Source organism: Ostrinia nubilalis, chromosome 3, assembly GCF_963855985.1.
Source record: "Ostrinia nubilalis chromosome 3, ilOstNubi1.1, whole genome shotgun sequence".
Lineage (NCBI taxonomy): Eukaryota > Metazoa > Arthropoda > Insecta > Lepidoptera > Crambidae > Ostrinia > Ostrinia nubilalis.
The window spans coordinates 6,417,860-6,551,531 of NC_087090.1; the positions used below are offsets into that span (position 1 = coordinate 6,417,860).

General features: G+C 36.1%; 9 protein-coding genes and 2 long non-coding RNA genes across 14 annotated transcripts; 4 read left to right on the top strand and 7 right to left on the bottom strand.

Moving 5' to 3' along the window:
• Positions 1-28,028: 28,028 nt before the first annotated feature.
• Positions 28,029-29,326, bottom strand: LOC135088273 (uncharacterized). Its single transcript, XM_063983149.1, has 2 exons — positions 29,025-29,326; positions 28,029-28,586 (listed from the first exon to the last, which is right to left on the bottom strand). Exons 1-2 carry the CDS (start codon positions 29,258-29,260, stop codon positions 28,358-28,360), a joined length of 465 nt encoding a protein of 154 aa, XP_063839219.1. The 5' UTR covers positions 29,261-29,326; the 3' UTR covers positions 28,029-28,357.
• Positions 29,327-32,806: 3,480 nt separating this feature from the next.
• On the bottom strand, positions 32,807-36,248 carry LOC135087746 (sorting nexin-20). Its single transcript, XM_063982522.1, has 4 exons — positions 35,883-36,248; positions 35,414-35,635; positions 34,990-35,183; positions 32,807-34,808 (listed from the first exon to the last, which is right to left on the bottom strand). Exons 1-4 carry the CDS (start codon positions 36,105-36,107, stop codon positions 34,682-34,684), a joined length of 768 nt encoding a protein of 255 aa, XP_063838592.1. The 5' UTR covers positions 36,108-36,248; the 3' UTR covers positions 32,807-34,681.
• Positions 36,249-39,533: 3,285 nt separating this feature from the next.
• Positions 39,534-41,015, bottom strand: LOC135088274 (NADH-ubiquinone oxidoreductase 49 kDa subunit-like). Its single transcript, XM_063983150.1, has one exon. It carries the CDS (start codon positions 40,968-40,970, stop codon positions 39,600-39,602), a length of 1,371 nt encoding a protein of 456 aa, XP_063839220.1. The 5' UTR covers positions 40,971-41,015; the 3' UTR covers positions 39,534-39,599.
• Positions 41,016-41,158: 143 nt separating this feature from the next.
• LOC135087747 (large neutral amino acids transporter small subunit 2) lies at positions 41,159-71,506 on the bottom strand. Of its 2 annotated transcripts, XM_063982524.1 has the most exons (8): positions 71,133-71,506; positions 70,905-70,943; positions 62,604-62,902; positions 53,577-53,702; positions 52,295-52,436; positions 48,241-48,364; positions 45,267-45,467; positions 41,159-44,837 (listed from the first exon to the last, which is right to left on the bottom strand). In XM_063982524.1, the coding sequence occupies exons 2-8, from the start codon at positions 70,940-70,942 to the stop codon at positions 44,433-44,435; spliced, it is 1,335 nt and encodes a 444-aa protein (XP_063838594.1). In that variant the 5' UTR covers position 70,943; positions 71,133-71,506; the 3' UTR covers positions 41,159-44,432. The 2 variants fall into 2 exon arrangements, with proteins under 2 accessions (XP_063838594.1, XP_063838593.1); XM_063982523.1 differs by lacking the exons at positions 70,905-70,943; positions 71,133-71,506 and adding an exon at positions 69,083-69,514.
• On the top strand, positions 70,964-73,773 carry LOC135087748 (homeobox protein Mohawk). The gene is made up of 4 exons (XM_063982525.1): positions 70,964-71,051; positions 71,541-71,817; positions 72,034-72,193; positions 72,742-73,773. The coding sequence occupies exons 2-4, from the start codon at positions 71,696-71,698 to the stop codon at positions 73,318-73,320; spliced, it is 861 nt and encodes a 286-aa protein (XP_063838595.1). The 5' UTR covers positions 70,964-71,051; positions 71,541-71,695; the 3' UTR covers positions 73,321-73,773.
• An 83-nt stretch (positions 73,774-73,856) lies between these two features.
• Positions 73,857-74,993, bottom strand: LOC135087749 (large ribosomal subunit protein uL10m). Its single transcript, XM_063982526.1, has 3 exons — positions 74,876-74,993; positions 74,282-74,788; positions 73,857-74,138 (listed from the first exon to the last, which is right to left on the bottom strand). The coding sequence occupies exons 1-3, from the start codon at positions 74,892-74,894 to the stop codon at positions 73,924-73,926; spliced, it is 741 nt and encodes a 246-aa protein (XP_063838596.1). The 5' UTR covers positions 74,895-74,993; the 3' UTR covers positions 73,857-73,923.
• A 2,994-nt stretch (positions 74,994-77,987) lies between these two features.
• Positions 77,988-81,855, top strand: LOC135087750 (angio-associated migratory cell protein). 2 transcript variants are annotated; one of them, XM_063982528.1, is made up of 5 exons: positions 77,988-78,113; positions 78,195-78,817; positions 78,900-79,074; positions 79,209-79,325; positions 81,422-81,854. In XM_063982528.1, the coding sequence occupies exons 2-5, from the start codon at positions 78,200-78,202 to the stop codon at positions 81,736-81,738; spliced, it is 1,227 nt and encodes a 408-aa protein (XP_063838598.1). In that variant the 5' UTR covers positions 77,988-78,113; positions 78,195-78,199; the 3' UTR covers positions 81,739-81,854. The 2 variants fall into 2 exon arrangements, with proteins under 2 accessions (XP_063838598.1, XP_063838599.1); XM_063982529.1 differs by having other exon boundaries at positions 77,995-78,035; positions 81,422-81,855.
• A 2,776-nt stretch (positions 81,856-84,631) lies between these two features.
• Positions 84,632-99,818, top strand: LOC135087759 (large neutral amino acids transporter small subunit 1). The gene is made up of 5 exons (XM_063982547.1): positions 84,632-85,418; positions 87,609-87,827; positions 95,132-95,402; positions 95,746-96,070; positions 99,090-99,818. The coding sequence occupies exons 1-5, from the start codon at positions 85,142-85,144 to the stop codon at positions 99,480-99,482; spliced, it is 1,485 nt and encodes a 494-aa protein (XP_063838617.1). The 5' UTR covers positions 84,632-85,141; the 3' UTR covers positions 99,483-99,818.
• Positions 91,539-92,661, bottom strand: LOC135087770 (uncharacterized). Its single transcript, XR_010260913.1, has 3 exons — positions 92,587-92,661; positions 92,245-92,523; positions 91,539-92,148 (listed from the first exon to the last, which is right to left on the bottom strand). It is a non-coding gene; the product is annotated as an uncharacterized LOC135087770 (long non-coding RNA).
• Positions 99,819-107,530: 7,712 nt separating the features above from the next.
• LOC135087751 (zinc transporter ZIP10) lies at positions 107,531-121,101 on the top strand. The gene is made up of 4 exons (XM_063982530.1): positions 107,531-108,218; positions 112,643-112,781; positions 118,393-118,587; positions 118,733-121,101. The coding sequence occupies exons 1-4, from the start codon at positions 108,012-108,014 to the stop codon at positions 119,653-119,655; spliced, it is 1,464 nt and encodes a 487-aa protein (XP_063838600.1). The 5' UTR covers positions 107,531-108,011; the 3' UTR covers positions 119,656-121,101.
• A 7,230-nt stretch (positions 121,102-128,331) lies between these two features.
• On the bottom strand, positions 128,332-129,322 carry LOC135088275 (uncharacterized). Of its 2 annotated transcripts, none has more exons than XR_010260987.1 (3): positions 129,190-129,322; positions 128,796-128,846; positions 128,332-128,651 (listed from the first exon to the last, which is right to left on the bottom strand). It is a non-coding gene; the product is annotated as an uncharacterized LOC135088275 (long non-coding RNA). The 2 variants fall into 2 exon arrangements; XR_010260986.1 differs by having other exon boundaries at positions 129,102-129,322.
• Between the last annotated feature and the right edge of the window lie 4,350 nt (positions 129,323-133,672).

Below are 133,672 nucleotides of genomic sequence, written 5' to 3' on the forward strand. Positions count from 1 at the left end.
TTAAGGCTGCAACGTAACATAATAGCCTCACAATTAGACGGTGGCTGTCATTAGATCGTAATAGAGTTTCATACAACAATTTGTGAGTAAAATCGTCAAGCGTGTCACATTACCGACGTCCATTAGGGCGTTTACACAACACGGAATTGAAATGAGCAGTCCACAGATTATCGTGATAGACAAACAGAGCGCTTTGTCTCGATAATAACGCCTTATAGTGGGTGTTCTGTTTTACAATCGGGCACCATGACAAATCGTTCGCGCGATGGATTACGAAACTTATTCAAATATTTGAGTTTCGGCATCTAATGATTGTTTACTAGCTCTACTGTTCACTCTATCTAGTTTGTTTAATATCATTTCAATAGGTATTTCTAGCTTACTAGGTACCAAGACATAACTTTCGTCCGCATTACTCTGCGCATTTTGTTCTCATGGTAATAGTAAGTTCCACGGCATAAATTCAACCTGTACTCTAGTTCCCATCTGAAAATAAATTATGCAAGCACAGCTCTACAACTTGATAATTAAATAAAACGCGTCATAATTTGCGTTCTCTGAACTTGTTCATAAAGTCATTTAGAATGTCGAAGAAGAGATTTTCATCCAAAATGTATGACATTTATACTACGTGGATCATGTCTCTACGTGCGGAAGACAGTGCATCAATCTTAACACGGCATCTTATGTAATAAGTCATAGAGACTATTCTTCAACGAAACCCTTCAGCCTGATGTGCTGTCGACTGTACAGCCATCAATGGGAGCCACACAAATTGCTTACACCCCCTATATGCAAACACGGCGGCACATTTGTGTCAAATATCCACGAATATCCGGCCGATTTCGGCGGCACGATAATATCCACACGTCGAGTATTAGGATCGGCCGATAAGATCCTATCGCGACACGTTAAATAACACGTTTCCCGCAATCATCGTGCTCATTTTAATATAATAATTACGATATTCGGCGGTTCAGCCTGTAATGACGCCGAGCAAACCCCCGGCCATTACGAGTATATCGATATGCCATTATGTTTTTAAGTTTCGACGCTCGATGATGTATTATTTAGATGGACATCGACATTGGTGTAACCTGTAATTATATCAAGTCGGTTTAAATTCGACTGTTTGGATTAATACAGAAATAATGGCTGAAATTCGGCCGTAAATACATAGTTAATTTTGATGTACTAATGATTGCTTTTGCTACCTAATGGTGGAAGTACAAACAATCAATGTGACATGTGATTGGCTAAATCATTAATCTACAATGGCCTAGTCATAAAATTCATTTATTTTCTGCAAATAGGCTTTTAATATGGGTTAGTCCCAACGGCCCCGGTGGATCTGCCCCGTCAACGGGGTGGATGGGAAAAAGTGTTTCAACGACCCCGGTAGTCATAGTCTTAGCGTTCAACGGGGTGGATGGAACACATCAAGTGTCAACCACCCCGGTATATCGTTTAACGGGGCGGATGGACCAAATCAAGTTTCAACCACCCCGGTATTTCACTAAACGTGACGGATGCTACAGATCTAAAAGGTTCCACCTCGGTATTGCATACCGAAAATAAAACCTGTTAATAAAATAAATAATAATAATATGTAAATAATAATCAGTTTTATTTAACAGTCACTGTTTAAAAAATCTTCAGCATAATATTAAGTTTAATTGTCACAAAATATTATGGTCATAAACCTATAGATTACTTTTAGAATCACAGATGCGCAATTGCATTAATCAGTCAATATTAATAACACTAATAGTCTAATGTGATAAAAAGTAACTCTAAAACTCCTCACTAACAAATAATAACAAGGAAATCTAAAATTGTTACAAAACATAATTATCATTTTCAACACCTGATCAATGTACCTAACTACGTATCTGTGATTCTTAAATACATAATAATAATATTTTGTAAAAATTTTAGATTTCCTTGTCATTATTTGTTGGTGAGGAGTTTTAGAATTACTTTTTATCACATTAGACTATTAGAGTGTTATTAATACTGACTGATTAATGTAATTGCGCATCTGTGATTCTAAAAGTAATCTATAGGTTTATGACCATAATATTTTGTGACAATTAAACTTACTATTATGCTGAAGATTGTTTAAACAGTGACTGTTAAATAAAACTGATTATTATTTACATATTATTATTTTTTATTTTATTAACAGGTTTTATTTTCGGTATGCAATACCGAGGTGGAACCTTTTAGATCTGTGTCATCCGTCACGTTTAGTGAAATACCGGGGTGGTTGAAACTTGATTTGGTCCATCCGCCCCGTTAAACGATATACCGGGGTGGTTGACACTTGATGTGTTCCATCCACCCCGTTGAACGCTAAGACTATGACTACCGGGGTCGTTGAAACACTTTTTCCCATCCACCCCGTTGACGGGGCAGATCCACCGGGGCCGTTGGTGCCACTGACAATATCTGCACGTCATTAGAATAATGTTTATAACTATTCAAATAAAAAGACGAGATGAAACTACTAAACTAATAGGACTATACATTTGTGATGCAACATGCTAAATGTTACGAACACCGCTTTAATACCACTAACATTCTACACTAACGTCTTCACGAGAAGTTAAAAAAGAACTTTCATTGTTTCAATACATACTTTCACGAACTAGAATTAGCATTCCTTCCTATTCCTATCTAAAAACGTGTAAAATAATGTAATCGATTTTATTTAAATACTTTTTGTGTAACCGGCATTACAAAAGGTGCGCCACAATACTTTATTCAGCGAGGTAGCGAAATCGTTTAACGTTGTAGCCAACAAATGAGCTCGTTAGCGATCGGTTAATTGACCGTATTAATGTAAAACCTCATTTCCTTCTCAAATCTTTCTCATACCCACTTATCACCGATAAAAAAGCGGTTTATAAGTTGCCGTGTACTTAACAAAGTATATGATATGGTTTAAAATAAATGTAGGCAAGTAATTCACATGATACATATTTTTTTTCAGGGCTTATTATCACAGCTTTTATTACAGCTTACACAAAATGATTTGACCTGAGTGTCATTTAACAAGAAATACTTGATGTGTATTAAATATTTTTCGTCTTATTTTTTCCTAGTAATTTTCTTTTATCCAATGTAATTATTCTGCAATTTCTTTCTCAGTGTGAAAAATTAAATTTTCTGCTATTTTAAGTCATTTTAATATAAATCCTGAATATTAATAGAAAATAAAGTTTTTTACTCTATCTACTGTTTAACGTGGGATGACGTATACATATTAACGTTTTTGTATATACTTCCCAAATCCACAAGATAGTAAAAAACTTAAATCACCGGTGATGTAACCTAATTAATACGGAATTAAATTAGAAAGGGATAAATATCGTCACATTACGGGTGCGCGGCGCGGGCGCAGCAATCTGCAGCGGGCTAATGACGCCGGCTTATTGTTTTACACGACCGCCGCCCTCTAATTTACCACATCGCCTTTTATTAGCCAGCCCGACAAAAAACAAACTCACCCCTTCGCGATAACTACATCTGTGGCTAAAATATGGCCTCCAAAATAACGGTCAATAGCAACTTATTAAGGGATTTGATGCGGTTTAATGTAGATTTATTATTTGCCCCGAACACAGCCGTTGTCTCTCCACTAAAACGCCTCAGCCTCGATTTGATTGCGTAAACGTTTTAACCTAAAAAAGTTGTAACGGCCGTCCAATTAGTTTAAGAATCCGCACAGAAGCGTTTCGCCGGCCCTAAATTTTTCCCAATTAAATGCAAAACTCGGCCGGCACCGGCGGCTATATAAAATTTAAAGTCCATACAATTCGCGCAACACAAATTTTTATTACCTTACTCCGGTAAGTAAGTAAACAAAAAGAACAAATTAGCCGGCCTCAGTGCAAGACGTCGTCCGCGCTATCTCCCACTCGGGACACAAGGGTGTAAAAAGTAAAACAATAAGGATTCCGCGCGGCTGCCAGGGGATATTTATTGTTAATGAAAATGGCGGGATTTGAACTAACGTCTTGTAACTAAATACCCTCTCACGGTTAAAGCGGGCACTAATTTGGTTTTTATAGCGGGTCCTTAATTTGATTTGGCGGCATCGCGGCCGACACTATTGCCTGTAGGAGCAATTAATTTAGCAGGATTATATTTTTTCCAGAAGCCCTGTGCGAGGACGCTCCCCCGGCGTCTACGCGCCCGCACCGCGATCGAACTGAGGAGGAAAAAATAAAATAAAACTTAAGCCCCGTTTAATTTGAAGGGTGGTTCTGGGCTATTAAAGTAACACGCTTATGTATTGCAAATTATATTGAAATTTGTCTTCCATTACTGAGCGTCTTCCTCACACAAATGTTGCCCGCATTACGAGCGGGAGATTTTTATTCCGCGGTACCTACGCCCACCCTTGTCTCCCGGTTTTTTACGTCGGAACTTTGTGGTGCTTTTTTCTCGCTAATTAAAACTCTTCCGCGCTGTTTCCTCTGAGAAACGAGATCCGATCAATTAATTTTTGGGCGGCGTAAGCCATTTCGGAATTTACCAAGAACAATAAAAAAAGATTTTGTGGGTAAAAAAGGTTATCAAAAAGTAATTGATCAAATAAAGGTTTGAGTTTAGTGAAGTTTCGATTAAACTGTGGTAGAGTTTCCGTTACAGTTGTGAGCGGGCAGGGAGCGTGGGTATGTCATTTGTTTGTAATCACGTTGTGCTCCGTATCGTAGTAAGTAAAATGGTATTGTTTATGGTAAATTGTATGCAATCTACGGCGTGTCGGCGGCACAGAAGGGGCGAGATGGAGTCACGCGCGCCATTGTCTGAGCGGGGACAGCCGCCTTCATCTCTAATACAATGCCATAATACCTACTTATTTACTACTATTACGATTTACTACCGAAATCGCTACCTGCACTGATTTGTAAAATGTTAATATTGTTCGTAACTCTACCTATGAAAAATGTTTACCACTTTAAATGTTTAATGTAAAATATTAAAAACTCAGCCCTTGTTGCTCTATATTTTTTCAAATTATTTATTGTAACGCACATATTTATTTATTAGTTTAAACTATAATATTTACTTTAAAACGCATACAATCGAAAATAAATGGCCAGCGATAGATTTAAAAAACACTGTAGTAGACGAAGTTAACAATAAATGACAAAATTAAAACAAGTAGCGCACTCTAGCACTCTTTATTCAGTGTTAATCAAAGTCAAAGGCCGCAATTTGTTACAGAGTCATCACCGTCGAATGCGCCCACCCTCTCTAATATCAAATGAAAAGTTCAACCGAAGTCCAAATAATCTAAACAAAATAGCGGGCAATTCTCCTAGAATCAATCAGTGGAATAAGTCCAAACAAATAGCGGTCACTAGCGCCCTTCAATCAGTGGGAATGAAAGGAGGCTGCAATCTGTCGCGGAGTCATCGGTAGGCACGGGCGAGCACGCGCCGGATTAAATGGAAATCAATAGGAACGTGACGTGACCCACCGGCTTCTAGATGCAATATGCACAACTTTGTCGACAAGACAATCAAACCGCACCGGTTCCGTAATAGTTGGATTAGGAAACCGAACTGGGGAAAATTCAAGAAAAACCCTATTCGGTTCAATTTACCGGTCACTTTAGTTTCAGCAATAAAAAAAACTGTTTCGTTACGTAACTACAATACTTTTTGAGAAAAAATTATATTTAAATGAAAGTTAATATTTTCTTCGAAATAAACTAAGGGGAAATAAGAAAATCTTTATTTAAATCTTTATTTCATAACGCTTGCTTTATCACATTTTGAACTGCCCCAAAACTTTCAAGTTAGTTTTATTTTACAGACACAATGTACCGCTTTAGTAAATTAAATTTGCAATAGGTTGCCGCGATTCCGGTAGAACAAATCTAAGAAATTACTATTCTGTCAGTGGAAAGTATCGACGAGATCAATCGAAATCAACTACAATTACCGTCAAAGATTAAAATAGGTTGACAAAAACACCGTCGATACACTATTGGACTTGCAAAGCAGTCTAAAATATTATAGTGCTTCATTTGAACCTATTTAGGTTCAAAGCTTTGTTATTAATTTTTTCAAGTGAAGTCTCGTATGCTGTTTCAAGTATGCTGAAAAATTTTATCGACATTTTTCATATTGTTATTAATTTAATCGCAGTTAGCAGATAGCTAAAAAACCACCGCAGATCGGTAAACGCATATTGTTTTACTGTTGTGTTTTGTTTTTAGACTCAATGTAGAGTTCAAACATTTCATATAGGCAGAAACTGTTGATCAAACTACTCACTAGACCTGTCTACGTTACTTTGTTCTTTGCCAAGACGTGGCACCACGTCCGCAGACAATGCGGCCGGCAGACAAAGCAGCACTTCTTCGATAGGAGGCCAATGATTGATCAATCAGTGCAATTGAAAGGCTAGGCTTAATTGCGGCAATTCCCCCCGTTTATTTGTACTGACGAACGGACGGTGGGACCACCAAATTACTCTAATACCCATTGTCTTTCAAAGGAAACCGACATGTAGAGAGCTTCCTAACTTTTTAGAATTCAACATAGTATTTGTATTGTATCAACTTTTTTTTTCGTTTTAGTGAGTTTTTCAGAAATTGTAGAACAGAAGTACGCTAAATTACAAAAAAAAAATGAGTCCCCTTAATTCATTAAAAAATTAAATAAATTGTGACCCTAGTAGTTTCTGTTATTGGCTTAAGTTTCCTGATATTAATAGGATCAATGAAATCTTAGAGTATAAGTACATCAACCCAAAATGAAAAACATTAAATGGCTCGTTGAAGTGATTGTACAATTACTTAATTAAAATGCGGTACCGATAGTAACAGTTAGAGTTTAACTAAAGGAAAATGTCTGCAATTTTAATCTCGAAAAATCTTTTCTGAGGAAACATTTTCCCTAGTGATTACTAGGATACTAACGTAGGTACTTATTAAGTTCTGCTTAGAGCTACGTATTCGTGTCTAGCCTTTACGCAGTCGATTTGCTGAAAGCCATTAACTTGAAAGTCTTTTAAAAGAAATTGATTTCCAATTTCAGTTTTACCTTTAACGTTTCTATTACTTTTTCTAACCAACCAATGTCTTGAATCTTTTTGATTTCGTATACTTTACGATAGGCCAACGTATAAGTATAGGAACCACAAATAAAACATATAAATAAACTCCATTGTTTCTGATAGTTACATATCCAAAGCAATATCTGCAAAAGGACAAAATATCGCTGCAAATAAACGTTTAAGTTTATGGACTCGAAAGATATTACCGATTCGTGATCTCCTTTTTCTTTAGTTTCGCGTTTCGCCCGGTCGGCCATCTTGGCGACATGTGGCGGGAGATTTAGGCGGGAAACGTGCTCCGCTATATTAGATTATGTCGAAATGAATTGAGCGCTACTATTGGATATGTTATTGACGTAGATTTGCGATCGGAGGAACGAACTGATATTTCGTATTGTTATTAAAGACGGGCGCTCCCCGTGGACGTGCCCGGGGTCCCGAGTGCGGTCCGATACGCGCCCTTACCGACCTATCGTTTAGGCCTCTTTATATTTTTCTTATGTAAATACGGTTTCATATCCGATGAGCTTTATTTATGTGGGAATCGTTTTAGCGAGATAAGTCTTTCCGTGCTCCAGTGTTCACCTCTTGCGATGCATGTAAATTTTGTTTGTTTCGGAATACTGATTTATTTATACGATCAGCTTATTCGATCTCGCTTGTGTCAATCCAAAATGTCTTACTATTATATTGTGGTGTTCATTTGAGTACCTACTTATGATTGTTACATTCAAGAACCGTTTCTTAGTAAGGAATTTGAATAAAAAATTGAAACACCCACGACGAACATAAAAGAGCTTTTAAGCCTTTTAATAATTAGGTGTTTTTTTAAATGTGAGATTTTGTATTAATTTGCGGGTGTTTTGATATGTTTGAAAAATAGCACCAAACTCATTTGCGTGACCATTTAATGAACATATTTTTTGGCTAGTAAACACTATGACATTTATTAAAAAAAAACATGAATTACCAACCCTTTAAAGAAAAAACGTATCAAAACCGGTCAAACATTTTGGAGATGAATGGGAGCATTAATTCGTTTACGCACACAAACTCACCTAGGGGTTGCAATTCCCGGTACTAAGGAGTGTTACTGAATTACCGGTACCAGGTCTAAGCCAGTACCGGGAAAACCGGGAAATTCGGGAATTTCGGTACCCACGTGAATGGTTATTAAAACAAATTACCTAATTTGTACGTAATTTTAATAAAAATGTGAATAGGTTCAAAAATATTGAAATTTTTCTGTTCCGTTCAATTGGTCTGTTACCTTAATAATAAATCAGTCAAAACAGTTACACAACACGACAAAACTAGCCTATTAAAAATCATAACCGCCATATTCATAAAAAGCAACAATCGTTTTTTAGTTAAAATATGTTTTCCCACTTTCTATCAATGTCAAATACTGGCAGCGACAAGAGTTAGGGACAAAACATAAATTAACTAAATTAGGTTTATAAAAAAACACGCTAATAAAAGAAATAATAAGTAGTACCTAAGTACAATGAGATAAAACAATCAGTCTTAAAAGGATAGTAATGAATTAGGAACATTATTAATATTTGTTGATAGTGTGTACGTAAAAAGAGGATGGCATCTAGTCAAAAAATTGTCATTCAATAATAAATTATTGAAGTCCCGAAAGTACCGAAAGTCCCGGGAATTGCATCGTCAGTACCGGAACTAGATAAAGGATTAGATTATCGGGAATTCCCGGGAAAAATGAGTACCGGGATTTCCCGGGAGCAAATCCTAAACTCACCCCAACGTACATCTATCCAACGTGGGTAAAAATAAAATTTTCATATTTCATATATTCCTAAATATTAATTATTACAGATATTAATGCAGTTTCCAAATATCGGCAGTCTGGCAAAGCGAGACAGTAACCAAATAATAAGTACCCATATATGCGGCTCCTTCAAGAGTTCGTAATCTTGATTTTCAAAGAGAAACTTGTTTTGAAGCAGTCGGGAGATCAAAGGCTGGATGTGCCAGCCCAAGAGCGCTGTTAAATCGTCTTCGAGGGTTTCAGCGCGGTAAACAGTAGCCGGCGCGGCGGGCCAAGGGTTAAGACTCGGCGGTTTTATTTCTAATAAAACTGTCTCATTTTTATGTTATGGTATTTGATGCTTGTAGACGATAGAAATTAAATTGTATTTATTCAGTAAGTATTAAGCGCGACCTCAAATTAATACAATTTAAAATCGGGGCTAAATGTGTTCATATAACACAAATTGCAAAAAATATTTATTTTCACAATAAAGATAAGCATATTGCTTTTACACGTCCCAGTAAATGTTAGCTCTACATGAAAATACTAGCATGAGCTACTTATTTCTGACTTTTTAAAACATTTGACCCTTAAAACTTACTTAACTATCATCTATCCTACATGAACAATCCCTGTACATTGTTATTTCAGTCATAAAAGTTCAAAAAGTGACGTAACGTAGCGCGTAGCTCTTTTAACTTGCGCCACTCCATAGGGCGGCGCACACGCAGCGGCGGCTTTGATGTCGCGAGGGTAGTTATGGAAATTAATAAAGCGAACAACGAGTAATTGCTTCCGATAAGCGGCGCGGGAGCACTCTCTTTTTTCTGCGCCATTTAACGAGCAATACAAACATGCCTTAAACGATTCCAAGTAATTAAAATATAAGCATCGGAGATTACACTGAAGAAATTTAATTTTGCGCCGTCTGATGGATTGCGTTATTACGTCGTCGTGTCGTGTAGATGATACGACGCTAACTAGTTGTAGTTTAGATGCGTTTTATGATTATTTACGTTAGAATTTGCTTTTATATTAAAATGCATATTTTTCCCATAGTAAAACTTATGTTATCAATAATAGATTGATATTATATTTAGTTATAAATTACGCCAATATAGCATTAAGTATAGTACCTACATTATTTCTATTGAAAAATTGACTTATAGTTAGTAATGAAATAAAAGTAATAAAATGGATTGTTTTCTTACTAACGTGCTTAATTTTAGTTTTTCAAATAACTCCTTTCTTGGAAGCCGGTATCATTTACTTTACAGTTTCAATTATTTTTAGCAGTGTCGCTAAATAAATAAGTATTTTTGTATTTTATTGTACATCGCAAAACAAGTATAAAAATAGTTTCGTTATTGTTGAAATCAACCGGCATCAACTTAATTCGCCTGTGTAAATCATATGTTATGAAAATTCTAAATGGATGTATGAAAACTTTTTACACCTAAAGGCTTTCCCGCGTAAATTTTTCATCAGAACGCTCCGCCATTCCCGGGTGGTCTCCTCTTGCCTCCAAATATAATATTAGCCATTTGCACTCTATTACAGCGCCTGAAATATGAAGGTAAATTAACAATTATGTTCAGTGCCTAACTAAGAGCACCTGTCACTCGGGCGCCTACCGCGGCGAGATTAAAGGCAGCCCACACTCAAGGTGCCTACTTGACTACACATAGACACATTCACTTTAACTAAACGGCGCCAACTAATTATAAATCTTAAGTGTAGGTATTAATTGAACGATTTTACTTGTGTGAGCGCTGCAATTTCTCGTTTTTATCGATAGTCATGAATTTTAATTGGCAAATTAACCAAACCCCTTCATCTACTCAATTAGCGTTAATAGTCAAGTGTAGTAATGAGCATGTTTTATATTTACCTTAAAATATTACTTTACACAAATCACGTCATTGTAATAATTAACCTAAACTGTAAAAACGTGTAGCTTCGCTGCGGTTGTAACTGTTCCAGTGTATACGTCTTCACTTTTTCCTACTCGACTCTACCGAGTTTTATGAAATCATTCCAAAAACATTTATGGTATTCCAACCGAAATCCCAACGCATCATTTATGAACAACGCTAAAAGAAACCTATCAATAAAACTGAACTTAACGTGTCCCGATATAAAACACTTTGTTATTAAGTTGACAAGCAACCGTAAAAATGCTCCTTTAAAATGTAAAATAAACAGATCAATCATGTTAAACCGATCCCACCGGGCTCGGCGCGATCCCCGAAAAGAAGCCTACGTAAGCATCTATTATAAAGCACAGATGTTACCACAAGACCGATTTCTAACTCTGTCTTCTTTACACTTTCGAAGAGCGATACGGACCAAAAAGGACAGAAAATAAAAGTGATACGCGCTTTTTTATTCTTTTTCGAAATAAGAATTGTTCTACATTCGGGAGAGTGATTGACATGCGGTCGCTCGCGGCGCCCCCCGACGCGCGGCATTAAGCGTTTCACAAGATGGCCCTGGTATTATCATTTTAAAATTTATTACGCTAATTATGAAGGGGCATATTTAAAAATGAAACAAAAGGTATTATGAGTGCCATTTTTGTGTTGTAAAAGCTTTGCGGACGTGTGGCGTGTTACTTTTTCGACCAAATAAATCTAGGAAGGCACATCAATCAACTTGTTGGATGGACGGGAAATGCCCGTTCCACATTATTATGTAGATCCGTGATTAAAGCTGTTTAAAAATAACGAATTCACAATATGTAGGTGTAACATTAACATAACCCTTTAATTTGATGTGTTTTTATGCGTGTCAGGTGTGGGGGTGTAGTGTCAGACTTGACTGTTTTTATCTTACATTTAAACTAATGCGTGTTTTACTTCCTGCTACTTCAAATATTAGTTGTGTCTTGAGCTGACACGGACACAATGATAAAACTAATTAACATTTAGTAGTACAAGCATGTTTTTATGAGATGGGTGTAACTGATGTGATCTGCTCAACAAAAAAAACTTCAGAACTTTACAATAACTACATTGGAAACCAATTATGTACCTATACCTATGTAGTGTACCTACATATATTCATTCATACGTCATGCAACTATGCAACTCACATGGTGTGCAAACTCCATGTACTCTTACCTATGTAGAATTTGGTAATTTTGCAAACTTTAGTATAAGGTCAACTCATATAGACACTGAGCTTTCTATGGCCTTGTACCTAATATTTTTTACAATGAGCAAGACTGTTGAGATATTTGCGATAGTTCAGTCCTTGTTTCAGTGGACTTTTCATTTTCTAAAGTCTGTTGGCAAGGAATTAAAGTTTTCCCTTTAGCTCAAAAGCTCAATTTCTTCAATTACATCCAATAGTATTATCGACAAAGTATGTTATTATAAATGATTACCTATTACAATAACGGTAGTATTAATTATTTATGTATCATCCAAGAACAGCTACTAGAAGCCAATACACGCAACATGCTCCATATTCATGGAGGCTGTAATAAACCAATATTGTCATTCTGAGGGCCGGCGTTCTGTCTAATTGGACCGCCCCGACGTGAGGTGACTGCCGAGCGCTGCCCGAGCGCTGCCCACTGCCCATACACTAATTGGAGATTTCGCGAGATAGCACTATGACCCCTAATTAAGGATTGAAGAGACACGTTTCTATCATCACGTTATTTTTCATGGTCTACGTTTCCTTTTTATTGCAATCTTTACTTTGAGACCACTTACAGCTTTATGTAGAGTCGTTCGACATATTTGGGAAATGAAATGGATTTAGAATTAAAATTAAAACACCAAAATGAAATTCCACTCAAGATTTATCAAACAACATAGAGGTATAGTATTCTAATGAGACTTCATTATCGCCAAGTTGAGCCTGAGCCTATTTCGTAACTTTAAGCAATTAGAGACAGTCGTCGCAGTAAATCTGTAATCTACTTAACGAAACGACAAAAGACGATCGGCGAATATGCATTTACGATTATAGCAGTGGAACGTATACTATACACAATAGAGGCCACAGACAAAAACAGCTCTAGCAGGGACACGTCACGCCCGAGTCGTAACTAAAGTTACAGTTGGAGGTTTAATTAGAATGTGGCGGGATAGGTGGCTGCTACACTCTGTAAGTAGAGAGCGCAGGATAAGTGAAATGGGTATTTGATGCGCATTTCGTCGGAGGGGGTTATCTCGTAATCCGCGGGCACGATTGCGATTGAAACATTGCCGCCGAGCCTAAAACAGGCTGGCTTAGCGCGTGTCGCACCCAACTTTATACCCCCCTCTAACTTGTGATTCGGGTCTTAGGCGCCGAAATAACGCAAATTCACGACTCAAGTGCGCCACTCGCGGAGAGATAAGACCGTGAATTGGAGGCGATAAAATTTATTCACGATTCCTTATGTTCAGATTAAGAGCAACTTTGCAGTTGACGAAGCCTTCGTGAGTAAATGTGAGTCTGTTTTGGGATGGGGGTTAACAAATGTTGAGTCCGAGACGTTTGACGTGGGGCTTCTGAGGAGGTTGGAGTCGACCACGGCCGGAGACGTCAGGGCTGCGGCGTCCACTCCACAAGACTGCGTGGTCGGTCGCATAATCCTTATTTATGGCAAGACGCCCTGCGACGCCTCCGCCGAACCAACTATTTGTCAGGCACCAGCGCCCGACGCGGGTATCAATCTACAGCACAGGCTTAACGCGCCGCAACTCAAGTCAGAGAGTATGTGAATATTACAAGATTTGCCTCTGTTCGCAGAAAATATCAGAATATTATGGATTACGGCCAAATAATGTGTTGTAAATTCAATTACGTGCGCTCTAGTCTACTTATCACTTATAAATAATGAACGAGTAGAGTCAAACCAAATGCAGTAAACTTGCCAGGCACAAAATTTCAGAAAAATGGTCCAAATTGATCGGAAAAAAAGCTACGAAAAAGCACTTGATAAAAAGATTACAGATATTAAATATATCTTTTTCATAACTGCCCGAACTGTAGCGTCTGTAGCTACGAGCTTACGCGTAAAAGTTCTTACAAACATAGTGTACGCAATTTCTCAGCAACAAAAGAAAACACACGAGTATGTTCAGTCAAGATTGATTTCATATTATTATATTTCTTCCCTTTACCTTACAGACAGACGACCTGACACAATATTGATCTCAGAGCATTTCTCACGCAGTTGCCTAACCGCAGAGCTCATTTTTAAATCGTCAGGATGTTTAGCACATATCTGCGGCTTTACGTCCCGTTCGGCCAGTCGTATATCAACACAATGCGTGCAACGAGACACTTCCCCAGTTATTGGCACTGACAATAGCGTTTGCTACGGAGTGGGACGTGTAATAGAGCAGCAACAAAATTTAAGGGTAGGTATACTCAACATTCATGAAACAAACGCTGGCCGTAACAGCGTATTACACTTGAAAATTTCGACGGGTTCGTCCAGTGTCTAAGTAACTCAGATGGAAGAGCAGTCGCCCGACAAGCGAAAGGTCGTGCGTGGGTACAATTCCCGCCTTAAGTAGTTCGATTTTTTTTAAGTTATTTATAATTTTCAAAGCAACAAAATTATCTGCACTACCCACTAGTTTATTACTTTTCAAGAGATGAATAGCAACACACGTAACAATTTAGTACCTATAATATGTATGTATCGGCAAAAATGTAAGGATCGCTTTCTTGGTCAGATAAAACTTTTAAGTTAGATAGAGCCATATACATGACTTACATGCTCATGTAGGTTTATCTATTTAAAGTTTTGATACTTTATGTTTAATTTTCAATGTCGTAACACTACATGTAACATTGGCGGAATCACGGTTATAAACACACAAATTATTGCCATTTGAAAAGATGAGTAGTCGCATGAATTATATTCAACAAATTAAGCTAAAAGTCGCTACCAGAATACGACTAAGCATCACAAAATAGTATACGTGTGCATACTTTACAATAATACCCAACCATCGATCTCTTTTGTAACGTTGAATAGGTCACTCAAAAACTGTACCCATTGCATCCGAATAGGACTTTAAACACATCCAGTTTATCCCAATCAGCTATTTATCACTGCAACAATGTGCACAACGAGCGAGAGCCCGTTTTATTAGCGACAACGTTATCTACTGCCACGTTAACAATGGACGTAAAGTGACCAACAAAAGTGAAACTGAATCACCCCCGGCTGCCCGGGGCGACGCACGGTGGGCTGATATTAGAGCTTCATAGACTTAGCGTCGCTCAAAAATCAAGTGCCTAATTTTGAAAAAATAAATATGCCAATGTGTTCCTTTACCAAAAAGGAATATTTTATGTTATGTAACGTTTCTTGATAAAGTTATTATTTAATAAGTTATTGACAATAATTACTTTTTTTTGTAAGGAGCTCAACATTTATTTTTATTTTATTCGTTATTCTTAAGCTTTCTTAAGAAATTGCTTTTATTATTATGTAATGCATCATATAAGCTATATTATCGCCAAGGGACGAATCCCGGAAACCCTCAGAACATTGTCATTTTCGACTTTAAAATAAAAAAAACGAAAAAGAAAACTGCAATGTTATGTACTTTCTTCCGTACTACCCTAACGAGGTGAAGAACTAAGCGCGTTTTTTATAGTGGTGTTCCCAGGAGGCCTAATCCACATGATTACTAAGGTTACTAAAATATAATATTTGTTTTATGGAAATTAAGCCAGTTTGAAGTTAAGTTTATTGGTTAGACTCAAGAGCCACTTTCTGAATCTACAAAAGTAAAGCTTTCTATCTCAGTATCAGCCTAGACATCAAATTGATCATTTATAGTGGACTTTTTGGTGGTGTTGGAAACCTTTCTTGATGGCAATTACGTCTAAATTATTCATTTATTTTGATATGGCTTTACAAATATCACATCGCTGCTTGTTAGAGCTGCCATTTATCAATGATATTATTTTTCTATCTATCAAGTGAGAATCAGTTATTACGAGATTGTTTTGCTTCCAGAATTACGATCTATTAAATTTTCAATTTCCGCGTCCATTAAGTCCACTTTTTGCGCGCAAAGTTTTGTAAGAAATTGCAACAAAATAGTGAGATTGTATGTGTAAACAAACAATATCATCCATTAAAGGCTCCAGACATCAGTATGGAGCAGAATCAGCGCAATAAAAAAATAGCGCAATATTTTGTTGCAATTTCTTACAAAACTTGCGCACAAAAAGCAAATCTAGTATGAAAATAATCAAACTTCTAATGCTCGTAACTCAGTTCAGACTGAGTTTAGAGGTATACATGCCATAGTAAGTTTGGTTTATTACACTATTTTGTAATCAAAAAACAAAGTTTGGTCGATGGCCGCGCGAAAAAAAAAAGACGCCACTTTCCATACAAAATCTGGCATTGCCATTTGAAAAAGAAATGAGTCGATAGTAAAAAGTGGAGCTAGAAACCTTATTTTCCCTTATCCATTTTATCTGGAGACATCAAACCGAACGTTCATTTGGGCACTTACAAGTTGCCCTAAAACGCTAGAATCATCATTTTCGCAAATTTTGTTTCGCAGACCAAACTATACTACGTACATGGAGCTCTACATACGTATTATGCCTGCAAGCATACAAAATTATTGCTCACGGAAAAGATATTTACTTCCAATCAGAAAGTACTACACCACCTCGTTAGGGTAGTACGGAAGAAAGTACATAACATTGCAGTTATTTTTTTTTTTCGTTTTTTTAATTATTTTAAAGTCGAAAATGACAATGTTCTGAGGGTTTCCGGGATTCGTCCCTTGGTGATAATATAGCTTATATGATGCATTACATAATAATAAAAGCAATTTCTTAAGAAAGCTTAAGAATAACGAATAAAATAAAAATAAATGTTGAGCTCCTTACAAAAAAAAAAGTAATTATTGTCTATAACTTATTAAATAATAACTTTATCAAGAAAAGTTATATAACATAAAATATTTCTTTTTGGCAAAGAAACGATAGTAAAAAGTGGAGCTAGAAACCTTATTTTCCCTTATCCATTTTATCTGGAGACATCAAACCGAACGTTCATTTGGGCACTTACAAGTTGCCCTAAAACGCTAGAATCATCATTTTCGCAAATTTTGTTTCGCAGACCAAACTATACTACGTACATGGAGCTCTACATACGTATTATGCCTGCAAGCATACAAAATTATTGCTCACGGAAAAGATATTTACTTCCAATCAGAAAGTACTACACCACCTCGTTAGGGTAGTACGGAAGAAAGTACATAACATTGCAGTTATTTTTTTTTTCGTTTTTTTAATTATTTTAAAGTCGAAAATGACAATGTTCTGAGGGTTTCCGGGATTCGTCCCTTGGTGATAATATAGCTTATATGATGCATTACATAATAATAAAAGCAATTTCTTAAGAAAGCTTAAGAATAACGAATAAAATAAAAATAAATGTTGAGCTCCTTACAAAAAAAAAGTAATTATTGTCTATAACTTATTAAATAATAACTTTATCAAGAAAAGTTATATAACATAAAATATTTCTTTTTGGCAAAGAAACACATTGGCGTAGTTATTTTTACAAAATTTGGCAGTTATTTAAATTTTTATTTTTTTTTTTATTTTAAAGTCCAAAATGACAATGTTCCGAAGATTTCCGAAATGCGACATTTGGTGATAACATAGCTTATATGTTGTATTACATAATACAAAAGTCAATTTCTTAAGAAAGCTTAAGAATAACGAATAAAATAAAAATAAATGTTGAGCTCCATACAAAAAAAAAGGAAATTGTCAATAACTTATTAAATAATAACTTTATCAAGAAACGTTACATAACATAAAATATTCCTTTTTGGTAAAGGAACACATTGGCATATTTATTTTTTCAAAATTAGGCACTTGATTTTTGAGCGACGCTAAGTCTATGAAGCTCTAATATCAGCCCACCGTGCGACGGCTCAGGCGTCCGGCAGACAAGTAGCCACCAAGCCGCGAGCTATGAGCGTAGTGCAGGGGACTGGGTGCTATGATAAATTAGGCTTATTTTTAAAGCTAAGTGAGCAGAGATATCAGAATCGCTAAAATCAAGTGGCAGTGGGCGGAGCGGATTACTAATGTTTGGCCAAAAAACGTTTCCCAAATTATCACATCGCAAACAACGTTTCGCAAATTTTCATTTGGCAAATTCTCATTTGGCAAAACAACTTATTGCAAACTTTTAATTCGCAAATGTCGTTTTTGGCATATTATTGTTTAGCTAATTATTGTTTGGCAAAGTATGTTTTGCCAAATGTTTCATTTGGCAAAAATATTTCACGATAAACTATTTACAAAATAATTTGATTGTCGCATAGAATGGACTACAAATTAGTTTGTGGTTATTATTTTGTTTAGTGGGTAGATAATATAAAATTTGTTCTAAATTAATTTTCATATTTCATTCTTTTTATCGAAATTTCCAAATGATTCATTAAACAATAGAGGTGATTCTAGCGCTCGGCGGCCGCTGCCGCGGCACGCTTCGCTCGCCTTCGCGCGTTAAGGGTCACTGTTCTAACCTAACCTAACCTACTATTTTCTGCGATACCTACTTTCTGCAACCATACTATTTTCTGCAATCTCTTTGTTTTACATAAAATTCTTGTGAAAACCATGATCATCTATCTGCCTTATGCTTTGATTTGTGGGTAACGGTGGGTAAGTATGTGAAGTGTCAATTTGACCAAACAAATTATTTGGGATATAATATTTGGCAAAATAAAACATTTGCTATATAAACATTTGCCAAGTAAAATTTTGCCAAATGATAATTTGACCAAATGAATTAGTTGCGAAAAGTACAGTTGCTAAAAGTTCATTTGGGAAATGAAACTTTGGCGATAAGTTGTTTGCGAAGTGAAATTTGGCGAAAAGTAATTTGGCCAAACGGAAGGATACCGGGCGGAGCACATAGCTCGAAGAGCTGATGGCCGTTGGGGCAGGAAAGTTCTTGAGTGGCGACCACGAGCTGGAAAACGTAGCGTGGGCAGGCCTCCCTCCCCACTAGGTGGACCGACGATCTGGTGAAGGTCGCGGGAGGTCCCTGGATGCGAGTGGCGCAGGACCGGTCTTTGTGGAAATCCTTTGTCCAGCAGTGGACGTCTTTTGGCTGAAACGAACGAACGAACGAGCAGAGATAAGCTAAACACACAACACACACATGGTGAAACTGCGAGACACCTAGTGTTATTGACAAACAATACAATCATATCCTGTTTACTCTTTCTGCAATACAACAAACTTTTTCTTCTTTGTTATTATGTATTACCCAAGTGTTTTAAATTTTTGTTATTTAAAATTCATAATATTAAATATTATTTAACTTTAATATCTAAGAAGTTACTTATGTAGGTACGCATATAAAACTCTACAATCGGATCAGACTAATATCATCCAGCATTTGTCGCTATCCAAATACATTAAAAGACTAAAAGATCAATTTAGAGCTTTTTAAAAAATGGGTATCAAATGAATACTTTTAAAGGCATCAGCACCTATTATCGCCTAGATGCGACCGGCGCAGGACCGGTCTTTGTGGAAATCCTTGGGGGAGGCCTTTGTCCAGCAGTGGACGTCTTTCGGCTGAAACGAACGAATGAACGAACGAAAGGCATCGGGCTCTAGGCCTATTGAATGGACCAGCAAAGAGATCTCTCTAAATTACGTGTAACTTACGCGGGTCATCTTTCATTATTACGACTTTATTTTGGCAAGTCACAACAGGGAGGGCGTGTCGTGGTCACCGCTCGCAGCGCCCCCTATTTTCGCGTCGCGTTTTTTCGCTACTGACCACTGCCCCTATGCGGGGTTCCATACGAGATAATATCGTAAATTATAACCCAATTCCACGGCTGTTAAAACCTGACAGATGAAAAGGCTTGCCCTGACCATCTACTGTCGTTAATGTTCGGAATGAGGGTGCTCCAGAGATTTAGAGATGATTATGGTCTTTCTGTTTTGTTTATGGTCAGCGTGACCACGGTTACAAGCTATTATAAATTCCATATTGATATTGTGCTGGGATAATGTCATAAAGATTCTGTGACCATTGTCACTTTTTCACGTAGTATTCATAAAATCCCCATTATAAAACCGTTTAACTGACACTTGAGCGAGAATCTGAAATTTATTATATTTATGACCTACGAGTATATTGTTAAATGTAACTTATTTAAAACTTTTCGGTACTGCGTACGAAGAATAATTATTATTAATAGTCATTTAATTAATTGCGCCTAAAAGAAGAAATATTGACTGCACCTATCTTATTATGTCATCTGAACAATATGTCAGGACAAGTCTACAAAACACCATCAATCACACTAATGGTGGAGACAGCGCACGACAAGCGGGAATGATCCCGGGACAAGACGTCCTGAGACGACATAGGCCACCGGCGCCAGACGGCAACAATGCCCCATTAGAGGCTACTTAGCGCAAATAGGCGCCGTGTAAAGCATGTACCTATGTAACTTAAAGGAATAATACCTACACAGAGATGAGCACAATAATCATGTATGATTTTTGATATCTGAGGAGAGTGAATACAGAGCTCGATTTGTTGTTTGTGAACTTCGTGATGGATCCCGGGACAAGCGACATGTCCTGAGGCGGCCAGGACCATGGGCCACCGGCGCCAGACGGTTACAATGCCCCATTAGACGCTATTTAGAGCTAAGGCGCCGTGTTTATGCACACAAAACATTGATGAGTGCGTTATGGCATTGTAACTTTAAGGGACCACCATAGAGATAAATTGGAGCACTATTTTTGGAACACATGGTTCACGAGATAAAAATGCCTCACCTCGAATCGAAATAATATGATAAAACATTTATCAATTATCGTTAGTAGTAACTAACTGTTATTTAAATTGGACGATTTTGTACCCCGGTATAATACCAGTGGAGTTTGTAAGCTGCCATTACTTGGTTATTGGTGTCAATTTTTTTTTCTGTCTGTTTTTCATGCCTGAATAATATTCGATAGTTTTCATGGGCTGAAAGTGATTAGTTGTTTCAACTCTAAAACAAAAGGGCTACATCTATAATTTTATACCGATGCTTTATGAATGAATTCTGGAAAATTCTTTTATCCTAGGTACTCAGTGTATTACATCTAACTTAAAGAACTTCTGAAATATTTTTAAAAGTTATTTAACAATCAGATCAAGAGCTCTACAGTTCGCTAATGATCCTTGCTAGGGAATGAAGCTACATTTCATTAGACGAGCCGTCACTGCGACATAGACCACCGGCGGACGGCAACAATGCCGCATTAGACTCTACTTAGAGCCTCAGTGCCGTGTTCGCAGAAAACAGGCCAGAGCAAGTTAGGTGATTAACACACCACAGATGTATTTAAGCTACATTCTGAAACTTAATACAATAATTCATGACAAAACTTAAGTAAGCGTTAAACTGAAATAACTGCAAGTTATAGTAAGATGACTAAAGCCTATTTTATTATTTAGGCTTGCCTGGGTAAATAGTTCTGCAACCCGAAGGGCTTGTTTGATTTTGGATTACATACTCGTAGCTGAAACAGTTTCAGTGAAACTTGCACTAGCATATAAAGTTGACTTAAGATTTTTGATACAGATCCTACAACTAGAGCTTTAGAAAAAAATCTCGTTAATTGCATGAAACAAAATACAAAACGAAAATTAGAAAATTCCAGTCCTGTTTACCTTTCTTTCAAGCCTAATATTTAGTCTGAATATAGGTACTCGTAGTATGTCGCAGTCTGTGGAGGAACACTATCTGTGGTCGCGATCCTCATCAGTGAGGGACCGAGGAAGAAGAAGTATGTCACAAAGTATCTAGGTACAAATACGAACTTTACTTTTAGCTTAGGCTAGCTGATGCCTATGTAAAAAATATTTCCTCGGTTAAAAGTGTCCTTTCAAACGCTGCTATCACAAACTGGATGCTCACTACGTATTTCGCTTTAACTACCAGTTTACCAATAGCCACGAGTTTTACTGCACCGTTTTAAATGCGATTATTAAATTAAAATCAAGAACTATCGGCCCCCCGCTGGTGCCACCCGAGCCAGCTCTGCGCCCGCGCCGGTTATACGAGGACAAACGCGTTTGGTATTTGTTCACGCAAAATTTACATCAGAATAGTCCGGACAGAATGATCGAGCGCCCGGTATTGTAATAGAGATATTTAAAGTCGATTTAGAAGATTTTATTCGGTTTCCAACTGCTGGAACCGTCGTCAAAATAAAATTGATTGTTCGTCATCGTGTGTATGTGGTATCTGTTAATAACCGAACGGTATAAAGTTAAATAAATTATTAATGACAATAACAACAAACAATTTTTTTCAACAATCAAATGCAGTCTCTTACCCAATAAGCTCTCGTATGTCCCACTTCTGAAAAAACATATTTTTGGTTCATACTTATCACACAGCTTTCCTTTCGTTGTGCTAATTAATATATGAATCAATGCTAACGACGCATTACAATAAATTAATTAGCTTTGTTGTGTAAACTTTGTCTTCTTGTATGGTTGAAGACCACCTAAATGAAACTTATTGTATAATCGTAAATTAAAAATATCAAGACTGTTCAGTCGGTCAACTGTGAGAAATGACAAACAATAAAGATGACCAGTGGACAAGAAAAATCTATGCGGGACAGATGGCATTGAAGAGCGACGAGCACATTGATTAATTATGCTCTAGTGCTATGAACTCGAGCGAATGCTCGCTGCTGTTGTCATGATGTATGTCGACGCTAAACATGACTGTGTGTCAAAAAAACGTTTGGACTCATGAAGGAAAAGTTTTCTTTACAAGTAGAGTGACTTTTGCTAGCATTGATGTATAAGCCTAGTTCATAGGTACTTTTGATATTCTCAGTGTGAAAACCCTTATCATTTATGGGTATGTATGTAAATGTAAATTTCATAAAAATCGGTCCATCCGTTTCCGAGGAGTATGGAAAATCTTATAAAATAGCCTTATAACAATGTTTCACAAGCTTCTCGTTGTTGTTGAGCAAGAAACAAACTTAAGTGACGAAATAAAAGCTTTTGTTATTTCAGAATGTCTATCCTAATAATGTCATCTATCACGCTCTCATGGTATTCAAAATCAAGACCAAACTATTCAAGATTACAAAACCCGTAAAAATTGTTAAATGCACAGCGCACGAGGCCCGTTTCCATCGTATAAAATAAACAATCGCCTTTACGAGCTATGACAAATCTGAATTACAATCATAACCTTTGTCCAGCGCATTCTCGGCGCATTCGGACCAATAAAATAACTCATGTCCAATTTATGTTAATACAATAAATACCGACATAAATAACCACAGTGAAGGCAAGGAAGACAATTTAAATTTATACGTCGCATGGAACCACTGTCTTTGGTAGCTGCCTCCATTGAAAGATTTGTGCCGTGTTCACGCCCATGTTCATTTATTTTATTAAGTTAACTGGTTTATTCATTACTTAGTTTAGAGGTTGTACAAACAGATTTACTGCTGGAAATAGTAGCAGCCTTGGTCCTTGCGACATTTATTTAACCTGTACACTACACCCTTTACTAGAGTGCAAGGCAGTAAGGCCAGTTCATTATTGATAAGTTTAAACTATATTAACTACCTACTGTCTTACTTGGTCAATTGAATGAAATGTAGAGCTAGGGAGTGAAGATAAACGTGGCTAAAATTAATAGTCATTATGAAAAGATAAATATTTCTTTCAACTATAAACTAAAGTCATACAATTTTGTTAGGGGTCTGCATCTTTTAGTTACTAAGGTATTATATACACGCATAATTTATTCCTTCAAATACAAATTATTTACGAGATAACTTGGAAGAATTAAGAACATTAAGGTTATTTTCATTCCTTCGTAGCTTTAAATTACCTCGAAATGCGGCGGTGCGAATCACTCCCCTTAAAACCAATTAACTGTAACGACCATTATTCGATATCAGTTATCACTATCATTCGTTTGCTGAACAGTCAAGTCTCTGAAAATTTTTCAGTAAAAATTAACGACTGCACATTTTATTGAATCGAATGAAAAGTTTATTCGAGTGCAAGTATTTAATCAAATAATCACGTTTCTGAGGATGATTGGATAGTTATTAGGTGAGCAGATAGACACTTCACGCAAAATCTAAGAGACACATTTTGATGTTAAGTGGGCACTTTAAGTTCCTAGCTGAAATTCAGAACAGCACATTAGCTTATATGCCTAAGCAGTTAGTTAAGCGTTAATAGGTAGTTACGTTTATGGAACAAAGACACTTGAAGTCTTGGGCACTGTAATTGTTTTAAAGTTCAAACAATAACAAGAAGTGTACCAAAGAGTCAGAAAGTGTGTTAATTCGGGAACACATGACACGATCGTTCATATCCAGCTATTTACGTACCTCAAGGCGTCGTCGGTTAAGGAAAGTGTTCACGTGTGCCCCGACCACAATAATAATGACATAAGCAAATAATTGCATCACAAAGTAGTGTTATTTAAAAGAAAGAGCGACAACCCGACAGATGCTCCCAGCCATCTTGCGGCTGCGCTGTCGCTTCGGCCGCCACTTTCGTGACTTGTGGTCACATTGTCTCCGTTTAAAATCAAATTTCGGTACCACCAAAATTACTCAGTAACGGCCCCTATAAAAATTACGACAAAAAATAAAAGTTTATTGTTATTGTATCAAGGAAATAACAGGCCAATCATTTAATTAAAAAGCAGCTCATCACGTGCTTACCGCGATTACAAAATTGTTGGTCGTTACGAAATTTTAAAGGTACTAACAAAGTGTTATTCAAATACCTACGAAGTCGTTGTAAGATACACGAGTCTGCAATTTAAAACTAAGTTCTTATGACAACAATATAAAAATAGTATCGCTTGCTACGCGTTATTATAACGATGTACCAATCTACGCGTAATGTAGAGGCACCTAACAAGTACGTTTTAAGGGTAATAATAAAAACAATAAAAGATACAAGGCAAGGAGCCGCGGAGCGTGAAATTGGCATCTGCCCCGCGAACGCTGTTAACTGCTTGCGTACATTGTTACCGATCTATACAATGAACATTTTTGTCTTCGCGGCTCCTGTCCCAGGGGTGAACATGATGGGGTTGCACGTTTTAACTAGTTCAGTTTCGGACTTTACAATAACAAACCGTGCAATATATCCACACCGAACTATAGTGGCGTGAGTTGTTATAATAATACAAGTCACGGTTAAAGCTATTTTCAGTAATAAAATATCTAGAATAAGCAGATAATATCTTTAATGCCCAAGTAATAAATAGTTAATTATTTAATACTTCAATACTGTTTTCTAATAGCTCCTAACAAGATATGTCTCACAATTATTAATTATTATCTATTAACCTTAATCAGCAGAAACTTTATTAAACTCCGCTCGTAATGAAGTGGAAACCTTGGGTTATTGTGAATTTTCATAAAATTATTTACTCCACTGCTGAAGCTGAAGTACAGCTGAAGTGGCAATGGGCAGGGCACATAGTAGCTACCTACGGAGAACTGACAGCCGATGGGGCAGCAAGGTTCTCGAATGGAGGCCGCGTACTGGAAAACGCAGCGTGAGACGTCCACCTACAAGGTGTACCGACGACATCGTAAAGGTAGCGGGGAAGCGCTGGACGCAGGCCGCTACCAATCGATCAACGTAGAAAGCATTGGGGGAGGCCTATGTTCAGCAGTGGACGTCCTATGGCTGAAATGATGATGATGATTTACTCCACTTTGGATTCAAACACAGCTTCTGAACCTAGAGAGATCTCAAATCAACCTATATTTTGTAGTTACTTGTGGGTAAAATATTAATTTATTTCAGAAAGACAATATTAATGTAGGTAATTATCGTAAAGGGTAAGTGATACTTTATAAGGTAAGTGTATCTCCAAGTACCATGCTCTATTTTTATCTTGAGAACTTAAGCAGTTCCCAACTGTGGCAAATCTGGCTTTGATGGCTACCTGTAGAGGTGTAAAACACGTGCGGTCTAAAAGTACGAAGATACCTTACCACCTATGTATTGTGTACCTACACAATACACCTACTAAGTAGATTTATGTGTTGGAATTTACCGATTTAAGCATTAATCTAGCATTTACCTAGAAAGAAAAGGCCTGAAGTTGATTCCATTTGGAAAAAAAATATCGTGTTCCTTTAAAACGACACCTCTTATGATAAAACTTAGGCCTACTCATTGAACAACAAACCGTCCACTCTTTCAATTTGAAGACAGCCATAAAAGTAAGGCCGGGGCCGCACCGAGAGTTTATTAATCAAGCGCAGAGACATCCCTGGCTTAGTGGCATTTTTCCCGGAGGATGTCGTGTTCATTATCCGGCGGGACGCGGCGTGATGAGAAATTAATCCGAGGCAGGTGCCGCAGGTGCACGGGCGGCAATTTGCCGCCGATAACCCGAGCCTTTCTCACGATACGCTTTTCTGCGGCGGACTTAGACTTGTGTGTTACCTAACTAAAAATATTCCAGGTCTCAATATTGACTCTATCGCAATTCATATTCATGTCAAACTTGATAATCAATGGATACAGTCCTGCCCATCTTATCGTTTATATCGGTTTATCTAGATTAAACGAAGGTGTTTACACACAGAAAAAGAAAATCTGAAAAGGAAACTAAAATTTAACAAGTCTAATCCTTTTGGTAACTTCAGTAATCTTTTAACAACCAATGAATACACACGTACCTATTTACAACTTAAGTACATAGTATTAAGCCTATCTCGCTCGACCGAAAACGTAGCAGCGAACAAATATGATATTATTAATTAAGTTCATGCTAATTTAAATTGTAACAACCGTATTCCACTTCACAAAAAGAAACAAAACATTTTTTACGAAGACAAGCCATACAGTAGCTACAGCGTTCAGTGTCATATTTCATTCAACCTATTTTACCACGCCATATATTACCGAGATATAACTGCGGGAATAAAACAAAACACAGTTGATACAATCCGACAACCGAAAAAGTAAAGTCGTCCCGTTTATGTTAAGAGGTTTCAGCTGCAAAACAGAAGAAAAGCAGCGGATGGAGGGAAGCGGGACTGCGGCGCGCCGTAATCCGAACATATCTCGGTACATTGCTCAGAGCGACACTGCGGGACTTAGCGGAAAGCCTCGCCGCGCAGATGCTTATCTCAATAACAGTTTTATTTATTTTTGCGAGCGGATGATCCGCCCCGGTGGATCCGTCTAATGAAAATAGACGGTGTCGGCGCGCGAGCGGTGACTGATCGAAAACTGTAGCGCTAGTACGATTCCGGAATTGCACACTGTGTATTGGTTCGTTTTATGTTTATATGGAATTGTGCTTATGCCTTTGAATTAGGCAGCACCTTGAAGCTAAGCAATAAATAAACTGCTATGAATATAAGTTACCATTGTAAAATCAAAGGCCATGTACCTAGTTACTGTCGAACTACCTATAAGACACTAGTTTCAGGCTGTAAATAAGTATTATAGAAAAATACAAACTAAGAAAATCATAGGAACAATGACTATGGTCACAGGCCAGTAACCACATCAATAATCGACCGGAGTTTCTGCCTGAAATCTTGAAATTTATAAATCTACCAAAAATTTGTTATAGCCGAATCAGCGTAGAGTCCGTAAATGTTAATTTCAGCGGCCAATTATTTTCAGTTTACAGCTAGGCCTTTCTCATGACACTAACTAAAATAGTTTAGGTGAAAAGTCTCGACCGTCCACGCAAGCGCAGCTCTCTAATTAGGTCATTTGCCATAATTGCCGTTTCAGATTGGTTTTTTCGCGGCGACAACGTCCCTGGAGGCCGAAACGCGCTCCGCTGAATAAAACCCAATGCACTGCACAGCTCTAACTACCGCACTTTTTAATGCTGATTTCGTGCTTGGAAAAACTAGTGACAGAAACAAAGGTTTTGTTTGGAAATTAGACTAGAAAAGTAGATTACGTAAATCGTTTGAATAAGCTCTAATTGTGATAAAGTAGGTACTCACTATGTAAAAATATGATACAAATTGGTTTGTATTAAATAATATCCTTAGCTGAAATAAAATCTGATGACATAAAAAAGAAAAGAAAAAAATATTTCATTATATAAAGTTTTATTAACAAACTGTTTCTTTAATTTATTCTTAGTAAACAAGAATAAATGAGTACTCTACAACTTAAAATGGAAAAGCTAAAAGAAAAACTATTATTATATTAAGTAGTGCACAATGCAGCCTTATAAAATTTCAATCACTAAAAGGCAAACTTCACTATTTATGATTAATAAAATATGTTGATATTTCATTAAAATTGGTGGATGAAAGATTGTGGGAAATAAAGTTGTTATAATACAAGATCAATCAAATCAACTAGTTAAAGTTAACTTGGAATTACATTTAATGTAGAGCCGCTAGTTTGAATGGCGGATGGCATCTGATTATTTCAAATATCGACCAGAAAAGAAAGGATTGCGGCTAAATATTAGAGCCACTAGGTTCAATGGCGGGTGGCATTTGCTTGCGGGGCTTCTCGCGGCTGCGGAGCTCCTCGCGAAGCAGCATCAGGTGCTCGTAGTGCTCCGCTGAAGTGTCCAGGAGTTCTGCGCACACGCGCATGGCCGCCGCTTGCCGCTCGCGCTCTACCTCCATAGTCGCGTCTGTTGCTTGGCTGACTGTTAACACTTTTTCTACCATGTCGTCTAGCCTGAAACAAATGAGTAATTCTGTAATATGAAAGGAAGATTTTAGGTAAATAAATTAATGATACAAACGATGGAACATCAAGGTAAACTCCGTGGCATGTTACCTACATAAGCAGTTAATTTAAGCTATACATTTTAAGTACGTGTAATTTTTCAGTGATAAATGGTTACCTACCTATTTACTTAACTGTGTTTGTATTATGTTTGCTTTAAATCAAACGTCAGTTAAAGATACTTTGACCGTTAGATTGGACTGGTAAACAACACAAACGGCCTAATTAACCTAACATCTAAGCCTACAACTCTACATAATTCTTCAATCAAGGCCTTATTTTGATAATACTTAAAAGTTAAGAACTATTTAACAAAATGAAGGGCAGAACAGAAGGGTCAATAATAACGTGAGCTTGTTAATTGTTTCAAATAATAATGATCCTTACTTTCGTTTCCTAATTTCCAGATACAGACAGAAGAAGAGCGACAACAAAGCGATCATAGCAGCATTGATCTGCGGCCACGTGAGGTGCTGGCTCAGGATGTGGAACCTCGTCACCCGGACCTTGGGGATCACGTCCCATATCGTGAAGTCGGGCACCAGGAGCGTGAGCGGCAGAGCGAACACCACCACCACGCCCAGTACCACCGTCACATCACATTCAGATTTATCGTTAGACATTGGAAATGAAAAGGATATTGACCGGCATTTTACTAAAATTATGACTCAGTCAAGGTGACATCAAAATACTGACGGAGATAACTCAAGAAGTTTGTATTTCAGTTGAAGATTTAAAATCCTCTCTCTAATGTCTATGATAAGGACAGGGAGCACTGCAATATTTACAATATTCATGATACCAAAAAAAGTACCCACTACTTACTTAGAGCCAAAAGTTATCTCAGAGCTATAACTTATGATATCGTAATAATAAAGAAAGAAACAAAACATCAAAAACCAATGATCATCGTGGGTTTACTGCACAAAACTTGCGAGGCAGCAAATGGGAGAGCGGCGCGGCGTCCGTCACATAGAGGCATCGGCAGCGCCACTCGCGCGGCATATCAATTTCGACTAGGTACACACAATAAAATTGGACGGTCTCCGGAGAGGGCTTAAACGATTCGCCGTTTTGTCTCGGGGCCCAGCTGCGTAATGACCGGGGCAGAAAAAAATTGTCAGCAAGAAAACGCGAGGGTAGTCGGGTTTATGTGCACGCGGCAGCTGGCGGGCCGGGCGGCGACGCGCTCCTAACGGCCTCTGCTTACCTCGCAAAACCCGCGCCAATTTTATTTATCGAAAATATAAACCGATTTGCGGAGGGCCCTCGTAAATTCTGAACGGCTGATTTATGGCGGTTACAGGGCGCGCTTAAACAAACTTGCGTCTTAAGAACTTCACTGTCCATGCAGAGTTGATTCTCGTGGATCACTTATGGATCAATCGATGGCGAGTCGTTCACAACAGCGAACCAACTTCAGAAGTAAAAGGAGCTTGATTTCGCACCACCTCAAGTTAGCTCGGAATAAGTATCCAACTTAATTCAGCTTAAGTCCTACATTTAGACAGTCTCTCCTCTAGAGATTTATTAACACCCGTATTCACAAACGATGCTTGTTTAAGTGAAGTAGTAAATCGAACGCACAGCATTGAATAGAGCTCTGTGATTGGTTCGTGTGTGACCCTGTGCGTCCCTGTGCGCACTGTGAGACCTTAAACATAGTAATGTATCTGAATACGGGCGTACTAATACTGAAACTGGGATGGGTAAGTATCGTATCCTTAATAAAACACTCGTGTAGTACGAGTAGGTATTCCTGCTTTCACGTGAAGGTGTTGATCATGATACACCAACCATACAATGACATAAGCAAAGAGGATCAGGTAGCAGGTATGTCTTCAACAACACTAACTTTTTGATGCAATAGACACTTACCTAAGTCTGGTCATGAAAATTCGATGGCCTATCTAGAGACAGCACTGTACTGTAACTACTGTAAGTACCTAGATTGATAGGAAAATAGTTTTACTTTAGAAGTCACTTGTCTAAAACCCCGGCTTAAATAACATAATTTCGCCAGCAAATGGACTGTCCTTAACAACGTTAATTGATAAATCAGTAAAGAATGTATCGCGTGCCGTTAAGCATTTCCTCGCTGAATTAACAAGGCGAGTTAAGGCACTCGCAGGGCGGACGACAGTACCGAGTGTAAGGAGACAGGCCACGCGATTCAATTAGCTGATTTGAGGGCTGCGGCTACCAGGGGTGCCGACAGAAAATCAAAGTAGACAAAATTAATTATTGAAAAAAATATTCAAGTACCTACCGGAAAGTGGAGCGTGGGTGGGACATCACATCCACGTCAAAGGTGTTCAGACGGGGCGCTGGATGCAGGCCGCTCCAACCAATAGGTGGATCATTGGGGGAGGCCAAAATGTTCAGCAGTGGACGTCCTGTGACTGAAATGATGATGATAGTCAAGAAACTAGAACCTACACGTGTGCAAAGGGTTCGGTACATTTTTATTGCATAACGAGACTCAAAATGGTGATGATAAATTAACAGTCATTTAATAGGTAAATTTCTCACTTTTTTTTTTCAAAAGGAACTAGTGTTTTCATTTCATGGATACCGTAAAAAGATATTTTAATGCAACACAACTTACATTGAAATATTATAATAGTACTAGGTATTGTAGGTAGGTAGGTAGTGTACAGTTACAGGTAATAAAATATTCCGATCAATAAAAAATAAAAGGTATTAAATACCTCATTAACAAAATACACAAAAATACATAAATTAGGTAGGTACTCAGTCCTAAACGTGTTATTTATAAATAAAATTGTTCTCGGTAACTTACGAGTAGGTACAAACCTATTTAAAAAAAATTAAGTTCATTTTGATTAATTAATTGAACTAGGGAAGTGGTAAAGAAATATTAATTTGAAACAGATAATCCTTCTACTTCTAAAAAGTACTTTAAAACTTTGTAGAACTCTAAAAATAGCCATAAAATTCGACCAAGAAAAGTAGGCGATTTTTTAATGATTTTACTAAAAGACTAGTAGGAAGTTGTCACATCAAAATTGCCAACCCTGGTATATGCGTGTGCAGCCCACCGCTAAATCAACAATCGTAACATAGTAGGTATATCTAATTTATACATGTATGTAGGTAGGTAAGTTGGTACATACTATAGGTACTAATAGCCTTTTCGATTTCAAGCACATCACTTTCATAGGGTAGGCTTACCTGGAAAAGTTTTACAGTGCAAACAATACTTGTGTAGATAGTAATGAATTATTTACTATTGGCCATTACAGTATCTAACGTACATACTTACCTACATAAAGATAATGACATAGCGGGTGCCTACCCTAGCCTGGTGGTTAGCGCACCGAAGTAGGTAAATGCCCCACGGTTGCGGATTTGATTCCGGGTGAGCCATGCTATTGTGTTAGATAAGCAAGAGACCGATTTCTACCTACAGTTAAACTACAAGTTTATCAAACCTAAAATATTCGTGGTAAGGGTTCATTTAAAGCTCCAATATCGTCGAACAAACTAATACCTACTTACTCAACTATGAGAACATTAGCCACATGTTCCGCGGCCGAAGTAATAACAGCTATTACTTTGTGGGGCCAAATTCATTTACTTATGAAGGGCAAAACAGCCGATCAATTTAATAAATTGATTGCCTTTTATGAGTATTAAGTAAGTAGATTGTTTTACGGGAGGTACAGTTTTTGCCTTCCCTATTATCTTCTAGATGTAGAATGCAAAGGGTAACAAAGGGTAACAAAGGTTAACCTGAAGATCCTGCAGGTAGTGTAAGGTAATTTATTGTAACTCTAGTTTTACTAAACTACTAAGTAATTTAATTTTCTATTGTGAAAACGCTGTTGTCAGACTTCGTAGGGCGACCGACGACATGCAACTAATTCCGTTCTAAGTTTTTAACTAAGGTATCAACCACAAAGATAATTTTGTACTAAATCAACGTATTCTTCCTCGGAATCCAACTTTGGAGCTTCTCGAAAGTACCTACACTCTAATCTACTTATTTAAGTCCATATCGCTTAACAAACAAGCGTCAGTCGCTCGCCAGTGGCGCCAACTAGTGAGCTTATCCCTTATTAAATTTGGAATGATCATGGCGTAGTAGGTAAATGTTTTTGGATTTGCTCCTCCGCCATCGAAATTATTAGAAATAAAAAAATACATTCAAATATAGTGTTTTATTATCTAAACAGCTACAAATATATAAAATATCAGTCACCTTAAATGTTAGCAGTATCGTGTAAATATTAAATAAAATAATATCACTGAAAATCTTACCAATATAAAACTGCATTAACATAGAATGGTACCTAATTTTGACTTTGAATTAATGACATAATTTGACTTACAAATAAGCATCCTTTCAAGACTAAAACGAAGATCTTAATAAGAGTAGACTAGGTATGTACTAATGCATTTATTCAGAGCAAAAATTAATTTTACTCCAGTACAGAGGTATTCCGAGATCATGACAATCAAAGTGTATTAAATTTATTTAAATTGGTAAATTGCCCAATTCAAAAAAAATATATTTGTGACATCACTCTTTTTACATAATTTTTTAATGGTGTTCAATAGTGACATTTATACCATTTTGCTAATGTTATGTTACTTCCAACTAAATATTAAAATACTAAAATATTAATAAATGTGATATTATTTACATAAAAGCTATATTGTATAAGGCGCATAACATAAATTAAATAGAGCATTTTCCTTAAATTAGTTTCACACATAAAGCCCTGGTTTTTGGTTTATATTTCTCAACTTTTTTTAATGATAACATAAAACATTCTATTGATATACAGTTTTATTCCAGCCACCTTAAACTTCTGCAATAATCGTAAATCGACAATCCTATAGTTTTTGTATTTTAAATATCAAATTATCAACTGTAATGAACATATATATAATATACGTTTTTACATTCTTTAGAATTAATTTTTATAATTAAAACTTTACACTTCAACTCATAAGTGTATTTTTCTACATAGTATTTTTACAATACATGTTAAATTGTAATTTCATGATTGATCTTAATTCGTTAATTAATTATATGTTAAAACAATTTCCTTCTGCATGTTTGTAGGCGAATAATACAAAAAAGTATTGCCTAGCTCATCTTTGCACATTACATACATGAAAATGTATGTAATGTTACCTAATGTCCAGTCAACGAAAGTTGATCGGAACTAGGTAGAGGCAAAAAAAAACAATAAAAAGTAAACCCCAGTTGCGCAGATCTTATAACCGGTAATAGTATGTAAAAATATTATTTTACTATTCACAGATCTTTCATGCAATTTTTTTTATTAAATTAAAATAGGTAATTCATCTTTTTATAATAGGTAAGTATATGATTTTACAATTATAATGTATATTGTAAATATTTTACAGCACTCCTAAAAATAATGTTACGTAAAATAAATATTAAGCTGCTTTCATGTAGCTTATAATGATTAAAAGTTTAATATTCTTAAATTATTCTCACTATCAAAGACAAATTGACAATGTTCTCGTGATTTAAATTCTTAAAGCAGAATATAATATGAACATCCAATTCTAATAGTTACACTAGTGAAAATTGTAATAGGCTAGAGAAAGAATATACATCAGGCACTATATTATTTGAAATCTTAAATAGATATATGGAAGTCCTAATATCAAACATAAAATATCAGTTTTAGATGCAAGTTAAAATCATCGGCACATCTGATTGAATATCATTTGAATCCATTAATATAGCTTTACTTAAAAATAATGAGATAATCAATTTAAAAATCTCCCTCATGCTTTTAGCAATCAGTTACAATAAATATATCTTTAACAATATCTCATTGTTGACCTTGTATAATGATGGTTTCCACACAAAAAAAAAATACAATATCAATTGAGCATCGTTTTGTGAGATAAAATGCTTAATTAAAAGAATAAATCCAAAAAATATGATTGGTCCTTACATAAAATTCCGTCCAGTTGGTTCATCAAAGCAACAGAGCATTATAAATATTATAATTAGTAAGCATAATCAGATCACTTTATATGGAAGAATGTAGGTTATCCACAGCTTCCATGAGCTTTGGAGCACTATCGACTTTCATCCCCCGTTTACGGAGATCATTTAGTTCTTCAATTAATTTTGCCTTATCACGTCCCAGAGTTTCCCTGAAATCAGAAGTATTTCATAAATACATAACAGTAATAATTATATGTTTTATGAACTAATAAAATAACATATTTATAAGATTTTTCAACCGACTTCAAAAAAAGGAGGAGGTTCTCAATTCGATCCGTATGTTTTTTTTTTATTGAATTCATAAAGCATGATTTGAAAAGTCCAACTTACCAGATAGAAATGCAAGCATGTAGTAATGGAACATAAATTAGTAAGAGATCCGAATCACTGACAGCTTCATATCGTCTCAATGCCAGTTGTGCCCATCGTTCTACTGGACCAGCTAGCGCCCCACCGCTGGCCTCGGCACATGCTACAATGCGGCACAGTGCACCCAGAACTACTCGAGATCTGTCTGTGTACACCTGGAAAAAGCATAATTATTAGTATTATTTATGCATAGTATAGTAAACCACACCCACAGCGGAAATTCCTAACTTTATTTAAATTAGATAATACAAAATCAATTTATCTATGCTAATGCAGATATAAGATAGTAAAACTAATGTGCCTATTGTTAACTATTAATACAGCTTTGTTTATTTTAAATAATAATGCATTAATTACATATTGATATCAGAAAAATTATATTTACCTTGTTCAGTAATTTAAAGCTTGTTTCTAGGATTGAAAGAGCCTGATCGAACTTCTTCTCTTCAATAAGTTTTCTCGCTTCAATTAGCTCAATATTCTGGAAGAAATTAATAGATGCCGGGCAGTCTCTTAACCTTGATTCGCCTGAAATGAGCTGCAGCAGCGTCTCAAAAGCTCTACACCTTGTTGAAATTAGGTTTGGTTCAAAATTACCAACCACTATCTGAAAATACATAAACAACACAATTTACATAATGAATTGGGAGATGACTAAATAAGTAAGTAAACTACCTTTAATTAGAACTTTAATTATACAATGAAACCATTTGAAACTTCAATAATGGGAATTTTCCATAATTATTTTAGTTACATCTGTATCATCAGTTTATTTTGTGATGACTTAATGCAAAACGAACAAAGAGAATGATCGCACACGCCCAGTGTAAGCAAACAACAATGTAATGACTAACCTTCCTCGGAAATGACACATTATTCAACAAAGCTGGACAGTCCTTCTTCAGGCCGTTGTACAAGTCTAGGAAATGAGTGTATCTTCGTTCTACATTAGCTGGGTCCGGGTCATATACCGTAGATTCTTTGTTGTCCTGTCTCACTTGCAACATGTAGGCAACGTATTTCTTCTCACTCTCAGCCCCCTCGACAGTCCTTGATGAGACAATTTCAAACTTCAACATGATGGAATTATATTACTGAAATATTTTTATCCTTTCGCTGTACACAAAACACAGCTAATTAATGTTAATTATTTATCTTCCTTCAAGACCGATTCACAGATTCATGTTTGATGAAATTGACAGTTGACTTACGGAGTGACAGCTGTCGCTCAGCTGATCTTGACAGTTATTGGCTTCGTTCAGCCGATAATATAGTTCCAAAATACTGAACTGTCCTATCCATGACATTGACAGTGGGGCGCCACCGTCAATACCCGATCACTGGTTCCGATATTTGTCATGTTGGAAACCATTAGTTGAACGATGGTAGCGCCCCCCTGTCATTGAGTTTGGTGGGACATTTCAGCGTGGGTCATCTATAATAGCATTGTTAGAATTTGCTAGTTGAATGGCGAGTGCCATGGTAATCGCTGAAAACTTTCGCATGATTTCGGCTAGGACACGTTTGCTTAACTTCAGTTTTCTATACTTACATTTTTTTTATACTTTCCACTTAAAAAACGACGCCATTTTACTTGCTTTCAGACAGCGGCACTCAACCATAGAGCAGGTACACCGCGTAACAGACAAAATAAGTGGGTCTAGTCAAAATGCCATCCCAAACCAATAGGAAGTTTTCACTAATGTCAGTCGCCGCGTCACCAGTAATTCGATTCGATCGGAAAATGGCAGCCAAAATGCACATTGAACCACCAACGACGCGGCGATATAAAAGTTCATTCAAAATCGAATAAAAGTTAAAAAATGTCTATGACTTTGCGATTGTTTTTACTTTTTTTAGCTTTTTTTTTTAAATTAGTTTCTTCCTTCTTTCTGCTCTATATTTACGTCTATGCTTGGCTGTCAAATTAGCTGTCAAAACGACATCGCGATACGGATTTGTCAAAACAGCCTTAGGGTGGGTTGCACCATCTTAGTTTAACTTTGACAAACGTCTAAAATCTGTCAAACTCCATACAAAAAACACCGGTTAACGTAATAGTTACGGTCAAAGTTAGGTGGTGCAACTCACCCTATTGGTTTTCGATATAATCGAAGCTTATCACCGGGGTTTTAGTAATCGCAATGAAAATGGCGGGTGTTGCGATTCGATTCGATTTTGATTGAGTCTTAAGTGCATGTTGGCTAAGCCTTTGTATGGGAAATTTCAATCCAGTCTTTCGATTATCGATAGGTAGGGCTTTGCGATTCGATTTTTTGCCCTTTGACTAAGCCTTTTTTGTTATCGACCTCTTTTGCGATTTGTTTATTTGTTTGCGACTGGTTTGCGATGGGTTTGCGATTTTAAAGTGCGTTTTGACTAGACCCACAGAGGAGCTCTAGAAAGGAAAGAGTACTGTTCCGCAGCCTTTTTGGACATCCAACAGGCTTTTGACAAAGTGTGGCACAAAGGCCTGCTTAGCAAAATAAAAAATGGTCCCTCACAGCTACTACGAAGTTCTTCACTCCTACCTAACAGAGAGATTGTTCCAGGTTAAAGAATCGGGAGAAACATCTGACTTCCATGACATCAAAGCAGGTGTCCCGCAAGGGTCTGTGCTAGGTCCAGTACTGTATACGTTATTCACTGCGGATCTACCGGATGTGGAGGGGGTTACCATAGCTAACATACGCAGATGATACTGCGATAATCGCCTGCAATAAAGATCAAACGGCTGCATCACAGGACTTACAGAGGGGACTGAATGAGATCAACACCTAGCTAAAAAAATGGCAAATAAAGGCAAGTGCAGCTAAATCCATGCACATAACATTCACCCTCAAAAGAGGGGATTGTCCACCGGTTCATCTTGGGGATAATACTCTGCTCACACCGACCGAGTAAAATATCTCGGTATGCACCTCGATCGCAGATTGACATGGAAATACCATATTAAGGCAAAGAGAGAAGAACTCAATATTAAATATAAGTCGCTGCTCTGGCTTCTCGGACGCAACAGTAAACTCTCCACAGACAACAAGTTGCTAATCTACAAATTCATACTGAAACCCATCTGGATGTACGGAATACAGCTGTGGGGTAGTGCATGCAACTCAAACCTCTCCATGATACAGAGGCTTCAGAATATAATTCTGCGTACCATATCATGTGCCCCATGGTTAGTTACAAACACCGAGATCCACGAGGCCCTGCAGATGAACACAGTGTTGGAGGAAATACGATCCACTGCAGAAAACTACCAAGAACGGCTGGCCCTGCACCCCAATGAGCTGGCTTCGGAACTGCTCCAAAAAAGCTATAGTAAACGCCTCAAGAGGCATGACATCCTGAGTCTGCACTGGAGAGTGTAGAAATACATAAAGAAGTAGTCTTCTCAGTGGAGAAGACACTTATCATGCAAAGGGCACTTCAACTCATCCGCTCATAGTCGGGAGACTGATTGCAGATGAAGCACAGAAGAAAAAAAATTTTTACTTGCTAGCGCTACTTTCTGCCAAACGCCTCCATTGTGTGTCACAGCATGAGTGACGCAAAGGAGTTTGGATAAACAGCTTTGTAAAAAATTATTCTACACTCTTCTTTTTAGTTTAGTTAAAATGGTTTGGATTTGTCTTAGGATTTGTAGATGAAACAAATAAAAGGACACTTCAATATTTTTTTATCTCCTACTACTTATGTCCTTAAGCACAAATTACATAATAATATGTAATAAAAGTAATAACTACATAACTACTTACTTATTTATTGAATTCAAAGTACCTACCTAATGAGGGCTATCGTTTTAGCGCTCACCAGTTAGCGCTACTGTAGAGTAAGGTCCTGTCACTTGCTAGTAGCGAAGACAGTGGCACCAACTTGTGAGCGCTAAAGTGGTAGGAGGACTATCGCATTTGCACTTATCAAGATGGCGCCACTGTAGAGTAAGGTCCTGTCAATCGCCAGGGGTGCCAACTGTTAAGTATAAAAACGATAGCCCTCATTACAATAAGATAAATCGACTTAAAAGTCTCGATTTCATAAAAAAGGAAGTGTATTAAGTACGGCGAACAATTGGCAAATAAATTTTCTTGTTACTGGTATCATTCCCGTATTTAATTTTTGAAAGCCAAATTCAAGCAAAATACGCGTCGAATTGTAGTACTTATATGAAATGTAACACTGGTCACTTTCTTTCGTTTTTCTGATGTATTTTAGACACCCTTTCACAGCACAAATCGTTTTAGTTAATTAAAATTCGTCGGACGTGTTTACCAATTTTTCACTTAGACAGTTCATGTGACGTTTACGGGTGCAGTTTTTAGGGTCGAGGATGACCCTAAAAACTGCCTCACTTTTCGTGCACTGACTATCTATTTATATAGGTTTTATTAATCTAAGACTACATAGACTACTGAGGCCTGAGGCCAAGCCCACCACCCCAGTAAGGATTTTGGGCTTCGAAGATAACTCATCAGCGTGGCAATGCCTTAAAAAAACTCTTTCTAAATATTTAAAACATTTTTATTTAAATTAAACAAAACCAATCCCACAGCCCGCAGCGGTTAGTCATTTTAACGATCAACATCGCCAAACACCACGTCTATAGTGGCAATAAGAACAGCTACATCGGCAAGCATTAATTTTGGGCACATATGGGCAAGACCCATGAGATGTGTGTACGAGCTTGGTCTAAGGTAAGCCCGATAAGGTTTCGAAGTACCGTCTGCAACCATGTATATCCCTAGTTCTCCTTTTGGGCATTCCGTTGATGTATAAGTTGCTCCAGGTGGAACGGGGTATCCCTCCGTGCAAAGTTTAAAATGATGAATAAGTGACTCCATTGATGTCTTCATTTCCTTACGTGAAGGAAGACAAATCTTCGAGTCATCTGTCCTTACTTCACCTTCAGGCATGGTGTCTATAACTTGATTAATAATTCTCAAAGATTGACGCAGCTCTTCCAAACGTAGAAGATGACGATCGTAGCTATCGCCGAAAGTGCCTACGGGAACATCAAAATCATATAAATCATAACCATCGTATGGGTTTGCAATTCTCAAATCCCATTTTACACCAGCACATCTTAGCATGGGACCTGTGAAACCTAGACTAATAGCATCGTGAGCGGTATAAGTCCCTATGCCTGCTGTCCTAGCGTAGTACAGTCTATTTCCCGTAGCAACATCTTCAGTTTCATCACAGCGCTCGCCCATTTTCATACATACTTCGTAAACATCGTCCAAAAACCCAATAGGAATATCTTGGGACACTCCGCCAGGTCGGATGTAGGCACAGTGGACCCGTGCTCCACACAGTCTTTCAAATAGTTCGTACAGCTTCTCGCGTTCTTCACACATCCAGAAGAACGGCGTAATTCCACCAGCGTCGAGTATTGTGCCCGATACATTCAATAAGTGATTTGCTACTCGGCACAGCTCAGCACATAAGACACGAATTGCTTTAGCCCTTGGAGGTGCTTCAATGTCAAGAAGTGTTTCAACTGCCAATGCAAACGTTTGTTCATTTGCAAGTGTTGAAACATAGTCGAGTCGATCCATATAAGGGAGATTTTGATTGTAATGTTTAGATTCCATAAGTTTTTCTGTGGCGCGGTGCAAAAAACCAACGTGAGGGTCAGCCCTAACCACAGTTTCTCCGTCCAACTCAAGAATGAGACGAAGGACGCCGTGAGCTGCCGGGTGCTGTGGTCCAAAGTTGATCCACATATTTTTCAATTTACGCTCAACCGGTGGAATTTTGTTGGTGTAATTCATTTTGTAAAACTTCTCAAATATGGGTGTAACGAACATGACTGGTCCGCTAAATTGCTTTACGTATTCCACATCAGGAAACCATTTATGGGCGTAGTCTGGAGCGTGTACTCTAAATCCACGAACTTGCGGAATACGGAGCCGTGATGGTATAAATTTTAGGTAATGCATTTTCCTTTTCACAGTCTGCTCTACTTGACGTTGTCAATGTCAGAGGCTAAAATATTTTTCCTTTAAGTTGGGTTGCCCATAATACGCCAATAGGTCGATTATTTACGAAAATAGATCGAACTGGGAATCGAACCCAGGACTTGTGAGATCTAAAACCAATAAAAAACTAAGGTAATCAAACCACAATGAAACAGACATAAAGTTTATTTAACATTATTCCGCAATCATTGAACCTAATATTGATAGGATACTTCTTATAACCATGATATTTATTTTTAACTACCTTAGTTACAAAACTTATTATTAAAATAAATAAAATAATTTAACGTCAACCGCGAAATATTTTTTTTTACTTGCATTGCATTAAGAACTCCCACTTCTTTTGTTCACGAATACAGGGTGAAACAAACAGTCCACAGAACAGATACAATAACTTTTTTTTTTCGTCAGGAAATGCATGAAATTGCATACCCACTGACCCAGGGGATGCATACCCACTGGCCCGGGGGAACAGATACAATAACTGGATTAACCAAGTAATTTTTATTACTAACTAGCTTTCCGCCCGCGGCTTCGCCCGCGTGGAATTTTGTCTGTCACAGAAAAACAATATCGCGCGCGTATTTGCTCACCTGGATTACAACAAACATTTTAAAACTAAAATCAGCTCAATCGGTCCAGCCGTTCTCGAGTTTTAATCAGACTAACGAACATCAATTCATTTTTATTTATACAGTGTGTCCGGGCATGTAGTAATCAAACTTTAAGGGCGTAATCTATGGACAATTTTATCGATGAAAATACTTCAAATGGGGCTTGACCCATTTCTCGCAAAATTACAAGGATTTAAGTTTTGAATTTTAAGTTTTCACCTCTTCCTTCAAAAACAAGTGATAGCGTGGGTAGCTTAACACTAATAAGCAAAAATTTTATATCATGCGATAGCCAATAAAATTATCTATTAGTAGAAGTAGAAAACTTGTATGAAATGTATGAAACTTGTGTCTGTTTTCTACTTCTACTAATAGATAATTTTATTGGCTATCGCATGATATAAAATATTTGCTTATTAATGTTAAGCTACCCACGCTTTCACTTGTTTTTGAAGGAAGAGGTGAAAACTAAAAATAGAAAACATCAAAAATCCTTGTAATTTTGTGATAAATGGGTCAAGCCCCAAATTTGAAGTATTTTTATCGATAAAATTGTCCCTAGATTTGGCCTTTAAAGTTTGATCACTACATGCCCGGGCACATTGTATAGATAGATGTGTTAGGGACGAGGATATCCAAGTTATCCAGTCTAGGCTTCTCGCATGCAGCACAAAATAGGATCCTATTTTGTGCATGCACGCTGCCGCTCTGAATTAACTAGGTAATATAAAAACAATACAATAATATTTTAGTAATACCAGCTTGCCTTAATAGGTAGGTATTGCAGATTTAAAAGGTATAGTATAGGAACGTCCAGAAGCGGATGATGGGCACGATCGAGGAACAGAATCAGACCGGTTAATAAATTATCTAGACTCTAATTAGATCTTATTATAACACTTGGAAAGTGTTAATCGCAGTCGGGTAGCGCGACGCAAAGGAGTGGTAATTTGTTTTTATTATACACGTGACGTCATATCAAAGAAATTATCTACTTATGTCTACCATTAAGCATGTAACATAAAAAACGTTAAAATTTAAAACTCAATAAATAATATTAAAATAACTTTTCGTAGCAAAATTTCAGTATACGTTGCCTTAAATATACGTTTACATTATCTAAACACGTTTAATGACAGGAATGTAATATAATTGTAGATAAATAGTTATGTATACCTACCTAGTCTATAATAAAATATATGAGTAGCTTTATGAAAAATGCTAAAAGTCGCAAAGAAACGTATAAAAGTACCTTATCCATATAAATACAATCATACACTAAATAAATGTTCCTTAGCCATAAAATAATCTCTACGTTTGTAGTTTATGGTTTCAAGTTGTATCAGTGATGCTTGAAAAGGCCTTTTGAGACTATTTGCACGGCCACACAGCATAGGTATCAGGAGATAACACCCTGTATTTTGTAAAAAAAAAAGTGCATAAGTAATGCGTCGTAGCACTCGTAGCTCAACTATTTTGTGTCTGTTAGATATTTTGCTTTACATTTTCCTTGAGGCGTTCATAAATACCTCCATTGTGTGAAAGTTGCCTTGAAACGTTTAAAAAAAGTCAAATGTCGCAGGTAGGTATCTAATTTTCATTAAAAATTTAAACCTGCGTATTTACATGTTTCGGATGATATTCATTAGATAGATTATAGGTAAAGAAATATGCTAAAGATTCTATCAAAATTAACATGTTATCAAGAAGATATTTTGTATGTATCTCTAGATTTCAATAATAACAGCAAACTATACAAGTTCTCGAGAAAACCATTATGTTGAATTTCCGTTTAGATAAAGAATAAAGTAAGAAATACTCCTAGAACAAGAGCAGAGATTGTACATTAAGATCTTAACTACATCAGCTAAAATACTGAATGGTTAATAATTACTTACTTCGATAATATTAAGAATGGGTATTAATGAATGAAGTACGATTTGTTTTTATACACAAGTATGTTGACATTTTATTTGAGAAAACTTTTGTTAAAAACGTGTAATAAATTAACAGTTGGGGGTAGGTAAATAGCTGCAGAAGAGCGCAACAAGTAGGTAACTATTGATTTAACCAACGCTGAAATGGAGAAGGTATAGAGAAAAGCTATGTATTTACTTACTTTCTATTTATTTCTGGTTTTAAGTAATCATTTTCCATGGAATGAATCATTATTGGAATGAAAGTTACTCCGAGACAGTCCTTGTAGATAAGTACGCAGTTTCTCTACATCTCCTTAAATAAGGTTGGCGCCTACTCGTATGTACGAAACAACCATTTTGCAGTCATACGGTGCACGTTACGTTATTTTCGTAACAAATATTGATAAAAATCATGAAATAAACTTATAAACGAGCGCGAAAGCGGCCTACTTTGTCCTTCATCCATTCACTTCTATACTTTAATCATTACCTAGTAAGAGAGATTACGATTACATTTTGCCTACAATGGCTATAGCAATAACGTCGACAATTTAGTGTATAATAAGCTATCTGTGTAAATTAGATCTTCATATAATTAAAACCGTCTCTTAAGACTCTTTGCAAATGTAAAATCAAGTGCTATTTTGTGCAAAACTATTTCTAGCAGTATTGTCAACTATTACGTATTTTATATGAACAATGATTTAATGTTTTGTGCATAATTTACAAACGTGCAAAAATGTATGAAATCACAATATCACATCTCAAAAATATAACTTTTGTTGTCTGTAAAAGTTGAACGTATTCCGTGTAAATAAGCTCGTCCAATAAATGCCTTTTAACACTTACTATAAGCGTAAATATTGGTCCTTTATATGCTTAAATATAATTTAACTATCGGCGAGTTTTTCGGAGGAGTCGACGTAGATGCATGAGCAGAGTTTCTGTAGGAACCTGAGTATGCAGCCGGAGAAGGAGTGGTAGGAGTTAGGTTTGTCCTTCCACCGAACGCAGAGGTAGTATACGGGTATTCCTGAGAGGAGAATGGCGAGGCCGATGGCGGTGTCCTTTGGCTGGGTGATAGCTGGGATAATCACTAGGCAGGCGATGGCGATGAGGAACACGTAAGGGATGATGATGTTAACTTTGATGGGGCGCGGGATGTCGGGCTTGGTCCGCCGCAGCCAGAGCATACCCACCACGGAAGCGCCGACGGACAGCCACAGCGTTTGCGAGAAGTAGTTGATCAGATCGAACACGTTGCTTGTCGTCAACATGAGTAAGGAGAAGAGACACTGGAAAATAAAAAATATAGTGCTACAACATTCGAGAATAATAAGCTCCTAATTTCAGTAATTTTCAAAGTCACACGCCTGAAACTTTTAATCTTTAGATCTACTATCTTTACAATCAACCTTAGCACGAAAACCACAAAAGCAAACGCAAATGATGACTTTTCAGGTATCGTCACCAGCAATTCCACCGATCAACGATAAAGTAACAAATCTTGAACTTTGTGCCTTTTGTATAAGATAGGTAATTGAAAATGAGCCACCATGCAGCAAATTAGTAGCAAAACGATATTTTGGTGTCCAGCTGTAGAATATTTTCAGCGATAATGTCAATTTAATAGAGATACTGTAATCTCATGAAATACCACCATTGCACCACCCAAAGAACTAAGTACATACATATTATACTACATTCATAAATATTACACTTACAGTAAAAATAAGCGACGGTATAGGCGTCTGTCTGTTCACGTGGAACAGCGTGAAGAAGGCCGGCATGTGTCCCTCCTGCGCTCCCGTCGCGAACAGCCGAGCTGACGTGAACAAAACCCCGTTGACCCCTCCGAAGGTCGACAGGGCTACGAAAACGGGGATCAGCCAGCGCCAGCCACCAAATAGACGGTCGCCGAAGACCTGGAGTTTGAGAATTAAGAGTGTTTAAAGTAGAGCCAGGCAAATATTAGGTTGCTACGCGAAAAATCACTCTAATGAAATCAATATCTCATTTTAAACTGAGGAGTTTTATATGCGACCTGTAAATATGGTTACCTAAACCTAAAACTTTGAAAAACACAGCACTTTTACGAAAACTTGACCTCATTTGAGTCCTGGAAGATTTTTCAGTGGAACGAAATCTAAGATTATTAAAAGAATTGCTGGAAGAGAGACTTAGAATTCACCTCACACAACTATGTTTTTATTACCTTGCAATTATTTATATCTTTGATGATTTTGATAAGGGATTTTTTATTGGATTTACAAATGTTTAAAGCCTTACAATGTTTAAAGGATTTCGTATGATTTCACGTGATTATGTAATTGATAAGAAAATAGGAGTACTTAGGTATACCTACTTAAATAACTTATGGTTTGTGATTAAAAATTCATTAACAGTTTTCATATGAAATAAATCTTGGGTAGAGTTCGCAGATTATTTATTTTAAAAGGGTAGAGCAGGTTGGTAGTTGCTCAAAAAAATCTCTAATACGAGTAGGTACGTGACCTACATATATATTTATAGATGTTTAATAGAACGATTATGTAGAAATAGGCAGGCAAAAAACACGCGTTTTTGACAATTGCACGATAAGAATGATAATAAAAATCAAAGTTATTATCTCTGTATCGACATAACATAGCTATTATCTACATGTTTAACAACCGTTTTGTCTTATTTAATGAAAGCTCAGGGTTAAATAAACACATAATAATATTATAGTAATGATGTTAACAGTAAATTGTAGCGTGCTCATAGATAAGCAAATTAAACTACTTAATACGTATTAATTACCAGAGTTGAAAGATCACAGTTCGTGCAAGTTCGATAACAAATCTAATTATAAACACTGTTGTTAGGCTAATTAATTTGAGCCTACTAAGTTGATAACTTTTTGCTTTGTTCCACTTTCTGCCAGTGTAAAGAAATTCTGTTTCTAGAACGTAAGTACCTATACTACTTAGTAACTGATTGTAAGCGTAATGATAATAGACCTTCTTAAACATAAAATGTTTTTGAAATGACCAAACTCCTAAAGTTTGACACCGTGATATCCGTTATTTCAAACCACGGGACTATTCCCACCTCTCGTTTCCACCGCTGCAACTCCTGTGTAGCCAAAATCTACAGCTTGACCACCACAAACCCAACCAATGAAGGTCAAGTTTGTCCCGGGGAAAAGTTAATCTGTCATTGAACCCGCAACGAAATAAATCAGAAGATCATAGTAGAAGTTCGAAGTTAAGGTTTCAGTGCAAAGTTGTTTCAAGCCACTCTACCCGGAAATGAAAATGGATAAAAAAGTCACAGTTAAATAATCTCCAAAATATTTTTCTTAACATCTTCTTAGCGAAACAACAGCAACCGAATGATAAACGAATTTAAAGAAAAAAATAATAAAAGTTATTTTCGATTTTATCTGCAACCGCAATGCGTTTTTTTTACTTACTTTACTTAGTACCTACCTACTCTTATGTCGCGATGTCGGAAAAAAGCTCAAAGCTTGTATTTTCATCTCATGCGAATGCCTGTGTGTGGATGCACCTTTAGTTTAATACTCATATTAAACGACGCGGCGACGTGTGTTTCACTCGCTGATGTGAATAAACGCAACTGCCATTTACCCAGTACTTACGTAGTCACTACATAAGTATTTTACCTAGGTACTCGTGTATTTATTTATAACCGTATGAATATGCAGATAGGATGTACATACTCGAGAATGTTTCGCTAATTACCCATCTAATTATAATTTTAATAAGCATGATTAGTATTTAGATATGTTTTATAAATTATCAAAGTGAATCTTTTTTACGCCTCTGAACAATCGCCCTTCCTGTTTTGACTGTATAATCTCTAATCAAAATTTAAGTAGGTATGTAATTATTCGCTGAATATAGTTTACGCTACGATTATTTTCTTCCGGTTAACTATCAAACTAATTAGACTTATTATATTTCACTGCTGATTTGGCTCTACAAACATAGTCGTTTGGGCATCCTGTTGTTAGTAAACCTAACTGCTGCTTAATGATTATGAGACACAAGATATTTGTCAATTTGTAAGTCTATCTATACAAATAAAGAAATTTTGACTTTGAATTTGTGTTTCAGACGGCTGCTGCGGCTACTGATTCGAGTCACGCTAAGCGAAAATTATAGTGCGATAAGCACTATCATTCATAACCAGATTATAATCTCATAGTGATAATGAGAATTGAGGTCAAAACTCACAAATAATAATCTCATTAATATAAATTTTATATGCATGTAACACATACACTGAAAAATATAGTATATACTGCTTACACAAATGAGTGACTAACGAACTGGTGGTTACTACTAACAGGTACCTACTATAGTTATAAGGAACAAAATTTTGTGTAAATTAAACGAACTATTTTATAGTGAGCTAAACCTGGTTTGGTTAGATTAACACTCATTTGTGTAAGCAGTAACGAATCATTTTTTAGAGTAGGTAGTTACAAAAGTTGATTTAAAGTTTGTAAGAGAAAGTTATGAAATCATTTCTTTTATGTACTGTTATGAAATTAGATGTTTATGCTTTTGGTAAGAAAAAACTTGTAAGATTCACAGCATGTGAGAAACACTTTTTGCGAGACCCAAAATAAACACAGGAAAACCCAGGAAAACCCGACGACTGAAGCTAGTTAAAAGTATGAAAACTCACCACAGCGACAGCAGCGTTAGTCATCATCTCCCCCTTCGAAACTACGGCGAAGTAGGCCATGTTGGCCATAACGTAGATAATGGTCACCATCGGCATAGCGATCCATATCGCACGCGGCAAGTTCCTGAAATTCACGGAAATATTATAAATATGGGGCTATTATAAATTACGCCTAAATTGCGGTAACGTTATTATTTATCTTAATGGTATTTGATTAAGAGTCTTCAATTAACTAAACAAGTTAGCATTTGGTAATGACCACGATAGATCTAATTTGATTTCTGAATAACTAGGTGTTTCAGTATCAAAAAGCACTTTCGTGTTTGCAATTATGGCACTAGCTTTAATTATAGGACCCGAAAAATAGTATGCAACATTAAAAACAACGTATTGTTATTTAATTGATAAAGCCATTACGATATGTTCTACAGTTACTATTAATACCGTAATGACTTAAATATAAGTTATGTAGTATATGCAAGTTAATTTGTTTGTAGCCATGAACCCACTTGGATTGGCTAGGTATTAACTATCTACCAATTGAATCTAATTAGAAGGGAAAGGAACGACAGTTAGAGACCTTCATAACCAGATCAAAGAGTTACGAACCAAACCGCAAAAAATCACTATATTTCTAAGCAATAAAGTTCTGTTTTGTGCTCATATGAATAAACAGAGTCACGGTCAAATTGAAACTACGATAAGAAACATAGATTTATTGCGGCGAAGGATATCTATGATGCTGGCTCCAGTCCAAGTGTGATAAAACCTATTAATACGTTGTTAATTTGATCCTTAATTTATCTTTATTTATCCAGAGCGGTGGGAATTGCTTTCCCTCTACATTCCCGGTCATCTTTATGTAGGAGCATTCCATGAATAATACATGCAATAGGGTGAGTGGTATACCTATAGCCTTCACCAAGATGTACTGCTATAGTGCTACTTCTAATAAAATAAAAGATAGGTTAGCCCTAATAGTACTGTGGAAAATGGAGAGTTATTCTGGAGATTAACATCCCAACTAATATTATAAATGCGAAAGTAACTCTGTCTGTCTGTCTGTCTGTCTGTCTGTCTGTCTGTCTGTCTGTCTGTCTGTTACGCTTTCCCGCTTAAACCTCGCAACCGATTTTGATGAAATTTGGCATAGAGATAGTTTGAGTCCCGGGAAAGAACATAGGATAGTTTTTATCCCGGTTTTTGAAACAGGGACGCGCGCGATAAAGTTTTTCTGTGACAGACAAAATTCCACGCGGGCGAAGCCGCGGGCGGAAAGCTAGTTATACATATTTTTTACATAACATCATCATACAGGTGGCCCCATAAAGACCACTTCAAACTTAAGCCCAGATCAAAGGCTAGTATGAGCTAGTAAGAAAAAAAATTGTCACCACTTTTTGAGCACCACCCAGAGGCGAATGGGGGATTTGGGCTACACTCCCCATACTGGCCAGAGAACTTGAAGAAATGGTTGCATGATTAAAAAACAAAAAGGGGATTTGTGTCAGAATGCGTAGGACACCCTGTCTAGATTATACTATACAACTTTAGATAGATTGAGACATCCTTATGAAACTCTTAAAAGTAAACCCTATTATTAAAAGTACCAATTTTAGGCCTAGGTACCATATAACCAGCACCTTTCTTTCCACCTACATAATTTCGACACATAGCTCCAAGGTCGTCTAGATGATAACGCTCGTAGCAACGAGCATAATATTTAGATTGACTGCCTGTGGCTTCTCAATACTTCCATTAAACGCATGGTGTGCGATAAGAAGCGATTATCTTTATATGATTGCTCAATGACTGGTATTTTCCTTTTATTCATTAAGCACTATTTTTTTTAAAGTAGTGTGAACCTTTTTTATCCGTTTTCGAAAAGAAAAAAAGGACAAAGAAAAGAAAGGACGGAATTTTGTTGTAATTAATTATTAAACACAAAAAAAAATATTATGCTAGGAAAACGGTATATATCAGTTCACAACCACAACCTTGTTCAAGGTTTGGCCCCGCGCTATTTACTGTCCCCGAGAAAAAGAAAAGTACCTTTCTTACTCGTATATTTGCAGGGCACTCGTGAGAACCACTTTAAAAGATTTTAGAATCTATTGAATTCGAAGTAGAGATTGGCTCTACATTACGTACGTTGACGTTACTACTATGTGCAAGTAGTAGTAGGTACCTACCATTTCAGGGTCACATGTTTTTTCAGAATGAGACTATAAAATTTTGATTAAATTCCAAAGGTTGGCTGGAAAAGAAAGCTTTATGGCAATAAGTTCGCCCTTTTTGATTCGATATTGTGCGCATTACTTCATAATAATAATAGCTCACAAATACCTGTACTGTCTGCAAATAATATTAATGTAGTTTAAAAAATACAAATAAACTGAATAGATTCACTAGTTACAAAGATATGTACCTTAATTGCATTGCAATCATAAGCACTTTTATAATTGCACTAACTCAAACTGTTGCTGAACCTGATTAAAAAGCGAAAAAGCTCCTGCACAAAGACTGATGACCAAGATAATGTCAGCAATAAATAAAATGGTCTCGATACCGAGACGTGCTGACACAAAAACGAAGCCTATTACAGAAGGTGCAATATACCTACATTTCTTCTGATGCTACAGATGGGATCGTCTGTTTTATGGGCTATATCTTTGATAGATTCACATTGTTTCTTATGTATATGAAGTGGGCTGGTATTTACCAAGGCATTAATGAAAATATATTTGTTAAAGCTTTATCATAAAATATGTAATTTGATTTAAGAATTTTAAAGGAATGGATTTTTTTTTATTTTACATTTACATAGGATAGCCTATTGTTATTAATAAATTAATGATAAGAAGAGTCTTAAAATAGGAGTTTACGTTAAACTACGTTTCTTACACGATATGGCCACATGAGATATTATGTGATACGCACATTGTCATGTGATATGGCTCCGGTCAAAGGGTATCTTAATACTACATATTTTACACACTAAAACAGGTGGCTCTATTAAACAAAATACCGAATTCTATCTTCTATATCAGCATATCAGCATAACGAATTAAGATTCATGTAAGTACTTACCTACTTATCTTGCTAAATTGTAATTAATTTAATTCATTCATAATTAACATCTTAGTTTATCTTTGTTAGGTGCTATTTCAAGGTCTTGCAAATTAAATACTTTTAAATTCAATAGATAGGTATAAGTATATTTATCGTAATGAGTATGACCTTAAGACAACGCGTTAGATATTTTGCATTTTCAGTTTTCAATCTCAAAATATTTAACTGTAGGAAAAAATAAAATTGCTATTGCATTTCTTACTAAAGAAAAAAAAGTAAAGGGGTAAATAATACAGTACAATACAACTATGTTTTGAAATAAACAGCTATATTAACGCCATTATTAAGAGATACTACCGTTATTAAATGCAAAAAGGCAAAAACATCTTTAGTTTCGAATAACATAACACTTGATTGGCTCTAACGAGGTAAACAATGATGCAGATGAATGGAAGAATATTACGCATGGCTATTAAAACGGTTGTAATCATTCTACTATTTCCACTACGATAACCGTATGACCTATTATGTACTGCTATACCCCCTGCACATAGTACGATGACCTGGCAATTATGACAACATGACCTAGCAAACTATAGTCTTCTGTGATTGATTATCCCAGTAACATATACGTATTATGAAAACAATAGGTTTAGGGAATTTGCCAATTAAATTACAAACTCGGCCTATTTACTATAATAAAATACTTGAAAATAAAAATAAAATATAAACTAACTCTATGTGATCTAAACACTTGCCTAAGAATCTTCGTAAATGTGATGACCAAGATAGATAGCGTCAGCGATTAATAAATATCGTCTATTAGACCACATCCACTATTACCTACATTATATGTAAATCAGATTATTTACATTTGTAAAAAAAATTACAATATCGCTTAAGCCACCTATTTACAACAACGATATAAAAACGATATAGGGACGACATGTCAAACAGTTTTCCCAAAAGAAAAATAACTTACTTGTAAGGATCCTGAAGTTCTTCCGTGACGAAATTGAGGTAGTTCCAACCTCCGAAAGCAAAGAGGCCAGAGTAGAAAGCCAGTGCCACCTTTCCCGCGCTGTAGTCGCCCTCGAAAGGTTTTTCGAAGTTCTCTGTGTGACCTAGTGAAACCAACACATTCTAAATCAGTCAACCAAATTATTGTAATACAATAGACGTATACTGTGAGATGCGTTCATCGAACTCTTTAAATGCACGTATACTTATGGGACATGGGATAAGGAGATTTGACAGAGCGAGCGGATCGTGATCATACTGGAACAATTGATTTTGATAAGGCAAATAGTAAATAATCTTAACTTAAAAGGTAAAACAAAACACTGAGTCTGATTTATTTGTCTTCGATAACAGATTGAATATTTTATTCACACGTTCCACAAACCAGAATACCTACACATAATTAATCAAGAATGTAACAGAAACTTGTTTCGCACTTGGAGCAGTTAGTTATTACTTCAATTTACGACGTGCGTTAAACATAGTTGGCCGTGAAAACTGCGTGGCTTTCTCTGGACACAGTAACTTCATTAATTATGGTGAATATACGAGTACTTCCAGCAAACATTAATGATAAATCAAAGAGTCAGTCAGTCACACAGTGGGCCCACTGATAGCGAGGAGAGCAAGGTTTATCAGTTATTATTGATATCAATCAATCAAACGAGACGATTTTGCGACGTGCATGCATAAAAGTGGCTCATTGTTAACGTTAATTAATAAATAGAAAATTTATCAACGACCACTAGTTTCTTAATGCATATTTATATCTTGATATCGAATTCAGAAAAACAAAACTCAATAACATTTAGAAAAGATAAGCCTTTGAGAATAACTAATTATAAACAATCATCTATCGACAGGGGTAACTTTTTATTTTAAGAAGCTTTCTCGTTAAAATGTAGTTAGGTCTCGTTAATCCATCTCTATCGTTAATCCATATCCAGGTACTCAAAGTTAAGGCTCTCAACATTCAAAATACTGAACAATCTATGTCTATCTAGTAGGTACCTACTCATCTTTGTATTAAAATGGTAAAACCTATATCGAAACTGACGTTGCATTCATAGTAGGACCCTAAACTGGAACAGCCGCATAACAAACAAAACAAAACATATCATTGCAATAAAAAGTTGATTCGTGCCTTTGGCTATTATTGCCCTTTGCATAAAATGGTAGAGTCTACAGCCGAAGAATGATATGAAATGATACTCTACACTGAAAAACAAAGAATAATATCTTACCTGCACACAAATAGTAGATTCCAGAGATGATGATGACCACCAGCGCCAGGAGTTTCGAAGTGGTGAACACATCTTGGATGCGCATCGTCCATCGTACACTGATGCAGTTGATGGCGGTCAGGATACCTGTTGATAAATATTTTATAATGATTAATTGAATTCCGAAGATCCTAAGGACAAAAGAAAAAGAGAACGTCTCGATTTCGAATTGCCTGATTATTTTGTGTTATGATTGTAAACAAAAATTATGTAGGGCTTGTGAAGCCGCGAGCTTAAGGCCGGGTAGCAGAGAAAATGGCGAAAATGAGGTTTTCATTTTTCATTTTTGAGGTACTAAACAGTAAAATTAAAGGCTAAGATTTTTATTGGGCATAGTTGAGGATATTTTCTAGGGCTATTAACGGATGGAAACACGATTTGATGAAGTTGACTCGATAGAATATATTCCCAAAGTTACCTCTATTCGTTTTCTATTTATGGTTTTATTTTTAAAATAAGCGATTTGAGATTCTAAATCTTTTACTAAACTAAAGTTCAGAAATAACTTGAGGGCTTTTAACGGATGAAATTTTTATATTGCGTCTTATTTAGTTACTATGTTAAAAAATGTGGAAAAAATCGTCCTTGACGGCTTGGACAATCTCAATCAGTCGCGCGGTGGCGCTTACGGAGGACGGACGCGTGTCAGTTTTTTGGCCGTGACAGTTCGCGATTTGTCAATATTTTTGACAATGATGACTTTGATGAGTCACAGTATAATAATATCAGTGTTACTGGAGAAAGCTTAAATTTTTGATAATTAAGAATTATCAATTTTGTCTACCTATTGAAATTTAAATCGTTCGCATCCTTTTAAACGAAGACTCTACTCATGATACATAGTACATTCCTCAAATATGAGACAAAACCAATGAGTTAAAATTACATTTTAATAGTACCTACATACAATCGTCTTACACTCTTTAGAAGAGCACACTGACACAAATAAATAATAAAAAATACTGTCTAAGGTCTGTAGCTAAAGGTCTAAGCTGTAAGATAGAAGAATCTTCTAGCCAAAAAGATGGCAGATGAAGCAGATGTTAACGGATTTAAAACTGGAGTTCATATGACTCCTTGTAGACTTGAGTGTCTAGAGCGTCCCTTCCTCCACCATGCGTAAGAATTTTCAAAAAAATACTGTCTAAGGTCTGTAGCTAAAGGTCTACGCTGCAAGATGGAAGAATCTTCTACCCAAAAAGATGGCAGATGCAGCAGATGTCAACGGATTTAAAACTGGAGTTGATGTGACTCCTTGTAGACTTGAGTGTCTAGAGCGTCCCTTCCTCCACCATGCGTAAGAATTTTCACAAAAATACTGTCTAGGGTCTGTAGCTAAAGGTCTAAGCCGTAAGATAGAAGAATCTTATAGCCAAAAACATGGCAGATGCAGCAGATATCAACGGATTTAAAACTGGAGTTCATGTGTATCCTTGTAGTTTTGAGTCTCTAGAGCAGTGGTTCTTAACCTTTAAGTCATGAGGGACCATTTTACCAAATTTCTGTCTTGTCAGGGACCACCTCATAATCGGTCAAAACCAGTTTGACTGCAAAAATCAGTTAAAAGTGGTTTTGACCAAGGTGTGCAAGTGCACATCGTGGACCACTTGGAATGCCTCCAGGGACCACCAGTGGTCCGCGGACCACCGGTTAAGAACCACTGCTCTAGAGCGTCCCTTCCTCCACCATGCGTAAGAATGTTTCAAAAATACTGTCTAAGGTCTGTAGCTAAAGGTCTAAGCTGCAAGATAAAATAATCTTCTAGCCAATAACTTTACAACTATAATTTGAACGAATTTTGCTATAAGTGGACAAATTTCTGCTCACGATGGACTAATTATCTGCTATACTCTCGACTCTCTAAAGCACAACATTTATAAAAATTTTGCTGCGGTAATGCACTCCAGGTAACAGTGTGTGATGCTCATTGCTCATAGTGATTTTCGATACAGAGCCCCGTACATACGTTATACATAAATTATGGAAAGAAAACACCCAGACCAATACAAACAAATATGTATGCAATTTTAGTATGATATTTTTATTTATTAATAAACAAAAAGACTGAACAAAATTGATGCGTGTACTGATTAATGTAATTAACCACATGCAAAACTATAATTTATTATCCAAGCTCTAAATAATCGCTACTACGAGTAACTGATCATAAAATGTTTTTCCAATCGCTCAAGCTCCCGAGGATCTACCGATAGGTTGGGTGACGTAATCTTGAAATTCTTTTAGCCGGCGCGGAACTTCCGGAAGGTCGGGTGACGCCACGCCTCTTTGAACCGTGTTTACTTTGGCAGTTATATTCTATATTTATTCGATTCTAAAATATATTCCCAAAAATTTTGAAAGTTGTTTTAATTTGTATCACTTGGATATGATTTGTATTAGAAAGTGCTGTGAGTGTGACGCTTGAACGGAAGGAAGTCAACCTAACCTAACCAACTGCGTATTTCTATACTGTGTAGCCGCGAGAGCTCTTTGGCGCGCTGTCTTCGGCGAAGTATTGCGCGCGCAGATTTTGACAGCGCGAAATACCTACTTTAGCAGAAATACCAAGCCTCAACGGTGTGCGCCTACACAACTCAACTGATCGAGTCAATCGATCAACTGATCAGTATGGGCATGTATGGGAGTGCGCACACTACGCCGATTCGATTTGGCCGATTCTTCATACAAATTAAAATCGGGCACAACTATCGGCCAACTAAAAATCAACGGTGTGCGCCTACTCTAAAACAGGCAAGTCGTATAAATCTAGGATGGATTATGGCCTGAGGGTTCGCGTAACGGAGTAAGTACTACGACGGCTGGCAGTTACTGATTTAAATCCCGCTGGGGGCAGGACTTTAATGTGAAAAGCACGAATATACAGTGTGAGTCACGTTAAAGTGTACATATGAAAATAGATGAAACTAGACCTATTTTTATCGACAAAAAAGAGGTCAAAAAATTTTTGAGATTTTTTTTTAATTTTTTAAAAAAATTTTTTTCTTCCAATTACTTATTGTAAAGAAAACGCAATAACTTTTAAACTAAGCGGTATATCCTGATAAAATAAAAACAGTAATAATGCTAAATAACAGGCAATACTAAAAAAATACATAAAATACACAAAAAATGCCAAAAAATAATAAAAATTGATACTTTTTAAAAAAAATCTGCTTAAAAATTCGTATTTTTTTGGTTATTTGATAAATTTCTCCAAAAAATGCCCCTATAGCAGATGGTTTTTATTACTTTTTATTATTCTCTATCGTATTACTTTTGTAAAACAAAAAATAGCATGTCTCTATCCCTATCACAACATTTGCTATGATCGTTTGAACAAAGGCCTGCCACCACATTTTTCTCTGCTACAGGTAGAGACAATTTTAATTTTAACTAAAATGCTTATTTTACTTCGAAATCTTTTGTTTTTATTTGAAATCTAACTTGTCTTTATCAAAATTACAAATCTAGAGTCACTTTCAGTTTCGTTGTTAACGAAGCGTTAAATGGCGTGCCCGGAGAGGCTTAGTTCAAACGATCATTGCAAACGTTGTGATAGGGATAGAGACATGCGATTTTTGGTTTCACAAAAATAATACGATAGAAAATAACAAAAAGTAATAAAAACCACCTGTTATAGGGGCATTTTTTGGAGAAATTTATCAAATAACCAAAAAAATACGAATTTTTGAGCAGATTTTTTTCAAAAAATATATTTTTTTATTATTTCTTGGCATTTTTTGTGTATTTTATGTATTTTTTTAGTATTGCCTGTTATTTAGCATTATTACTGTTTTTATTTTATCAGGATATACCGCTTAGTTTAAAAGTTATTACGTTTTCTTTACAATAAGTAATTGGAAGAAAAAAAATTCTATAAAAAATTTAAAAAAAATCTCAAAAATTTTTTGACCTCTTTTTTGTCGATAAAAATAGGTCTAGTTTCATCTATTTTCATATGTACACTTTAACGTGACTCACACTGTATATTTATAACGGGAATCATGGAGCCTGATCTGATGCTATACCTACCTATAAACTGCTTGGCGCTAAGTGTGATGTAGTACAAAGCCCATATCAACGAAAAGGCAGGTAAAGCTATTTAAATCACAAATTACAAGACAAGGTCTTAAGAATTCATAATTATCTACTGTAATCGGTTTGTAAAACAACAAAAACCGCAACGGGGATGCCATCTCATGCATCTACCGAGAATTATCAGGTGATCAGACGACCGTGACATGCCAGGCTCGGGTTACGTTGTAGGCTCGCGTTTTAGGTACAATATCGCATGATTGATTATGATAAATTCATCAATAAAAAGCAAGCAATAGGTATACGCCAGAGTTTACAGGTAAAATGTACCCCGAGATTTCCCAACCTTATGACTTCTTATTCTCCAAAATATTTATATGCAAAATATGTCACCGCTTTTCTTTCTTACTTATAGCTCCAAGGTTCATGTTACTTATATCTGCTCGAGTTTTAACTGATTTTAATTTTCTGGTAGAGCTCAAATTATATTTATAAGATTATGATCAAATATGTCAAATATTGAAACCTAAAAACTATTGGCCTGAACAATTTTGTTGATGCTGACAACGATAAATTATGTCTCTCAATGACGGACAGAACGCACGCGAGCGGAACTTGGGACAGTCATTATCAATACTCGTACGAAAGGGAAAGTTATTTGTAAGTGGTATAAGTAATAGACAAGTATTATGTTTGTATGTAGTAGGTATAGTAAACATTGGAAATAGTGAAATGTTTTAGAATAATATTACCTACAAGTGACATGACTCTACAATTAGGTTTTTATTTTTGTAATATAAAAGTAATTATTTTACGACTGATCTAATTAGGTCTTGATGGCTACAACACTCACATTGCTATTTCGAATCTCCGATGAGAACAAAATGTTATTAAGGTAAGGTATAATCACGAGGATATTGCATAGACAAAATGAAACATTTACTTATAGCATATTATTTTCATATCGCTTTTAATACTCTCGTAGTATGGCACAAATTCATATGGCTATGTACCTAATTGGTGTTATAATTGAAACAATTAATCAGGTCGAGTTTTTGCGCACATTCTACTAGCTAGATCAATCGGTATTGAATAAACAAGACATTTAAGAGAACAGTGGACGATGTCAAACGACAAGCAATTACGACTGTTTTCTCATTAGCCAATTACTGTGCCAATGTTGTTTGATGTGCTAAGAAGGTATAGTACGAGTATATTACGTTTTGTGAAATAGGAAACAAAACTAGATATCTTTACATTAGATATTGTCGTAATTTATTTTCATTGCGACTGATTTTCTACCCCTATCTACAAACCGGTTTTAAACCTTTGTTTGTCACCTGTCATCCGCTTTGCAGTGGAGGGAAGTCGAACCTTAATAACTCCTCCTATGTTTTTCTGATTAATTTCGTTGCGGGTCCAATGACAGTTTAACTTTCCCCCGGGACAAAATTGACCTTTATTAGTTGGGTTTTTATGGCGGTCAAGCTGTAGATCCTGGCTACACAGGAGTTGCAGTGGTGGGAACGAGAGGTGGGAATAGTCCCGTACACCTATCTATAAATCAATCACATTTAAGTTTCTCCTTTTTTTAAATAATTAATACAAAATAATCTAAGGATAAGATAACCTTGAGATTTAATTGAATATTGGAAACTTCTTGAAAGTCGTGTTCTTGTGTGTTACTGACAATTCAAGCAATTTCTAATTTATATTTTCCCAACGTTTATACATTAAAGAGATTTACTATTCCCGAGTAACTAATTTACAGTTCTTTTAACGTGTAATTTCCGGCTTTGCTTCTGGGAATTGGAAGAAAATCAAACAAGACTTCTCCATTGAGAGGGAAGAGCGGTATCAAATAGCTGCTTGATTGCCTTGCGTCTCCCCGGCAGCGGCGGACGCCTCCACTTAACCTAATTACAGACAGAGGATCTCGCTTCGTCTCAAAACCAACCTGCTAAACAAACACCCACTCAATTCGATTTATTCATGACTGTGCCGCCTACTATATTCCTAATCTCTCCTTGACCCGAGACTAGACTTTTCTGAAGAAAACTGAGAAACTGAGAGCTTTTTCAAAGGGGTTATAAATTTATAACACATTGCTTAAAAATAATATAAAATAATCTCTTCTTAACCCGAAACATTAGAGACATTTTCCGGGCTTTGCAACGAATGGCTCAGAAAACAGAGAAAATTGCTCAAAACATGCGGTTGATTTCTGCGAAATGAAGGATTATAAATTCATCGCTCATTTAAAAAAATAAAAACTATAAAATTTAATCTAGGCTCTTCGTAACCCCACACATAGAGACATTTTCCGAGCTTTGCTACGAATGGCTTGGAAAACTTTGCTCGGAAAGCAGTCTGCTCACTGCTCACAGCATGCGGTTGGTTTCTGCGAAATGAATGAAGGATATTTCCGTTATCATCTGTCAGTTGGTAGAGCAACAAGTCGCTTACGTATCATGTCTTATGTCTTAGAAACCGAGATGATAGCCGCAGTACAGCTGAAGAATTTGTGTTATAATAACTAGGGCCTGTTTAAAATATTAGTTAGTCAATAACATAAAAACAAACAAGATAGATTAATCCAAAATTATACGCAACTAAGTAGACTGTACTCGTATCTGAGAAGGCTTTTCCTACTTGTTGGTCGAAGCAACCTGTTGGACATTATTATTGTGCACATTCCGCCCACTCAAACTGTGAGAGAGATGAGTAAGTGATGGTGAGGTAGGTTACATTTTGCATAAGAAGGCAACAATATATTCAACGCAATGTCAATAACATGACTACTCTCTACCTATTGTTAAAAATCAGTAGGACGTATACACAACGGCACAATAAACTACAGACTGTAGCTTCTATGTGATATTATAAGAGCTATTTTGCATCAAAAATGTATAGCTGATGTGCTGTAAACTGTACTAGTTGACCTCGTTCAACTTTAAGACACCAGATTATATAACTACATATTTGAAAATACTAGTATTCAGCAAATAGCCGAAAAGTTATGTATAATTAAACATAAGGTATACAATTAGTACATGAAAGGAGCCCTACATAATTATTATGAAAGCTGGATAATGGGTTAAGCCATCAGAACACCATTCATTATCTCCCTCGTTAGAAACTTATCTGTTAATAGTGTAGAAAGTGTTTAGTAAGCGCCTATCATTATACATGAAATGATCCGTAATCTTCAGAGCAAACACAGGGGATAAAAGTTAAATTACTTTGAAGTTAATATGTTTCTTCTAGCTAAATTACATTTTCTGTTTGTAAACTATTATCTGATCCTTGATTGTCTATTAGTTCAAACTAGTACTAAGTGTCACTGGATTCTCACTGGGTCCGTTATTCGTTAATAATAATATTATTAACGCGAAAGCACCTCTATGCTCTATGGCTTAGTAGAGTCTCGAAAACTCTGCAGTCACTTTAAAAAAGCGATACATCGGCTATTTACTTCCTACTACTTCTTTATGTTATTAATTGACTACCTGTTGAACATAATTCAGTGGAACTTCACCCCAGAAGGTCACTGGCAACAAAATCAAGTTATGTTTTTTTATACTGCAAAATGCGCAAGCAAACAAAATGTTTCACATGCCATCGTTTAATAACCGGTTTCAGAACATTTTATAAACCTTTACAAGTGCCTGCTTGACATTAATACAATAGTTATTTTAATGTTGAATTGGGATTCACCGCGTGAAGAAGTTAAGGATAAATTTTATTCAATCAAAGTAATATGGCGTTAATAAATATTTTATTATGCCTAGATCCATTTATTCCTTTAAGGTCAGGATACTTATAATTATATGTACATATCTGCGGTTTACAGTTTATGAACACATTTAACTGTATGCAATTTTAGGTATCTGGTTCCAAATGGGAATAAGTACCTACCTATTTGCATAATATCATAATCGTTTAAAATTCTAATATCCCAATATCAACAAACTTTATTACCGGTTTCATTCTATAGAAAGTTTTCTCAAGCACATTGTGACTTCGAATGAAAAGTTTCATCGAATTTAACTTATCGAATTCTTTCTTACAATGTAGTAGAGATGAATGAAACTGATTTAAAATTGGGTGTACTTACACTTGTCACGGCATAATCATACTACATCGAAGCGATATTAGATAAGGATTTGTAGTAAATTATGACTTACACTGATAACGAATATATCAGTATTCGTATCAAGTCGTATATTATCTAATTTTGATATAGATATTTCCTAAATAAAAGGAATTTTAAGCAACTTTATCAGTGCACTTCAGACTACATTATACTTACAATCTACTTATAATAAATATCTAGAACAGATTTATTATAAAAAGTCGAATTATACGATGATATTACTTGTAGCTAGTTAAAACCTGATACCTTTACAAAATAACTAATTTCAAAGTCGAAAAAATAAATAATAAGCAGTAAAATTAGTTACGTCCGGTCCTCGGATGTAGGTAGTCTCCACAACATCGTTCCAAGCCTTTCACAACATGGGAAGTGGGTGATTGTCCGCAAAACAACATTGTCACCGGAGCCGTACACAATCTCAACTCTCCCAGGACTTAGTTTGCTCAATAGATCGCCAATTGTAGACCGTCTGATTAAATATTGAGCATAAATTGAGCGCCACTTGTGTCGCCTTCGAGTCATATGTCAAGAACCGAACAGAATAAATTAATATGATTTAAGAATTACAATCTGCTCAAATAAATGACTATTTTTAACGGTTTCAGTTTAACTTTTACAAGAAGAGTCTGACAATCCAACTGTTTAACAATTTTGTAACTTTAATTTAAATGTCAGACAATGGTATCTTTTGACATGGTCATTAAATCTCATGAAAGAATGACCTTCAGCTACGTAAAGGCAATCCTACAAGCGCATCACTATCTTTGACATCATCAAAATATTTTGCATTTACTTACATAGACACACCGCAGCCAGTAACTTGACAGCGTCCTGAGGCGGGCTGCATTCAGGGAAGAACGGCTTCACGACGTAATGCCCGAAGGTCAGCGCCACAATGGCCTGTGTCGTCGGCCTGATGATGAGCAGCGCTATCCACATCCTAAGAAACGCCGGGAGCGGCCCGAAGGCTGTATAGATGTACGCGTAGTCGCCACCCGATCTGGTGATGGAAGTCCCGAGCTCGGCGTAGCAGAGAGCTCCTAGAGTGGAAAGAAGTCCACAGACAAGCCATATTATCAAGGAAGCAGCTACCGATCTGTAACAAAAAAGTACCATTGACTTGCCGAAACATCTGCGAACCATTACGTCATGTGCTATTAAGAACAATTACAACGAACTAAATTAAATTGGGGATAAAAAATCAATGATCCTACAATAACGTTGATGAGAATGACAAAATATGCAATCACGTGCCATAAATAAATGCACATGTAGGTAAATGGTGCAGAAAAATATGTTTTGCTGGCAGATGAACTAAAACATTATCAAGAAACCGATTCAACTCAACAACAACAGCGACTTGTAAGTATTTTCCTCAAATTGTGTCACATGTATTAAATCTTTTTATATGAAAAAATAGGAAATTAGAACAATAGCCAATTTCATTTATTAATGAGGTAAGAATATCCTTGTCTCGTAGTAATGTGACTTGCTTGCGGTGAATATCGGTTCTTTGAAGTACCATAAAGGTAATGATTGTCCAAATAATTTAATAACCAAAGTATTCAAATACTTTTAATCTACCATATTTTACCTGTTTGTTTCCGCACACATAAATGATATGCTCAACATTTTTTTTAACGGAAAATTATCGTTTTATGTTTCCGTTTTATAACTTTTTATAATATTTAGCTGAGCACCTTTATGTAACGTTAAATGTAATTCCGCGACGTAATTGTAAATTGGGTAAGTGAAACTTACATAATAATTGAATATTTCTAGTCGAACACTCAGTTTTTAATAGAATTTAAAAGTTTATCATATGTAGAGCAATGGTAACACCTGATTCCAAAGATAATTAAGTATGACCTGACAAATTTTGGGAATAAACACCAAAACACCGAGTAGATACTACGGTAACTCAAAACCGTAGTGTCTGTACTGTAGAGCAGACCCCAAATTATAATTATCGTACAAGTACAGAGAAAGAACCAAAAAATCTTACAATCGAATGCTATTTTAAAACCACCGTAGCGTACAAACTAATGGGTGCAATGAATGATATGGAATATTATGAAACCGATCCCCGCCACAGTCACACTGCACAGGTTTCAGGGCCATGGCCTACTAGTCTTACACTCTTACATGGCGCTCGCTTACCTGCGATCATTGAAATTTATGTAACGGTGTGGCATTGCAGCATAACAATATAACAAGTTATCAACTAATCGTTCGTTCGTTCGTTCGTTTCAGCCGAAAGACGTCCACTGCTGGACAAAGGCCTCCTCCAAGGATTTCCACAAAGACCGGTCCTGCGCCGCTTGCATCCAGGTACTTCCCGCGACCTTCACCTAATAACTAAGACCATTTACTATCCTTCACACGATAACACCAATCACCATTTACTCTTCATCGGACTCTATTACTGGTAAATACTAATTCATATTCGTTGAAGAATTATTGCACGAAACATCAATGTAGAACCATACAAATGTAGCGAAGCATGACTGTAAAGTTTGATACAAGTCATTTATTTTGATTCCATAACATCTAAAGACTGCAGAGATAACCTAAACCAAACATCGATAGAAGCTTTTTAGAGTCTAAAGTTACGTTTAACGTTGTCTTATAGGCAATCATTTGCCCCATTGTCCATACTCTAGTAACTAGAGCTAGTACGATTTTTGTAGCCTAGACTAGAGCTAAACGTCAAAATCATATTATATTTTAGCAAATTACCTACATCTATCCAACAAGTTGTCAGTTGATAAGAAAAGTTCTGAACCTAGTCTCAGGACCCCACGTAGTTTAGACAAGTTCACCTTGAGGCCCCTTTATCATTAAAATCCTCAAACTCGTCTGCTTCCGTTGGGCAGTTAAGTTCGCCCAGATTTGGAAGTTACAGCCGAGTCCAAAGCCGGTCAGTGAACGCTCATTCCAGTTAGCAACAGGGCCAAGGCTGAGTATTGGGTTTTATGCTAACTTAAACATTTATTCAACGTACCTATTTTACACAAAAAAGCTACAGTATTTAATGTTGATGATCATGAACACTGAACAGGGGCAAGTCTATACGTTTATCAAGTGCTATTTTCGACTGATGACCGAGAACTTAAATAAACAAATTGATTTAACTTCTAATCGAATGTTCCAGTATCGATATAATAATATCAAATTCGTTATCACTATATTTAATAATCAAATATAGAGCCAAACTTATAATGATCTGTTATTAATTTATGACCACATAAAATGCAATTTACAAATCGGTTTAATTCAAAATAAACTTAATATACTCGTAAAATAGGTAAAATCGTTAATTTTATAACTTCAAGTAGGTAGAGTTTTCGTCTATTAAACTACGAAAGAGATGAGTCAAACAAATTATTTGAATTGTAATATGCATTATATGCAGCAAATGTTTAACAACTTGATTTTAACATACGGTAAACAAATCTACGAATGCGATAAAAAAATAGCTGCTTGATTAGGTATGCATCTAATTCCAATTATAGTGGTTTGATATAACATTATCTAGTGCTCAATTTCAATTTTACCTAGGTATCAGCTTAAGGTAAATAAAATTAAATAGCCTACGGCAAAACCTACAAGCTGAGCGTCCTAAGTACCTACTACACGTCGTATTTTTGCAGACATGATTTCGCATACCTGATATAGGAACAAAAAATAACTCTACATATTAATACAGTCGCTCTATCTTCATGTCGCTTTAATTACACCCAATAAACCGCATTCTTCACTTAATGTACCATAAAACATATGGCGAAGGACTAAATAAATACGTGTTTCAAAAACGAGTCAAGAAACAAGTAGGCACTAAAACCATACCTTCCTATCTAAGTATAAGAATTGAATAAAATTAGTAAAGCCTATACATAAACAATGTAAGGTCCGGTTTCCACCAAAGCGGAGAAGAGACGAGAGCAGATGTGTTTTCCACATTTTCTTTCCGGACAGCTTTGGTTAAGATCTCGCCCATTTGCGACGACACTGTGACATCTCGACATATACGATTTTTTGTTTTACCGAAATTCTGAACCGCGATCTTGCGTTCTTTTATCTCCAAAAACAGGGTATTTGTTACTCCAAAAACAACAATACTATGAGAGAAAGAGACAAAATATTACGTTATAGCGCTGGCTCGTTCGGCGATCTAGTTGGCTTCGACACTGTGACAGTTCAGTTGCCACCTGCGCTTTGAGATGTGAGGTGCTCTTCGTTTTTAAGAAAAACGTGACATCTAGAGGATACCGCGGTATTGATGACAAAGGAAAGTTTTTAAAATATTTTTATTTTATTCGACAATGTGGCACGTCATACTTATCACAGTGTTCTTCTAAAACAAAAAGCAAAGTAAAAGAGAAATTATTTATATGTCACGTTATTCTTGTAAGAAAATCGAAGTATCATCGGGACATCTTAACTAGTAACGTTGTAGATGATGAAAATTTTTCCTATATTGAAAATATGTTGTAGGTCATTTGTTGATGTTCTGTTGTTGCAGAATACATGTTATTGAAATTGAATGGTATATCTACTTGTCGCGTTGTATACGCTAAACAGTAATACTAAACTCCAGATATCATTACAGATGGGGACTAGCAATGCAAAAAAGCAAAGGTTAACATTTGTGGCGATGCACTGCCTGAAGGAATTCCACAACCTAATCCGACAACATGACTAACAGCGCTATGCGAGCGCTGTGAAAGTGTCTCTTTGAGCTACAATAACGTCGGAACTAATATGAGTAGATGTAGACTGATAAACATACATTCGTTTTGAAGAATAGTTCAAATACTAGAAATACAGTGCAAATAAAACATACTTATACGACTGTCTGTTTTTACAGACACAACAAGCAAAATATTTTATATTAACATACGATAGCCTTAGATTAGCTTAATCTAAGACGATAGCTAGCAAAATTATCTATTAGTAGAAGTATGCTAGAATAGCAATGCGTTGGATGACCCCAGATATTTATTTATTTATGTAATTATTCAATGTTACTTAGCTGTATTGGCTATGTTTTGCTTTCTGCAAAAAAATTATTTTAATGTTTTAATATAATTACAGATAATCAGCAATTTATTGGTGGAATTTTATCGCTTCTTGCCCAAATATACTTTGGCGGGCGCAACATTGTTTTGTATAATAACATTGCAATAGGTATAACTATTTCAGAAAAACTACGCCAATAAAATGGTTACATTATTTATAAATAGTGGTTGTTATTTTTCACTATTAATACATTATTTAAATAACTTTTATAAATTTAATTTTAAATAAGTATAAAAAATTAAAACACCCTAAAAGGTACCAAAATGTTGCTTTTTTGCCATTTTATGCGCCGGAGACGGCGATTTTTGCTTTGATAATTTTAGGATTAAATTGTCATAACTAGTCAGTTAAAAAACATCTATTTACTAACCTAGTAGGTACCTACCTACAATTTTTTCTTCTGCATACATACATACTTAGTACAGTTTCTCTTACTGTGTTTTTTTTAACTAGTAGTTTACGTGGTTTTACTTTTGAGAGTTTTTCGTTTATTTTGATAAGCATTCGTTTTTAGAATAAGAAAACTTAATGTGAGCTTAAATATTGTATGTATACAACTGTCTGTCTACTTAGATAATATTTTTATAAGTGCAATTTAACATGGCAAAGCGAAATATTCGCCTGTTCCAAAAATTACCTCATTTTTACTGATTGTAATGTTATTAAAATAAAATAAAAAATTTCAAGATCAACGTGATATCTAAATAATGACTTATATAAATATATTTTTTTACATCATCTTCAACGTGACAACTGAACTTACCATCTTCAAAATATTATTTTTTACTAGAACAACGTGATAAGTTGTCTCTTTTTTTTTCAATCGCTTTAATTTCATCAATTTAGACGCAAAGTTATGTCTTACTATAAATATTTAAATTCATTAATAGTTAATCTTTAAACGTTTCATACACAATTAGGTAATCCTAACCTTCTTTTAAGAGTTATGGTCATTCAAAAGTTAAAAAGTCGATTTCTGTAAAACCACTGTTTTTGATATATCACAGTGTCGTCGCAAATGGACGACTGATTGTAATACACAATCTCACCGCTTTAGTGGAAACCGGGCCTTAAATGCATTGAATATCCCAATTAATTTATGTAGTCACAATTTAAGTACCGCACAAGATTTCAATAAAAGGTAATTCATTTCATAAAGTAAACTTATGGTAACGTTTGAAATTATACGTATCACTAGATTTTCACAACAATTACGTTCTAATATCATTATGCGACCAAAATAAACTGTATTACATTGTCACAATTACTTATGGCGGCAACCATAAGTGCCAATTTTATTTTGCACAGTGAGAGACGATGACCGGCAGTAATTGACCCCACAAATAACTTACATACCAAGGCCCATTAGCATGAGAATGATCAATTAGATTAGAGATTTGGTATTTTTCCACCACTTATTAATGCTTTCGAACGTAATCTCTCCTTTTCTTCTTAAACCTTCTTAAACGAGTAATAAAATCGCTTGTAAATTCCTTAGTAAAGAAGACCTCATAATATTAGTGTTAAAGTATAAAATTGCCATTTTGTATGGAAATTTGGGAAAATTCATTTTCATTTTTGCGATTTGAACTTTATTAAAGTTTGTGGGTAGGATGAGACAAAATTAAGCTACAGGATACATAAAGAAAAAAATGGAAAATTGATACTGGTAAAAAGATGTTCATATTTTTGTAACAGAATCGGACAACACTTAAGACAAGCTGTTTTTGACGATTTATTTCCAGTAAAAAAAACTCAAATTTTATACGTAAATAAGTCCATAAATAGTTAAATTTCAAAATTCCTAATTAAATAGTACCCTACCCTACATAAAAAAAATATATATATTATTTTGTAAAAAACCGAATCCTTCTAAATTAATAAGAAAAGTTCTGGTCTGTATTTATTCATGCTAAAAATAAATAATTCTTACAAATATTAAATATTTGAATAAATACAGACCAGAACTTTTCTTATTTATAGAAAGGATTTACCATAATTTACCTTAATTAATACCCCATGTAGTTTATTTATTCCCAATGAAGACTTAAAACGCGACTTCATTTTAATTATTCAAATTAATTCTAAAAATAGTAATAATACAGTCATTCCATTAACTAACAAAACATAGAGTTGTTGTCATGAAGTTAACGTCACTTAAATTAAAAGGGCGGGAAACTTAGCTCTCACTTACCCAGTGTTTAAAAAAACTCCAGTTGGCGAAATAAAAATTCCAGAGCCGATTATAGTCCCAATTATAATTCCCACTCCATTAAACAGTGTTATTTTACGCTTTAGAACAACTTTCCCGTCACTGGCTTGTGATTCTTCGCCCATTACGCAAAAATCAATCGCGCACCGGTAAATCGACGCACGTGGGCTGCGAGCACAAACGACTTAAGCGGAACTACTACGAATATAAGACGACAAGACAACCCGCCACAGAATCTCTTACACGACTGAATCACTTTCTGTTACCATTTTTACGATCTACGAGACTGGAATAGGTTAGGTTTCTGACGTCAGCGTGAACGAAACACGCGTCTCGGCGACACGATCGCTACAGCGCATGTGAGAACTCGCAAAACACAACGTTAGTAGGGCGCAGTGTATGATCGTTTGTTGAACCTTATCGTTTGGTGATAGAGATCAGACTTGTTATAAATCACAACAATGTCTATACACCCGACAAAATCCGATAGCAAGCGAGAGACCGCGGTCTTATTGTCACTGAAGTTAGTGCAGGAAAAAATGTAAGGGGATACGACTCTACTTTGTTTGAGTCACTCAAGCTTCAGGGGGGTCGCTTAACAGCTACCTTTATTGATGTTTTTTTTTCGTGATTTTTATAGGAAATGGGTCATTGGGTGAATGATGCAAGCAATTACGACAAAAATCATTCAATTGCATCATCTCTTGAGAATACTAGCATCTAGCCTACACGTTCAGCAGTGTTATATTGTAAATTAAAATGCAAAGTTCTATAAAAGAATTATCCTCCAACTCCTAACCTTCTATCATCAGCTCATCTATATGAGATGATGATTTCCAGGAGCAAATACTTGAATAACTTAAGTAAAAGTTTGAAAAACGATATACGTGCCTATAAAATTTGAGGGTTGCCCTCAATTTCCCTAGAGTCCCATCATCAGATCCTGACTTGGTGACAATCGACAACCTCAGAAGTGTACCCTATCGAACAAAAAAAGATTTTTGAAAATCGGTCCACAATTAACGGAGTAATCGGTGAACATACATAGAAAAAAAAAACATACAGTATACAGTCGAACATATAACCTCCTCCTTTTTTGAAGCCGGTTAAAACAATTAATTATTCATTACTTGTATTACCCAACTCCAAACTTTACCTAATAAAGTACTGTTTTTGTTGGAATTTAAGTTTTGTTTTTGAATATGATTTGAGGCAGACAATCATATTTATTTTATAGATAGTTTATAAAACCGACTGCAAACTTATAACTTAAGACAAATTATTAAACTTTTTTGAAAGCTCAATTGAAATCACTGTCAATCTAATAGGAACTCTACATTACAATAAGATTAAAACATACGTAGGCATCTACTCATTGATTACGTGCTCGTAGCAGTAGCTACGGCTCATTTTTCCAAAGCTCATTATAATTATGCAGGATTTTATTAAACAAAACTAAACGATCCATTTTAACGTTCGATTCATGGAGTCAATAGAAGACGAACTATTTTATGACTACTTTTCCTGAAAACTTGAAAGCTTTTATCTCTCAATGCTTTATCAGCATAACAGTTTAGTTTAGGTTACACAAATCAAGAAAAACAGTTGAAAAGTCTAATTTTACTGACAAAATACAACGCAATTTATCTGTCAAATGAATGTCTAGTGGATTATTACTATGCTCAACTGAACACAACTCTATTAATACCTAACTACTTTAAAAAAACATTCACATAAGCTCTAAAGAACACTTACATGCAATAAAATATCTACCTACATATAAATGAATGCAAGTGATGCTTACCTATTGTAATCGTGTTTTGAAGACATCGCGGGAGACATCCTGAAATAACATGAATTTGCAGTGGCAGTGAGATGCGCCCGCGCCGCGGCGCTACCGTCGTGCGCTTATCCGACGCCATTTTCACAGTCAGAGCTTTCCCACAACCAGGTACGTGTGACCGACTGCACATTGTGACTAATTAACTCATCATTTAATAAACCAATTATCATAATAAGATATTTAACATACCTGTATCGTCTAGATTTCCGTCAAAAAATAATTTTCAACACCACATTCATATTCGCCTCGCAAAAACAAGAACATTGACCCTCGAATCACACGTAACAGGAACATGTTTTTTGTTCATTATGATGATTACTGAATACAAAATCACAATATACCCCACTTAACTGAAGTTCACAACACGTGTTAAAATTGACAGAAACAAAAACACATATTCGAGCACTCGTACAGTATCGAGAGCTAATAACATCTAAAAGTGAACTAAGGAATGTGACCGTCATGTTTCGGTTACATCAACGCACAGGCGGACAACAGTGCACTGCCTATTCTACTCGTCGCACTACTTAGACAGTGTGCTATGTTGTGTTCGAAAGACAATCTATTTGTGTCATCATGTCCTTATTTTTTTAATAGATCACCAAGCATCCCCCGCGGCGGCAGCGTTGCGAGACACGAGTCGTGTCGCGAGCAGCGGTGCCCTTCGCACGTGCTGACACTCCCCGTGGACTGTAACCAACACACAAGAAACCCGACATTCAGTTAACTTGAACCCAAAACACTATTTTCCGATGACACTTATCCAAACATCTGCTGAAGAGAAAATTACCCCGATGGACATCCTCGGAAAGCCACAGACTAAAGACGACAGCGGAAAATCCTTGAGACCCGTCAGAAACAGGAGATACACACGGTTAGTATGTATACAGATATGACTCACATACTTTCAGTTTCATTATTATTTTCTTTGTGCGTCACTCATAAACACCGCGTCTTTATGCAGATAATCGATGTAAATTGCATCTTTTAGCTTTTTAGCTTTTTAGCTTTATAATATAAACTTTTACGAACTATCTCTACATAGGTATCAATATTATTATGATTATATACCATTTACAACACTTTGCAGGAGAAGTTTGGTCGCGGGTCAGAGGCCACAAAAGCGATTGTTCACGCCAGAAATCAAGCGATACCTGAAAGATTGGCTTGTCCGGCGAAGAGACAATCCCTATCCCAACAGAGAAGAAAAGAAACATCTGGCCCATGAAACCGGACTTACATACATTCAAGTAAGATTTCACAAAACATGATTCTATTTCAGGAATACGTATCTATGTTTAACTTTCATTTCTAGTTTTTAGAATTTTGATTTTCAATTCGAGGGAACTCACGTACCTATGAACCTATCAACAACCTAATTGGAATAGTGCCAAGTATTGCTTGTGCTTTGTACATAAATAGGCACTATTTTTGTCACTGCTTTGTTAACCACGTTACATTATTTTATATCAAAGTTTAACGCGACACGTTCGTTGCGATATTATGAGATTGGATAAGTTTTAGAACTCGCAATTTCCTTTAATTCAAATTGAATTTGTGCTATCATCATGAATCTGTAGGTACCTGTAACTGTAACATTATACAATGTATCGAATGGAACACTAAAATACAATTTGTTTTTCTCGCTGGTAGATATTTTATAGTAGGTACGACTATTTTAATGAAAATTATCAGAAATGGACTTCAAAACCATCAATACATAATTACTTATTATGCCGACCAAGAACGCTACGCGAGAGGCAGTACCTATTAAAAACAGTTCGTTTTTATTTTGCAGATCTGCAACTGGTTTGCAAATTGGCGACGTAAATTGAAAAACGTGAACGAAGATCGCAACCAACAAACATGGGGTCATCTTATACGTACGTACAATGACCGAGCTCAAGGCAACGTCGAACAATTCAGTATTTGCTCCGACGATAGCATATGGAGCGAATCCGACCACACCAGTCCGCACGACTCTCTGGACATCGATCCAGGGTACACCGACAGCCCGGAAGCTCCAGCAGAGTATCAGAGAGAAGATTCCGACGCTTCCTCAGGTTCGAAGGAAAAATACGAAGGTTTGAACAATAATACGTACACGGTAGACCACCAAACTGAAACTCGCGAAGAAAACAAAAACATAACGAGTCCCCTACTACTAAGTAAATGGTTGGAGAGCGCAGCTCGTTTCCAGCCCAGCGAGACCAACTACTCCTGGTGGGCGGATGGGAAACGTAGAAAGCCAGAGAAGACGGAGATTAAGGCACATCGGATCGCGCTGAACACCGCGAGACACGACAGGGACGAAGTAGAGGCTGCCGTGGCATTGACCACACTGGCGAGTGCCACTAGCCGCATTACAGCTCTCTGAGTCAAGTGTTGCTACATTTTCTATCTATTTTTATTGCGCCTGTACTCTGTATTAAAATTATCATGTTAATTAACTTAGTATAATGTTAAGTATGAATAAATATTATCATGTTTGTTCCCAATATGACAATATCCATAAAGTTATCTTTGTAAGCAACTGTGGAACAAGTCTCTTAGTAGACTGGATATTTAAGTACATTTTATTTTACTGATGTAAACATGTCTACCAAAAAGTAATCTATGTATTTAAGAATTGAAACATTTGTGCCTTAGTTTAGTAAATAAAATTTACTTACTACATCCCCAAACAATGTTGCTCAAGTATTATTTAAATATAAGGTGTTTTAGTATGTAATAATAAATCTCTGATTGTAATTATTTGATCTCCATTAGTTTAGTGGTAACCAAAGATTGTGCCTAACAGTTTCTAAAATAAAACATTTTAATAAATACATTTTGTTGTTTACTTTCTACTGAAATAAAATTGGTGTATCTTAACTCTATTGTAGTTTCCAAAGTTAAGAACAAAAATAAAAGTACCTATGTAACAATTTTATTACAAAGCTATAATAATCTAATACACATTATAATATAAATGCTATATTCAACTGTCAGATTTAACAGGTTTGTTCTGTAGTTCAACATGCTTCTCTAGATGAGACACGAGAGTCTGTGGGCCAAGGTTTAAGTTTCTGACTAAGCTTGATCCAGCACTCTCCAGGACAGAGCAAAGTTGACTTCTAGCTGCTTCTAGAGATGGCAGTTGACTGTATTCAACCAGCTCAGTTCGTGACATAAATCTATCTTGAATTATTCCCGCTGAAAACAAAATTTAACATCAATTAATTAATAACAATTACATATTGTTCAATGAAATTCAACTCAACACTGCTGATTTTATACATACATTTTACTTGAGTATTACATTTTATAAACTTTTACATACAAAAGTTAATACTAACCCATTACAACCATTTGAGGTGTCTTTTTTAATATTTTAAAGAGCTTCCCAGCATTTTCTGGCTGACCAAATATTATGTTTTGATGAGAAGTGAACAGCTGATTAACTGCTTCATAGCGGGTTCCCTTAGTAGCCATACTCACTATCTTCTTCCCATAACACCTTAAATGCATATCATTTTTCCTCAGAGCAGCAAAGACTGGAGTTTTATCTTCCATGCTTATAGCATTCATATGCAAAAATACCACCATTTTAGATGTGTTAAACCAATCGAGACATTCTTTAGCCAGAATTCTTTCAAATGGATTATCAATTTCTTTTTTCTTCCTGTTAATTAATGACCCACACAGGACTATCTCTGGCAAAGAACTTTTTGGTGGTCCATACACTGGTTTGGAAACATCGATAAGTAGTTGTCTTTCGAAGTGAGGTTTTCGAGGTTTTTGAATATTTATCTTTCCACGGAATCTTTTTGCAACCAAAAAAGGTGTTTGGGTCCTCAATAAAACTGAAAAATAACAATGTTTATGAGGTGAGAGCTATAGAATTAACAAATAGATCAGAGTTTAACCCTTCAAAGATCAATAAGAATTACCATTATTTAATGATGCCATTTTTGGTAAGGAGAACCAGTTGTTACTGCAATAATAAAATTTTATTAATTTATGCTCTAACCTAAAAATTAATCATTTTTTGACAAATGAGACAAAGTCAGAAATTACTATTTGAACGACTGTCATTAATCAGAGTTTTTTTAATAAATGGCTTCGTGCTGTGCATATTTAGCCAAGTTATTTAATAAAAGTATTTATTTATTTAAATTAATTTCCTTAGAGTGACAGGAAAACTGCCTTCACTTTCCTTGAAGCTATTGCGAAACATTTCACAAAAAGTAACTTTAATAAATTAATAAACGACAAAAATGCTAATGTTTAAACTAACTTCTGATTAATTAAACTCCCGGATTATTTGCTATTGTTTTTTTTCCAAAGTGGTGTTATTGGTAAAATAAATGCCTATATTTAGGTTCTAATAAAGGGCAAAGGGTGGTATAATAATAAAGTTGGCAACTAATTAAAAATAACCAATAGGCCTGCTATATTGAGTGTCAAGGCTTAAATGGGCTTGTACCCAGAGACGTGAAAAAACTATATAAAAAAAATCTGTCAAAAATGTCAATTCGGTAGTCCATAGAGAAAAGTAATACATAGGAAATAGAGAACCCTCTCTGTCAAATTTTTGAACCTACTAATTGACAGCCTGGTGTTAAATTCCCTGTACTTAACCTACGTACGTAACGCTCACATACATACATAGTACACGCACACATACATACATAAAGTCCACGCACACATACACACAGTTCACGCACACATAGGCCCTCATAACCTTCAAAGAATTATTGTTTTTATGATGTACTATCGGGGACTCTTCCGCCTGACCACTTTGTAGAAATTTTAGCGTAAGCGCATCGCTCCGGTCACGTGCTCACCCCGTCTCTAATTGGTTACGCATTTTACTATATTTTTACTACGACCAATAAGAGACAATCAGGGCTAGGTTGCAATACGAAATACCATTGTGCACTTTATTGTCATACGGTTAAGGTTTAAAACGAAATGTTTCTTTTTCTTCAATCTTTCTTAGTTTTAGGCTGAGTTGCACCACCTAACTTTGACCGTAACTATAACGGTAACCGGTGCTTTTTGTATGGAGTTTGACAGAATTTTGACGTTTGTTAAAGTTAAAGTAAGATGGTGCAACTCAGCCTTAGAATTTTAATAATAGAATTTGGTTACAAACAAATAGATATGTATTTTTTTTAATATTGTGTTTTTATACGAGGTCTGTCTGCTTTTTGCTTTGGAGATCTGTCGACATATTCTCTCCTTTGTTTTTTTGTGAAGTTTCGTGATCAATAACCGATTGATTTGTGTTGACCCGTGCTAGTAATTGGACTGTTTGATTGCCTTTTTATTGACCTCCGCTCGATTACTGAACCATGCCTCTCAAAATAATTCTTATATTTACTTACAAACTTATCTATACATTGTTAACTGTTTAAGTATTATTTAGTTTGAAGTTTAATTGTTATTGATTTAAGACCTTGTGTAAAGACACTTAATGTGCAATAAAAAATTGAATTTGAAATAAAACTAACTTAATATTATAATATTTACGATAACCAATTACCTGGATCATTGCTACCTAGTGCAATATTTATATTAAATTTTAATAACGTAGATAAGTGTTTCTTTAAAACGGAAACAAAATATGCATTAAAAATAAATAGAAACCTATTATAAGTTTTTATTTACATTCAAGGATTTAAGAAAGTTATAGCCAGATCTTACAATAATTGTTTTTAAGCCACAAATATTCCTTAACTCTTTACTAATTAATTCAATAACATATTGTTTTAAATTATAAGTTCCGAATAAATTAAATACCTATTAAATAAGTAAAATTCGAAAGTAACTGTATGATTTTGTATTTCTCGCCCTAACTAGCTAAACTAATATCATGAGATTTACACTCATAATCAACAATAATTGTAGAAAAGGCTACTTTTTTCTCGGGAAATTGCATAGTTACCTCGGAATGTGCGATAGCAATTTTGTGACCCGAGCGGGCAATCGCTAGTTCAAATTTTACACGAAGCCTCATATAATATTTTGTAGCGATTCTATGGGTTTCAAATTGACTAAAATGCGACGTTGCCAAACGAGCGCTACGGATGCGGGTAATAAGCAATACTCAATCCTAAATGCTTTACATAGAGCTTGGTTTGCTAGGGCAAACATCTACAGTGGTGCGCCGACGTTGCTTAGACCCGAAACATGAATGAACGGGGGCGGAGCATAATCGAGCGTGTGTGTGCAAACAATTTAGGCCCTTAAGGTGTCAAGGCGTTCGAGTCCCCGATAGTACAATGTAGAATTTTTTCAAATCCATTATTTTGAAAATATTTATCTTTATGGTGTACGTATTGTATTATTTTCAAAACAATGGATTTGGAAAAATTCTACATTGCACATGGAAATGCAAATAAGTAAACAAAAACTTTTGAATTTAATAATTTTACTTTATTTATGAACACACATAATATTATACACCAAAAGCGTCTTTTCGCAAAGTTTTCAACAACACTAAAAAAGCATTTGCACATTGAGAAAACTCAGATCACTTGTGAACATAACAGAAAGTTTCTCCGCGATTCACGAAGGAACGAACAAAACTCCGATGAACCAGAACAGCAGCAGGTACGAAGGAATGAACTTGAATTTGACTCGACGACTCTTCAATACTTTAATAGGGCCACAGAAAACTTAAAATGATGGCTAAGAAAACAAGAATGCATTTAACATAACAAAAACAACACCGGCCATTTTGGAGGAAAAACAAAGTTGCCATATGTTAAATAGTAATTTCTACTACTCTATTATGTAAATTATAACAAAAATGTCAATGTTCAGTTTTAAATAAAAACAAATTAATTTCATTTAAAAAAAGTTTTCACATTGTAATTAACAATATTCTCAAATATATTTTAATTAAGAAAAAAATGAAAATATGAAGGAAACAGGAGCAGCGACATCTAGAGCGTTTTAGGGTAGTTAAAAAGTATTTGAATTTATTCACCGATGTCGCTGTTTGGAAGCAAGTTTCACTTCGATGACCGTTGTATGGAAGTTTCCACACCCTGCGGTAGTCTTTGAACTGTCAAAAACAACGTGATTCCGTCTGATTTTCGAGTAGGTTTTAATCGTGTTTGTAACTAAAAGATTAAAGTTTTGAGGGATCTTATTATTTCTAGAAGTAAAATAAAACATGTAAGTATGGTTTACAAAGAATTATAAATTCTCATATGCCTAAAAACCACATTAGCCAACATCGTGTAATGTTCTTCGCAGATAAAATGAAAGTAAATCAAGAAGACACACCACCTTCGTCAATAAACGGCGATGAAATCTCTGGGATGGATGAAGAAGGAGAAGGATTAATCTACTTGGATGAAATGGAAGAGGTCCAATTGGAGGATTTAATGGACGCTGATTTAATGGAGGATTATTCAGAGAGGGAGCCACCCGAAGATCATGCGACTTTGGTATTTAATAAACATGTCGGTTCCGTATTTTGCTGCAATTTTCATCCAGATGGTAAATTGGCAGTCACTGGAGGTGAAGATGACAAGGCTTATGTGTGGTCAGTTGAGACTGGCCAAGTATTGATGCAGTGCAATTTTCACAAAGATTCAGTTATCTTCGCTGAATTCAGCTCTGATGGTGCATACTTGGCTACTGGAGACATGTCTGGAATGATTAAGGTTTGGAAATGTAATACAGAAGAAAACCAGGAGCAACCCTGGCCGGTTGTATTTGAATATGAAGTGGATGACCTGACACTGGGCCTGTGGCACTTTGGTGCCAAAGTACTCATTGTGGGCACTGTTACTGGTGACATATTTATATTCAAAATTCCTTCAGGTGAAACAAAAGTTTTGCAGGGCTCCAATATCAGAGTAGAATGTGCCAAGGTAACTGACTTATACCTCATTTAATTTCATGTCTTATTAAGTTACAAAACAAGTTAAACTTATCTTTATTCCTTAATTCTAGATGTTCCCAGATGGTGTGCGTTTGGCAGCAGGCTATGAAGATGGTGCCATTAAAATATGGGACCTGAAAACATCTCAAGCAGTTCACACAATTCCGGCAAATATTCACCAAATGAGGGTCACTGACTTAGACACTCACCATGAGAATAATCTAGTAGCATCCATTTCTACAGATGGTAATTGCATTTATAAGAATTTATTTTTAAACAAAAATAACGGTTTAAAATCTCAGCATCTTCTTTAGAAACTGAATGCTTTTATTTATCATAGGTAAATACTCATTAAATATTTTCATCTTGTCAAATTACAGGAAAAGTGGTTTTAACTACATCAGTAAATGGAAAAGTTGTGGGACAAATAGACACTGAAAATGATATGGAAGTTGTTACTTTTGCCAAGGACCCACAATTAGATTACTTTGCTTTAGGTAAGATATACAACATATTTTTCATTACATATAAACGTTCTGGTTCGTTCTGCGTTCTGGTCTCTTGCCAAAGCTATTCAAGGAAATTTCTGCACGCCATCATTTCCACCCCTGCACATGGGAAACGGTTTGTTGGCCCACGATGCAAAGGAGAAAGCCGATCTTCTAGGTAAACTCTTTGCGTCCAACTCAACACTGGATGACGGGAGACATGAGCCACCGATTATACCAAGGTGTGAGAGCTGTATGCCGGATATCCGGTTCCACCAAAGCTCAGTACGCCTGGCTCTATTTTCCCTGGATATCCATAAGTCGAGTGGGCCCCATGGAATCCCTCCTATCGTGCTGAGGACGTGCGCTCCAGAGTTAGCACCAGTTTTAACGCGCCTTTTTCGGCTCTCCTACCTCTCTGGCATAGTCCCGACCTCATGGAGGACAGCTTTGGTGCACCCGATCCCTAAAAAAGGTGACCGCTCAAATCCGTCCAACTATAGGCCGATAGCAATCACCTCCTTGTTCTCGAAGATAATGGAATCCATTATCAACAGCCAGCTCCTTCGGTACCTAGAGGCCCACCAGTTGCTAAGTGACCGACAGTACGGTTTCCGTGGAGGTCGCTCGGCTGGTGATCTTCTGGTCTACTTGACACATTGTTGGGCACAGGCGATCGAGACTAAGGGGGAAGCATTGGCGGTCAGTTTGGACATGGCGAAGGCCTTCGATCGGGTTTGGCACAAAGCGCTTCTTTCGAAGCTCCCTTCCTATGGGCTTCCCGAGAAATTATGCGGATGGGTCGCCAGCTTTTTAGCAGACAGAAGCATTAAGGTCGTTGTCGACAGCAAATGCTCAGATTCTATGTCTGTGAATGCTGGTGTCCCCCAAGGCTGTGTGCTATCGCCTACGCTCTTCCTTCTGCATATCAATGATATGCTGCAAATTAGCGGCATTCATTGCTATGCGGACGACAGCACGGTTGATGCCGCTTATACCGGCCGCGCAAATATCTCTCGGGAGAACGTCATTGAGAGCCGTAACAAACTTGTGTCCGAAATTGAAACCTCCTTAAAGGAGGTCTCAGACTGGGGTCGACGCAATTTGGTCCAATTTAACCCTACAAAGACACAAGTTTGCGCGTTCACCGCCAAAAAGTTGCCGTTTGTCGTATCCCGCTGTTTCGAGAGCACTCCCCTAACTGCCTCAGCCAATATCGGAATCCTTGGTGTCGACATATCGAGCGAAGTCCAGTTCCGTGGTCATTTAGAGGGTAAGGCTAAATTAGCCTCGAAGAAGCTTGGTGTGCTCAATAGATCGAGACGGTATTTCACTCCAGCCCATCGTCTGCAACTTTACAAGGCGCAGGTTCGGCCTCATATGGAATACTGTTCTCATCTTTGGGCAGGTGCGCCCCAGTACCAGCTTCTCCCTCTGGACCGCATTGAACGGAGAGCAGCTCGAATCGTTGACTGCCAGGACATTTCGGATCGGCTTGACCCCTTGGCGCTGCGTAGAGATGTATCCTCACTGTGCATCTTCTATCGCATGTATCACGGGGAGTGCTCCGAAGAATTATCCGGACTTATTCCTGCCGCCACTTTTCGCCACCGATCTACCCGACAGCACTTCCACCCCCATCACTTAGATGGTTGGCAGTCCACAACAGTACGTTTCTCTAGAAACTTCCTGCCCCGTACAACCAAACTGTGGAATGGACTGTCGTCTGCGGTGTTTCCGGACGGATACGACCTGCAAGCTTTCAAGAGGAGAGCGTATCTTTACCTTAAAGGCCGGCAACGCACCTGTAACGCCCCTGGGTCTGCGGGTGACTATGGGCGACGGTAATCACTTACCATCAGGTGATCCGTCTGCTCGTTTGCCTCCTATCACATAAAAAAAAAAAAAAAACATACATACTCTAAATGCACAATAAATGTATTTATTTCTACACTATGCAATGTATTCTCCAAATAAATATCCAGGAATGCAAATAGAAACTGGTATTACATAAAAAAATTGATTTGGCTATTAAATTTCAGTTAGACCACTGGCTCTCCTGGATTAAACTTGAAAATAAAATTCAAATACTTTACCTTTTTCAGGTACCTTAAATGGCTCTGTCAGCATATGGGACTTGACAAGGCAAATGGTACGGCACCAATGTTCCAAGTCCAGTGATGAGAATGTGGCTGGAGTCACTAAGATGCTGTGGATAAAAAATCATTTGGTTACTGCAGGACTAGACGGCGCAATCATAGTCTATGAAGGCAGATCAGGAGAGAAATGTCTAGAACTAACTGGACACCAATCTGAACTACTAGACATGTGTTATAATGCCAAACAAAATATACTTTTGACAAGTTCAGAAGATGGCACAGCCAGAATATTTAAGTATGAATTGAATAAAGAAAACGATTAATCATATGACCATCATGACTTGTTATCACTCTTTAGACACTCCTATTATATTATTGTTAATTATCATTGATTAACTATTTTTATATTTAAAATGTTTTAAAGAATCATAATATTTAAATTGTGATTATAATATAACATTGAAAATAAAACCAGATTTTTATTATTAACTTAACCTTTTTAATATGCAGCTGCATCATTCGCAAGATTATGAGATTGCTAGCGAGACATTTTGAATATCAAATGGTCAGATCGAGTAAGAAACACTCAGGTACTTCGACGGGCAAATGTCTGCGGCATTGAGGCGTACCTGATGCGTTGGCAGCTTCGTTGGTGCGGTCACGTCTAGCGTATGGCTGACGAGAGGGTCGCGAAACAAATTTTCTTTTCTGAACTCCAGGACGGCAAGCGGAAACAAGGCGGCCAGTTCTTTCGTTATAAGGATGTTCAGAAAAGACATGAAGCGATGCGACATTGACCCCCTAAAGTGGGAAAAAACTGCTAGCCACCGTCTGGAGTGGAGGCGCCTGGTGCGGAAAAAAGTTAACGATTTCGAAGAGCAGCGGAAATCTGATCTTGATACGAAGCGCGATGCTCTTAAAGCCAGACCAGCAGCGGCTATCACTTACAACTACATCTTCGGTGTCCTAACTTGTCGACATTGTTCGCGCACGTTTACCAACAAGATTGGCTACTGTAATCATGTGAGGGCACATGATAGGGTAGCCCAGCGTAGCCCTTTTATAACGCATTTTGCTGACTACATAAATGGAATAAAGGACTCTACCATTCACAGTGAGCTCTTCCAATGTATGCGTTCATGGACGTTTCTATGGCCGTGGCTTTAGATCATGACTCATGCCTATCATCTTCATTTTCAGCGTCATTGACTTTTAAAACCATCTACACTTCTACACTAATATTATAAAGCGGAAAACTTTGTTTGGTTGTAATGAATAGGCTCAAAAACTACTGGACCGTTTTAAAAAAATCTTTCACCATTCGAAAGCTAAGTAGGTAGGGGAGGTGAGCCCAAAGCGGGTATACCGCCCAAAGCGGGTAGCCTTCGTTATTCACGTATACAAGCCGATTGTGCACATGTGTGCGTTTCGTGGCAACGCCCGAACTTGTTTCGACACGAATCAGTTTGGCCGAAACATCGGCGACGCGCGGCGGAGCTCCGAGACGCGAATGTTTTTATTTGCCTGTTTCACAAAAAAATATCAAGATATGTGAATATGAATTACTTCATTCTGTTTAAAGTTGTGTTGAATCTGTTACTTGTGTATTATTCTGCATTAAAACAGCGTAGAATTCTTATTCTTTGAGCAACATTTCTGATAAAGATTTTGAGATTATTTTACAAAACGTGAAAAAGTATCTTTTGGGCAAAGCGGGTATGGGTAAAACGGGTAACCGCTTCTTATTCTTATTCTAATTATATATGGATACAAAAATGGTAGTTTCATAGGTAATTTTTGTTGTTTTGGCTGAACAAGAATCTGAATTGATAGAAGTCTTGTTTCACATGGATAATCTTTTTTTTGGTCTGATAAAATCGGATTTTTATCTCACGTATATCAATATGCAGAGAGCAATAAAATTCCGCACCCTTTTAAAAGTCAAACTGCTGGAGAAGATTGGTGTAAAGCCTTTGAAAAGAGATATCCCCAACTAACATTAAGAAAGCCAAAGCCAACGTCAGTAACTCGCCTTGCTTAGTCTCGACCCGTTTTGCCCCAGGGGCCATACCCGCTTTGGGCACCCCCTGCGGGCAAACCGGGTAAAATGACCGACTGATTAGTTCTTAAATTTTTGAAGTGATTTGTTACAAGAGAAGTGATTTTTAGTTTTTATTACAAAGTTTAATACATACTTGTACGAATTATTAAAAATACATAACTTTGCAACTGCAGTAACGTCTTTTTTATTGACACAAACCTTAAGTTACCCGCTTTGGGCCCATCTCCCCTACATCATCCACGAGTAACATAGGCTAAATTTTATTTTGGAAAAAAATAGACGGGTCCACTATAGGCTACCTACATAATGCGGGCGAAGCCGCGGGCGGAAAGCTATATTATATAAAGTACAAAACGTGATGCCTCTACCGTCATTCGTCTTGTCTGACCTCAGACTACTTAAAACAGTTTTTAGAACTCTAGTCTACGGAGTGAGTCTTATTACTTCACCATTAGGTCTGAAATACAATATTGTATGGTCATTTGGAAGAATGATAATAGCACCTTTTTGAAACTCGCCAAATGTACCGCAAGCTTTTTTCCGCGATGTGATGCAATATCTGCACCAAATGACTGAGACTAGCGTGAAAGCCCGACTTGAAACAAAACAGCCCGGGGTTTTGCTTTGCAGATGTCTTATCGGGGGTAAATCTTAAAGATCCTAAATAACTCATTCCAACTACTTATAGTGGACAAGTTTCTGTCAATTGGCTACTATCATACAATGACTGTCATTGACCTCTAAGTAGTGTGGTATAAAATGAATCGCTCATATCCTGCCCGGCATCGCGGCAGCCAGCGCAAGGAGGCCGAGCCCACTAATTCGTCTTAATCTCTCGGAAGTCATAGGTAGCGCCCCCTTATCAGTTATCGCCGCTTGCTATGTGGAACACGCATCATCTGAGTAAAGGAAACTCCTGTACAAAAGTGTGCCAAATGTGGCTTCCACGTGGTGATCTCGAGCGAGACAGCTAATGTGTAAAAAACCAGTTGTTCAAACTTGGCAGTGAATTCACAAGACCGTGTAAACTGCAGATATCGGCTCTAACTAGTAGAGCTTAAGGGCGATTCTGTTACTGGCGGCAGTTACAACCATGTCATTTTAGGAATGACTCGTCTGTGACGGCGGCCCCGCGCTCGTGGTTAACTTGCAAAGCATTAAACCGAATAGTAAAGCAGCGGCGCGTTGACCGAGTGCACCTTTGTCAGGCGTCTGGACTGTACGAATAATTTCGATCGCGAGCGCAATTCTCAACCTGTTTTACAGTAAAAAGAAACAATTTGGTAATTTATCTAAAACTACAGTCATTCCATTAATTGTAGAGCTGCGTTTTAGTGATATTTGGTGCGTTTTACCGGTGTGATGAATATTTTAACCTTACAAAAATAGTGAAAATCCCATGCATTTATATTTAAGAATTGCGTGCGTTATCTGAGTTTGCGGCTATACCTACTATAAATAAATCGGTTATCACTCCATGGCAGATTCATGGTGTACCACAATACACGTGGTGTTTCCCGCCATGGCAAAACCTGTGTGATGCAATTTCTGCGTGAAGATACTCAGACTTTCTGAATAAATTATCACAATTATATAATGTGTATGCTTTAGACATTTAATAATAAGGCTTTTGGATTTTTGAAAGATTTTGTAATAGTATCAAAATGGCAAAAGTGTCGGCTACCGAAGGACTTACGCCAAAGGCGATGGACGTGGGCAGTGAGAGTAGTGGGCAAGATTCAGGGGAAGGAGTGCGGTTGAAGAAGGAGTTGAGCCTGATGAATGGCGTGGCGATCATCGTGGGGGTGATCGTGGGGTCTGGGATCTTCGTGTCCCCAAACTTGGCGCTGCGGTACTCGGGCTCCAAGGGTATGGCGCTCATCGTGTGGGTGCTATCGGGATTCCTCTCAATGATCGGCGCGTTATGCTACGCGGAACTAGGTAAGTTCTAATTAACTGATTCAATTAACGATTTCGGCATAGCCATTTTCAGCTCAATATGGTCGCGAGTAGAATAAATATCCTTCTTAGATACTCATTTTATCGGTTTTCCATTAAATTTTCAATCAGTTATTTCCTGTTCAAAATAAATACACCTACCGTTTCTTAACTTGCGATAGGTTTCAATACATAGAGATTATATTTTCCAAATATACCTATGTAGTTTACAGCCGACAAAAGTCAACATCATATTTTACGCATTATTTCGGTTAATACTTAAGCCATAAACTTGCAGTTTATGAGCATAATGTGCATAATCAGAAATCAGGCCTGTCAATGTTAGGTTACCTACATAATAACTATTTTTTTAATGAAGTAGATTCCTTAACTACTTAGTTACTTACTTATTATTACGTTCATCAGAATAAACTTTCTTATAAGACAACCAGGCTGATAAGAATTATTGACTCTACCAAATCGAACCTAAGACCAGGTTGACCAATTTTATAACCAATTATAGTACCTATATAGCCCATAATATCTTCACCAGGAGGTCTTAGATTGCTCTTAATAGATGTTTATCTAATTTTATTACCATTCCAAAAAAAAATTCAGTTGCACGTGCGGAAGCTAAAGAAATTCATGTAGACCTGAAAAAATATTATCTACTAAGTATGTAGTGGGTACAATACAACTGTCCAAGTCTACAAATAGTTCGCATAATTTCCTGTTGTGGTTATTTCAATAAATGTACTAACTGATAATATTCAATTTGTTATTTAACCTAAACTAATTAAATGCAGAAACACCCAGGTCATTAGGGTACTAATATCATTAAGAAAAACACTCATTACTCTACTTGGAAATTATCATTACTCTACATGTAATTTACTTGATCTTTCAACTTGGAAATACATTATTTATTGCCAATGATAAGCATACTAAGTGTAAAGTTATTTGTTTGGGTCTTTCGGGTCGTAATAGAGTTCAAAGGTACGAATCACATGACAATACAACGTTAATTTCTTTAAAACGTCGAAACACAACACATACAGTACTTGGTAACAGTATTTACAATATTATCTAGCCAAAACAACAGAGAAAGTCCGCCCACGACCGCGACACGTGCTTACTTTTTTCTTTGTTTTCCTCAATTTATTGATAGAGTCCGGCAAATCTGGACTCGTTATTCGTTTTTTTATTTGTTTCGAGAGCCACATATACCTACTTTAAAACAATGCAATACGGAAAAAGCTTAACACCCATGATCTTCGATGTGAAAAAATCAATATCTAAAGGCTGTATTGTACGACGTCTGGCTTCGGCATCCACACAGACATGCACAATGCACATGCTACATCTTATCTATAGATAGCGATTGAGAGGTTTTTCTAAAAATGTTACTCATGTAATAAGGTTTTAGGAACTAATATAATATGAAAATAACCCAGTATAAAATCTTTTGATTAATCATCGCAGATAAAGTATGGTAAGAAATAAATTCATGATAAAGAAAAACCTGTTGTTTTCCAACATTATGAAATTAAGATCTGAAAACCCGAGTGAGTACTTTACTGATAAAGTCTAGTCTAGGAACTTCACCCAATAATATAAATAAATCATACAGATATCTTACTGACGTAGGTCAACATTGATATGAAATTAGGTCTACAAAGCTCTAGGTATGGGTACGCAATGCGGACTGCAGTATCCTAGTTTTCACGTCGCCCGACTTGGATCAACTTCAAGTCAGTCGGTTTTGCCTTCGACGTCGAATATACGATGTAGAGTTCAAAAATTAAACTTGCACCTGAAGAACATGATCATCACGATCCGTCAACTGAATTGAGCTTTTCAGGAAATTCATTTGTTAGTTTAAACAATGGAAAAAATATATTAAGTAAATTCAATGTTTGCAAAAGGTTGTTTGCGGACTCGTATGCTTAAAAGCTTTTATGCATATTACGTAGAAACACCGAAATTTTGTTCTCTATGGTAAAGCTAAATAAAAGTAAGACACTTGACTGAACTGAGTTTTTCCGCAACATTTCTCAAACCAGCCGATGTCGAGGAGCCGAAATAGTAGTAGAGCTAGCCAATTTACGTGTATGACCTGAAAAAGAATACATAATGATCAAGAATAAAAAACTGCCATAAAATACATAGTTCTTATTAGATATCCAATTCCAGGTACAATGATCCCCAAATCGGGTGGTGACTACGCGTACATTGGGGAGGCTTTTGGTCCACTGCCCGCGTTCCTGTATCTCTGGGTGGCTCTGTTCATCCTGGTGCCTACGGGGAACGCTATCACCGCTCTCACCTTCGCACAGAACATACTGCAGCCGCTGTGGCCGGCGTGCTCTCCGCCACACGTCGCCGTCACACTCATAGCGGCGGTCATTACCTGTAAGTACCTACTTCAAGCTAAAGATACACTCGAAGAATATAACTCTCCTTCTGAAAAAATACAAGACCTAACTCATCAAATCCCAGCCTAAAAGCTTGGACCTAGAAACCGAAGTATTTTCACAGGTGTAAGTAAGTAGGTACTTAAAAGTTTTTCAGAATCTAAACCTTAAAGGTGTGAAAAAGGGCTTCAATTGATATATTTCGTCGTTTAAGTCGCGGGAAAAGCTGAGACGTTGTTTTTCATGATTACTACACACAGTCTCTCTACATACTTACTACAAGAATGTGACTTAAAAACTTACACACCTTTATTATTAAAGCTAAAACTTACTTTATTGTACAGGGAATTTTAATTATGAGTATGCAGGATATAGGTAGATGATACTTCTTCCAACTTCCAAGAATTAACCACAAGAACAAAGGCTCGCCATCCCAAAAAGCCCAAAAAAGAAAACTGAATGCGGTATGCATTAGCCATAACTTAAATGCTACACAGCATTTATTTCATCCGGCAAAAAATTTGGAAAACATTGAGCAGTTTAGTATTAGGTGCAGATTTGCTGGCTCATAGTGGGTACCTTTATTTACTGATTTTTTGTTTTAAATGCAAATAATGAGAGATTTGATGAGTGACTGAAGATCGATCTAAAATCCTTAAAAATAAATAAAATTAACTGAACGTGTAAACGTATTTACGAGTTCTGTTTCACAATATTTACTGAAGTCTGACGTTACTCTAATGAATAGCTCAGAGAAAGTAGACGTGGGCGGACTTAAACATCACGAGATGAGATTACATTAAGACCATATTAACATAATGTCTGTAACTATTTGACGCCGGCTTTGTAGTTCAAGTACTAGACTGTGATTGCGGGTTCGATTCCCACCGGGGATAAGTGTGATGGTGTTCGTTTTAAAACAAGTGGGACATGGATAAACAAACTTATCTTCGAGCTTAAGTAAATAATAGTAGAAAAGATTCGATTAACAAAGAAAATGGTAGAGCCATGAACGATTGAAAAGTTTCATTTACAGTTTTTACAGTTCAATTGAATTTAGATGGTTTGTGAACTCGTATTAAAACATACAGACTTAATTATTTCATATATTATAAGGAAATTAAGGAATTGAGGAAATCATAATTATTATAAAATTAAATCTGACATGTTAGGAAATAAGGTCTATCCGCTCTAGCAGTTTCTAATTAAAAATAAACAATCAAATTGCCGTGAATCGATCACCGCAACCGGCAACGGATAACACTCACTCACGACACTTAACTTGCGAATTAGAAACCTAGCTTACTAGGAAAGTGAATGTAGCTATCACATAAACTGGCTTCATGGAACGTAATCGATCTAGGTATGACTTACCCGTCAACAATCAATTTCATCGACGTAAATCATAATTTCGCCCGACGTTTAATTCTCGTAAGCTTAAATAAGCTTTTTGCAAAGATTTCACCAACTGTAATTTCTGAGAAAACAGCACCACGCCATAAGTCATGCATCATGTTCTTATACGAATTTTAATAATATATCTGGCTGCCCAAAATTTATCGAATAAGAATCAGACGCCAAGCGAAATGAAACTTTATTTTAAACAAATACAGACTACCAAAGAAATCGATTTAATCTTTACTTTGCGTGCCTGGAGTTCTTGTAGGGGCGCATTGTCATTACCCCTTACTGAGTACCGGTTCCCTGCAAACAAGTTTTGGCAATTTAACTGATTTATTTCTTAGCAATCAGTTCGCAGAACTGTTGGGTTGTTGTACTTAAATTATTTTGAGCAGGCAGTGACCGCTGCTGCAGTGCGTTGAATTCGGTTTGCACTAAAAGGGATAGCACGAATTCGTCGTATCTATCCTTGTACTTTCATAGAGTCATCCGAGACGTGCCAAATCAGTATCAAACAATATGATTTATATGTTTAATTTGTTTCTCTATATTAAAAATCAATGTTGCTTTTCAAGTAGGTATGGTAAAAATAGTTCTTCTCTCTAGAAAATGATTTTTTTTTTCTATGAATCGATTAAAAGAGTTTATTTTCAAATTGCAATGAAGATTGAAATATCACTGTTACTCGCAGTACATGAAAGCATACAGATATTTAGAGTTAGTAGATCTTCGCTGATTCTGATGTTTATAAGAACATGATCTGTGCGAGCTACCGAAAGTGATGGTATGCCAACGTTTGCACACCGCTATCCTTATCCGAATCAATGCCATAAATAACGCCCATTGTTAGCTGTTTGAGAGCGAAATCTCAGAATGGGGCGACAATAGGACAACTGCTATACAACTACAACTCGTTTCTTTTGTTGTGACCAGTCGTCGCTTATTTTTAGAGACTTCCCGTTGTGTCATCAAGAAAAGGACGATGTTCACAGCAAAATTAAATAAAACCAAAACAAACGAGTAATTTTGATTCCTGTTGATTTTTGCTCTAACTAAAAACACATTATTCTTTCTTCACGCAGATCTTCGAAACCTCGAAAGTCTCACAAAATTCAAGAATGCCCCAAATTGTTTCTTTAAAAATTAATAATCACCACTGTTGAATTCCTTGAATGATATCTCCCATCCTGCTACGTCTAGAGCTTCATTGTGCCACATAAAGAATCCCCATCAAGAAAGATAAGGAAGCTGTCTCTTGCCACGAGTTCAGATGATGGATGCTTCTAATTGAGACAGGTGTTCCTTGACGCATCCTGTTTTGAATATAGAAATGTGGATACATTGTACGAGTATAGTATTGTCACAGTATACACTTATTAAGTACCCTCATTGCAATACGGATTTGCAAGCATAATTTCCACTTGCATCGTATTGCGTTATGCCTGTAACGGACCTGTATCTCTCGAATAACATTAGGCATCTGATTGGTCAGCAAGTTCTCCATGTATGTTCTCGCAGACAAAATGCCATCAGCATTAGCAATAAGGTTAAGGATTAAATTCGCATGCAGTTGCAGAGCGAAATTGCTTTGCCTACAAACGGCACTTAACGTATTCCAGCAGTCCTATGTATGTACGACCCATTAAATAGCACACTGCTCTGATTTTGGCCTGATCCTACTTTAACGAAGGCATGAAATAAATACATACTTACGAGTAAGTGTCATTTTAGCTGAGCACTCTGTCGAAAAGGGCGTTAGGGCATCCTATTTAAATTCCTTTAAAAGTGCGATCTTTTTGTATTTGTGTTCATTGTGGTATTGTGGCGCGGTCGGCTGTGCTGATTGCGCCTGACAGGATAATGAGGGCTTCCTCCCGCATCGCGCTGCCACATACTCTTGTGCGGTACGAGTTCGCTATGTAAGGGCACTTAATGAACGGACCTGATTACACGCCACACTGATCTACACCCGCATCCGAATCTACCTGTCAGCTATTTGTGACTTCATTTATTCGAGCGTCTATTGTTAGTTTCCTCGTGCGAACCCTCTTCTAAGTAAATGGGCATTGGTCGCTCCAAGGACTACAAAAACAAAACGTTCAAGTGTAAAGATAACGATATGTAAAGACAAGTGTTTTAACAATACTAACCTCTCGCCACCCGTATTCACAAACATTACTTTGAGGCCTCATAGTGCGCGTGGATGCACAGGGTCCCAAAAACCTATTCATAGACGATACTTCAGTGGTGACAAGCACTATGCGTCCCTTAGGATGAACGCAAAGCTAAGGTAGCCAGGGAGCTGTATTACGCAACGCATAGTGTATATTTACGTCAAAATTTTTAGGTTATTCTCGTTTTTGAGGTTTGTTTGCTTTATTTATGGTTGTATTCGATTAATATTATCTTACAATGGATTACAGTAGTGAAGAAGAATTTGATAATTATATCAATGAGCAAAGTAGAATAAGTACCAGAAAAGTGATACGGGATTCCCAAAATCCCTTTGATTATTACAATTCAGACGAATTTAGTTTAGGTTTTCCAATGATGGGGTACTTTTCATACTTTTACCACTGATAAAAGAAGACCTGAGGAAATTAACTGCGAGGAGGCCTTCCAGTGCCACCTACATAATGTATCAGTTGCTAGTGGCAAATAAAACATAAAATTTTTAATAAAGTTTTATTTCATCAATATTCAATGTCTAATTTAATTTTATGTATTTGTAAATCATAAAGCTTTTTTTCATGTTCTAACAAATTGTTTTCTCTTTCTATCAATATTTTTTCTCTTTGTAGCCCCAACTCGTGCAAAGCCTGGTCTTGTTGTATATTATTCAATGTGGTGCGTTTGATTCTTGTTTCTGTCTTAATCTTCATTCTTGCTACTACTAATCTTAATTTCTTGATACCTACCTGAAAATCAAATTATGAATTTTATTCCTTTGAGTATATTCTGCTTAGTTATTCCTCATAAATCTACGTACTATATATTTTAAAAACATTACTTACTAGTGGGTGTTGAGAACGTTTGATTGATTCCTGAGAAAGTTCTTTCATTCTTTGGGTCTTTAAATTATTCCAGCAGCTTTTCAGTTGATGTGTGAGCCTTTGTGAAACATAAAATATGGTTGAGAATTGTAAGCCACTGTTAGAGTTTCCCAGGCCTGCTTCGTCAACTCGATATTTTAGAGATGATAATAATATGCTTGTCTTCAATAATAGGCCTTTCTCTTATTAAGCTACAATCAGCAGCTCTCTTTCGGAAGAAGAAAACGGCAGCTTTTTTATCTGAAAAATAATGATTGAAACATGATTTTCACTATTATTATTAATCGAAATATTCATACTAACCTGATAGTTGTAGTTTTATCCATATTTATTTATATTATTTAATTCACAAATCCACAAAATAAAGACTTATAAACCGTTGCACCGTTTGAATGACAGGAATGTCATGTCAGTTAGCGGAGTGAAGTGCGTAACATAAGCGAACCAATCACAGAACTCTATTAGTCCAGTCAATGAATGCCTTAACGACGGTGTAGAGAGAAATCCGTGGAACACAATTTCTGACCTCGGGACTTTATTTAGCCTAGTTAGGTGGTGAACATATCAAAAGTCCCCGCCCTTAGCCCTTGAGCCGGCGGGGAGAGGGGGTTTTAAAGGTACCAGTTTTCGGTTTTTCGCTTAATCCTCGGAAACTATGCGTCCTAGTGACATGACTACTATGAACCAAAAAAAGCTTATTCAATTTGCTACAGGTGAGACCGTCAAGTTTTGCTATATCTTGTATAGTTTTTGCGGCATCTGCTCTAGAAGGTCTGTAAAATTGGAAGTTTTATTGTTGTCTTACATGTTCCTTTCAGGAGAAAATCGACTAAATCAACATTGAGCAAACACTATAGATATGCGGGAGCATGATAAGCCTAGTTCCATGGAGGGGACTGCACCGTGCGTATATTTAGACGAACCAATTAGAGCCACTTTTGAATCCTCATCATTCAAAAACTACTGTGCATTAACACTTCAAATTTGGCTCATGTATTGAGACTTGCAAGATAAACATCAGCTTCAAATTTCATAAATATACCTCAAACGGTTATTTAGGTATTGACGTTCAAAAATCGATATTTAGAGCACTAAAATCTATCTATCACATGTGAAATGTTAAAATTTACTGGTTTTTTATTTGTTCCTTTGTATTTACATAACTACCTTTCTAGATGGCAAATTTGAACCTTCGAGGTCATCTGGAAGTGGTTAGAATTTGGTCTACAGGTCAGACATGTAGATTTTTGGACGTCAATATCTAAAGAACCGCTTGAGGCATATTTATGAAATTTGAAACTGATGTATATCTTGCAAGTCTCAACACATGAGCCAAATTTGAAGTGTTAATGCACAGTAGTTTTTGAGTGATGAGGAGTCAAAAGTGGCTCAAAGTGGTTCGTCTAAATATACGCACGGTGCAGTCCCCTCCCTGGTACTAGGCTTAACATGCTCCCGCATGTCTAGAATGATTGCTCAATGTTGATTTAGTCGATTTTTTCCTGATGGGAACATGTAAGACAAAAATAAAATTTCCAATATTACAGACCTTCTAGAGCAGATGCCACGAAAACTATACAATTTATAGAAAAACTTGTCGATCTCACCTGTAGCAAATTGAATACGCTTTTTTTGGTTCAAAGTAGTCATGTCACTAGGACGCATAGTTTCCGAGGATTAAGCGAAAAACCGAAAAGTGGCACCTTTAAACCCCCCTCTCCCCGCCGGCTCAAGGGCTAAGGGCGGGGACTTTTGCTATGTTCACCTCCTAACTAGTCTAAATAAAGTCCTGAAGTCAGAAATTGTGTTCTACAGTTTTCCATCTATAATGCTTTATTGACTGGACTATATTCAACACTCTGATTTTGCATAGTCAAGGGTCGTTTAAGTATTGTTTATGAATTGAAAGGCTTGTCATATGGAACGCATTGAGAAATGTCTCATTTCGCATAGCGTTGCTGCTTTGCATAGGTAAGTATCGTTTGTGAATACGGGTGATTTGGTATCCATTTCGTGCGTATCATCTAATAATGTCAACTATCCGTAAGAAGTTTCAAACAATTTGCGTAATTTCATGTTAATATGGTCTAGAAATACGTCAATGAAATGATTTAAATTAGAATGACTACTTAATTATTTAGCAGTAATAGATTGATTTGTTTCGGAGTGGAGCCATTTAACTTAGTCTTAACTTTTTTTTTACAATAACGTCAAAATAACAAAGACTTCGCATTTATTTTATTTTACTTTCATTAAAACCATTACTTACAATAACAAGTACTTAAGTAGGTAAGTACCTACCTAATTACTCGTACCTACAATAAAGATATTAGGCAGATTTTACAGAAAAGAAGTAGTTACCTATCTTTTTTGGAGGCCACTTACTCCAAAGTCAAGTCCCTTTTAAAGTCTTCTGTCAAGATTAAAAATGTTAGGTACTTAACAAGCCTTACTTACCTTATTACGATAAATCATGGGTAGATTTTTATAAAACTTCAGTAAGTAGGTACCTACTACCTAACAAAATTTCAAACATTGAACAATCTAAGCCCAAAGATTTGAGTAGTTAGTTACGAGTAAATTAACTTAGAACAAAAAATACGCACACCAATTTTTATGGACCTCGTTATAACGGGACTACGTCTATTAAAGTGTTCTTAGATACTTTATCGTTGTTACTGATTATGTTACATAGTTAGTTGAAGGTATTAGGATAGATTCGAGGTCAGGGAAAACAGCATAACAGGTATTAATTGAAAAAGTGACTGAAAAACCATAGAATAAATACTAATTTAACCTATTTTTAATGAGATTGTCATTAATATGTATAAAAAATCTCTTATTCCAGGCTTCCTCACGGTAATAAACTGCTACAACGTCAAATGGGTGACGCGAGTGCAAGACTCCTTCACCGCCGCAAAGATCCTGGCCTTCGTGGTGACGTTTGTGGCTAGTCTGTGGTACTTATTCTCCGGGCACACGGAGAACCTCAATTCGATGATGCAGGGCACCATCACGGAGCCAGGGAAGTTGGCTATAGCTTTCTACACCGGCCTGTTTTCTTACTCCGGGTGGAACTACCTCAACTTTGTGACGGAAGAACTGAAGGAACCGTATAAGTAAGTTTCAAATAAAGATAATTTACATCACATACTCGTATGTTGTTTCTTTGAGATGATGACTAAGTTATATTATTTATATTCCCACTCTTGTTGGTTTAATGTAACATTATGACGAATAAAATACATAATTTTTATTTAAAATACACAATTCATTAAATCATCTTAAAGCTAAGTAAAATGTAATCATAATTAGGTAAACGGTCAATCCTTATTTTGTATAGTAAGTTAGCGGACCTGATACGGACGTTGTATTTGATTCAGGTTCCTCAGTTCTGTTAATAAAATAAAAGAAGAAGTTTTGTAATAATTTGAATATAATGAAAATAATCTCTTATTCCAGAAACCTTCCCCGCGCCATCTGCATTTCAATGCCAGTCGTGACACTAGTGTACGCACTGACCAACGTGGCCTACTTCGCCGTGTTGACGAACGACGAGATCCTGTCCTCAGAGGCCGTGGCCGTGACGTTCAGCAAGAAGATCCTCGGAGTGGTGGCCTGGATCATGCCTCTGTTCGTGGCAATGTGCACCTTCGGCTCGCTCAACGGCGCCATCTACGCGTCCTCTCGGCTGTTCTTCGTCGGAGCCAGGAATGGCCATTTGCCGCTCGCGATCTCGCTTATCGATGTTAGGCGGTTGACACCAGTGCCCTCGTTGATATTTATGGTAAGGAGTGACTTTATTTTAATCCTAAATTATATTAGATGATTATGGTTTTACAAATCCTTAAAAACCTTAAAGAGGCCTAAGTAAACAGTGAGACTACCCATGACCGGGCCGCCTGGAGACGATACGGAGGGCTGACCCCAAATAAAATGAGAATGGGCCAGGCAAAGAAGAAAAAGATTATTGTTTTACAAATAACAATAACCTCTTTGAAAAAGGCTGTGTAACTCAAAGTTATCATAGTGGACGCGGGTTCACTTTACGATTTAGTGAGCCACAAAATGGCCACAATATTACATTAATTGGTGAGGTATAAATCAATCAAAAATATGTCTATGACACCAAGTCACCAACGCTCCACTGTAACCCCGTAACACAATGGCACCGGTAGGATGACCCACCGTACCATTGTTGAATGATTTATTAGGCAGACCTGTCAAATTATTGTGTACACATACGACTGAATTTTTACGTAAGAAGTAAATACTCGCAATTCAAAGTTATGCCAGTTTGCCATAAAGCCGTCAATCCGATAACATGTTTAGTACATAGATTGATGTTTTACGACTTTTCATCAGTTGCCACTCTTCCATAAAGGAACGTGTGTGAACTCACACGATATGGTAATATGAACTCGTTTATGAACATGACATCTAAACTTTTGAAGTAGTTCAACTAATCTCTGTAATCAAATGTGATAATTAGTTCCTTTCAATTAATCAGGAATATTTCTAAACTTCAAATAATGCCAGTACAAATATACACTACCAGAATCGACAGTTCCTGTTACAAAAATAAATCCTAGGATTTATTCATATTATAAAGATTGTTAATGGTAGAATTTGTAATACCTAGGTACTTATAATAAATCTGTTGAGAGGTCAATTCTGTACATGAAATATATTTTCAAAATAACTATCAGGGGGTGATTAGTGATCGATACTGATGCCAAAAATGCAATCAGTAAAATTTTTGTCTGTCTGTCTGTCTGTCTGTCCGTCTGTATGTTCCTTATAGAAACAAAAACTACTCGACGGATTTTAACGAAACTTGGTACAATTATTCTTCATACTCCTGGGCAGGTTATAGTATACCTACTTAGGAATTCCCACGTGAACAGGAATTAGCGGGAAAATCCTTTTTATGAAAAATCTAAACCGCTTAAGTTAGACGCTTGAAATTTGGCATGCAGGTACCTTAGTAAACTTATAGCTTAGTTACAACAGGATATTGCAAAATTCCCACGGGAACGGGAGTTAGCGGGAAAAAACATTTGTATGAAAAAATCTAAACCGCGTAAGATAGATGAAGGGGGTAAAACGGGATCCACGCGTACGAAGTCACGGGCGGCCGCTAGTACATAATAAATGGCTAAAACCAAAGACGTAGCCTATTAGTGTTACGGCTCGTAGACAGTCGTAGTCGTAGACAGTCTAAAAGTCGGTGGTCTGCGCCTGCCTAGGCTTAAACTAGCTACTCGTAGCTCCTCGTAGCCAGACGTAACCACCAATTTGTGTTACGGCTCGTAGATAGTCGTAACTACACCAATGCTACGACAGTGTCCGACAGGGTCTGTAGGGTAATTTAAATTTGAATCGGCCAACTAAAAGTCGGTGGTCTGCACCTGCCTAGGTTTAAACTAGATACTCGTAGCAAGTCGTAACTCCTCGTAGCCAGACGTAGCCAACTAGTGTTACGGCTCGTAGACAGTCGTAGCTACACCATTGCTACGACAGGGTCTGTAGGGTAATTTAAATTTGAATTAGCCAACTAAAAGTCAGTCTGTACCTGCCTAGGGCCTAGGCGCAGAAAACCGATTTTTTGTCGGCCGATAGTTTAGTCGGGCAGTAAATCAGTATGGGCATGTATGGAAGTGCGCACATTACACCGATTTGGTATCGGCCGATTCTTCATACAAATTAGAATCGGATCCAACTATCGGCCAACTAAAAATCGATGGTCTGCGCCTAGGCAAACAGACTACTCGTAGCAAGTCGTACCTCCTCGTAGCCAGACGAATCCAACTAGTGTTACGGCACGTAGACAGTCGTAGCTACACCAATGCTACGATGGGGTCTGTAGGGTTTTAATTTGGAACCGGGATAATGTTTTATTAAATTGAGTGTTTGGTTGAACAAGTTACTTTACCGCATTTATTTCACAAATTGCAATTTGCACAAAATAATAAAGTCAACAATTAAGATAATATACTGAAAAAAAAACAACTTCTGTTTCAGTCTTCTATAATAAATTCAGCAGCATTATCCACAAATTATCGTGATTATTCGTGAATATGCACTAAAATGGCAGCGAATAGGTTGCGAAATGATATCAATATTATTAATTTCCAAAAAGGACAATTTAAAACATAATACCCACGACTCTTACCAGTGTGTCATTGTATTCAATAAGTTGAATTTGATGCAATTTAAAAACTCAGACTAGTTAGGTGGGTTAGTAAACGCCTGAAAGTCTTGTAACAAGTGTTCACGAAACGATTCGAGTTTTCGCGTTCGTTCTTACACTTTTAAGTAAGGCGCATTTTCAGCTCACACGCACATTATACAGCTGGGTGCAGTATTGTGTTTCCCAAACCGCCAGAAAATATTTTGCATTTTTCTAATAATTGAGTCTCTAATCAAGAACTTGATGATGTTAATGCAGTATTTTCTCTCAAAGCTTAATATGGTCGATTTTAAAAACATATTATTATAAGTAGATTTACATTTATGGGGCGTTTTATTCATTCGTTCGTATTCGTTCCAAATAATATTTGTTTGTAGTCAAGTCTCAAGTCTTATTGAATTAAAATTTTGCAGTAGTCACAGCTGAACAAAGTGTACATTGAGGCCATTATGACTAGTTATTACGTCTCTTTATTACTTTCTGGTCTGCTATTTACAAAATCATCATTTATAATTGTTTTTTTGGATCTGTTCCGGTCTGGTTTCCTGAAATCTCCTAACTCATACTTCCTTTTTTTTCCAAATTAAACTAACTATAAAATCGTCTATTCCAGTGTCTCGTCACCTTAATCGTGCTGCTGACCAGCGACCTGGAGTCGCTAATCGTGTACGTGACGTCAGTGGAGGCGCTGTTCACGCTGTGCTCAGTGGCAGGCCTGCTGTGGATGCGGCACACGCGGCCGCTACTGATGCGCCCCATCCGAGTCAGCCTCGTCCTCCCCATCGCCTTCCTCATCATCTGCACCTTCGTCGTCATCTGCTCCTGCTTCAACCACCCCAAGGAGGTCGGCGTCGGCATCGCCTTCATCGCCCTCGGCGTCCCAGTCTACTACATTTTCATAAAGTGGCAACACAACCTCAAATGGCTCGAATCTGCCTGCAATAGCTTCAACATCACCTGCTCAAAACTATTCATGTGCTTGCCAGAAAACTCCAAGGAATTATGATCTTATAAAACTAACTTCAGAGTGTTTCTATTCAATCTATTAGTTTACTATAAGTAACTTATATATTAGTGAGCGCTGTGCTTTACGATAAATGATCTGTCTTATACTTTAATGACTATGATTCCTATGCATCTTAAGTTAAGTTTTTAATAATAAACATTAAATACGAAACCGAAATGTAGATAAATCATTTGCATTAATTAGCGCTTCTGATAGCTTTATTTGATCAGATGTCGTGGTTATTGGATTAATTACGTGCCTATTTGTGAATTGTCGATCTGAACACAAGTTAACATGTGAAATTTTTACAAAATAAAATATATCATTATTTTTTAACTGAATTTCTGATTTCTTAGCCACTAAAATGCTGTCAGGCCGTAAACCTTTGCCCCAAACTCGAGCCTAATTGTCATTATTAGCTAAAAAGAATTCCAAATACCTGTTGCGTCATTTTGCGTCCAAACCTAGGATAACAATGATTGTCGCAATTTAAAACCTCTAGAATCGAATGTTGGTCGCCAAACATTTCATTGATCAACTATCTATTTTAACCAAAGCAAGCCTTTGCCTACAGATTGGATAGCGTGCAAATTGTTTTTGAAGAATATTAGTTTGAGAACTTAATCCAGCATACTCGTATCAATGATTTGTCAGAAATGCGGAAAATTTAAGGAATTTTCATGATACTTTTTCTATTACATTAGTTTCCCGGAGCCAAGTAATGATTGAATTAGAACTGTTATAGGGGAGATCTTCGCTTGTGTAAAAATTCATTTCAGTAAAAAAAAGTTTTCAGAAACAATTTTTAAAACTTAGAAAGATCGTTTGCTTTCAAAAAGGTTGAAGATTTTTATATTTTAACAATACGTATCGAACATGAGTAAATCTCACATGAGTAGACACAATTACTTTTATAAATAAACAAGCTGATAACTAATCACATCGATTACTAGATTTAAACAATACTTGTGTACTTAGGAGTGATAAAGTGAGAAATTTGACATGAACCATTACGATGAATTAACCAAGGATGTAAATTCTACCTAATTCCGCTGCCTCTATGAGAGGCTATCTAAGTAATATCCAGAATGTAGTGAGAAAATATTTCATTTTCAACCTACGTACAGATAACATGCACACACAGCATGAATTTTCTAAATAGCATCACTATTCTTTGCCAATCGTGATCGTGACTCTGGCACAACATCAAATATTCTTAGAATTAAAAAATTTAGAGTAATAAAAACCACTAGACCACGAAATTGTAACGTGCTGAGTTAGAAGAAAAACATTAGAGTTAACATTTGAACCAACATTTACCAAAATTGGTTCCATGGCATTTACCTATAGAAGATTCTAAACTGAAAACGAAACACAATATCGGCGTTATTTTCTGAAACAACATTAAGTAAGTACATTGTGAAAAAACCGGAAAAAATAAACAATACTGCCTAACCAAATTCTTGATGCTTACTGCTTCTGTATACTGCAGAGTCTAGAGCCTGTTGCAGTCTGAAACATTTATAAAACACTTGATTTCTACTTATGATCGTGAAATCATACATACAACTTATCGGATCGATACCTATCTAGATATCTATCTATACTTATAATAAATCTGTAGATATGTCAATTCTGTACATGAAATATATTTTCAAAATAACTATCAGGGGGTGATTAGTGATCGATACTGATGCCAAAAATGCAATCAATAAAAATGTTTTCTGTCTGTCTGTCTATCTGTCTGTCTGTCTGTATGTTCCTTATATAAATAAAAACTACTCGACGGATTTTAACGAAACTTGGTACAATTATTCTTCATACTCCTGGGCAGGTTATAGTATACTTAGGAATTCCCACGGGAACGGGAATTAGCGGGAAAATCCTTTTGTATGAAAAATCTAAACCGCTTAAGTTAGATGCTTGAAATTTGGCATGCAGGTACCTGAGTAAACTTAAAGCTTAGTTACAACAGGATATTGCAAAATTCCCGCGGGAACGGGAGTTAGCGGGAAAAAACATTTGTATGAAAAAATCTAAACCGCGTAAGATAGATGAAGGGGGTAAAACGGGATCCACGCGTACGAAGTCACGGGCGGCCGCTCGTTACAAATATAACAAATGTTACATTTTCCAAATTTTGGCATTTCCAAATTTTGGCATTTAGGTAGGTACTTAAATAAAATAAATAAATTAAAGTGCATCCTAGGGGCAGGCAGATTACTTGGAAAAATACCTATATACCATCTGTCAATAAAACATTATTATTTGTTTATGATTAACATTCCAGGTGTTTTCAGTAAGTGGGTAGGTACTTGTAGAGCCTGACGGCCCGTGATATTCAGACTGCGCCTCAAAAAGCTTTAAGATTCAAGTATGCACGATAAAAATATTTATTCATGATATTATTATCTCCGATAAGAATTAAACAATAATTTCAATGTCACAAGACGCCGATAATGATTAGAAAATTTTAATGATGTGTGATTAACAAAATTGTTTGCAGTGCAGCTAGTTTAGTGTTATAGTATTTTGTAACAATGTTATAGTATTTTCTACCTCAGGTTCATTCAATAACATGGAGTTGATGAATCAAAGTATCAATAGTAGAGGTAGCTGACGAAGTCGTCTCTACTACATTAGTATGAACTAACCAAATTGGTTATTATTCTGGAGAAAATAATGGTAATTACAATATTATGTTTGCCTATCTGCGTTATTGCCTTAGTGACAAAATTTTGACTAAGTAAGTAGGTATTTTTATCAAAAAATATACCAGGTACCTACATTGTGAGAGAAAATAAAAGGCTCCGTGTTATGTCTAAAATATAAATAATTCACAGAAACCAAGCATGACACAAACATCATGGTCATGTAGAGATTGGTTTTGTCCAAAAACCAGCGTCGCTGATGCGTGACGTCTGCGGCGTGCAAACCCGTGTCGCACTGGCACGTACATTTTGGTATTGTGACCAGCGACCATTGTACGCCAACCGAGGAAATTGGCCAAATTGAAGTTTTGTAATCGTCGCGGAACTAGTACCTACGTGTCCACCAATATCATTTGCGCGCGAATTTCCTTGTCTTAGGGCAAGCAATTCGCAAATATTGACCAAACATGCTTCAAATCCGCAGCCGAGTTTGCTGTTGGTTTTACAATAAACCGTTCCACTTATCACCAAATTAGTTGTTCATATTCATTACTCTTTACGCATATGCTCAAACTGTTTCGCTTAAATGGTTTACATAGATTTGACGTTGCAGTTAATTAAGTAAATTAACTCGGAGGCATGTTACTGTTTTTGTTATGTTGTGAATTTAAGTTTATACTTATAACAAACAAACAAACCAACTTTGCTAGCGTATTTTCGTGACAATGGATTTTTTGGTACCTATGGTATTACAGCAATGTAACTATTACACCCGACAGTACATCAGTTACAAAATGTGTTTTCCTGTAAATAATTGCATCTATTACCTACTACTAATATACAGAACATTGGGGATAACTTCATCAATTAAAGCCTTTTCTGGCTAACAAATTAATCGAAGTGTTAAGCTAAGCTCACAAAGTTTTCACCCGTTAGCGTCACGAACCCTAAAAATACCTACTAAAAAGTGCTGTCTCTTCTGTATATCCCAGACGATCACACCAAAAACTAATAAGATACATGTCCTATAGTCGTAACAAATTAAGCTTTGAATAAATATTTTTCCAGAATGTTTAAGTATTTGTCGATATAGCAATAATCGGTAGGAATGTTTACTATGGGTGCAGCAAGTAAATAAAAGAGACGATTAGGTATCTACTTCACACGATTATATCTTATTGAATTTATTATTTACTTCGTCCTTATATCGCACAATCTTACGCGATTGTGCCTTTATTTCATAATACGGGTTACGCAAAATAATACTTATTGTACTATTACTTTACTAGAGTGTGTGCGAGGGCAGTTTTAGAAACCAATTTTGAACAAAGTTGTTCAAAAAAAATTGTTAGGAAATTTTGCTTCCCTTTTCCACATCTAGATCGAGGAAGACATTCAACTTCGTCCCAAGTTACGAAATCGCAATATGATTTCATGAAACAAGTTTAAGGTTATCATGGTAATCTCTCGCTATCATTCGCATCGAACTTGTTATAGGATGTCTAATGTAGTTCCAAGAAGTTCAATCCAAAATTAATTATCGGGGCTATAAGACATAATATTAATAGGCTATAGATAAGATTATTATAAGCTGATGTTGGTACACTATCGCTACCGGTTCATATTTTCCTCAGCAACATAAAACAAAACTTAAGGAGTTCTTATGTAGCTACATACTCATACAAAGAGTGAAGCCAAATAGTAAAGAAAAATAGACTCTACTTTAGCTACGGCTGTAGCAATAACATAGTTAACAAGTTACTTACTCACGTACGGAAACTTTTTATCTCTAATGTGTCTGCTCAAATAACATTTATTTTTAAGTACCTAATAAAATATTGTCGTAAACTTCCATGAAAACTTTGTCTGGCTCAAAAATAAAGACTGAAATTTTTTAAAAAATATACCCAATTTAGTTAAACATCATGTCTTATTCATCATCATCATCATTAGGTTCCCACTGCACTCTCTTAAGGTACCAGCAAAGGCAAATGGCAGAATTGCAATTATTTCACGTGGCGTGATAAAATAAAGATATTAATAAATAATCATAAACGCTCACGGTAATAGGCATACCTACTTACATTGTGCATTTCATTAATAATTAATTTATACATTTATATTCAATGTCTGCTATGTGAATCTGAATACATAATGTGGTCTTTACATTTTCAGTTTCTCTGAGAGTTACTCCGTTCGTCTGGTTCAGCCAAATGATGTCCACTGCTGGACAAAGGCCTCCCCCAAGGATTTCCACAACCCTGCGCTGCCCGCATCCAGCAGTTTCCCGCGACCTGCACCAAATCGTCTGCCCACTAGTACCCACTAGGTATCCTGACAGTTACTTAGTCTTATAAATCTTTAAAGTTTTAATTTATTGCAATCGGAGTGTTATTAAATTATGTATCTTTGAAATAAACACTTGAAGGCTATCAAAGTTAATTCCGGAAAATAAAATTTTATGACACATTGATAACTATGTTCAAAGCAAACTAATTCCATTCTAATTATGGTTGATTTTTATAGTTATTAGTGACCAGCATATCTGGGCATGGCCCAAGCACTCTATAATATTTGGGGTGAGGTAAAAAAAACATAAAATTAAAATTTTTGTTTAGCTTGATGGAAATTAAGATCCTTCAGATGTGTTCCATACAAAAAATATTAAAAGTATGCAACTATATCGAGTGAAATTTAAAAAATGATAATAACTCTACTGTTTTCTGTGCCTTGAACCAACAATCATACGAAGGGGATACAAATTGAGAGGCGGATAGCGCAATTTTAGGTAGGCATGTTATATTTAGTCAAGCTCCTTGTATTACATAACTCGAAGAATGACCAAACAGTCCATAAATAGTTTTATGGAGTTGTAGAATGGAAATTTGTCTGACTGGGCTCGATTGGCAGTGAGTGATAAGGTTCTGGAGTGGAGGCCTCGTACCGGAAAGCGCAGCGTCCACCCACAAGGTGGACCGACGTCCTCATAAGGGTAGCGGGAAGGCGCTGGATGCAGGCCGCCACCAGCCGGCCATTGTGGAAATCATTGGGGGAGGCCTATGTTCAGCAGTGGACGTCCTGTGGCTAAAATGATGATGATGATGATTATATTTTATGAAAAAAGCTAGAATATAAACTTTGTAGAGCAGCATGGGGGAGTAGGAATTCTCGGGAAGCAAGGACTACCAATGTCTATTTATTAGCCACTAGCTTTCCGCCCGCGGCTTCGCCCGCGTGGAATTTTGTCTGTCACAGAAAAACTTTATCGCGCGCGTCCCTGTTTCAAAAACCGGGATAAAAACTATCCTATGTTCTTTCCCGGGACTCAAACTATCTCTATGCCAAATTTCATCAAAATCGGTTGCGAGGTTTAAGCGGGAAAGCGTAACAGACAGACAGACAGACAGAGTTACTTTCGCATTTATAATATTAGTTGGGATTAGGATTGGGATAATATCATCGTTAATGACGACAGCGTATTTCAATCTGCCACGAACGAAATTTACAATAAAAAATTGATCAACTACTATAGTAACATTGTCGCTGTCGGTAATAATCAGCAGTTAAGTGACGTTGTATATTTAATGAGTGATGTAAAGCGCACTCACTTTCTACATAATTACGTAAACTCAACGGTATGGCAAGTAGTTAGGTACTGGCTTTATGTTATGATGCTTCAAACTCTACATTATTTTGTTTCAAGCATGTTTCATGCTTTGATTTTACAATTGGAACATTATTTTTTGACCTTGCAACATGTCGGTCGTTACTTCTCACAATTCCTTGTTTGTTTTAGTAGAAATATTGTACAGAAACACAAAAGTTTAATAAAATAATTATTTAAAAGTAATTAGTGAAGTAGGTAAGTACGAGTAAATTCACAAAATTACAAAGAAAAGTATGCAAAATTTTGAGTGCTGTGTTAGGTTTCTTACTTCTTTTCAGTACTAAAATAGGTGAAATTCCTGAGAAACACCTTGCAATTTTTGTCAAAGAAGCTGCTACAACGCTATTGAGCATGCTGTAGGAAGCGCACGTTCTCCCACGCCTTGTGAATACTAATCGCGCGCATGCGTGTTTTGGTTGACGATTGCATTGCTTCGCCAAAATTAAGAGTTAAACTAGCCTCGTTATTTGCAACAAAGCAAACAAATCATCAGTCTATTAAAATTTTAATAGTTCTTTGTCACATAAAAACCGGTTAACTGATGCTTACTTAGAAGTTATAATTTTGAAATAGTCTGGCGTGGCTAGTACATATTAATTGCCTTGTATTTATTACTTCCATTTCATGGTAACATGCAAGTGAAAACTTATGGGTTCAAGTCCCATCTGAGAGTACTTTTTCAATATTTTAAAACTAAAACCAAACAATTTCCTAGTGTGTATAAATTAGGTCCAACGACTTTCGTGGTTTACTCATTTTATTAATGGCTATCAATTAATTATTTGCATGTTAATTATGTACTTAACGAATAAATGGTTTTTTTGATATTGTATTTACTAATTTATCACAAGGAGTTGTAAATTAAAATGGTTTTAGTAATTAGGTAACGATTAAAAAGCGGGAAAATAACTCTTTTTATGACTTTACAGCGCTAAACGACACGCTACATTTACTTCAGCTGCGTATAAGTAGTACTGGAGTGATATGAAAATTAGAAGTCAAATCAAATCAAAACCATAATCGTTCATACCTACGATACCTATTTGAAACTACCAATAATACCTACTTATGTTAGTTATGTTGATTTGTATTAGGAAGTAATGTTTTCAGTGCTATAAAATATTAAATAATATGTATTTTAAATATATCTCTAAATCATCTTTTGTCGACAACACAACTTCGTCACCTATATGACCCGTCACCCTATGAAGAGGAGATCCGACTTGGCAATTCAACGCGGATACCATATAAGCTACGTATTACGTGTACCTCACCTTCGAACTCTACGAAAGAGAAATTTTAAGTTACAATAACAAAGTCCCTAGGCACTTTATGCTAAGATTGATATCCAGTTTCAGGCTGGAAATGCTAATAGGGATTGGAAAAAATATGAAGAGGTTTGGTGGTATACCTAGGTAAGAAAAATACCTATAATCCAGCAATGAAAGACGTCGGCTATTGGGGGACGGGAAACTCGTATACGACTAATTTGTCCCTTACAAAATTTGATCATAACCTCATGCGATCCTTACCTACCTATTTTACAAGTACACAAAATGACACCGTGGCGCGGTCTCGATCAACAATAAAATTGATATGGACGTCCTAAACGATCTTATTGATACCGTTGGTCAACAGTCTTCAAGTAGATATAAAACCGACGTAGGCAAATATCTGCGCCACATGTGTTTTCATAGCTGGATAAATTGGGGCTTTTAAACCAGTTCTCTCACAAGTGTCTCATACTAATTCAACACAATAATTGATCACTTAGCTTGAGCTATGAACCGCTAGGTGCACTTTCAAATGGAACGGCAACATGAATGACATGTGCGCACCTTGAACCCGACCACTTCAATCATTCGCAAATCGTTCGCATCGGCCGGCCACTACGTAAATAATACAACTTATTTTATCAGTAACGGTGTCAAACCGGCCTAGTCGAGACCAGCGAGCGCAGGGTGAAAGTCTCAGACGCACACTTCGACTCAAGAAACGAGCACGCTTGCTATTGCTATCAACAAACTAAACGCGATTTCGCTGATAATTATCTCGAAAATAAACAAACAAAACAGCGCGAGGAGTCTGCAGTTGCGCGGGCTGGCAGTCGTGTCATTGTTACGTGCGCGAAGCCGGAGGCGCAGTCGCCGCGCGGGCCGCTGATAGCGTGCGAGGCGCCGGCGCGGGCGCACAGCCTGCTCAGTCGCGACCATGCTCACGACCTGCGCCGTCGTAGCCCTGGTGGCGTCTCTCGCCACCGCCGCCAGCGACGTCAGCGTCGCATCCTCCGACCGCGATGCCAGTAACACGCTGGACGCCAACACCACTTACGGCGTCAATGGAACCCTCGACGCCGAAAGATACTTCATTGACAAAATATTCGACAAATACGGTGACAGAGGAGTCATCACATTCGAGGTGAGTGTTCATCTTTATTAAAAATAATTTGCAATGATTATAACACTATCTAAGACCAGTTGTAAATTCTTAAATTCAATTTGTTTATATCGACTTATCGCAAGTTGATTATTTAATCATGATAAAATTGATGTTCACGTTTGATGCTTTTTATGCAAAGCAACTTCTTGTAATCAATCTTGACGAAAATTTCCAATTGCATATAAAATTTTCCAATCACACCTTTCCCTATTTCGTAAACGGAAGTTCGATGAACTTTAAGTTTAATAAATGATAGTTTCCTTATCAAAATCGAAAAGGTACCTGCTTATCTTTATTTGGTTAAATCTATCGTACTTACTACTGACTGACTTAGTTTGGTTGTATTTCCTGTATTATAACATGAGTTAGTTATGCTGGAAACAGGTAGGTTCTCATAACATAAGAATCATTGTTCTTTCACCGTACGAACTGAAGTTTGGTTTGTTTTAGTGTACTATTTGTCTGATTGATCATTTGAATAGGTCTCTGCGCATAGTCTACTATTATATAAACACGATTCTTCGATTGCAGCGTGGGGTTTTATACAACAAGTCGGTAATGGGTCGTGTTGGTCTCGTAGTTCATTGCGGAAGGCGCAGATTCGAGTCTCCGCGACAACTTAATAAAATTGTTCCGCCCTAGATACTCTTTATGGTCACTTCGATATCACAACCAGTATTGAAAAAAGGGAGCGTGCAGTGCGATCGGTATTGTAGGCATTCGATAGAGAGATTTCTTCGGTAATCTTAATCATGTAAACACGCGACTTTTATCTTGTTCGTTTAATATTCAGTAATGTTTCTATCCAATCTTTATAGAAGTACACAGACACTTAATTAGTAAAATGAATATTTAACTTACAATAGTGCTCATATGAAAACACTGACAAGTGTTTCTGAAAATGAATAAGATTATGATTTTCTACTTTTATGACGACATAATAAGATTTTTGCGTTCAGTATAATAAGTAATTATTATTATAATTTTAACGTAATGAATTGTACTTTACCATAATGCACCTACCATTTAATACCTTGGTTATTTTGCTATTTCTTCATTATGCAATCAGCGATTTTTTAAGTTTCTGTAAAATTCATGAAATTCATTTTTAAGTGACACTGAAATTGAAAGTCTGTGGGCTGTTTAATGATTTAAGTAGTTACATAATTTTTCAAAGTTACCTTGATTTAAATGCTGTCGTTATCTAATAGGGTACCTATACGGATACATGTGTGTGTGCGTACCTAAGTTTTTAACAGTTTTAACTTGTTTTAAATCACAATTTAATATTCTAAATAGAAAATATATATTTAATTCATAGCGTAGGTAAACGTTTATAGTTATGACCTTTGTAACGCAATAAATCAAACATTTTTGAATCGTGCTCGGTGTAGCTACAGATATCGTAGTACTCGTATCTCATCGTGGACTGCGTAACTCGATTGTAAGCCCAATTCCTTTTATTTCTAGACTATTGAAACTGCGAAAAATTATACCTCATGACTATTGTTCACATACAGAAAAGATAAACACGGGCATAACTCGACAGATGTTTCGCCGGAGCGAACATAAAATGAACAGGAGGGTATTGCTCAAAACGATCGGTATTATACGACTTGTTTGTATGATTATTGCAATTTTCATCTATAAATATGTACCTAATGTACAGTTATGTTCGATTAAAATTAAGTAAGTACCTACTACTTATTAGTATGATGACACAGATGATCGATAAATAGTTTTAGTGTAACTTTCATTCAATTATCTTTACTTATTTATTTTATTGTAATAAACAATTCCTGACTTTGGTCTTCATAATAGGAGTCTAGACTACTCAGTCCGTCTGATATTATAGTGGTGCTACTCAGACCCCTGTAATGAAAATTGGATTCACACATAAGCATCCTACCTACTAGTAGCATCTGAAACTAACCGGGGATAAATGTACGTGTGATGTCATCATCCCTTTTTTGGGACTAATATGGAATATTCAAGGGACTACCTTTGGAACTGTCAAAAAGTCATGGCAACGCTATCTCAAACTACGAGTACAGTAATTTACTCCATTGTTTTTTACAAATCAACACAATATTCAGACGTCTTAACTTTATTTGCATGATAAAACTAGCGCATTCGCTCTGGTCCGGTCATTTCGACTTGCGCTGCATTGCTTACTTAGTTATTTGTAAATATGTATGTGTAGAATGCTCGCTGTCTCGGCCGAACGAGTTAATCGCCGAGTCAACCGTGACAAACAATTATTCACTTTTATGTTTTCAAATATCTTAATAATCAGATCGTACGTGGAAATGTTGCATGCTCGATTGGAAATAGCGTGTAGGTGTAAAGTCAAGGTAAAGAAAAAAAAACATTATGAAATTATTTAAAACTTTCAGGCGCCAAAATATTAGTCTTCTTTACTCAATAGGATGTCATGATAAATAGTTAATGTAAGTATTCTTTATATTTCGTATGCGACATGTGAATTAGTTAACAATCTTTTACAGAAAATTTTCCAGAGGTATAATAAACTACCTTACTTAAGTATGTATCTGTAAAAGAAAGCGTACCGCAACTAGGCTGAAAATATAAGTAGATAGATGAAAACTATGTTTTTAGAGGGACATTAAGATAAACAACACTGTGACATCAACAAAATTAAATAGTCTCTGTATTGACGCTGTACTTACACCACACAAAAACTGTCAACTAAAAGTTGCAACAGAACAATTTAGTCTTTTCAGTAGGAGGCAACCCCTTCCATTCAACCTGGATGAGGATAGATTTTTTAATAAAATGGGGAAAAAACATTATTATCTACTGGTAATTATCAATCTCCACTACTTCGCAACGCTCAAATATCAATACGAGGCCTTCTGGCATTGCGATTCGTCGCAGATGTCACTTGACTAAAAAGCATGAAGATTTTAGTCTCCCTATTGTAGGATTAGTTCCAAGTCTATACATTTATACATAGTGGGTACTATATCCTATTTTTGTATACCATAACGTATTAATACCACAACACAATCGATTTCTTGATTTTATGAGTGCTTAAAGTTTATTGCTGCAAAATTCATAATATTAAGTAAACTTAATTGGCGACTGTGATAGTATATGAGAAGTGCAATTAGTTTGAAGGCTTTGTAAGTTTATGTAATATTTAATTTAAATGAGTGCACAAATATTTTATTAATAATGGTAATAAAATAAAAACGTTTAAGTATAGCTAAAACCCAGCACTCCCAGGCGCGATTTAGGTATTAATTTTACTACTAAAACTTAAATAAAGCTGTATTAATATTTTACATTCATTATTTACCTAAATTATAGTGGCGCTTTTTGTTATAGCTATAAACAGATAGTTATAAAAGCACAGAATATTTAAATATATTATAACTCAAAGGTGACTGACTGACTGATTGACTGACTGACATAGTGATCTATCAACGCATAGCCAAAACCACTGGACGAATCGGGCTGAAATTTGGCATGCAGCTAGATGTTATGACGTAAGCATCCGATAAGAAAGGATTTTACGAAACTCCACCCCTAAGGGGGTAAAACGGGATACACGTGTACGAAGTCGCGGGCGGCTAGCGTAGTTATAAATAAAAGTGACAAGTTTTCTCAATTCATATGTTTCATAACGGTCGCTATAAAACTATACCTACATTACGCACGACGTGTAATTCGTTACGATACAATCTACACACACCTAAGTAATATTATATCACTTACAAATAATTAACGCATGCGGCGTTTAACACAGATTAAGGATATCTTAAGTAATAAATCTATCTACGCAAGTAACAAGTATTATTATCATATTAGCAACCTTCAACTTGGCATTGCTCCTTGTTTTACAATTTGTGCGATTAAAATGCTACCATTGAGTAACTTATATGACGGCGCGTCAAGCTACCATTGTGGCTTCTTACGTACCTACTTACTTAGTTGTATTAAGGGCTATTTTGCGACAAAATAATGTCTGATGTGCGACATCTGTATTAATGTAGATCAAAGATACGCTGAATAATGAGATAGTTTAGTAATAAAAGGAATTCATTATCTCACACGCTTGATATAATATCTCAACATACTGGTCGATCACACCATTAAAGTCTGTAGTGTGAGTCTACTATGAAACACAATTGCATTGGTCCATATTCCATCCATCTAACTGAGCAATCATACAACACTTGTATAGAAGAGTTGTTATGAGACGAGTTGAAATTACTAGAAAAGTTAATTTGTAAACCAGGACTGCAGTCATACAGAAAAGAAAACTAAATTAATTCTTTTGCTAGCTTTCTCCCGTTACTCCCGTATGATAATTTTAAGTGCCTTTTCATCACACGAACTTTTCACAATGAAATAAAAGCTCTTTTCATTTATTACAGGGCTTCGAACATCTGCTAGACAGCCTCGGGCTTGGAGGTCAGGTGTTCAACTCCCCACACGACCTGGCGCTCCACCGCATCAACGGCACCTTTAAGCAGATTCACGATACGCAGCACCGGCATAAAAGATCACCATCTAGTAAGTCTTCTTCTTTATTAACTCTCTTTAGGTAGGTTATTGAAAAAAACTGCGCGGCGACTTCAATTCAATAAGTAGGAAAGACGTAGTTTTTTAGTTTTTCGAACTTCACCGACCAGCTTTTAAGCTCGAAAATAATAGGCACGGGGAAAGCTTTAACTGCTTTGGGGCAAAAGCAAAATTTAATCATAATAATTTCCAACAAACAGGCTATAAGTAACCACTGATTAAAGTTAAAGTACCGAATTAATGCCACAAGAAAGTTCAAAATATTAAGTGCATTAATGCCAAGAAAATCAACTTGCTTCGCGCAACATTAGTACCTACAGTCGAGCACATCATACTATTACCTATTTACTTAGTTGTAAAAAGCACGATTTTCGAGAGTTATGTGTAATCTGATTTGCTGCACAACAATGTTGCCATGTTTTATCACCAGAACTATAAGGAGTTATAGAGCGTAGGTTTGTTTAAGACGATAAACAGCTGATAGAATGCAATTGATGGACAATCTATGGAAATAACACAAGTGATCACTGTGCTATTGCTTACAAAATGTCGAATCAACAAGGCAAAAAACATATGATGACACACTAAGGTACGAGACAGGTACTATGAAAATTAAATGACTAATTACATTGTTCAAGGTTTCGTTGACGATTTTTACTATACCCTTGAGATGCAAATTAAAGAAAAGGAGGAAATGATTTTTCATTCAAGTAAGTGTTCGTTCATGACTAGGCACCGTGATCCTTGAGTGAAGTGGTCATTGTGATAGAGTTGGCCAATGGCCTTCCCCCTTAAAATATCTAAGCACCTATTCCTAGATAAGGCTCCTAAGACACCTGAGAGACATTTACTTCATACAATGTAGTTGCAAATTGCAATATTTGCAATACAATCTTCACGTGATCTAATTAATCTAATAAATCACTCAGGATTTCTAATTTGCTATTCGTCATCGTAACTTATCGTAAGTTGTCCTGTGAGTGGGAAATATTTTAATGCGACTTATGTATTATCTATATTTCAAGGTATTGATATCACCGTCAGTCTAATAAGGCTTTGTTTGTTTTTTTTATGCTAGACAAGGCAGGTATTTGACCACAATCGCACCTATTATCTCAATTATTATGTTATGTATTTTAGTGAAGCAAACATCTAATACCAGTATTAAGTGTGTCCATTGATATTAAAGCCAGTGACCTCATCTACTTTTACATAAATTCGCGGAAGCAATCTTCCAACTTACTAACGCCAAAAAAATACTATGCTATCTGAACATTTTTTACGCTCAATCGAACTGTCCACTCATTTTATTTTCAAGGTGTAACTAATTCCCATAAATTGCAATTCCGTGGCTCGCAGTTTGTATAAGATCATTTTTTGCGTAACTGTAATAACCTACTTGGAACATGCCACCTTAGATATCAATGATTTATGTAAACTATAAAATTCTCATAAGCACAGTAGGTACCGTAGAATGGGGTTACTTTGAATCACGGGATGACTTTGATCGAAACTTCCATTTTGTATAAAATCACGAATTGCGTAAAACGAAACGCAATTTGGTAGTTTTTTTTTTAGATTAGTAACACTGAAGAACTGTCAATTCCTTTTTTGAGAACACGCGGGAAATTCGCCTATAATTTTAATTAAAAAGGTTAATATAATATTATTCTCTATTTATAGCTAAATAATTGTGTTGCAAAACTTCATGTGTACTTATTTATGTGATAGTAAAATGAAATTTCTAGATATACTCCATCATGAAGCCTATGATCGATTATCCCATACCTACAGTGCTTAATGTTTTTCTAACTTCAAAGATAATGGAATGACTTGAGTTTGTTTGATGCGGGGTGTCATTGATAGGGTTATGGTGCGAGATTGATCAAAAATGATCAAATTATCCCCAGAGACTATACTCCTCTTTAAATGGTAATATCCACTGGTAGTCGAAGGTTTCAAATTTTTGGAATATAAAAAAGAATTCAAATTGGTTCGCGATGATATATCTGAAATTAGGAGAAGTGAAATAATTAATCTACCTGCCAAAACCAAAGCCTTTTGCAATTCTGGATAGTAACGTTGAATGTGTCCAATTTTTTTTATATTGATATTGCAGAACTTGTATGACTTAAGTGAATTTATATGACTTTTCTTATTGTATTGATGCATAAATTTAATTTTTTTGATTTTTTTAAGACAAATTATTTTTATAATTATTTTTTAAAATTTATTTTGTAAAGTTTAACTATTTCTAAGTTCTTTTCGTTTGTAAAATCAATAAATAATACTGATTGAATGCTAAAATTTTAATACCAACATTTTAGTAACGAAATACTGTTAATTATTTGATGACTTTTACTAGATCAAAGTTACCCCATATGACAAAAATGTCAATAACTATTTATCCCGTTGGCAGATTTTGATTTTTTAAAATCTATTGGTATTATAATTGTGGTTACTTTCTATTTACGCAATAAAATCTGGGGATATCAAAGTAACCCCATTCTTCTTTTAGCTTTGATCACATACTTTCTATTTTTTTTCTCAAAATTGAGCTATATTTTTTCATTTTTTATTACACGAATCGAGAGTACTATAAAAACCGATTTTTAGACTTTTTTTTGTATGCTTTTACACCCACAAAAGATATGGACCTTCAAAGTTCAAAATTGGCCAAAGTAACCCCATTCTACGGTACCTACCTACTTACATAGATTTAGAAAGAAGAGAAGGTAGAGATATTTTTCAGATCATTGGCAATCCATTATCACCAACAGTTTTTTTTTTAATCGAATTCGAACTTGAATTTTTATCGTGGTTTGTACTTTTGTTGAACTTTGGCGGCTCATAACTAGTTATGCAATCATTATCTGGATCTGAAATTTATTTTATTTGACTAAAGGTTTATTCGATATTAGTATCAAATAAAAAAATCTGTTAAAATCATGCGAGAAAAAAAAAAGCAGTTTTTAAGTAAAATTTCGGAAAAAAATCTGAAAAAAGTATAAAAATTGACATATCTCCTAAACTATAAAACTTTAGTCTAGAAAGTAAGGTTTAATAATTAGCAAATGACCTCCTCTATACGTATATTAGCTATGGCGGGTTCAGTTCCAGTTACCCTGTACCTGTATACTGTTGCATTCATTCAACTGCTAATTATAAATTGACAATAACAAATATTTCCAATCCGGTGTTACAAGTGGAAGGCATTCGTAGAAAGTGATGCAGCAGTTTGATCTCGCACTTTCTCGTTGAACCCAACCGGAGGTAGGTATCTACCTATGAATGAATGTATTGACCGGTATACCTATGCAGGTATTTGTTATTTAAATCCGCAATAATTGGATAGGAATACAGATTACACTTTATTTTATGGTTTACTTGGTTTTTATTTTCACAATAATGTTTTCATTTCCTATCTCATTGAGTTTCATCTTGAAAAAGGTCAATAAAGTATAATACCTAACAACAAGACGGACGGATAGTGTGATTGCCATTTATGAGCGCGTGATTATCCTATTAGGAGAGAACGTCGAGCAAGGCAACTGAGAGCTCGCCTGCGCACACGGCTCTCGACCCGAGTCCCGACTAGAGATTGCAAATATTCGATAGTTTTCCATTTCGAATATTCGAATATTTTTTCAGTGATATTCGAATATTATTCGAATATTCGAATATTTTCAAAAAAATGAAAAAGCACTTAAAATATCAATGTTTTTATTGCTTTAGGAACGAATATTTTAACTATTTAACAATATAGTTTTTAAAACAGTTATAAAATTCTCATCACCATCATCATTTCAGCCATAGGACGTCCACTGCTGAACATAGGCCTCTCTCAATGACTTTCACAATGACCGGTTGGCAGCGGCCTGTATCCAGAGCCTTAAATTCCCGCTACCTATATGTGATCCTCAGTCCACCTTGTGGGTGAACGTCTCACGCTGCGCTTTGTAGTACGTGGCCTCCACTCCAGAACCTTGCTGCCCCATCGGCCATCAGTTCTGCGTACTATGTGATCTGCCCATTGCCACTTCAGCTTGCTAATCCGTTGGGCTATGTCAGCGGCTTTAGTTCGTTTAAGAAAGAAGAAAGAAAGAAATCTTTAGGATCTCCTCATTTCTGATTCGATGTCGTAAAGAAACACCGAGCATAGCCCTCCCCATAGCACGCTGTGCAACTTTGAGCTTATTTATAAGGCCTATTCTATTGTCGGCTGCCCAGTCGAGTTGGATTCGACGATTTACCTTTTTCTCGAAATTTGATCTACCTAGCCGAATCGTTTTTCAGAGGTAGACATACTTGTCAACTGTCTCGAGGATCGAGCTCTAACCGAAACATGGACGTTGGACATAAGCTTTGTTTTTTCCATGTTCATCCGAAGGCCTACCTGTTGGGCGACTCGATTAAGGTCTTCGAGCATTGTGCCGAGGTCTTCAAGCGATTCTTCCATGACCACAATATCGTCAGCAAACCGCAGCTGAGTGATGTATTTGCCATTGATAGGTATTTATGCCGAATTCTTTCCATTCAGGGAGCTTGAAAGCGTCTTCCAATGCAGCCGTCAACGGTTTCGGAGATATAACATCACCCTATCTCACGCATCGCCGCAGAGGAATCGCCCTCGCCGGAGAGACTGCAGCACTGCCTAAGTCTCGATCGAATCAAAGGCCTTCTCATAGTCCAAGAAGAGCACCACCACGCTTTTATCCCATGCCTCTGGCGTTGTTCCCTGAAGTAAGACGGAGTTAAAGAGTATCTGAACGAGTTTCCATGTTCCACCTGCGTTCAGAAGCTCCGAGGTTATTCCGTCATCACCTGGTGCCTTGTTGTTCTTTAGCTGTTTGAGAGCCTTCCTAATCTCGTATAGGCTGATATACGGGATGTCTTTGGTATAGTGTCGCGTTAACCTAGCTCTTGCGTCTATTGCTGAGCTATTAACAGGTTTGGAGGTAATTAGCTGTCCATAAATCTTTTCGATCTCACCCAGTACCTTGGCTTTTGTTTGACGTTATCGTCCGCCATCTTCAGCATCGTCAGCTAACATTTGCTCAATAGAGTCGTCTCTTTCAAATTATTTGGAATCTTGGTTTCGCTCTATCGCCTCTTTTATACTATTTGTATCAAAGTTGCGAATAATAAAAATATGATTGAAAAAACAAAAAACACAACTACGTAAAAATGAACAGAAAAGATAGAAACAAGACAACTTAGTGTTCACAAATGCTGTCGGAAGCATCAATGACTAGTTCTTTTAGTTGGTGATATGTATCTGATGCCTCCGACTGCATTTGCAAACACTAAGTCGTCTTCTTTCTATATTTTCTATTTATTTTTGTAATATTCGAATATTCGAATACATGTAAATTTACTATTCGAATACTAATTTGAAATTAAAATTCGAATATTCGAATATTCGATTGCAATCCCTAGTCCCGACCCTTGTAAGCCCAAGGCCCTCTTTTAAGTCCCATTCAGAATATTAACTCTACTGGACGAGGTTCCGGTTAGCAGCGCTGCCGTTACGCAGTTCATCGAGATTGAGGAGTTTAATACTTTAATAGACAGTATAATACTAGACACATTTTTGTTTCAGGAGAACCAATTTTGAGGAAGTCATGTCTATCACCAAAAGAAATTTTAGAAGTGTACGGAATGGAGAACGAGCCGGGTGTCATCACCATCGAGCCCAAAACATTCTTGGAGATGTGTCCAGCGCTCGTCTATCAACTGGATCAACGCTCCTGTTACAAAACGGAAGCACCCGCACCGAAACTGGAAAGACACTGGAGTAAGTAGTTTGTTTATGAATGAGATATTACTTACTCAAACGACACGACTTTGTGACATGCACGCTATGTTTTAATTAATGTAAACAATAAACTACGCTACAGCAACAATGAATACATAAATAATAACACTTTCTGTTGTTACAGCATGGATATACGCGAGTTTAAGCATTTTGGTCATCAGCGCTACGGGTCTCGTGGGTGTAGCGATAGTGCCCATGCTCAAATCGGTGATATTCAACCACGTCCTACATTTCCTTGTGGCAGTTGCCGTCGGCACATTATGCGGAGATGCACTGCTCCATCTTCTGCCGCACGCACTGAAATCTCATGGGCCCTCATCAGAACCGCAAGAGGAAACGGAAGTGGTACTAAAATGTAGTGTCACATTTCTTACCATCTTGCTTTTTTATACCGTAGAAGCCATAATGCAAACCATACACGGTGGTCATTCACACTCCCATGACCACTCCCAAGGCAAGTCAGTAGAAGAAATAAAGACAGATTCAAGTAAACAAATAGAGCCCATCGAGCTAGGCGCAATGATGCCTGGATCACCTCCGCCGCCAGTCGAACGGCCGATGACCTCGACTGCTCTGATGGTGATAGTGGGCGATGGTCTTCACAACTTAACAGATGGCTTGGCAATCGGTGCTGCATTTAGTGGCGATCCAGTTACCGGATTCGCTACAGCTCTCGCAGTATTTTGTCACGAGCTTCCGCATGAGCTTGGAGACTTCGCCGTGCTACTTCGCTCTGGAATGTCAATAAAACGCGCTCTATATTACAATTTACTTTCCTCAGTGCTTAGTTTTATGGGAATGGCTGGTGGGATATGGCTCGCGGAAGACCACGAGTCAACCTCTCAGTGGATTTACGCCGCAACAGCCGGTACATTCTTTTACATAGCTTTAGCAGACCTAGTGCCTGAAATCAATGAGAACAATCATGGTAAAACTATGAATCTAATTTTAGCTGTGTTGGGTATTCTCGCTGGCGGAATCATAATGTTGCTTATTGCACTTCACGAAGACTCGATTCAATACCTCTTTAGAAGCGCGGAACAATGACCTTAGGCTTTTTGTAGGCTCTTTACATGTTTAATGTGATAAAAACTCATGGTTGTTTTTGTACGTAGTCCAATAGTAATACTTACCTATGTAGTATTAAAAGTCTGTTAATGATTGCCTGATTGTTAGTAAACCTAGTTTTTGTGAAAGAGAGTAAATAAGAAGTATTTTTAACTGCATCATTGAATAATAAAAATAGTCTCTACAAGTCTACAAAGTGATGGATGAAGATTTAGGTGATAAGCACTCAACACAGACTGAAAGCCAAAATATTCTATTTATCAATACAACATTCTTTCAGCTAACCAAAGTACCTACTGAAGTCTTGAAAACTCTTTGCAATGTATTACTTAACTCGTTTTTTTGGTACCTTGTAGATTTGTGGTGACAGACAGTGCATATTAAGGTTTATCTTTGTGATAACTATCATAGGGGTTAATATTAAATTTAATCTCTTGTACCTTAATCATAAGACATCGAATTATACCGGGATTTCGATTCGATTATCTACCCCCCTAGACAAGTTGCACTTTTTGATCGAATCAAAAATCGAAACTGTCATAACTCCATACAAAAAAGAGGCTTTTCGACCATTTTTCGACTGATTTGCGATTATACTTATAATGTGCACTTTGTCTAGCTAGACCCACTGGTCATTGTTTCCTCTTGTAAATAATTACTCTGTACATTCAACACTACTCTTATGTGTTTTGAAGTGAAGTAAAAATGGAAATGTTTATGTTAAAGTAACTAGGTAAGTAATATTATGTAAAGTTAAGTGAACTGCGGCGCGCCAGGAAGGGTCACTGTAGTTATAATTTGCATGATACGAGTATGTCTAAAAATGCCCGAGTTGTTTAAATGTGTAACTAATTCATTAAGTTATAATATAATTTTATTTCGTGAACCCATCAAAACTTTTACTTATGGGATCATCAATTTCATTATTTTATTGTTTAAGCTAATTTTTTAAGTTTATTTAATTTACAAAATCGGTCAGGGTGGAAGGGTTTTAAAAACATTGCGAAGCCTTAATATTAAACCTTTACCTGGTAGTGGCAGAATTGTTGCCACCATATTTTGAACCTTATTGAGAAAGCATAAGGTTCAAAACTAATGAAAAATATTTTTCTCTATACCAGTTAAAGGGTTTTCTACATAATTTGTAAACTATGGGCTATCAATATGTTCTCAGAATTGTACAAATTCAATGATATTGTTTTTATATAATATCATTGTACAAATTCCAATGATAATTATTTATACATTCCAAATATTACATTTTAATATTTTAATTTGAATCCAATTATCTAATAAAATCTGCTTTTATATGAAATCTACGATAAGTGTTGTAAATATTGAGTTATTTAATTAAAAATTAAATTAAGTATTTAGTGCTATAACCTAAGTACCCTAATGAAATAAATTAACTATTATTTTAAAACATTCGATTATCTTTTATTTGTGTCCTTGGTTATTTTTATTTTCAGTCAATGAATGGGTAACTACAGAGAAAAAGATTATCTCAGGGACATTCCTGAAGCTCTTTATGTGGTAGAAAAACAGAAAACTTTAGGCTAACGCTTTCGTAACGAAATTACAATACGCCCAAAAAGGAACCGCTTCCTCCAGTAAAATGCACATGGTCTTCTTCTTCTTTTGTTGGCAATACTCATCGAGGCCGACTTGATGCCAGTGTCAAGTAGGTATTTTTAATTCAAGAAAAATAGGATTCAATTGATGAATTATTAACGAATGTTAATGATAGATGAGATGATAAAATCCCCCCTACACCTTGAGTTTCAGTAAAGATGTGACACTTTACTGAAACCGGACGCGGACTTCTTGAGGGAACTTGAAAACTCATGTTGCACTGTTTTGTTTCATTTGGCTCATGCACGTTCACGAACACTTTTAATAATCCACCATTAATTAGACGGCAAAACACGAATTTTAGAAAATAAATCAAAACTGCTATAGGTGTACCAGAATCTCATGGCAAATAGGGAAAATAAACTTTGTTGAGAGCAATACTGGGGAAATTGGAATAAACGATCTTGATACTGTTTGATTTTTTACTTTTATGACTAATATTAATGAACATGAAGTACGAATATACATTTTAGGTAGATATGTGTATGAAGAATGTTGTTATACATCAGGTTTTTAACATAGGAAAATGTCTTGGAAATTAAATAAATCGTCTGTGAGAAAAGAAATGTCTGAGAAATTAATTATTTAAATTACCTACATATTTTCGCGTGGAACTGAAACATAGGCGGTGCCGTTCTTTTTGTATATGGCCAGGTCTGGGTTATTTAAAAAAAAGGTTACAAAATTTTACTAAGAAAGAATCTTGAGTGACCCTAGCTGAAAAATTAAAAACGGCTAGATTTAAAAAAAATGAACTGGCTGGATCAGGGGTGATTTACTGTTTGTACTCCGAATGACTGTGTGAATATGTTATGGTTAATGTGATAAATTGAAAATTATTAATAATAACCGGTTATTATGAATAATCACCGACAGTCGCGGTAAAAGTGATAAATTAATCACATTTAACAGTGATTATTTAATAATTCAACCTTAGTAGGTAACAAATTTCATAAAAGAGAACAACATCTTGTGTACGTGCTCGTGTACAACCAAACTTTTGAACGTTTTGATATCATATATTAATATAATTTGGCATAATGAGTTTGGAATGTTTCTTGCATAATATTACTTTTCCATGATGCCCATAACATAATGTTTTGATTTAAAGTGAAAAATAGGTTAAGGTGCGGCGGGGGTGGCCCTTGGGCCACCCTTAAGCCGCCTATTTAGTTTAATACACACATAAATGACCTCATATTAATCACATTTACCAAATCATGCGGTAATTATTCATAATAACCGGCGATTATTCATAATTTTCACATTTATCACTTTGACCGTAACAAATACACCGATCAAAATGGCGTGAATAGTTATGCGCAACTTTAGGGCCCTGTAACTTATTTATTTGTAGAGATATTTTCATGATTATTTCACAATTATTATTAGTTCTACATCTATTTATTTCAAGTTTATTTCAAAGAAAAAAATTGGAAACTTCTCCATCATTCAATCTTGCTTTATGAAATCTTTTTCAATTTTCTTTGCATGGTCAAAACATCTGCACCAATTTGTGAGATATACCTGAAAACCCCGATAAAGCAGCTATTAAGTAAGAATAATATAAAAAAACACAACCCTCCTTCTGACACAGTTGGGTAATAAACTAAATGTATCAAAACATTTCAGTCCAACTTACTGTCAACTCGACGACGCGCTTTAGAATCAAAGATCGACTTTGAATTATGCCTTATTTTACAATTCACATTGAAAACAATATGCCTTGCTTGAACTTTTTCGACTTTTTCACAAAAATAACAAATAGTCAAGAAGAGATTACAAAAATTTTGCAGCGGCTGACAGATTTCATAATTTTCTTTGACAGGTGACAATTAAACCATAGACAATTGCCATATGAAAAACACACTTTTCCAATATTTTTGTTTGCCATGAGATTCTGGTACACCTATAACACGACGCTTCTTTTTCCCGCCAAGCAGTCCAAATGCACATCGCACACCTAGATCTAAACTGAGACAACTCAAAAATTGCCAATTTTGACTTATGCTTGTATTCAAATACTCGGTTATCAACTTATCATACGCATCTTTCCAACATAACAGGTTTAATAAAGCCTTGATCCATTTGCCGCTAGATGGCGATAACTTACTTTTGTTGAATCAACGCTTGTCAACCCCTTCCACCTAAACAAGCGTTTTGTCAGTTGACCTTCGCTAGTATCAGAGAGTGCACGTATTAAAATAAACGAAAAGGGGCCGTCCATATATTACGTCATTCTAAATTAGGGGGGGGGGGGGGGTTGGTCTGCGGATGACGGTAAATGATAGATAGGGGGGGGGGGTGTTTCGAAATTGACGTCATTCTTATTTATTTATTTATAGTTTATTGTTCACGTACAAAAAGATTATTTCTAAAAAGAAATTTCTTCCAGCACACCTAGTAAGTGAGACTGCAAATGTGAGAGGCGGCTAAGGCACGTACAATACTAAAATAACTCATAATAAACATACATAATGCAACATAGATGTATTAATACAGTAATAACTACAGATAAAATAAATAAACATAATATTACATATAATACTAGCTGCCCGCCCCGGCTTCGCCCGTGGTACTTACATGTATTATACATATAAACCTTCCTTAAGAATCACTCTATCTATTAAAAAAAACCGCATCAAAATCCGTTACGTAGTTTTAAAGATCTAAGCATACATAGGGACAGACAGCGAAAGCGACTTTGTTTTATACTATAAGTCGGCTTCCTTTGTCTTTGGCGCGCACCGCCACCGCTGCGGTCCTGCGGTCTGTGCCTGCGGACGTGAACGATGCAACACGTTTATCCGCGCAGATTTTGTCATCACGCGTTTAACGCAAATTCGTTAAACAAAATCAGAAAACTATTTTCACTGCTATCTATTACTATAGTCGATCCGCGATGGTTATTGACTTACAAAAAGTGCACCAGCGATTGTTTTCTGCTGTGAAGAGACGTTATTTTGATAAAACCCCTCAAGCCGCACAAAAGCTTTGCGATGAAATATGGCGTAAACTGAAGAGTGAATTTAAAATAATAAAAGGTGATTCTATAACCAAGTGTTTTAATCATATAATACCCTATTTTTCTCAAATTTGCAATGTTTTAATTTTGTCAAAGTGGTAATGACGTCAATTTTGGGAGAAGGGGGGGGGGGTCATTAAGAAATGACGATAGGATGATTGTAGGGGGGGGGGTCTAAAATCGGAAAAAATCGATGACGTAATTTATGGACGGCCCCAAACGGGGATATTTAGATTTGTTACAGTTAAGCAGAAAATATATCGCACTAATAATACAATAGTGTATCAACTCAAAATTCGTCGCACTTGACATAATACTATAAACACACGTAAATTTAATTCCTCACACGTCAACAAAACCGTCGTTCGAATAGTGCAAAAAACAGATAAGAGATGGCGCTATAAGTCACTATTTACGACATCTCGGTTGCCACTCCCCTCCCGCAACATTGCGTCATCTTTAGTTGCGACCATCAGTGATCGAGAGAGCACGTGCCCGCTTGGCGTAATATTTTGAGTTGCAACAGTATTACTGAATCAGGTATGTAAAGTTTATATTTTTATTTTGAATTAACACAGTATTGTTGATTTGACCTAAACACGCGCTTGATGTTATTTCGAGTTATTACACTATTACTAATTTACAAAAGTAATAATTAAAGATTTATTTCTACTTACGACACTATAATTGATTTGAGTAGTAGTTTTTGATATGATACAGTTTTGTTGGGTCATGAGGTTAAGTTGATTTTTGTTTGGTTTATAAATTTATAATTCATAATATCTATTTGTCAATTGCAGTAATATCTATAACTCATTCGAATGTGTACAAGTGTTGTGAGAAAAATGCTTACTTTGAATTATTATTTTATTAATTTAGAGTTAATACACTATTTGTGACAGACATGCTTTAATTATATTTATTTGACCAAAATTTTATTTATTTGTAGATTCAGTATGCATCGTGGCCGTGTACTTGTTGATATGGCAAGAAGTATTACAAGCAGCCACCACGATGAGGAAAATCACGAACTTATCACGAATCACGAATTAAGTTGAAATAATTATTAAGTATATTTTTTTTAATTTGAATAGTACTATGCAAATGCTTTGTTTTGTATTGACATTTGTGTATTCTTGTTTTTAAAGGTTTATTTTGATAAATGGTTTAGAATAAACTAATTAATAGTTTGTTTAAAAAGAAGACTTGTTATTTTTGTTTTAGAAGATTGTATACCTAATTTTACGAAATGTTTGTTTGTCAAATTGTCTAAGTATTTGTTCTTTTATCTAAATGTCTAGTTAATGTTTACTCCGGTAACTGACTGATTAAATATGAGAATTTACTTGAATTATAATCTTTAATAAAAAAAAATCTGGTTTTATTTATTAATATGCAAAATAAAATAATAAACAGTTCATATAAAACAACTTATCTTATTCAAATGTATAGTGTCAACCCAAGCAGAGTTTGATCAATGGATATTAGAAAATGGATAAACATACATTGTAAAAACTAAGTTAAAACCGTAGCAAGAAAATATGATTCAGACTATAACAACACAAAATATTTCACCAATAATGATTTAACTAAAGATAATGTTTCATTTTGAAAAAAGTTGATGGACGAAAAGAGTCTTAACTCAAAATTTCTAAATAATTAAACTATTTGTGTTTTTTAAAATTTTTTGTAAACATAATATTTATTTCAATTCAGTTTAATGGCTCCTATGGCAGTAACAGTTATTCAATTTGCAACTATTATAGGAAGTGAGTAATACATTTTTTGTTAATTCTGAAAAATTATCGATTTTGAGTTGATACACTATTGTATTATTAGTGCGATATAATGAGTTAATTTGAGTAGTAGCAGTATTGATGAATTGTTCTGCAATAGTCAACCAGATCATTTTGACTTGTTCCAGTTTTGTTTGATAAAGTAACTTATATTTTGTTACTATTTTGAGTTGAGTTTGTTTTGATGAATCAACTTGTGAATTTCTAGTTGGCGTAGTTTTGTTGGAACAAATTTAAATTCAATGTTTTTCTATACAGAACGCGTAGTTTTGCATGTTTCACCTAAAATCAGGTACAGTATGATAATCCCTGTTTCTAAATAAAGTTAGTTTTATTCAAACTGTTCAACTGTTGTGTTTGAGAAGAGTGTTTTGAGTTAACTTACTATTGTTGGACAAGTAAAAATTGCAGTGGATATTTTTTTTATTTTCCGAAAAAAATATTCTAGGTCGTTTTCTTTTAAATATTTTGAGAGAAGAGTGTAAAGATAGTTAAAATGGCAATGTACAGACGACGGCACTTCAAGTTAAACACTGTAGTAACTAATGTAGTTGTAATACAAGTGTATAGTCTGATAAGCTGTTGTCTGCACAAGAGATAAAACCTTCTTTATAATGTAGAAATAAAAAATAATGTAGAAAAAAGGTCTATTATAAGTAAATAAAAAATAAATAAACATATCAATCAGCTGATGCTAAGAAAAAGTGGCTGAAGAAACTCAAACACCTATCATGTTCACCATGTCATGAAATCTTCATTTATATCTCTTATGCTGATCCAAATCGTGTTAAAAAAGAACTGTTTTCTCAAACAATTCCTAAATTGATGATTAAGGATATCGAAACATTCAATGAAAACACTTTAATAGTGCAGGAAGAGGACTCAGCCACATCTTAAAATTTTGAAATACAGAGGACCAAAGAACGTGGAAGAGATGACATTTGAAAAGTTTTATGACACTAAAATCTTGCAAAAAATGTGGGCAACTAATTTGGTTGTAGACGAAAATCCGAATCAAGTTAAATGGCGCGATATAAAAAATTTTAAGAGTGGAAAAGGAGGACTCTTTCTCAAAATGTCCAAACAAAACTGATTCAAGTCTAAATGTACTTTATTATTTATACAAAGTCATTCCCCTAAAATGTAACAACTAAAAAAACTGCGATCAAAGGTAAAAGGATAGATTTTTTGACCCAGTTTATACACAGGGTCATTTCACAGCCTATCAATAATCCAAAATAAAACTGAGTTTCATAACTTCCCTAACAAAAAATGTAGTACCTAATACGTTTTCTTCGCCTCCTGAAAAATGCCCTTTTTTGAGTTGTCTCAGTTTAGATCTAGGTGTGCGACATGTTAAATCTTTTGATTTGGAGCCGATTCTGTGAAAAACTGAGCCCCGATTACGGTAATTTTTAACGTCAACAATCCAGACACGCTTCTCGATTCTGCGATACGATTGGTCGTTCAACAGCGTACGTCAGCTGTTTTGACCAATCGTATCGCAGAATCAGAAACGCGTCTGGATTGTAGACGTTATAAAAGTTACCGTAATCGGGGCTCTGTCCTCCATGTTTTCACACTTTTTGGTGCCAACCATAAATCTATAGCATCGTTCGTTCGTTGTTTCAGCCAAATGACGTTCACTGTTAGACGAAGACAAGAAAAATTTGTACTATTTTAATATTACTAGTTTGTTAATATTTGTAAAACAATGCCTTTCTTAGTAATAAAATGTACAATCATTGTCATCTTTGCATGAATCAACATAAAAAAGTAAAACTGTCATTTCATGGATCAGCTGTGTCGAAAAAAAAAAGGGCGCGAACTTTCGAGGCGGGAGGTTCAATTTTTTTCGCTGCGATTTTTAATTTGAGTTTATTGAGTTTATCTAAAGGGAATTTCAGTTATAACTGCAACTATGGGTTCTGATAGTGGTGGATCTGCTAATTCTCAGAAAAAAAGAAAGTTAAACAAGACATCAACTGGTGAACTTTCTGATGATGATGATGACAGAAAATATGCTCCATACTTCAAAAAGAATCACATCCGGAGTTATCCCGAGAACTCTCCAGGGACAGTATATCCAGTTTTTATTCAGAGCATTCATGATGACATTAAATTTGGAAATAAAGATCCTATTTACTTAAACACAATATTCAGTAGATACAACAAAGGTGTTAAGGAAATCAAACGAATCAATGCATTGCGGTATGCTGTATATTTCGATAACCCGAAAAACGCCAACTCTTTACTGTCTAATTCGGCCTTTCTATCATCTCACGAAATCAAGGCATTCATTCCTGCCTCCAACTCAGAGCGAACAGGAGTAATCAAATTCATTCCAACTGAATTGAGCAACCGGCATCTTTTTGACAAATTGATCAGTTCGCAGGAGATCTTGGCTGTGAGAAGATTCACCAAGAGGACCCCTGAAGGTGTCGTCCCTTTGCAGACCGTCTCAGTCACCTTTGCTGGTAATGTTCTACCTGAGCAAGTAAGTTATGGTCTATGCATACTCCCTGTGGAAGAATATATTAAACCTGTGTTACAATGTTTCAAGTGTCTTGGCTTCGGTCACACAACTAAATTCTGTAAGCGCAATGTTGTTTGCTCTATTTGCTCTGAGTCGCACTCATATAAAGACTGTACAAATGTCAACAAACCTTTGTGTATCAATTGCAAAGGAGAACACGTTGCTGTAGCTAAGATTTGTCCTGTAAAACAACAAAAAATTTTAGAAAACAAGTCACGAATATTGAATAAACAAACTTTAGGTTCTTTTTTTCCTGCACTCAACAAATCTTATGCTAAAGCAACAGTTTCTCAACCTTCACCACAAAACCAATCACAAAACAAGAAAATTACTAAAGGAAATAAAGATCTTTTGTGTGACATAATAAACAATGAGTTTATACTCAAAGCCATTATCGACACCTTAATGAGTTTTTGTAAAAAAGATAATGTAATACCAGTCAATTCATCAACTATTAAAGAATTGTTTATTAAAAATGTCAATCAGAATGGATAGAAAGTTAACTATTTTACAGCACAACATACAGAGTTTAAAACCCAAAATTCCTATTTTATCACAACTTTTAGTTAATTTAGATGTTGATATTTGTGTTTTAAATGAAACTTGGCTGAAATCTTCTGACAGAATTAGATTTAGAGGTTATCAAATATTTCGTAGTAGGCATGGAACATTTCATGAATAGCAGGTGAAAAATCATATGACATGAATTTCATTAATCACACCTGCTATTTAACTTCACATATAGACTGCTATTTTTTCACAGTCAACGAAATCACGAATCACATGAATTTCATTCATTCATTCGAGCGGTGTCCGTGAGCGCAGCTCTGCCAAGCGACCGAGCGCGCGAGCGAGTAAGAAGGAATGATTTGATCATGTGCGTGTTAGAAAGGGACGAGAGATGTGATGACGGACGAAACTGGGCATTTTAAATATGAACTTTAAGCTCAAAGGTGTAAGGTTTAGATTTCCTTGTCATGATTCGTATGATTTCATTAGATAGCAGGCAGATGAAATGAATGATTTTTCACTAGTCCCGCGGTTATTGATTGTTGCATACATACTGTGAAACTGTGTGTTTGTTGTTGTGCGACATAAAATGAAACAGATATTGTTAAATTTCATATTTAGCAAATTAGCAATCGTTCATCATACTTCATTAAAAGTAGCACATTATATGAAAGAGCTACATTATAACACTGCGAATAAAAATCATTGCCTGTGAAATTTCGCATGTGAAATCATATGAACAAAAATCATCATTTCATAGAATGAAAATGAATGAAAAATAGCAATCATTTCCATGCCTATTTCGTAGAGACAGTGACACGGGTTATGGTGGTGTTGCCATTCTTTGTAAAAATTCTATTAAGTGTACAGTAATTTCCACTAACAGTAATGATAAAATACAGAATTTAGCCATTAGTATCCAAACTTCGCGTAATAATTCTATAAATTTAATGGGGGCGTATTGTCCACCTAGAAGAGGCCGATTCCCAATAAATACATTAAAAGATATTGTTCATTCATTACCTTCTCCTCTAATAGTCGTTGGTGATTTTAATGCTCACCACACAGCATTTGGTTCACAAAATAATAAGCCTCGAGGTATTCAAATATATGATATGTTAGATGAGCTTAATTTATGTATATTAAATAATGGCGAGGTCACTACTCTAGCTCGGCCCAATACAACTGCCTCAGCTATTGACATTGCACTTGCTTCTCCTTCTTTACTTTCATCAACAGAATGGTCAGTATATTACGAAGATAACTTGGGCAGTTATCATTTTCCAACAATTATTAACCTAGAAATTGACGTTAATGTTTATGAGTACCCAAATAGACAGGAAAAATTTATTTATAGTAAAGCCGATTGGGCAGGTTATTATTGTAAATCTGAAAAAGCGTTTAATATTATAACTTCAGAAATAGATCCTAGTAATGCCTACGATAGTTTCTGTGAGATACTTAACAATTTAAAACTAGAGTTTGTTCCAGTTCACAAAGTTTCAACTTTATAATCACAAATCATTTAAACCTGTTCCTTGGTGGAATGAGCGTTGTTCAGATGCAGTACAAGCAAGCAAATTCGCGCTTCGTATGTATCGACGATATCCCTCAATGGATAATTACTTGTTATATAAAAAACTAGATGCTGCCAAAAAATTGATAATTAAAGAGGAAAAGACTCTCAGTTGGAGAAATCTTTGCACCGGCTTTGATCGCACTACACCTATTAACAAAATTTGGAATTTCATTAAAATGTTTAATCACAAACGTTCATCTACTAAAAATATAGAAAATGATGTGTTAATTGACTTTTTAGGAAAGGTTACCTCGGATAAACCACTAGATGACACTGCAAAATTAAATGATATCTTTGAGTCTAATGTATTAAATACTCATCTGAACTTACCATTCACCTTTGATGAATTTGTTTTGTCTTTAGATAGTAGAAGAGATACCACACCTGGGCTTGATGATTTTCCTTATATTTTAATAAAACGCTTACATAAAAGAGCTAAGCAAATCTTACTATCTATATTTAATAATTTATGGATGAACAATATCATCCCAACTTCTTGGAAAAGTATAGCTGTAGTGCCGATTTTAAAGCCTGATAAAGACCCTAATTCGGCTGAATCTTATAGGCCAATATCTCTTTCATCATGCGTAGGAAAGGTCTTTGAAAATATGTTGAAGAACAGGTTGGAATTTTATGTAGAATCCAGACTAATACTGCCAACAGATCAATTTGGCTTCCGTAAGGGCAGAAGCACACTTGATAGCCTTTTAAAATTTAGCGGTGATATAGAAGACGCATTCTGTGAACATAGCTATTTAGTAAGTGTTTTCCTTGATGTTAGTGGTGCTTTTGATAATGTGGATTTGCCAACCTTAGTAGAAATTTTACACAGTTACAATATTCCCGGAAAAGTATGCCAGTGGATTTTCAATTTCTTTAACTCTAGATTAGTGTATATTAAACATAACCACACCCTCCACGGTCATCAAAGAGCGTATAAAGGTGTAATGCAGGGTGCGAGTATTTCTCCCTTAATGTATCTCTTGTATACAGCAGAATTTCACAAATATGTTTCTGTAAATAATTTATCTATATTACAATATGCAGATGATATTGTACTATATACTAGAAATAGAAATATATCAGAAGCTGAAGCAACTCTCAATGAATCCCTGAATCTTCTGTTTTTATATTATAAAGAAAGATTAAAGTTAGATATTAATCCACAAAAAAGTTCATTGATGGTATTCAGTAGGAAAAATGATTCTGATTTTGTAAATTTAAATGTAAAATATTGCAATGTAAATATTAGTTTAGTAGGAGAAAAGAAATTTTTAGGCTTGTTTTTTGATTCCAAAATGTATTTCAATCGTCATGTAAATAACGTAGTTTGTATAATGCAAAAAACTGTAAATATTATGAGATGTCTGGCTGGTGTGAGTTGGGGCATGGATCCCAAATTACTTAATCTAATATTTAAGGCCATAGTGAGAAGCCATTACGATTATGGTTTAATAGTGTATGGTAAACATATCAGTCAGTTTCTTTCTCGGAGAATTGAAGTTATGCAGAATAGAGGTTTAAGAATTATCACAGGTGCTTTTTGCTCGACACCAATTAATTCTCTCGAAATAGAAGCTGGCATTCCACCTCTATCTGTAAGATTAAAATATTTGACTGAGAAATTTTATTTGAAAGTACTGGCTAACAAATTTTACTTAAATCTTTATCAGAAAAACAAAACTTTGCAAGGTCAACATTTAGTAGAACTTAAAGAATTATGTAAATGCATAGACCATAAAGAGAATTGGGACTTAGGCACTTTAGAAGTTCAGACGGTAAAACCAGTAGTTTGCTCAGCGAATGTGAAAAATAATACGGAGTTTTTAGAATATGTAAATACAAAGAAGTCAGGATATCGAAGAATATATACGGATGGGTCTAAGACAGAAGAAAGTACAAAGGCTGCATACTATGACTCGGACATAAGATTTGGCAGATGCTTTTCTTTAGACAAAAATGCATCAATATTTACAGCAGAAGCTTTTGCTATAAGCACCGCTTTGCAATATATCCAAGGAATTGACGATACCAACACCTTTTTGATTATAACTGACTCATTAAGCGTACTTAAATGTTTGGAAAATGCGCACATCTCGTATAAAACGAACATTTATATAACCAAAATAAGACAAATAATATTGGAAAGTCAGAATAACAAGAATATTGAATTTATGTGGGTTCCCTCTCATTCTGGGATAACTGGAAATGAAACTGTAGACAAACTTATGAAGATACGAAATCCATACCACAATCCACTTTATCCAGCTCCGCCAGTACCTATTACCGATTATGACTCGATTCTGAAAACTAGGATGAAAGACAATTGGGAGGAAGTATGGAATATTACAAAACAAACAAAAGGAAAATGGTATTCGCAAATCCAGCAAGGAATTCCAAGTAAACCGTGGTACTTCAAACTGCAGAGTTCTACTTCAAGAAGATTCATAACCACAATAAATCGTTTAAGGCTTGGACATGCAAAATTTCCAGCCCACTTAAAAAGGATGAGAATGGTCTCTACAGACAAATGCGAATATTGTCAGACTGACGCTGCAGACCTAGACCATATGATCCTACAATGTCCAGCCTTTAAAATGGAGAGGCTACTGCTAGTGGGTGGCTTACTAAAGACATACCAAGATGGAAATATTCCCCGCCTCTTGCCATCCTTACTAGCCAACGAAAATTCATATCTCCATATTTACCAGTACATTACTAGTACATCAATAGAACTATGAAGACCACAATGAAGACTTAGAACAAAATAGACACAGACGCACAGAAGAACATAGAACCAAACACTGAGATGTTTTACCAAACACAGTGCATTACAAGAAAGATTTGGCCGTATGGATATTTATCCAAAGCCGTAAAATTTATATGGAAAAAAAAAAAAAAAATCAGCTGTGTCTGCT

Excerpts from the sequence above, each read along its gene's own strand:
- LOC135088273 (XM_063983149.1), bottom strand. The coding sequence starts at position 29,260 with ATGTCTAACGATAAATCTGAATGTGATGTGACGGTGGTACTGGGCGTG. Across the intron at positions 28,587-29,024 it reads CTGGAAATTAGGAAACGAAA|GCTAGACGACATGGTAGAAA; the intron begins GTAAGGATCATT and ends CATTTGTTTCAG.
- LOC135087746 (XM_063982522.1), bottom strand. The coding sequence starts at position 36,107 with ATGTTGAAGTTTGAAATTGTCTCATCAAGGACTGTCGAGGGGGCTGAG. Across the intron at positions 35,636-35,882 it reads ATGTGTCATTTCCGAGGAAG|ATAGTGGTTGGTAATTTTGA; the intron begins GTTAGTCATTAC and ends ATGTATTTTCAG. Across the intron at positions 35,184-35,413 it reads GCTTTAAATTACTGAACAAG|GTGTACACAGACAGATCTCG; the intron begins GTAAATATAATT and ends TGCTTTTTCCAG.
- LOC135088274 (XM_063983150.1), bottom strand. The coding sequence starts at position 40,970 with ATGCATTACCTAAAATTTATACCATCACGGCTCCGTATTCCGCAAGTT.
- LOC135087747 (XM_063982523.1), bottom strand. The coding sequence starts at position 69,225 with ATGGGCGAAGAATCACAAGCCAGTGACGGGAAAGTTGTTCTAAAGCGT. Across the intron at positions 62,903-69,082 it reads GGAGTTTTTTTAAACACTGG|ATCGGTAGCTGCTTCCTTGA; the intron begins GTAAGTGAGAGC and ends TTTTTGTTACAG. Across the intron at positions 48,365-52,294 it reads GAACTTCAGGATCCTTACAA|GAACTTGCCGCGTGCGATAT; the intron begins GTAAGTTATTTT and ends CGTGAATTTCAG.
- LOC135087748 (XM_063982525.1), top strand. The coding sequence starts at position 71,696 with ATGACACTTATCCAAACATCTGCTGAAGAGAAAATTACCCCGATGGAC. Across the intron at positions 71,818-72,033 it reads AGAAACAGGAGATACACACG|GAGAAGTTTGGTCGCGGGTC; the intron begins GTTAGTATGTAT and ends AACACTTTGCAG. Across the intron at positions 72,194-72,741 it reads CCGGACTTACATACATTCAA|ATCTGCAACTGGTTTGCAAA; the intron begins GTAAGATTTCAC and ends TTTATTTTGCAG.
- LOC135087749 (XM_063982526.1), bottom strand. Across the intron at positions 74,139-74,281 it reads ACCTCAAATGGTTGTAATGG|CGGGAATAATTCAAGATAGA; the intron begins GTTAGTATTAAC and ends TTTTGTTTTCAG.
- LOC135087750 (XM_063982528.1), top strand. The coding sequence starts at position 78,200 with ATGAAAGTAAATCAAGAAGACACACCACCTTCGTCAATAAACGGCGAT. Across the intron at positions 79,075-79,208 it reads AGCATCCATTTCTACAGATG|GAAAAGTGGTTTTAACTACA; the intron begins GTAATTGCATTT and ends GTCAAATTACAG. Across the intron at positions 79,326-81,421 it reads ATTAGATTACTTTGCTTTAG|GTACCTTAAATGGCTCTGTC; the intron begins GTAAGATATACA and ends TACCTTTTTCAG.
- LOC135087759 (XM_063982547.1), top strand. The coding sequence starts at position 85,142 with ATGGCAAAAGTGTCGGCTACCGAAGGACTTACGCCAAAGGCGATGGAC. Across the intron at positions 95,403-95,745 it reads GAACTGAAGGAACCGTATAA|AAACCTTCCCCGCGCCATCT; the intron begins GTAAGTTTCAAA and ends CTCTTATTCCAG. Across the intron at positions 96,071-99,089 it reads TGCCCTCGTTGATATTTATG|TGTCTCGTCACCTTAATCGT; the intron begins GTAAGGAGTGAC and ends CGTCTATTCCAG.
- LOC135087751 (XM_063982530.1), top strand. The coding sequence starts at position 108,012 with ATGCTCACGACCTGCGCCGTCGTAGCCCTGGTGGCGTCTCTCGCCACC. Across the intron at positions 112,782-118,392 it reads GCATAAAAGATCACCATCTA|GAGAACCAATTTTGAGGAAG; the intron begins GTAAGTCTTCTT and ends TTTTTGTTTCAG. Across the intron at positions 118,588-118,732 it reads GAAACTGGAAAGACACTGGA|CATGGATATACGCGAGTTTA; the intron begins GTAAGTAGTTTG and ends CTGTTGTTACAG.